At 50.9% G+C, this 138,395-nt stretch overlaps 8 protein-coding genes and 1 long non-coding RNA gene across 20 annotated transcripts; 5 read left to right on the top strand and 4 right to left on the bottom strand.

Moving 5' to 3' along the window:
- The first annotated feature begins 9,179 nt into the window (after positions 1–9,179).
- On the top strand, positions 9,180–10,667 carry LOC100654950 (interferon-induced transmembrane protein 1-like). The gene is made up of 2 exons (XM_010602252.3): positions 9,180–9,496; positions 10,175–10,667. The coding sequence occupies exons 1-2, from the start codon at positions 9,311–9,313 to the stop codon at positions 10,364–10,366; spliced, it is 378 nt and encodes a 125-aa protein (XP_010600554.1). The 5' UTR covers positions 9,180–9,310; the 3' UTR covers positions 10,367–10,667.
- Positions 10,668–16,544: 5,877 nt separating this feature from the next.
- Positions 16,545–18,899, top strand: IFITM5 (interferon induced transmembrane protein 5). The gene is made up of 2 exons (XM_003423058.3): positions 16,545–16,739; positions 17,500–18,899. Exons 1-2 carry the CDS (start codon positions 16,545–16,547, stop codon positions 17,710–17,712), a joined length of 408 nt encoding a protein of 135 aa, XP_003423106.1. The 3' UTR covers positions 17,713–18,899.
- Positions 18,900–19,110: 211 nt separating this feature from the next.
- On the bottom strand, positions 19,111–25,798 carry PGGHG (protein-glucosylgalactosylhydroxylysine glucosidase). Of its 7 annotated transcripts, none has more exons than XR_010322361.1 (15): positions 25,679–25,792; positions 25,372–25,493; positions 24,834–25,114; positions 24,237–24,471; positions 23,441–23,876; positions 22,376–22,495; positions 21,948–22,079; positions 21,582–21,693; positions 21,418–21,490; positions 21,127–21,263; positions 20,695–20,828; positions 20,508–20,603; positions 20,250–20,347; positions 19,963–20,092; positions 19,111–19,739 (listed from the first exon to the last, which is right to left on the bottom strand). XR_010322361.1 is itself a non-coding variant. In XM_064287468.1 (15 exons), exons 3-15 carry the CDS (start codon positions 25,090–25,092, stop codon positions 19,684–19,686), a joined length of 2,100 nt encoding a protein of 699 aa, XP_064143538.1. In that variant the 5' UTR covers positions 25,093–25,125; positions 25,372–25,493; positions 25,679–25,792; the 3' UTR covers positions 19,111–19,683. The 7 variants fall into 7 exon arrangements, 6 of the variants coding, with proteins under 6 accessions (XP_064143538.1, XP_064143536.1, XP_064143540.1 ...); XM_064287468.1 differs by having other exon boundaries at positions 19,963–20,174; positions 24,834–25,125; XM_064287466.1 differs by having other exon boundaries at positions 19,963–20,174.
- A 2,042-nt stretch (positions 25,799–27,840) lies between these two features.
- On the bottom strand, positions 27,841–34,183 carry NLRP6 (NLR family pyrin domain containing 6). Its single transcript, XM_064288930.1, has 8 exons — positions 33,976–34,183; positions 32,980–33,260; positions 32,697–32,735; positions 30,744–32,493; positions 29,863–29,958; positions 28,675–28,845; positions 28,440–28,607; positions 27,841–27,979 (listed from the first exon to the last, which is right to left on the bottom strand). The coding sequence occupies exons 1-8, from the start codon at positions 34,002–34,004 to the stop codon at positions 27,841–27,843; spliced, it is 2,673 nt and encodes an 890-aa protein (XP_064145000.1). The 5' UTR covers positions 34,005–34,183.
- A 35,776-nt stretch (positions 34,184–69,959) lies between these two features.
- Positions 69,960–71,522, top strand: LOC135231597 (uncharacterized). The gene is made up of 2 exons (XR_010322360.1): positions 69,960–70,097; positions 71,364–71,522. It is a non-coding gene; the product is annotated as an uncharacterized LOC135231597 (long non-coding RNA).
- Positions 71,523–71,718: 196 nt separating this feature from the next.
- Positions 71,719–86,063, bottom strand: PSMD13 (proteasome 26S subunit, non-ATPase 13). Its single transcript, XM_003423070.4, has 13 exons — positions 85,873–86,063; positions 84,512–84,590; positions 78,828–78,862; positions 78,694–78,749; positions 78,404–78,447; positions 78,143–78,229; positions 76,538–76,709; positions 75,583–75,662; positions 75,380–75,505; positions 73,545–73,607; positions 72,879–72,959; positions 72,606–72,722; positions 71,719–72,055 (listed from the first exon to the last, which is right to left on the bottom strand). Exons 1-13 carry the CDS (start codon positions 85,965–85,967, stop codon positions 71,960–71,962), a joined length of 1,131 nt encoding a protein of 376 aa, XP_003423118.1. The 5' UTR covers positions 85,968–86,063; the 3' UTR covers positions 71,719–71,959.
- A 411-nt stretch (positions 86,064–86,474) lies between these two features.
- SIRT3 (sirtuin 3) lies at positions 86,475–121,041 on the top strand. 5 transcript variants are annotated; one of them, XM_064287465.1, is made up of 9 exons: positions 86,482–86,570; positions 88,754–88,850; positions 91,771–91,954; positions 92,252–92,484; positions 96,441–96,541; positions 117,421–117,582; positions 118,057–118,266; positions 118,683–118,746; positions 120,559–121,041. In XM_064287465.1, exons 2-8 carry the CDS (start codon positions 88,775–88,777, stop codon positions 118,719–118,721), a joined length of 1,005 nt encoding a protein of 334 aa, XP_064143535.1. In that variant the 5' UTR covers positions 86,482–86,570; positions 88,754–88,774; the 3' UTR covers positions 118,722–118,746; positions 120,559–121,041. The 5 variants fall into 5 exon arrangements, with proteins under 5 accessions (XP_010600552.2, XP_023397973.1, XP_064143535.1 ...); XM_064287464.1 differs by lacking the exon at positions 86,482–86,570 and adding an exon at positions 86,990–87,421; XM_010602250.3 differs by lacking the exon at positions 88,754–88,850 and having other exon boundaries at positions 86,475–86,570.
- Positions 115,472–126,841, bottom strand: RIC8A (RIC8 guanine nucleotide exchange factor A). 2 transcript variants are annotated; one of them, XM_064287463.1, is made up of 10 exons: positions 126,670–126,841; positions 126,072–126,119; positions 125,413–126,003; positions 124,894–124,985; positions 124,314–124,464; positions 123,162–123,257; positions 122,934–123,078; positions 122,722–122,866; positions 122,375–122,494; positions 115,472–116,745 (listed from the first exon to the last, which is right to left on the bottom strand). In XM_064287463.1, exons 1-10 carry the CDS (start codon positions 126,751–126,753, stop codon positions 116,709–116,711), a joined length of 1,509 nt encoding a protein of 502 aa, XP_064143533.1. In that variant the 5' UTR covers positions 126,754–126,841; the 3' UTR covers positions 115,472–116,708. The 2 variants fall into 2 exon arrangements, with proteins under 2 accessions (XP_064143533.1, XP_064143532.1); XM_064287462.1 differs by lacking the exon at positions 115,472–116,745 and adding an exon at positions 121,581–122,121 and having other exon boundaries at positions 126,670–126,838.
- Positions 126,842–128,494: 1,653 nt separating this feature from the next.
- BET1L (Bet1 golgi vesicular membrane trafficking protein like) lies at positions 128,495–133,282 on the top strand. Its single transcript, XM_064287460.1, has 4 exons — positions 128,495–128,599; positions 130,816–130,907; positions 131,156–131,212; positions 131,501–133,282. The coding sequence occupies exons 1-4, from the start codon at positions 128,581–128,583 to the stop codon at positions 131,666–131,668; spliced, it is 336 nt and encodes a 111-aa protein (XP_064143530.1). The 5' UTR covers positions 128,495–128,580; the 3' UTR covers positions 131,669–133,282.
- The last annotated feature ends 5,113 nt before the right edge of the window (positions 133,283–138,395 follow it).

Raw genomic sequence — 138,395 nt, 5'->3', positions numbered from 1 at the left:
GAAATTCCACTTAGTCATGGTGTATAATCCTTTTTATATACTGATGGATTTTGTTTGCTAGTATTTTGCTGAGGATTTTCTGTGTCTATATTCATAAAGGATATTTGCCTGTAGTTTTCTTGCGATGTCTTTCCCTGGTTTTAGAATCAGAGTAGTATACTCTTATAGAAAAAGTTACAAAATGTTCCTTCCTTTTATATATTTTGTAAGAGTTTGTGAAGGATTGATGTCAGTCTTTTTTAATGTTTGGTGGGATTCACCAGTGTTGCCATCTGGGTGTGGGCTTTTCTTTGGGAGTAGTTTTTTTGTTTTGTTTTATTTTATGTATTGCTAATTCAATCTCTGTTACATATCTATACAGGTTTTCTACTTCTTCTTGAATCAGTTTTCCTACTTTATGTCTTTCTAGGAATTTGTCCATCTCATCTAAGTTATCTAATATATTGGCGTAGTGCTGTAAATCAGCCATAGGTCCATCTTATCCTCTCCTTAACCACTCCTCCAAAAATAGGTTTATGGTACCTTCCTCATCTGATTACCCCTTTCTTTCCCCCATTCTCCTCCCTGCCCAGCCATGCCCCCACTACCTGTTTCCATTCCCGCTCTGCTCCCAACCTCCCCCTGCTCATCTCCATGCCTCCTGTTCTCCCACATTATACCACCTGGCCAAGAATTCCTGAAAATTTTGACTTCTATTAGAAAACCCCTTCCCAGGGCTGTTATCAGCAGATGCTGAGTGTTTATGGAGCACAGAGTTCACTCAAGGTGGGATCCATCTAATGGAGATAGGGATGCTATCCATGACCTTGGCATCTCCACATCATGAGCCTCATGACCCTTCCCCATCCTAGCTACAGCAGAACAAGCAGGAGCAGGTGTCATCCTGCTGCTTCTTGACCTCCAGTCACCCATGTTTCAGTGCCACCTCATCCGGGGCTGTGGCTGCTTGGCTCCTTCTGTCCTGTGGTACTCAGGAAGAAAGCATCCCAAGAAAAAGATCATGGTCAGTCATGTGAAGGTGCTGATGAGGGTAAGTTAGAGTCACAAAACCAAAGCCATTTCCATCAAGCTGATTCTGACTCATAGTGACACTGTAGGGCAGAGCAGAACTTCCTGATAGGGTTTCCGGGGCTGTAATTTTTAGGGAAGCAAACTGCCACATTTTTTTCCCACGGTGCAGCTGGTGGGTTCAAACTGCCAACCTTTCGGTGAGTAGGTAAGTGCTTATCCACTGCACCATGAGAGCTCCTTGGACAGCGGCTGAGATTTAGGAATCAGGATGTGCTTGGTGACCCCAGAAAACAGTGCTTAGAGGAATGAAGGACTTTCATGCCTTTGAACAATTCTTGCTTGTTATCATAAGAGCCCTGAATATAGCAGGCTCAGGTAGGGGCAGCACACAGTCCCTGTGTTGAAGCAGCTGCACCTGGGCCAGGCCCAGAAAAAAGAGCAGGGATTAAGTCCCCACTCCAGGCCTTTTTCCAGGCCATGGTGTGATGAGCAACCAGCAAAGCTAGAGGAGCAGATAAGAATTCTTGGTAATCAGGCTCCTGGGGACAAGGCCTGAGCTTTCTATGGACTGAGATGCAGGGCTTGCCAGGTGCCTGAGTGGCCCATCATGGCTTCAACTGCCCTGAGTGGAGTGGCGCCTGTGAGCCCAGGGCACTGAGGGCAGGTACTTGGGCGGGCAGGGGTGGGAAGAGCTGCCAGGCATATTCACAGTTCCCTTGACTGCTGGCCCCTAAGGCCCAGGAAGTGCCTCACATACCCTGGTCCCCACTGGAACTCCTGACAGGCTGGGGTTCTGCAGAGGGAATTTTGCAAGGCAAAGCAACAACCTGTAAAGCAAATGAAGACATTTCAGAGCTAAGAGGCAGGTAGCTGCTGGGTACTGTGCAGCTCAATGGCTACCACCCAGACCCTGGGCCTCCTCACAGACCCCATACGTACCGTTTATCAGACCCTCCCCACAAGCTCACTCAACAAGCACAGATGCACGGGCTCTGGGCACTCAGTCCCACAGACCACTGTCATCTCCTCAGTGCACACTCACTGTCCCTCCTTACAGCTCACATTCCTGAGGAAAGTTCTCCACACCACATCGTCCCCTCTCATTGCTGTTTTAGACAGAAGGTGCAGCGATTAACAGCACAATTGGCTAAACCACACCGATCGGGTTCATGTCCCGGCTCCACTTCCCAACAGCTGTGTGGTCTTGGGCAAGTCACTTAACCTCTCTGTGCCTCCGTTTCCTCATCTGTAAAGGGGTAACAGTAATGGCTATGTCGCATGGTTGAGAGAAGTAACCTGTAATACACGTGCCTGATGTTACCACAGGCACCCACACCCACTGCTCATGTCCACAAGCTTGTTCACACCTTTGCCCGGACACACACACTTGGTGCACATACACTCATGTGGTCAGCTGTTGCCCCAGGAAGTCACTCACACTCCTCATGCCCAAACCTGTTCCCACCAGCTCAGTGGGATTGTGGGATTCACAGAGCCCATCCCTGAGCCTCAGCCCCATGTGGGAATGTCCTTTCCCTTACAACGCCACACATGTACCCCCTTTGTTCTCCGTGCTCCCGTTATCTGGTATCCCCTTCCTCTCCCCTGCCATCAGAACAAACTTATCTCTAAGCTTGAAAGTGTGAGACCTTGTTCTGAGCCAGCCGCCTCCTTCATGCCCACAGCCACGCCTCCCCACCACACCTGCCCACAGCCACATCCATGGGTTCTCAGGGAACTTTAACCAAATAAATGAATCTGTAGACAGTCAAAGGTCACCAAGCTGAGCTCTTAAGGGCGAGTGGTACATGTGCCCCTTGTCTGTGCTACTAGCTTGGGGACTTTGTTGGACTTCTCAGTGCTGTCTGAGCTGAAGGCCCCAGGCCTGGGGCATGGAGGGGCTGCATAACCTGCAGGCCAGCCAAGGGAGGGGTCAGCTCTCTGATCCTGCCTCTGGCCTTGAGTGCTAGAGCACAGGATAGGCCTCCATGGAGGAGCCCAGGGCCTCCTGCTCCAGGTGAGTGTCTGCTCCATGAGAGGTCACCTGGGCCACCTGGGAATCAACAGGTCTCAGCTCTCTGGGGCTCGGGCTCCTCCTCACCCTGCTGACTCCCCGCTTTACAGCCCTTGGTCCATACCCTGCCCCCTTGTCACCCCAGATTCAGGATTCCAGGCACTCTCTCCTCAGGGAGGGCTTTGGGAGTCCCTTCCCCACCAGGAGTCAGCCCCAGGGAAACCCCTTTCCTGAGCTCAGAGTCACCTCCCTGCTGCCAGGCTCCCCAGGCTGGGCTCCACCCAGAGCCTGTGGCAGGGAATTCGGTAATATAGCCAGGCCTGAGCCCTCCTTGGGATGTTCCCTCCCCACGCCCTCAGGGAAGGTGGGGAAGGAAGGAGGAGTAGGGTCCTTGTAGGCCCCCATCTTGGGGGTTTGGCCTGATGTGGCCAGGTATGTGGAAGGGAGGAAACAAGAGGGGAAGTTTCTTCCTGGAATTGGGGAACTTGGCACCTGCTCAGTGGTGGGCCACTGACCACCATGGAGAGACCCCACTTCACCGCCCAGGAAGCAGTGAGGTAGGAGGCAGAGCCTGACCACCCCTAACCAGCAGTGGGTGTGGGTGTTCTGAGGCCTCTCCTCAATGTAGAGCACAACAGCTGGCCTGGGGCTACCTGCGGGAGAGGGGATGGGTGCACCTGCTGACCTTGCCTGCTTGCCCCCAGCTCAGGACACCCTTCAGCGGACACACCTGAAAGCAGCTCCTCAAGGACCTGAGCTGGGAGCAGCTGTAATACTTCTTCCTTCCTCCACAAGCTGAGGGACCCACAGCATCCTTTGGGAGCAGCTGGGGTGCACTGACCTACAGACTTAGTCGGGCAGCTGGTGGAGTTTTCTGGGTTGCAGCCAGCACTGGAAGTGGCACGCAAGGCCCTGAAGAGGATCAACATGCACTATGTTGCTGCGTGACTCAAGGAGCAGCGGCTACAGCCTGAGCGCGAGGGTTGGGGCCCAGTACCTCAGCTCCCATCCATTCTTCTTGGGCTAGTCTGGGTCACCTCAAGCGTCTTTTCTACTCCCCAGAAAGTGCTGGGGCAAACTCAAAGCTGCCAGTGCTGGGATCCTGGGTATTCCTGAAAGTGGCCCCTGGCCCTCCCATTTGCTCCGCACACAGTCCACGTGCTGGCTGGAACCTCACATAAGGTCTTTCTTCCAGGCTTCGGCCCTGGTCCCTAAGCGCAACTCTCGGTGTCCAGTAGGTTCTGCCCCGCCATCGGAGCACAAAGTCTTCTAGGCCACTCTGGAGTCTGTGCAGCTTGTCCCAGGGATGGGCGGATGCTAGGAAGGCAGAGGGACTGGGAAGACCGAGGCCTGAGCCAGCGGGGAGGGCATGGGCTCCAAGGGTTGGCTGACACTGCCTGCCTCTTTCCTGTGTCCTAGTCCTCCCTTGCCCCATAGTACAAGAAGAAATACCGCCACCACCCGCTGTAGCTGCATGCCAAGGCCAGGGAGAGGAAAGCCCACTCCATGAAGATCGCCAAGTGCTTCACCAAGTGCTTCTCATTGCTCCTGAGAGCTCTGACCCAGAGGACGAGGTGCTGGTGCCAGTGGAGGAACCGGAGCCCCAGCGCCCATGGCACTCAGACACTGACACTTTTCACCGTGTGTTTCGCCAGGACAAGGAGAGTGGGTGGCGGCAGACCCTGGTGCTGCAGGGCCGGGCAGGTGTAGGCAAGATCACAGGCACCAAGAAGATTCTGTATGACTGGGTGGCCCACAAGCGGACCTAGACAAAAATTCACAAGAAAAGAAAACTACAGACAGATATCTCTTATGAGTATAGATACAAAAATCTCAACAAAATACTAGTGAACTGAATCCAGCAACACATAAAAAAATGAAACGCCATAAAAAGTGGGATTTCTCCTAGCAATATAAGGTTGATTTAACGTCTGAAAATCAACTAATCTAATCCATCATATCGATAGAATTTAAAAAAACAAATATCACATGATCATCTCAACAGATGCAGAAAAAGAATTTGACAAAGTCTAAGACAGAACCTTTCATGATAAAAAACAAACAACTCACTAGGGGTCAAGGGAATTTCCTCAGCCTGGTAAGGACATCTTCAAACAATCCACAGCCAACATTACACTTAATGGGGAAAAACTGAACACTTTTCCCCCTAAAATCAAGAACAAGACAAGGATGTCTGCTTTTTGTCACCACTTCTGTTCAACATTGCATGGAAGTTCTGGCAGGGAAATTAAGGAATAAAGAAAAAGAAAGAAAAGACATTCAGATTGGAAAGGAAAAATTAAAGCTATCTCCATTTGCAGATCGCATGATACTGTATATAGAGAAGCCAACAGCATCCACTAAAAAAAACAATTAGAACAAACAAATGAGTTCACAAGGTTGCAGGATATGAGATCAGTATATAAAAATCAGTCGTGTTTGTATACACTCGCAATGAACAATTTGAAAAGGAAATTAAGAAAACAGTTTCATTTATAATAGCATCAAAAGAATAAACTACATAGAAACAAATTTAACAAAAGACGGGCAAAACTTATACTCTGAAAAACTAGAAAAATATTGTTGTAAAAAACAAACAAAAAAAAGACCAAATAAATGGGAAAATATTCCATGTTTATAGAGTGAAAGACTTCATATTGTAATACTCCCAAAAGTGATCTGTAGATGCAATGCAGTCCCTCAGAATCCAAGTGGACTTCTTCAGAGAAATTGAGAAGCTGATTGTCAAGTTCATATGGAATTGCAAGGGTCACAGAATAAACAAAACAAACTTAAAAAAAAAAAAGAATGAAGTCGGAAGAGTCACAATTTACTACTAAACAATAGTAATCAAGTGAGAGTGTGAGTGTGGTACCGGAGAGCAATTGAATAGACGTTTCTGCGACCAGAAACAAACCCTGATATCCATGGTTAAGTGATTTTCAACAAGACCATTAAATGGGTAAAGACTAGTCTTTTCAACAAATGGCGCTGGAACACCTGGATATCCACATGCAAAAGAATGAAGCTGGACGCTTATCTCACACCATATACAAAAATCAACTGAAAATGAAAGACCTAATGCGATAGCGAAAACTTATAAAACTCTTGGAAGATAACACAGGGGTCAAACCTCATGACCTTGGATTTGGCAATGGATTCCTAGATACAACAGCTAAAGCAGGAGCAACAAAAGATAAATTGGGCTTCATCAAAATTTAAAAGCTTGTGTTTCAAACAAACAAACAAAAAACTCAATCCTGTTGCTGTTAAGTCGATTCCAACTCATAGCGTCCCTGTAGGACAGGGTAGAACTGCCCCATAGGGTTTCCAAGGAGCGACTGGTGGATTTGAACTGCCAACACTTTGGTTAACCAGCTGAGCTCTTAACCACTATGCCACCAGGACTCCATTTGTGTTTCAAAGGACACCATGAAGAAAGTGAAAAGACAACCTACAGAACAGGATAAAATATTCGCAAAACATATATCCGATAAGGGTCTTTTATCCAGAATATGCAAAGAACATTTACAACTGAACAACAAATTATATTCAGAACATATAAAGAACTCTTGCAACTGAATAAGAAAAAGACAACCCAATTTAAAAATCGCCAAGGAATTTAAATAGACATTTCTCCAAGGAAGGTGTAGGAATGGCCAATAAGCACATGAAGAGACGCTCCACGTCACTAATCATCAGGGAAATGCAAATTAAAGCCACAGTGAGATACCACTTCACACTCCCTAGAATGGCTGGAATCAAAAAGTCAGATAATAACAAGTGCTGACAAGGATGTGGGGAAATCAGAAACCTCATGTCTAGTTGGTGGGAATGAAAAATGTTGAAGCCACTGGGGAAAACAGCCTGGCAATTCCTCAGACAATTAGACATAAAGTTACCCTTTGACCAGTGATCCCACTCTTAGGCATAGAGCCAGAGACATGTGAAACATATGCCCACAGAAAAACCTGTACATGAATGTTGATAGCAGCGTTATTGATCATAGCCAGATGGTGTTAACAATCTACACGTCCATCAACAGACGAATGGTTCAACAAAATGTGGCCTCTCCAGACAACGGAATATCACACGGCCCTATCAGAGAACGAACTACTGACACATGCTACGACATGGACGAAGCTTGAAAACACTGCTCAGTACAAGCGATCACAAAACACCACATACTATATGACACTATTCATGTGAAAGTCCAGAAGGGGGAAACCCTGTGGGCTGGAGGCAGAGAGGAAAGGGGAGTGACCGCTAGTCCGTATGGTGCTCTTCGGGGCAGTGGCTGCAACATCATGAATGTGTTAAAAGCCTCTGAGTCGTAATACTTTAATTGGTTAAAACGGAGAATTTAGTTAGGTGAAATTTACCCCAATAAGAAATAAAATCATACAAACTACCAGTTAAATAAATTACGTTAAAATACAGGCACTGATTACTCAAAATATATCACTCTGTAATTATTTTACTACGTTTTACTGTCGTGTATGCCCTTGACGTTATTTACGTCTGTTTTATGTTCCCAGCGGTTGAGAAGGAAACCCTGGTGGCACAGTGGTTAAGTGCTACAGCTGCTAACCAAAGGGTGGGCGGTTCGAATCTGCCAGGCACTCCTTGGAAACTCTATGGGACAGTTCTGCTCTGTCCCATAGGGTCGCTATGAGTCAGAATCAACTAACTGGACAGCTCTGGGTTTGGTTTGGGTTTTGGTATGGTTGAGAACTACAGAATGGTGAATTTCAGCCTATCTCTTTCCAAAAAAAATTCTTTTTTTTTTCTTTCCAACTCCAGGTTCCAGGGTGTCATGTCGTTAGTTTGAAATGGTGGGGTATTATCCTGCAGAAATTGGCAAACGCGATGCATTAGGACTTAGAATCTGCCAGCCCACACTGCTGCAGTGTCTGTCCCTGCCCCTCTCTGATCACACCCACGCAGGAGAGACCAGGGCCAGGTTCTCTCCCCCGACACTCTGCTCCGCCCACACCTACCCCAACGGGGATCCCAACGGGGATCCCAACCTCCCGAGCACCTTCATCAGGAACCCTCTGACCCAGAATGGTCCAGGAGGATCACAGAAGCCACACGAGGTGCTTCAACAAAAGAGTTAATACTAGGGGTTACTTACATGGCTGAGACCAATAACGCAAACAGGAAGTGTTGGGTACCATGGAGACTGTAACTGCAGAGAGGGGCACCTTGAGGCTGGTCTGGGAGCCTTGACCCACCTGTGCCTCCAGGTGAAGGACGATAGGTCTGCAACAGGACACACACCCCACACAATCTCTAGGCAGGTAAAGGCTCAGACAGCAGGGGGACAACCTGGCCCTGTGGGTGATCAGATGCCCCTGTGCTGGCTCTGAGCTGACACAGCCTCCCCCTGAAAAGGGAGGCACAAGCCTGACAGCCACGGAGCACCCCCACCACACACCTGCGTAAATGATGAGGGGCGGGGGGAGGGGGGTACACCTTGAGGCCCTGTGCTTTCTCTGGTCCATCCCTGCCACCCACCACCGCTCCTCCTCTCGTCAGGAGGTGTCCCGTACCCCATTCCCAGGGACCCTGGGAGGGGGTCTGGGGGTTCCTGCAAGGAAGCCAGCTTTGGTCCTGAATCTCTGACCTGTAACCAGGAGCCACACTGAGTTTTAGGGACCTTTGAATCCCTACCTGGCTGGAACATGGTCTTTGACCCTAGGGAAGGGCAATGGATTTCAACAGATGAGACCTGAGCCAGGTGAGTGTGGGCTTGGGAGCAGTCCCTCTGAGGGTCCACCTTCCTCTAGGGGCTCAGCCTTCTCTGGGGGTCGACCTCCCTCAGGACACCTAGATTGTAGGGCCTGGCAGGGGCCCTGCAAGGGAACAGTGAGGACACACAGCAGGCTGAGGGACAGTGGGGAAATATACAGTGGTGACCCCAGTCCAGGAAAATGTCTGCAGGACCCGCTCAAAACCTGAAGGGGAAGCTGGGGGGCAGCCAAGTAACTTTCTGACCTAACAGCACAGCCCCCTGCCCCATAGCCCTCAGCCCTTCCTCCCACCCAGCCTGACAGTAATTTGAGCCTCAGGATTTGTCCCACCCTCCTCAGTTCTTGCCCAATTTGTCAATTTACAAAACACCAGGAAAAAGATTTCTGAGAAACTGAAACTACCAGGGAAAGGGAGGGTCACCAGACCATAATTTTCTGCTTCCAGACCTCATTAACTGGTCTCAGCGTCAAGAAGTGCACTTCCCAGCCCTCCTTCGGCTCACAGCACTGCTTCCCCCCAACCCAGGAGATGGTCAAGGAGGAGCATGAAGTGGCTGTGCTGGGGGTGCCCCACGATTCTCCACCCATGACGTCCACCGTGATCAACATCCGCAGCGACACCGCCGTGCCAGACCACGTCGTCTGGTCCCTCTTCAACACGCTCTTCATGAACTGCTGCTGCCTGGGCTTCGTGGCCTTCGCCTACTCCGTGAAGGTGCGTGTGCTGGGTCGTGGGGGATCCTCCGTGAGGGTGTGATTGTGCTCTCCGGGTGCCCTCTGCCCAGACGAGCCTGGGATGAGTGAGGGCCTGCGTGTGTCCTTGTGTGTGTGTGCACATGTGTGCAAGTGAGTACCCTTGCGAGTGTGAGTGTGTATGTGTGGCCCTAACTCTCGTGTCTCTCCTCCTGTGTGTGTGTCTCCCCTGTTTATGCCTGTGTGTTTGGGTGTGTCTCTTGTCTGTGAGTGTCTGTGTCTGTGTCTTGGGGAGTCAGTCTCAGCATAGGTTCATGATGACGCTGCAGGGGGAGCATGGGGATAGCCATGGTCAGCCTTTACTCCCATGGCCCCAAGGACTTCACCCTCCCTCACAGGCTAATAAAGAAATTCATCCCACAGACCCCCAGGCTGGCTCAGAAAACACCAAGTGCACAGACTTGGGAACCTGGGGGGAAAGCGCCATACCCCAGCAGAGGGACAGGAGCCCCAGGCTCCCTGGAGGGACTGAGAGGTTGTGAGGAGGTCCCTCTAGGGAGCTGTGGGGATCCCCCATGTGGGTGAGGGCCAGTGCAGGCTGTACGAGGAATGGAGGACCAGGGGGACCTGAGTGCTGACGTCAGCTCCTGGCTTCCAGCCGGTCCTTCCCCAGGTCCCCTCATCACCTTGTCTTCCCCAGTCTAGGGACCGGAAGATGGTGGGCGACGTGACCGGGGCCCAGAGCTATGCGTCCACTGCCAAGTGCCTGAATGTCATTGCCCTGGTCGTCAGCCTCCTACTGACCATCGGGTTCATCATTCTTTTAGCCACTGGTGCGGTGGTGAGCCTCCAAGCCATTTCACAGATGTTGCAGAACCATGGGGGCTACTAGTCGCTGCAGCCGGAGCCCTCCGGCCCCCCACCGCTGGCCCTGCATGCTGCCCCACCCCCTTTTACAGCAGTTTTCACATTTGTATCTGTCTATAAATGAATCCAATAAAGTGCCTGTGTATGCAACAGTGCCGTGACATTGCCTGGGGAGGGGGCCCTGCCCTGAGTCTCCAGTCTGGTCCTGAGCCTGAGCTGAGGGGGTCGCCCCACCTTGTCCCACCACCAACCAGGCTGGGCTGAGAAAGCAGGGCACACCCTCAGGCTTGGCTGTTCTGGCCCCAGGTGGGGCTGTAGCTGGACTGGGGTACTGAATGCGGGTCCCTCCAACCCTGAGGTCAGAACCCTGGTACAGGGTGGTCTTCTCTGGGGGGCAGCACTGGGTGCAGAACACTCCTGGCCCCAAAGAAGACCCCCGACTGTCAGCCGGTTGCCGGGTGTGTATCTCAGCACCCTCCCATCCCCTGGAAGGCACTGTGACTCTTGGGTCTGGAGGTGCATAGATCTGATGGAGCCTGGCCCTCGCTGCCCCTCCTGGGCCACCCAGCTGTTGTCCCTTCCTGGTCTGCTGCCTCCTCTGGGCACGACTACTCTGTCCCTGCTCCTGTGAGGAGCAGCCAGGGCCTGGTGGTGGGCATAGCCCTCAGTTGTGAGGTGTCTGTGGAACCAGTGGTCAGTCCTGGTGGTCTCTCAGCCCCTTGGACAGAAACCCTGAGTGCTGAGGGACCAATTCCTGGAACTAAATGTGGTGGGGGCAGGGGACTGCTCCAGGGTGGCTGTCGGGCACATTGAGGACACCAAAGGGCTGGGTGAGGGCCTCCACCCAGAGGGGCTGCCTGACAGGGGAGGTGGTGCCCTCCTCACCTGAATCCAGGGGAAGAACTTGCCTGGGGCAGATACTCCTTCTTGGTGCCCTGGAAGGATCAGGGTGGGGAGCAGGCCTGCTGGCTGGGCAGAGGCAAATACAGCACAGACCGCCCTGCCCTCCAAGCCCTGCATACTGGGGGGCGGGCAGGCTCCCTAGGGAGGTGGTGAGATGTCTGGGGGACCCCGGCTATCCTGGGACTCCCCCAAGGCCGACCCTCAGGCTGGTTTGGGGGAGTGGGCCCTTCTTGCCCAGATGCCCTGCCACTTTGGGGAATCCGGCCACGACTGGGTGCCAGCGGAGGGGACAAGGATTGCAGGTCCTGTTTGCGGAAGCTCTGGCTTGTCACCCCGTGTGACCCCTGTGCTTCCACGGCTTATCTTGGATCCCTGCCGCCTCCCCACCATTCATCCCCCTCCCCCGCAGCACCCTAACGCCAAGACCCCGCCATGGGTGGCGTTCCTTGGTAGTGAGGGGCACCCACGACGATGCCCGTTCTTCCCGGGTCCCACGGGTGTGAGCATGAGGGGGGAGTGCAGACCAGAACACGGAGAAGGGCAGTGAGCAGGCAGCGCGCCGGCTGGTCTGGATGGGTCAGTTGCCGGTACAGTGCAGCGGCGTCCCCTGCTGGTTCCCAGGGCTGTGGAGGAGCTGCCACGTACCAGGCCCGGGCGAGGTGGGTGGGTCCCAAGTCCCCTCGGGTGGGCGGTGCCCAGGACTGCTGGCGCGGTCAGGGTTTGGCTTACGGTGTGTCTGCCCTGTGAGTCGGAATCGACTGGATGGCAGTGGGTTTGGTTTGGGTTTGGGTGCCTGCTCTAGCGTGCCTGCTCCCTGAAGTCTCAGCCCCTTCCCCACCATGTGTGACCTCTTTTGTGGGGCATTGCTTTTTCCAGATTTGTTTGGGACCCCTTTTGTCCTTTCAGATGTGTTTCTACTGAAAACATCGTCTACAGCAAGACTGAAATGTGCCCCTGTCCAACCATCTGACATCCGTCTTTCATCTTTTAGATAACTTTACCGTAACATCAGCTCAAAAACAGGAGTCGTTAATCCTTGCCTTAACACAATGTGGACCTACTCGAAAATTCGACTGCACCTTCCTTGGTTTCACTGATGAAAATTGGTCTATGATGTACTCAAAGCCAGTTTTTTCAGTTTCTTCTCTTTCCACACTCAGCAGAGCAAGCTCACACAGTCTGCCTGGACCCATGGAGGCTCTCAAATAGCACAGTATTAGTTTTAACTTTCTGAATGATCTCTCATAGCTGACGATGGAAACACTATGGTTAATAGTGGTTTCCCACCGCTTCAAGTGGTGCCAGGGCACGTGCCACACCTGCCAGGGCTTAGCTATGCCTCTGCTGTCCAGGGTGTTTAGTCTGGACCCCAGGATAGCCTTCAAAGCCCACCAGATGACTGCCCCACGGGAGGGCCCAGGGTGCACTGGGGAAGTGCACCACATGGGCCAACCAGAGAGAGTCCCCAAGGCCGAATATACAGACCACATTCATCCCTGGGGGCAACCGTGGACAGCCAATCAAGAGGCTCCCCAGCTTCTGCCACTGAGGAAGGCAAGCAGGGACAGGCAGGAGGGAGGGTGTGTGCACACTGTAATCTCATCGTCCTTCTTTCTGCACTGTGACTGGGTTTCAACTTGACCAAGGACTAATAGGGTTGAAGGGCCCTACACAGGAGGCCAGGTATGCACAGTCACGCCCAGCCCTCCTCCAAGGAGCACATGCCCATTCATTGGGGCCTGAACCCTGAGGACAGGGAGCCCAGCATCTCCAGGACATGTTGAGGCCTCTGCGAACAGTGCTGCTCTCTCCAGGGAAGGCAGTGTTGCCAGGGCAGGAATGGGCTCTGTGGCAGGTCCACCCTGTGGGGCTTCAGCCCTGCCTCCTGGGGTCTGGGACGGCTGGCTCTGGTGTTAGAAAAGTGTTGTGTGGTGTTCGTAGCAAGCCCAGTGGACACTCTCAGCGCAGACCCCTGGGAATTTAGAGCAAGGCCTGCATCTGTCGTGGGGGTTGTAAGCTTTGCCCTGGTGGAGATGGACACAGGACACCATGGAACCTTGTCTATCCAGAACTGCCACCATGACCAGGGTCCTTCAGACCCACCAAGTCATAGTGCTCACTCCCAGCAACAATCCATTCCAGCACGAGAGTGGAACATTCTGGACTGAACAGACCAGTTGCCCTGACCCCATGTCATCCTCAGCTGTTGCACCCATACTGGTCCCGTGCTCTTTCCTGGGGTTGCAGGAGGCCTCCTTTGAACCAGATAATGGAGGTTGAAGATGTCTGAGCCTGGTTCCCCAGGGCCACTCAGGACGAGGTGGCAGGGTGGACACAGCTGGTGGCAGCAGGACAACTCCCCCAGGGGTGGCCCGAGGACCGTGGTGAGGGGAGACCCTCCCCACGGGCAGAGCTGCAAATGGGGCTCCTGGCCATCCTCTGTATGAGGAAAGAGACATGGCCCAGGACGGAATGTCCAGGGAGGTGTGGGCAGGGGAAAGGGCTGGACGGCTCGCTGGGGGCCTGGCAGGAGAGAGTGCAAGGTGGGGACATGGAGCCTGGGCTAAGGGCTGGGGATGGCCATGAAGCATGGTGATCTTTGAGCCTCGTGTTACCCTCCACCAGAGCACATCACTCCAGAAATGGCCCTGAAGTGTTAGGGCTGACATCCACCATTGTCAGCAGTCCCAGTGCTGGCTCAAAGCCACCAAGACCAGCAAAGGGACAGGCTAGGGTGAGGAGATGTAGGGTAGATCTTAGAGGAGCAAGATGGTGAGAACCTGCTGCAGCCCTGAGCCAGTTACAGCGGCAGGGGTGAGATCTGTTCCCCTGAAACCTCCCTCTTTTGAGCTTCTCTGGGAAGAGAAGACCTGTGGAATTGGAGAAGCTGCTTCCAGAGGCTTCTATAAGAGAGGTCCATCTGGGCGGGTCAAGGGGCGGACTGAGGCGGACTTGAGATGCCCCGTGCAGGCCACCTTGAGGAAGGAGAGCTTCTTGCCCCGCTGCTAGGAGGGCTGGCAGAGATGGCCCTCAGCAGCCAGCCTCTCCCAACATGCCTCACTCAGTGTCATGCCTCCTCCAAGGGCCCGACATCCGATGTCTGGTCAACACTGAGGTGGTATGGCCTGGTCCCTCATCCAAGTTTGCTTGTCTCCGGGGGCCGTCCCAACCCCAGAGCCAGTTGGGATATTCTCTGGGACTGAAATCACAGCTCAGCTCCTTCTTCCTGCTGATCCAAGAGCCTCTCTGATAAATGAATCTCTTCCTCAGAGTCGGCTGCTGGCACCACACCCCTCAGCAGCTGCGAAGGACCATGTGGGCCATAGCAACAACCGCAGCCGTCATTGAGTGGGACAGAGCCGCTGCAGAAGGGTATATGACCCGTCTTGTTTTAACAGGGTCACACAGGCTGCAGAACTGAGAACGGACTCTGGGGGTTTCTGGGAGGTGAGGGTGGGCACAGTGGGGAGAGTTAGGGATGGTCAGGCTCAGCGTGCATTTGGAAGGATTTGTGGGTGGGTTGGGCATGGGGTGTGGATGACAGGGGACAAGGGGACGATGGGGCTTTTGCCCTGAGCAGCTGGAAGGGTGGAGTCACCCTCACCTGACTGGGGAAGACTGGGCAGAAAGGGCTTGGTGAGAGGATCACCTTCTCTCTGTGGCAGTCAAGTCTGAGATGCCGCAAGTGCAGGTGGCTGGATGTGTCACTGTGGGGTTTGGGAGGGAGCCTGGGCTGACAACATACACATGGGTGGCATTTACAGCTGCAGGCGGCTGAACCCACCAGCGGGATGGAGGCGGGCACGCCAGGAGTCTGTCCATCATACCACCTGCGGGATGGAGGCGGGCACGCCAGGAGTCTGTCCATCATACCACCTGCGGTGGTCACAGGAGGAGGCCCGGCAGATGTGTCCTCCGTGCCCCACCTCCACCCCACCTCTAGCAGCTGTAAGGACAAAAACAAATTAAAAATCAGGAAGTAGGCCCTCCCTCTTCTTTCGGAACTCACTTTAGAAAACTCTTAATTGCACACTCTTCTCCATGTCTTTGAAAAGTGTGTAAATCTAGGCTGTTTCCTTAAAGACTCCGGAGCCAGCTCTTGAAATGTATTCAGCCAGGATGGTGTCCCAATCCTGGTTCCCCGGCAGGAGATAAGCTTAACCTCAGGGCACCAAACACGAACCTCCCTCTGCATAAAGGTACTAGGAAGTGAGCGATTTCCTCTTGAAAACAGGAAGGTGATGGGTTGGCTTTACCCACTCAGCTATCTGAAGATGAGAGGTCTCTGTCTTTGCAGTCTCTTGAGCGGATTGCCTGTGATGCATCACGTTTTGGTTTAATGCTCATCCAAGAATAAAACTGCTTTCTTTCTCTTCTACCTTTGTGGAGGGGTTGTCTGAGCTGGGAGCAGATTTTCTTTCTAATTACACTTCCCCAAATCAGCACCAGCCTTTGTGTTCCCAGGGCCCAGGCTGGCAGGCACCCTCCGGTGCCCAGTGAGTGGCTGAATGAACAAATGAGTGGGGTCATGAAGCAGGTATTGTTACCCCCATTTTACAGAACCAGAAGGTTGAGGTCTCAGTGAGAAAACTGTGGAGTGCTGGGCTGCACCTCAGGACTTGGTGCTGGGGACAAGGGGACAGAGGGTCCCCAGTGCTGCAGCTCCCATCTGGACAGGTGTGCCACTCCCAGGCCCAGGAGGTCTCTGAACTTCCCAGAAGGTGAGGCGGTGTCCTCTGGCAGCCCTGAAAACCCATTAAAAAAAAAAAAAAAACACTCCCATCAGTGGGTTCCGACTCATAGCGACCCTATAGGACAGGGTAGAACTGCCCCAGAGGGTTTCCAAGGAGCTGCTGCTGGTGGATTCCAGCTGCCGACCTTTTGGTTAGCAGCGGAGCTCTGAAGCACGGTGCCACCAGGGCTCCTGGCAGCCCTGAAGCGGTACTAAAACTCCTGGTCTGCGCTGCCACTAGGCTCCCCCACCCCCACTCCCGCTGCTGTTGGGGCGGCCTTCCGTGGGGTTGCCTGGCCCCCGTGACACTGCAGTGGGGTATGGGGCTGCTGGAGGGGGCTCTAGTGGTTGGTCCGCGGCCACTGCGCGCCCCTCCCCTTGCCAGCCTTCGAGGGGGCCCTGGGGCGGGGGTGGCCGCACCCCTCCGCGGGTCCCAGGCTGTAATTTGTCGTTATATATAGCGGGCGGCTCTGGGCTGGTCCCACAGGCGGGCGGGGGCTATAAGAGCAGCCCGGGGCGCCCACCCTTGAAGCGGGCGTCGGACGAGGAGGAGACGGCGCTGGAACCCATGGACACGGCATACCCCCGCGAAGACCCCCGGGCCCTGGCGCCCCGCAAGGCCGAGGGCGCCACCCACACAGCCCTCACGCTGGAGGCGCCGCGCCCCCAGCTGCCACGCGACCACATGATCTGGTCGGTCTTCAGCACCCTCTACCTGAACTTGTGCTGCTTCGGCTTCCTGGCGCTGGCTCACTCCATCAAGGTGGGCAGGGGCTGCCTCAAGGGGGCTGCTCAGGGCGGATGGGGCTGCCTCATGGGGGCTGCTCAGGGGGGATGGGGCTGCCTCATGGGGGCTGCTCAGGAGGGATGGGGCTGCCTCATGCGGGCTGCTCAGGGGGCATGGGGCTGCCTCATGGGGGCTGCTCAGGGGGGATGGGGCTGCCTCATGGGGGCTGCTTGTGGGCCCCTCCACGTTCCGTGGGGGGCTATTTAACAAGGGGAGGAGGGTACTTCATGGAGTCCCCTTGCCAGGGGGCTGGGGGGAGATGCTCCACGAGGGCTACTCATTAAGAGGGGGCTATATATACTCCACCAGCGTGATCGTGGGTGGGAGTCACCACTCAGGGTGGGGGTGTTGCTAAACAAAAGGGGAGGGGCTGTCCTTAAGGGGGGGCCCAGTCCATCCAAAAGGGAAGGACTGGGGCTAACCCACAGGGTCTTTCATCACACGGTGCCTTTTCAGACGCTGGGGCTTTTCAGCTCCTGGGGTTGGGGCAGGAATGGGGAGCCTGATGTTGGCCTGGGATGGCTGGCGTGGGACAAGGCAGGGGTCCTCAACCACCCAGGGCCCCACCAAGAGCCAAACCCTTGTATGGAGTAGGGGGCAGTGAAGGGAGTGTCCGTCCCCTTAGGCCATACCCCCTCTGTCTAAGCTGTAAATTCAGTGGCTGCACGGGCTGGGGGAGGTGAAGGTCCCCAGGCCCCCAGCTCAGGGTACACTTAGAGGCCTGGCCTGTCCACAGGCCCGAGACCAGAAGGTGGCAGGGGACCTGGAGGCAGCCCGACGTCTTGGCTCCAGAGCCAAGTGTTACAACATCCTGGCTGCTATGTGGACGCTGGTGCCGCCACTCCTGCTGCTGGCCCTGGTGGTGACTGGTGCCCTGCACCTGTCGCGGCTGGCCAAGGGCTCCGCTGCCTTCTTCAGCACCAAGTTTGATGACGCAGACTATGACTGACCCCTCTGGACTGGGGGCCCTGCCCCAGGACACTGACCCCACTGTGACCCATCTCTGGAACCCTGATCAGGGGCCCCAGGTGCTACCCTTGGACATCCCAGCCCCAATCTGGGCTCCTAACTCTGAAGAACCCCCATTTGGACCCCAGAGCCTCATACTAACCTCAAGGGCCCATCCTGGGCCTCTAAGTCTGCCCCCAGCCTTGGCTTCCCTTCCCCCTTCCACCACCCCAGGCTCAGGCTTGGGTTCAGAATTAAAAGCCTTGGTCCCAGAAGTGCCTCCTGCGCCTCATTCCTGGTTGTGGGGGAGGGGTGCCACAGCGCTGTCCTCTGAGGCCCCACATCTCCCCTGCACTCTGGCGATGGGTGGCCCTGTGGCTTCTGGGGCGGAGGTGCTGAGTATTTTAGAAGGAACTTTGGGAGCTCAGGCTTTGATCACCCGGCTGCCCCAAGGGCTGTGGTTTAGTGGTGTACATTCCAGAACGTGTGGGGGTGGGGCTCCCTGATCACACACGTGCCTCACTCTCCTCTGTGCATGCATGTGCGCACTCACACTCACATATGTGCACATGCATGTGCACTCTGCGTGCCCCTCTCGGTGGGTTGGGTGTGTGCAGGCCTCCTTCATGGCCCACTCTGTCCCTGTGTCCCTTCAATTCTGAGAAAGCTCAGTCACTGAGGGTGACTGGGAGGGCGGGGCAGGGCCTTCCCCACTGCTGGGCACACACACGCAGACACACATGCATGTACACACACCACCCACATCATTCCACAGGCTGCTGTGCGCAGGCATGCGTTCTGCCCCAGTCTCTCTGCCTCTTTGTCTCTGTCTCTGTTTCTACCACTTCTGTCCCTTTGTCTCTCTATTTCTCTGTCTCTGTCTTTGTGTTTCACGTTCTGTCTCTGTCTGTCTTTCTCAGACATGCACAGAGAAGCAGACATGGACAAAGTGGTGGGGGGAGGCATTTCTGAGCATCCACGGTGCCGGGTGCAAGTCCTCCCTTGTGCCCCAGGCCCCCCTCAACTGGCAGAGCCTGGCAGAGAGAGGCTTCCAAGCATGCCTACGCCCTATGTGGCTGGTGAGGCCTTGGCTGCTCTGACCAATGACAGGGTGGGGCTCACTGCAGGGGCCTTAACTGCAGGGCAGCTGGGGCTTTGGGCACCCCACCCAGGGCCCCTTCCCTCAGAGAGCGCTCCCCACCTCAAGCCCCTGCCCACCCAGAGCCCCTGGCCCACCTGCCCTACTTGCAGCCTCCAGTGCCCCTGCCCTCTCAGGGACAAGTCTGTAGCCAGAAGATGGCCAGCTGGCCAGTGGCTGGTTCCACTGACGCAGCCAGAGCCAAGAGGAGCCAGGCTGAGAGCTGAGAGGCCCAGCCATTCAGGAGCACCAGACCAGTCATTCCTGATTCCCGAAAGCACAAAACAAAAGTCCTTTTATGGTGAAGCCAGTTGCACTGAAGAGTCCTGACTGATGCTGCTGGTGACACAGCCCTGTCCCCCACACTGCTCACCTTGCAGGCCCAGCACCACAGGGTGTTGGGGAGGGGGGTAATGGGGCAGGAGAAGCAGTGCTGAAAGGGCACAGATGTTGGGCATGGGCGTCAGGCACAGATGCCAACCCGGAGGGCCCATAGGGGAGGCTGATGGAGCATGGATGTGGCTTAAGGGAGCACAGAGGCCTCTTCAATTGAGGCCGGAGAAGGGCTCCACAGGCCAGGGGCTCCAAGAGGGGCAGGTACAGGAGGCTAGGCTCCTGCAGAAGGGTAGCCGGAGGGGTGGACCTCAGAGAAATCTCTGCAGCCAGCAGCCCTTATTGTTCTGGGCCCATGAAGAGGGAATTCGGGTGGGGCTAGAAGGACATGAGAGGGTCCTGGAGGGGGTCCCAGGGGCTCTGGGGCAGGTGTCTGATGTCTTCAAACAGGTCTCCTCAGGAAACTCAGAGCTAGAGCTTCCCAATCCCTGAGTGAGGCCGCTACAGGGGGGACCTTCGTATCTGGCCAGCGGATCGAGGAAAGGAGACCTTGTGTCCTGGAGAAGAGAGGAACATGATGGGGAGGGGGGACGAGGCACACACAGGGGCCACACTGGGGTCACATACCCCAAAGACCTGTGGTGGGGCCATCCTGGGGGGTCACACACCAGGACCCTGGGTAAGGCCACCCTGAGGTCACATGTACCAAAGACCTATGATGGAGCCATCCTGGGGGTCACACACCCAGACTCTGGGGTGGGTTTCAGGTTGGTCTCCTACCTGGGGGCAAGGGGAGCCGAGCCAGGGATGGTCTCAGCTCAGCCTCCAGTGGAGGGGCCCAGGGCCCGGCACGGGTTGTGAGCTCAATGGTCACAGAGTCTTCAGAGAAGGAGAAGTTGAGCTTGCTCCCCTGGTAGAACAGGCCAGAGACAAAAACACCAGAGACCCCCGCCGGACACATGGGGTCAAAGGTTATGCCTGCTCGGGTGATCCTGAGGGTGAAGGGGTATCCGTGAGGAGAGCCAGGCCAGGGCCAGGAGACCAATTCCACCGACCATGGTGCTTACCTGAACCCGGTAAACCCAAAGAGGGCCGCCTGCAGGAAGCCTCCCATGCCTGTCAGGAAGTTCACAGCACCTGACCCATCGGCATTCTCTGTCCACACCTGTGAGGCCAGGTCAGTGAGTGCCGGGCCCAGGGCATATTTCCTAAGGCTGCCATCCCTGGAGGGTCCATGGCTGGCCAGGTGGAAATCACCCCACTGCCTCCCTGCTGCTGTGCCACTGAGGCCCTGCCAAGGCCCCGAAAATGCCAGCCATGCTGACCTTGAAGGGCTCGGTGATGTTGGCGAAGCTCCTGTCCAAGAGGCCCTCCACCCGCCCTGGATCCTTCAGCTCCATCCAGCCCACAGCAAACATGCTCTGGGGTCAGGGTGAGAGGAGATGCAGAGGTGAGGCATGCTACGTGGGGGGAGACTGAGCCTCTGCCCCCTCCCACCCCCAGGCTCCTCACCCAGGTCATGGCAGGGCCATGGGGGGACGTCACAGCCTCATACACCTCCAGGTTTCTCCTCCGAACGCTAGCATTCAGGGGGAAGGGGATGGGATAGCCCAGGAGCACGACATCCGCCTGCTTCACCTCCTCTCCTGGGGGGGTGGGAGTGCTGATGGAGGGGCAGGGGTAGGGGGCAGGGGCTGCTGATGGGGGGCAGGCTGCTGGGGGAGCAGAGACTGCTGATGGTGGGGGGCACCAGGCAGGGGCTGCTAACTGGGAGGGAAGAGGTAAGGGGGTGCTGTTGCTAGGGAAGCAAGTGCTGCCGGGGGGAGGGGCTGCTCTGTGCTTGCATTCAGAATGGACTGAAAGCAAGGCAGTGATTTCAGTGAGAGTTGCCATCGCTGACAAGTCTTGGGGGCCAGAAGGCTCGAAGAAGCTGAGTCCACTCACCAAGCCTGTACCCATCAAACTCGGGGTGGAAGTTCAGCTCCGGGTCAAAGGGCACCTTGATCTTGTCAGCCACCACCAGCCACCGGTCAGGGACAGGCAGACCCAGGTCCTCCGCCAGGGCAGCGGCAAAGCGCAGGCTGTGTGTGTGGGGGGGTGTCTGTAGGCCCATGTGGGGGGTGGGGCTGGCCCCACATGTCGGGGGGGATGGAGGTGGGTCCACATGGGGGTAGGGGTGGGTCTGCATGGGGGCTGGCCCACATTGGGGGGTGGAGGGTGGGCCCAGGGCCTGACCTGTTTTGGACCAGGACATTGGTGTACACTGAGTTGTTGACTCCTGAGTGGAACTCATCGGGGGGCATGACTCCTGGGACATGAGAGCAAGATGTCTTCAGAGTGGGCTGCGGGGGGGGGGGCTGCCCCTGAAGCCAGCCTCCACACCCCCCTACCACCCTCACCCCTCAGGTGGTACTTCTTCTCCCCAGGGCTCCACTCCACGCGGCTGCACCAGAACTCGGCCACGGCGCTGACAAGGTCCCAGCCCCCAGCATCTTGGAAAAGCTGCACGTCCTGGAGAAGCAGCGGAGGGTGGGTGGGGGCACGGCGCCGGCTCTTCTCACTGCCTGGGGAACACTGCCCTTCTTCCCTAATGCCTGCCCCACCCTTTAGAGCTCAGAGCCCCACAAGGCCTGGCCCCAAGACAGACAGAAAGGCACTGGGGATTGTGGCCGCATCAGGAGGGTTGTCATACCTGCAGAAGGCTGAGCCCATAGGGGCAGATGCACATGATCACACCTCACCTGGCAGGCATGGTGGCACCTCACCTGCGTAGTGTAGTAGTACAACTCAAAGGCCAACACCACGGCCCCATTGATGTGCACCTCCTGGACACCGTAAATGTCCTCAGGACAGACCTCCAGACCAGATCCAGCACTCTCCCAGGCAAACTTGGCCCCCTGAGAAAAGGAGATGGCTTGAGTCTGTTTTGAGGGCCATGGGAGCCAGTCCCTTCCTGACATACTAGGCCTTCACCCTGAGGGTGGATCCTTGCACAGAGGCAGATGGAGGTGGGGACTCCCCTGTCCCTGTGCCCCTCGTTCGAGCTGGTGGCTCTGAGCACCAGTGTTCTCACCTGCCAGCACCTGCTGTGTGCCAGGTGCCCACTGGGTGATGGCGGGAGGGGTGTGGGGGGCTGTGCTCCCACTTCCTCCCTCAGTGGGGTGGCTGGGGGAGTGCTGCCCAGCCCCCTTACCTGGTAACCCAGGTTGTGGGCGTTCTTCAGGGCCCCACCCAGCGTGCGGATGCGGTACTCCAGGATGGCCCTAGCAGCCTCAGGGTGGAACATCAGAACATTCGGGAACATCCAGAGATCCTGAGAGCACACGAAGGGGCCCTTATTCTGGGAGCTGGATGGGCTCTGGGGGCCACGCAGTCCTCCACCTGCCCGCACACTGCCCTGGCAGGTCTTAGAGCCTGTGTGCATCAAGGACGGACGACAAGGCCTCCCACTGCCTCTGTCTCCTCCAGGTGCTTCTCTACTGTCCACCCAGCCTGGCCCAGGACCTTGCTGTGCCCAGCCCAGATGCTCCTCTGGCTGTCTCAACTGCCCACACGGAAGCCCAGCTCTTCCCCTGGCTTCCTCCTTGTCCTGCCTCTGCGCCTCTCGGCATATGGGTCTGCCAAGGGCTCAGCCAGACTCTCAGGAGGGGGAGACCGACAGCCTGGAGCAGGATTCTGCTCAACCACTCACTAGCTGACCCTGCGTGAATAAGTAGCCTCTCTGAGCCCATCTGTAAAGTGGGCCCACAGTGCAGAATTCAAGAGGCGCTGGATTGCAAAGGAGCAGCACCGAGCTGTGACAGGATCCCCGCCCAGTGGTCACCAAATCCTGCTTCTCCATCCATCAGCTTCTCCTGGCCCCCCGCCCATGTCGATCGTCACAGCCTGCCCCAGCACCCACACTCCACTCAGCAGCCACACAGATATTTCTAGAACGCACCTCTGTTCCTGTCACCTCTGGCTCCCCTAGCTCATGCGTGAACTCCAAGCTCCGCACCGTGCTCTCTCCCCTGGCCCTGCTCAATCCGGCTCCTTGAGAGCCTCTCCCCTGGCTGTGAGACACCCCGCCCCTCATGCGTGAGGCCCCTCCTCCCGTGCATGAGACCCCTCCCCTCATGCGTGGAGCCCCTCCCCTCGCTGCGTGAGGGCCCACACCCCGGCTTCGATCCCCTGAAGTGCAGAGCCTTGGCCTCAGGACCCTCCGCACCGCTGCCCGCCCGGCGCACCGGGTAGACGCGCCGAGGTGGACGGTGCGCACCTGGTCCCAGAAGACGTGGCCCCAGTAGCATTCGCCACGGCTGCCGTTGGAGAGGCCGCCAGGGCTGAGCCCGTGGCAGACGTGCCTTGGGGCCCCGGGCTGGGGCAGCGCACTGAACAGGTAGTAGAGGGCGCCGCGCAGGGCTTGGCGCAGCCGCAGGGGTCCCGCCACGTCCAGGCCGGAGCCTGCCCAGAGCCCGGCCCAGGCCTGGGCGTGGGTCGTGTACAGCTCGCCCCCGGCCCGCAGCCGCAGTGCCTCCTGGAGGTGGGCCTGGGCCTCTGCCTGGCTGTCGCCCACTGCGGTCAAGAACTCCCAGGACGCGTCCTCTTCGTCTTCCCCGAGGGTCAGGGCCGCGGGCGCGGGCGTCCACATCATGTGCACTTCCTGCCGGCTCCCCCCAGGCTGCTCCGGGGTGAGCGTGTGGCCATACAGGTACCTGAGGGAGCGTGGGCAGTTGGTCAGGACCAGGGTCCGGCCCCTCCCTCGCCCCCCGGCCGCCACGCCCCTTACGCTCCCCTCACGGCCCTCTCTCGCGCCCCCTCCAAGGTCCCCCACACCCTCTCTACGCTCCCCTGCCAGCCCCACACCGCCCCCTCCGCCCCTCTTACTGCCTTCCCTTGTGCTCCCTCCTACGTCCTCCCCACCCACCTGTGCCCCTAACTGCCGCCTGGCCGGTCACTGATCCCTCCCCACCACGCTTCTCCCCACCCACCCCTCCGCTTCCTCGTTGCCCCCATGCCCCCTCTTATGCCCCCTCTCTTGTACCCCCTCCCGGCTTTCCCCCTCGTCCCCTCACAGAGCTCCCTGGAAGTCCGGGCCCAGGTGCAGGTCCAGGTCTGGGCTTTCTGGGGAGAAGGCTGCCCGCAGCTGCACAGTGATGGGCCGGCTCTCCGCGGCCACGCGGGCAATGGACACGCTGAAGACCAGGACGTGGGGTAGCGTGCGGTGGGCGTAGAGGCGCTGGGAGGCCCGAAAGCTGGTGCCCTCCAGGGTGTGCAGAAAGGAGCCTACGAGGGCAGGGCCTTGGTCACCTGGGGAGGGGTGGAGGGGAGACCAGGTCCCCCGGTCTGCCAGAGACCCGTGGTCTGGGAGCCAGCCACTCTGACCCCTGGTGGCCTTTCTTCACAGCGAAAGTGGGTCCATCCTCTGAGCCTCACTTTCCCTTTTTGGAAAGCTATGGGCTGCACAGGTGACCCCACTAGAACCCAGCAAAGGGAAAAGGGGGTGAGGCCCAGGCCCTTCACTGCCTGAGGCCCTGGGAGAGGCACTGGGCCTCGGGAACCACCTTTTCCTTGTGAATTGGGGTCCTGAGTCCCCTGTGTAGAGTTAGGAGGTGATGGGATGGGATTTTTGTAGGAGGGAAAAGGAGGGAGGGTGGACAGGCGGTGGCTACCTGTGTTGGTGTCCAGAGCGAAGGTCTCTGTCAGCTGCTCTCCCGACTCTGCAGGGGACTCCAGCTGGACATTGAGGGGGCTGGGCAGAGTAGCCCGGTGCGTGTCCCCCCCAGCTCCATTGTACAAGCCGCTCACATGCAGCACATCATGGTACACGCGTGTGCCCAGGTAAGCGCTGGTCACAGGGGCCCAGAGGCGGGGGTCGCTGGGCAGAGAGTGGGCAGTGAAAATGGCGGGGTCTTCACTGGCATCATCCATGGAAAGGCTTGGCTGGCATGGCCTAGAGAAGGGCTGGGGTCAGGACCCCACGGTTCGCTGGGTCCTCCCCCTTCCTATGTCCATGAACCCCCCCTAAATCTACCTTGGAACCTGGCTGACATCTCAGCTTGTGCAGAGCCTTCATCCATGCCCCACCCCAGAAAACACCTCTTCAGCTCCCCAGGCCCCTTCCCAGAGACCCCCTGGATTTGACCCTCAACCCTCAGAGCTGCTCAAACCCCCTGGTATTGGTCTCCAGGACCAACTGAGGCCCCATACCTGTCCCCCAAGCTCCTAGTTTAGGACCCCAATCTGGACCCTTTGGGGTTCTCTGGCTGCCCTCGGAGGACCCCAGGAACCCTGATCCCCTTCCTGTGGTCCAGCAGATGTGGTCACTGGGTCTGTTGGTGGTAAGAGTTGAATGAAGTGAATTCAGCCTAGGGGATAGACGCCCTCAAGGTGGTCAGGCTGGAGGCTGGGGTGCCAGAAACTGAGCCAGGGAAGGGAGAGGCCCTAGGCTGGGGCAGCTCAGGGTGGGGGCCAAGCTACGGGGGCAGGGGTCACCGGCCGCGACTCCAGGACTCACCCACAGCAGACCTCCTGCTCAGGCCACCGGGAAGGGAGCCTGGGGTCCCTGGACTGCCCCTGTGGTTGCCGCCGCCCCTCTAGGGCCAGAAAAGAGAAGTTCCGCCTGCCTGCCAACTCACGTCACCAGGAAGGGCCCAGGTCCCCGCCCACAGAAGGCGGCCCCAGGCAAGGGGATGGGCAGGGCCATCCCGGCCCGCCCTCCCTGTCCTGAAGGCTGCATAGCCCAGGCCGGATGCTCGCAGGCAGGTGGTGGGGTGGTGAAGCAGGCTGTGGGAAGGCGCTGCAGTTCCCCCCCCCCACACACCCACCAGGGTGGAGCTGTGTCTGTTCCTTCCTTGGAGGGGCAGGCGGCTGGGCCTGGTGCACGTTGTGGCCTGAATTGGACATACAAGGACTTGGGGGAGGAGCAGATGTGTGACATTTGAGATCAGATGACTAATGGTGGGATGGGAGGGAGCCTGGGGCCCTTTGACCAGCCACCCCCAACTCACAAACTGTTTCGAGTTGTCACCATTGATCATCCCCCAATGAAGCGCAGTCTCCTCCTCCCCTCTCCACCTCTCACCTCCCTCCTCTCTCAGACCCTGGTGTCCAGCTAAGCCTGGGCCTGTCTCTTCTCTGTCCCTCTTGCTACCTGCCTGATGTTGATGCCACGTGGGCCCTGACATCTCCTGCAGCTGCCCCTTTGCCTAGCCATGGGGGTCCAGTGGTCCCAATACCAATCTGCCCAGAGTCTGCGATGTCACCCACCTCGCTCAGACACATACCCAGCTGGCTAGAGGTGCAGCAAGGCCCTGCACCCCCAGTCCCTCCCCACCCCTGCCTTGGTGCTCTGACCTCATCTCCTACCCCCCACCCCCCATGCTGGCCTCCTCCTTGTTTCCTGAACATTTCAGGCAGACACCCCTTAATGGCTTCTGCACCTGTTGTCTCATTTGCTTGGGACATTTTTCCTCAAGAGACCCTCAGGACGCTCCCTCACTTCTGTTCCCAGATATCCTGTCCTCATCTGGCATCCTGGACCCACTTCACGTATGAAGCCCTTCCAGTCCTGGCTGCTTTCCTCCACAGCAGTCATCGGCCCTCTCATACATGACCTTGATTCGTGTTGTGTTTGTGTATCACATGTGTACTTGCTGTATCATACCGTGTGTTTATCACATATGTACTTATTGTAGTATGTTCTGTATTTATGTATCATGTATGTACTTACTGCCTGGTAGACCAGGAGGGCCGGGAATGAGTGCACTACTTAGAAAGTGGATTATGAGAGAGTTTCCCCTAATGCCCGGGGTCTCCCCCACCCAGAACCACCCACAGTGGCCCGCAGAGCAGAGAGGACTCAGGGCCAGCTTGAGCACAGGAAAACCCCCTCCAGCCAGGCTAGCTCCTGAGCCTGTGTCCTCATGGGTAAAATGGGGGATGACAACGCCCACCCTGTTCATCTTGATTGAGGACGAAATGAAGGATGGCAAGTGCCTGTTAGGATGCCCGCTCAAGTGTGACAGATGCCAAACCAAATGGATCCGAAGGGGCTTTATTATCAGGGCTTGGGTGGCTCCTGGCCCCTCCTGTTCTCTACCCCTGTTCTCCCCTGGCCTTCCTTCTTGAAGACCTTCATGGGGGGATGCCTCTGGGCTTTGGCTCAGGGGTCCAGCCTCAGGGACGGCCTCACTCAATGCCAAAGCCCAATTTCCAGGAAGGGACAGTGAGCCATCTACCTTGGGTCAAGGGTCAGCCCTGCTTGATCCACTGTGGCGTGGGGCAGAGTTGTGGGGGCTGTGGGGTTACACTGTCGATGGGGTGCGGCCAACAAAGGGGTCACCTTGCACTGAGCAGAATGGGTAAATGTGCTCATTAATGGAGCCCTCGCAGTTATCTTTACTGGGGCATTTGCAAGGATGGCTGAGGGTCTCAGGAGAGGAAGGGGTGGGGAGGAGGAGACCCTGGGTGAGGGGTGGAGGCGTATGTTCCAGGGCCCATCCAGGACCAGGTGAGGGGCTATGTCTACCTGCACCTCCCACCTGCCTGGCCATGTCCCTTTGCCCCCAGCCCAGGGCATCTTGGGCTCTGAAGAGCTGCCCAAGGCTGAGTACAACATCCTCCATATCGGGGCTCTAATTATGGTGGAGTCATCCTCCTTGGCCAGTCTTCAGGGCCTCAGAGGGCACTGCTGACCCCTTCGAGAGGCTCCGGCTTGTCCTCCAGCCCAGGATGTGTGATGACCAGGTCTGGCTTTGCCATCTTCACAGCCTGGAGCTCCTGCAGCGAATACTCACTCAGCTCCACCGAGGCCAGACTGCAGCCATGCATGCACAGGACAGAGGGGGCGGTCAGGTGGGAGGGGCTGGGCCAGGGCCTGGGAGATTGTGGGGAGAGCGGGGGCCAAAGCCTGGGCCTGAAGAATGGGTGGCACGTCCCACAGGAGGGCAGAGGACAGGAGAGAGGACAGAGCTGGAGGGGAACAGAGGACCAGGGCTGAGAGAGCAGTGGGGGGAACTGTTGGCCCAGGCTGTGACCAAAGGCCCACAGGACAGATAGCTGGCCAGTCAGGGAGGTTGTCAGAGGCTGGGGGTGGGGCAGGGGCTGAGGGCCATGGCTTCAGTGGTGGGGTCTCTGTGGCTGACCACCCGGGTGGCATTTGAGTGTGGTCCCTCAGGGGTCTCTGGGCAGAGCTCCACTTCAGGGCCCAGGTAAAGCCCCCCAATCCCCTAGGGTGGCCGGGCTGTGCATCTACAGAACTTGCCCCTTGCCTGCACCTGAGGGCCTTCAGGCTGCATCCAGGCTGCTGCAGGGTGGAACACAGGTAGGTCACAGTGGGTCCTGGTAGCTGGCAGCCACTGAGGTCCAGGGTGGTCAGCACAAGGCTCTGCTGGAGCAGGCCGATCAGGTACTGGAGTGCTTCCTGGAGGCCAGGCTGCTGCACCCTGAGGGAGGCCAGTTCAGGAGGGGCTGTGGGCCTCCCCACCCCTGCCCCTCCTGGCAGGGCCTTACCTGAGTGTCTGTACTCGGCACCTGGGCCAGGCCAGGCCCTCACACAGCACCCGCAGGCCCACCTCGCTGAGACTGTTGTGCAGGAGGCCCAGCTCAGTCAGGGCAGGGGCCGCTCTCAGGGCTTCAGCCAGGTCACGGCAGACCATGTCCGGGAGCTTGCAATGGGACAATCTGTGGTCAAGAAACATGTGGGTTCATCTGCAGCCCCCTGGCCCCCTCACAACACCCCAGCTGTGCAAACTGCCTAGCTCTCTGGGGAGACATGCTGGCTCCACACCTGCCTCCCTGGGCCCCACAGAGCTTTGTGCGTGGTCCTTCCCTCCTGCTGGACCTTATCCTGCCCTGGCCTTTGATAGTCCCACACAACCTACTGTCAACAGTTCTCGACACACCTTAAAACCAACTGCCATTGAGTCAATTCCGAATCATAGCAACCCATAGGGAATCTCTGTGGAAGCAGACTGTCACGTCTGCCTCCCAAGGATCAGTTGGTGGGTTTGAACTGCTGACTTTTCTGTTAGCAGCCACGCACTTAACCACTGCGCCACCTGGACTCCTTTTAGTGTATCGAGTCAATCTCTAATGGTTGGCTAGTTGTGTTGTTTCAACTTTTGTGCCATTGTAAATAATGCTGTATGAATATCTTTCTGTATTTAGTTTAGCATTTGAATTGTGGGCATCAACCCTCTAAGGCAGAGTCTTTTGGCTCCATTTTACAGAGGAGGAAACTGAGGCTGAGATAGGCTGACTTGCCCAGCATCACAAAGAAGTTCCAGACAGCCCGGACTCGGAACCTGCACCCTGAACGCCTTTCTCCATTGCTTCTAAGAATCCAGAGGGATCTCCCAGCAGTTTCCAGTTGCACTTAGTAGCCTTCCTTTGGGAATGGAAATACCCCCGGGGCTTCTTTATCCCTCCCCTAGAAGGCTTAGCCGTACCCTGCTTCTCCCTCAAACCAGGGCCACGCCTTCCTTCCTACTGGTCCAAATCTGGGGAGGGGGCCCCTGCCAGTCCCCCACTCCTGCCTTCTCTGCTCTCTGTGGGTGGATTCTGGTGCCCTCAGCCCCAGACACCAGAGTGACAGACTCTCAGCCTCCCTCAGACAGGGCCCCACCTCTGTCCCCACCCCTGGGAATCCTGCCTGGAGTCCCCTCCTTGGTAGCCACTGAAGGAGACATGGTAACTCACGTCAGTCTACTCAGACCGCAGTGCTGGTCATTCATGGCCTCACAGAGTGCACGAAGCGGGGAGGCTGGCGGTTGCCTTGAGGAGGCTCCGGAATTCCTGGGGGAAAGAGGAAGGTGAAGACCACCTGGCCCCTCCCAGCCCCTCCCTCCCAGAAAGGAATCCTTCCTCGCTCCAGGCTGAGCCAAAGCCCCTTACCTGGTCCTAGATATGCCCCATTGGCCCCACACCCCCCTCTGAATCCAGATGGAAGCCCTCTTTGTGGCCCGTGCACACCACCCCCTTCCCCATGTGCAGATCTGTCTCTCTCCCTGGACCCAGCCTCTGCCATGTCCTGATACTCATTCTCTAACAGATGCTAACCACCTGTGCCAAGTAAGAAAGGGAGCATGGCCTTGCCTGGGGGAGCTGAGGGTCTAGTGGAGGAGATCACTGGCAGGTGGTTGTGGGGTACTTGTAGGGTCAGGGGTCCCAGGCCACCTGGGGGAGCCAGGCGAGGCTGCCAGGCCTGGCCAGAAGCTGAAAGTGTTCTGGGTGGAGGGAGGGTGTGGTAGGCACAGACACCCCCAGCATCAAGCATTGAACTCTAGGACTAAGGCTGAGAAGCCATAATGTGGGGAGAAAGGGGGCGTTGGGCCAGAGCCAGGCAAATGCTGGGAGGGTGGGCATGGACAAAAGACCCTGGGGGAGATGGGTGCTGCTTGGCAAGGGGGTGGGCAAAAACAGCCTTAGTGTTCCTCCCTCCTGTATGGGGGAGGTTCCGTAGGTGTGTCACCTTCCCCTCCCCAGGTGGGCACTCAGGGCACACGTGTGCCACGCCCACAGGCAGCCGGCATATGCACAGTGTCATCAGACCCACAGGGCAACCCTCTGCAGAGACCCACCTGCTTCCCAGGCTGCCCTGCAGCCTCTTCACCAGGCTCCTCTTCTTCTTCTTCTCCTGCAGCATACTCAGCTGGCACCTGAGCAGCCGCAGCGCCTGTCCCTCGGGGCAGCACTGCACGCAGTAGCTCAGGACCGCGAGGTCCATGCGGCTGAAGCACACTCGCTCCAGCGCCAGCTCCGGCAGGCCACGCAGGGCCTGGCGCACGAACGCATCCTCCTGCGTCTCATACAGGCAGTACAGCAGCTCCAGCGGGTGGTTGAGCTCCTCATACTCCTCCTCCTCTGGCTCCTCCGACGCCTCGAGCCCCTCCGTCCCCTCGGTCCCCTCTGGCGCCGCCGTGGAGCGGCCCTGACCCTGCACCCACAGCAGCGCGTCTTGCTTCACGCGCTCCGAGACCAAGCAGCCGAAGTGGCGCTCAATGTCGCGCATCCGCTCAGTGCTCAGCAGTCCGAAGAGGAAACGCGTGGTGAGCGTGAGGTGGCCACGCAACTCTGCATCCCGGCGCAGGAGGGCACCTACGCCACCGGCCGGCGCCTCGGGGGCCCCCTCCTCCTCCAGCAGGTAGGACAGCGCAGCGAAGAATTCCTGGAAGCTCTGGTCGACGAACTGGTAGGTGACCTCGGCCTCCAGCACGCCGACCATCTCCTTCTTGTTGAGAAACAGCGTCTGCACAACCGAGTCGCTCAGCTCCAGTCGTTCCAGGTCCTTCTCTGCAAACTGCGCCCGGCGCCCCAGGACGCCCTCTCGGGCCAGGCGGCACAGCTTACGCAGCTCGCCCTGCACGTAGGCTCCGTTGGCGGGTGGCGCCGATCCCAGCAGGCTAACGATGAAGAGCAGGTACACAGATGTGGTGGTCTTGGAAGTGCGCGACAGGTCCTGGCTGCTCTTGAGCTGCTGGCGCAGCACGGAGCACACGATCCAGCACACGAAGGGCACGAAGCACAGCGCGAAGAGCGTCTCGTTCTCCTTCACGAAGCGGTAGGCGCGCTCCGCCCTCCGCTCGTCTCGGAAGAACTTATAGAAGAACTTCTTCTTGTCTTTGGCCGAGAATCCGCGCACCTCGGCGCACTGCGGCGAGCGCAAGTGGCGGTGCAGCCCCCCGGGTGGGGCAGCGCGCGTTGTCACCAGCAGGCGGGCCTCGGGCAGCAGAGCCTTGCTCAGCAGCGCGCCCAGCACCTGCGCGCCGCTAGTCGCCTCGAAGGGATCCGCGCAGGGCGCGGCTTCGGCGGACCCCTGCGCAAATAGCTCGTCAGCGCCGTCCAGGATGAAGAGTAGCCGCTCGGGATGCGCCAGTATCTGGCGCACGGGCGCGCCGCGGTCGGGGCACTGATCCAGGATCAGGTCGGCCAAGCTGCTGTCGCCCTGCCGCTCCAGAAGCTCGCGGCACGGCAGGAAGAAGGCGAAGTCCACCTGGCCATGGTACAGCTTGCCAGCCGCCCAGTCGTACAGGATCTTTTTGGCAGCCATGGTCTTGCCAATGCCCGCTGGGCCCTGCAGCACCACGGTCAGTGGCCTCCCGCCCTCCTCATCCCGGCTGAACAGACGGTTGAAGGTGTCAGTGTCTGAGCGCCGCGCGCGCCGGGGCTCCGGTTCCTCCGCGAGACCCAGCGTCTCGTCCTCCGGATCAGGGCTCTCAGGCGCGATGAGAAGCTTGGTGAAGCGCTTGGTGATCTTCACGGAGCGGGCGTTCCTCTCCTTCACCTTGGCATGCAGCTGCAGCACGTGCTGGCGGTATTTCTTCTTGTACTCTGGGGCGGGGGGCACCAGGACACGGGGACGGAGCGGGCAGTGTCAGCCGACCCACTCTCGGAGCCCATGCCTTCCCCGCTGGCTCAGGCTTCAGTCCCCCCAGCTCCCCTGCCTTCCCAGCTCCAGCCCCTACTCTTGGGACCAACTGCCTGGACTCCCTAGTGCTCGGGAACTAGGGCTCTGAGGCTGGGGCCGGACCTACCTGACACTGAGAGCTGCGCCGAGGGGCCAGGCCCGAGCTCTGGAAGAAAGGCCTTCTGTGAGGCTCCGCGGAGTGTGCAGAGTGGCAGGGGTGTGGGGGGTGGGGGTGGGATGGGGAGGATTGGACCACCCTGGATCACCCAGGAACCCAGCCCGAGCCGCTGCGAGAGTTCGAGGCAGCGCTTTCCCAGGAGTGTTAAGGAGGCGTGGGGTGACTTGTACTCGCAGGACGAGCGGGAAGGGAACAGAGGTACTGGGCCCCGGCCTCCCTCCACTGCGCTCACGCTGCAACCGCTGCTCCTTGAGTCGCGCCGCCACATCACGCACATCCGACCTCTTCAGCGCCTTGTGGGCCACTTCCAGCGCGGGCTCTGGCCCATAGAACTCCACCAATCGCTCTACCAGGTCTATGGCATCAGCGCCCTCTAGCCGCCCCCACGGGATGCCGCGGCTGCCTTCGGGCGCATTCCGCAGCTTGTGGCGGAAGCGCTTCAGCTGCTCCTGACTTAGGTCCTCAAATGCGGCCAGGAGCAGCTCTCGCGCTGCTGCAGCGCGTTGCCCTGGGCTGGGACAGGCGGGCAGGGTCAGCATGTGCACCCATCCCCCACCCCCGCAGGTAGCCTCAGGCCAGGCGTTGTGCTCTGCATTGAGGGGAGGCCTCAGAACACCCCCACCCACTGCTGGTCCAGGCATCTTGGCAGTGGGTGGTTAGGCTCTGCCTCCTACCTCACTGCTTCCTGGGCGGTGAAGTGGAGTCTCTCCTTGGTGGTCACTGGCCCACCACTGAGCAGGTGCCAAGTGCCCCAGTTCCAGGAAGAAACTTCCCCTCTTGTTTCCTCCCTTCCACATACCTGGCCACATCAGGCCAAACCCCCAAGATGGGGGCCTACAAGGACCCTACTCCTCCTTCCTTCCCCACCTTCCCTGAGGGCGTGGGGAGGGAACATCCCAAGGAGGGCTCAGGCCTGGCTATATTACCGAATTCCCTGCCACAGGCTCTGGGTGGAGCCCAGCCTGGGGAGCCTGGCAGCAGGGAGGTGACTCTGAGCTCAGGAAAGGGGTTTCCCTGGGGCTGACTCCTAGTGGGGAAGGGACTCCCAAAGCCCTCCCTGAGGAGAGAGTGCCTGGAATCCTGAATCTGGGGTGACAAGGGGGCAGGGTATGGACCAAGGGCTGTAAAGCGGGGAGTCAGCAGGGTGAGGAGGAGCCCGAGCCCCAGAGAGCTGAGACCTGTTGATTCCCAGGTGGCCCAGGTGACCTCTCATGGAGCAGACACTCACCTGGAGCAGGAGGCCCTGGGCTCCTCCATGGAGGCCTATCCTGTGCTCTAGCACTCAAGGCCAGAGGCAGGATCAGAGAGCTGACCCCTCCCTTGGCTGGCCTGCAGGTTATGCAGCCCCTCCATGCCCCAGGCCTGGGGCCTTCAGCTCAGACAGCACTGAGAAGTCCAACAAAGTCCCCAAGCTAGTAGCACAGACAAGGGGCACATGTACCACTCGCTCTTAAGAGCTCAGCTTGGTGACCTTTGACTGTCTACAGATTCCTTTATTTGGTTAAAGTTCCCTGAGAACCCATGGATGTGGCTGTGGGCAGGTGTGGTGGGGAGGCGTGGCTGTGGGCATGAAGGAGGCGGCTGGCTCAGAACAAGGTCTCACACTTTCAAGCTTAGAGATAAGTTTGTTCTGATGGCAGGGGAGAGGAAGGGGGTACCAGATAATGGGAGCACGGAGAACAAAGGGGGTACATGTGTGGCGTTGTAAGGGAAAGGACATTCCCACATGGGGCTGAGGCTCAGGGATGGGCTCTGTGAATCCCACAATCCCACTGAGCTGGTGGGAACAGGTTTGGGCATGAGGAGTGTGAGTGACTTCCTGGGGCAACAGCTGACCACATGAGTGTATGTGCACCAAGTGTGTGTGTCCGGGCAAAGGTGTGAACAAGCTTGTGGACATGAGCAGTGGGTGTGGGTGCCTGTGGTAACATCAGGCACGTGTATTACAGGTTACTTCTCTCAACCATGCGACATAGCCATTACTGTTACCCCTTTACAGATGAGGAAACGGAGGCACAGAGAGGTTAAGTGACTTGCCCAAGACCACACAGCTGTTGGGAAGTGGAGCCGGGACATGAACCCGATCGGTGTGGTTTAGCCAATTGTGCTGTTAATCGCTGCACCTTCTGTCTAAAACAGCAATGAGAGGGGACGATGTGGTGTGGAGAACTTTCCTCAGGAATGTGAGCTGTAAGGAGGGACAGTGAGTGTGCACTGAGGAGATGACAGTGGTCTCTGGGACTGAGTGCCCAGAGCCCGTGCATCTGTGCTTGTCAACTGAGCTTGTGGGGAGGGTCTGATAAGGAGGTACGTATGGGGTTTGTGATATTAATGAAATTGTGTGATGATTTCTTCATTCGGTTGAATCACCTTTCTTAGGAATAGGCATAAATATGGATTTCTTCCAGTCAGTTGTCCAGGCAGCTGTCTTCCAAATTTCTTGGCATAGATGAACGAGCACTTCCAGAGGTGCATCTATTTGTTAAAACAACTGGTATTCCGTCAATTTCTGGAGCCTCGTTTTTTGCCAATGCCTTCAGTGCAGCTTGGACGTCTTCCTTCAGTACCATCAGCTCCTGATCATATGCCACCTCCTGAAATGGTTGAATGTCGACCAACTCGTTTTGATACAGTGACTCTGTGAATTCCTTCCATCTTCTTTTGATGCTCCCTGCATTGTTTAATACGTTCCCCGTGAAATCCTTCATATTGCAACTCGAGGCTTGAATTTTTTCTTCAGTTTTTCCAGCTTGAGAAATGCTGAGCGTGTTCTTCCCTTTTGGTTTTCTATTTCCAGGTCTTTGCACATGTCATTATAACACTTTACTTTGTCTTCTCTAGTCACCCTTTGAAATCTTCTATTCAGCTCTTTTACTTCATCATTTCTTCCTTCTGCTTTAGCTACTCAACATTCCAGAGCCGGTTTCAGGGTCTCTTCTGACATAAATTTTGGTCTTTTCTTTTTTTCCTGTCTTTTTAATGACTTCTTGCGTTCTTTCTGTATGATATCCTTGATGTCATTCCACAACTCATCTTTTTTTTTTTTAAGGATTAGAATTAAAAAAAAATTATTTATTGTGCTTTAGATGAAAGTTTACAAATCAAGTCAGACTCTAATACAAAAAGTTATACACACCTTGCTGTGGACTCCCAGCTGCTCTCCTCTTAATGAGACAGCAGGTTCCTCCTCTCCACCCTGTATTCCCCGTGTCCATTCAGCCAGCTCCTGTTCCCCTCTTCCTTCTCATCCTGCCACCAGACAGAAGTCACCCACATAGTCTCATGTGTCTACTTGAGCCATGGAGTTCACTCCTCACCAGCACTGTTGTCTATCTTATACTCCAGGCCAATCCTTGTCTGTAGAGTTGGTTTTGGGAGTGGTTCCAATCTTGGGCTATCAAAAGGTCTGGGGACCATGACCTTCAGGGTCCCTCCGGTCTCAGACCTTTAAGCCTGGTCTTCTTACAAGAATTTGAGATCTGCTTCCCACTGTTCTCCTGCTGCATCAGGGATTCTCTGTTGTGTTCCCTGTCAGTGACTGGTGGTACCACGCACCATCTAGCTCTTCCAGTCTCAGGCTGATGAAGTCTCTGGTTTATGTGGCCCTTTCTGTCTCCTGGGCTCATATTTACCTTGTGTCCTTGGTTTTCTTCATTCTCCTTTGATCCAGATGGGTTGAGACTAATTGATGTATTTTAGATGGCCGCTTGCTAGCGTTTAACACCCCAGACGCCACTCACCAAAGTGGGATGCAGAATGTTTTCTTAACAGATTTTATTATGCACATTGACTTAGATATTACCTGAAACCATGGTCCCCAAACCCCCACCCCTGCTACACTGGCCTTCAAAGAGTTCAGTTTATTCAGGAAACTTCTTTGCTTTTGGTTTAGTCCAATTGTACTGACTATCCCTGTGTTATGTGTTGCCCTTCCCTTCACCTAAATTTTTTTTTGTCTACGATCGAATTAGTGAATATCCTTTTCTCTCCCTCCCCACCCTCATACCCATCAAAGAATATTTTCTTTTGTGTTTAAACTTTATCCAGAGTTTTTTAAAAATAATTTTTGTTAGGCTTTAAGTGAAAGTTTACAAATCTAGTCAGTCTCACACAAAAACCCATATACCCCTTGCTACACACTCCCAGTTACTCTCCCCCTAATGAGACAGCCCGCTCTCTCCCTCCACTCTCTTTTCGTGTCCATTTCACCAGCTTCTAACCCCCTCCACCCTCTCATCTCCCCTATCCAGAGTTTTTTTATAATAGTGATCTTATACAATATTTACCCTTTTGCAATTGACCGATTTCTCTCAGCATAATGCCTTCCATATTCCTTTATGTTTTGAAATGTTTCACAGATTCATCATTGTTCTAAATCGTTGCATAGTACTCCATTGTGTGAATATACCATAATTTATTTATCCATTCATCTGTTGATGGGCACCTTGGTTGCCTCCATCTTTTTGCTATTGTCAACAGTGCTGCAATGAACATGGGTGTGCATGTATCTGTTGGTGTGATGGCTCGTATTTCTTCACGGTATATTCCAAGGAGTGGGATTGCATGGTTGTATGGTAGTTCTATTTCTAACTTTTTAAGGAAGTGCCAAATCGATTTCCAAAGTGGTTGTACCATTTCACATTCCCACCAGCAGTGTATAAGTGTTCCAGTCTCTCCACAACCTCTCCAATGTTTATTATTTTATGTTTTTTGGATTAATGACAGCCTTGTTGGGGTGAGATGGAATCTCATTGTAGTTTTGATTTGCATTGACTTTTAGAAGCCCCCAGGTATCTGATTTCTCTTCTTCTGTTCATACATTGTTAGTAATGTTTTGTATACTGTTATGTCACATATTAGGGCTCCTATTTTTGTCCACATTTTTTCTTCTATGATCTTTATCATTTTAGATTTTATATTTAGGTTTGATCCATTTTGAGTTGGTTTTTGTGCATGGTGTGAGGTATGGGTCTTGTTTCATTTTTTTGCAGATGGGTATCCAGTTATGCCAGCACCATTTGTTAAAGAGACTGTCTTTTCCCCATTTAACAGACTTTGGGCCTTTGTCAAATATCAGCTGCTCATATGTGGATGGATTTATGTCTGGATTCTCGATTCTGTTCCATGGGTCTGTGTATCTGTTGTTGTACCAGTACCAGGCTGTTTTGACTACTGTGGTGGTATAATAGGTTCTAAAATAGGGTAGTGTGAGGCCTCCCACTTGGTTCTTCTTTTTCAGTAATGCTCTACTTACCCAGGGCCTCTTTCCCTTCCATATGGAGTTGTTGATTTGTTTCTCCATCTCATTTAAAAATGTCACTGGTATTTGGATTGGGATTGCTTAGGGAAGACTAGACATTTTTACAATGCTAAGTCTTCCTATCCATAAGTAAGGTATGTTTTTCCACTTATGTAGGTCTCTTTTGCTTTCTTGCAGTAGTGTCTTATAGTTTGCTTTGTATAGGTCTTTTACGTCTCTGGTTAGATTTATTCCTAAGTATTTTATCTTCTTAGGGGCTACTATAAATGATATGATTTGGTGACTTCCTCTTAGACGTTCTCTTTGCTGGTGTAGAGGAATCCAACAGATATATGTATATTTATCTTGTATCCTGATGCTCTGCTAAACTCTTCTATTAGTTTCAGTAGCTTTCTTGAGGATTCGTTATGATGGATTACGTTGATTGTTTTTCTAATATTGAACAATCCCTGCATACCTGGTATGAATCCCACTTGATCGTGGTGAATTATTTTTTAGTTATGTTGTTGAATTCTATTGGCTAGAATTTTGTTGAGGATTTTTGCATCAAATTTCATGAGGGCTATTGGTCTGTAATTTTCTTTTTTTGTGGTGTCTTTACCTGGTTTTGGTATCAGGGTTATGCTGGCTTCATAGAATGAGTTTGTGAGTATTCCATCCTTTTCTGTGCTCTGGAATATCTTTAGTAGTAGAGGTGTTAAATCTTCTCTGAAAGTTTGGTAGAATCCTCCAGTGAAGCCGTCAGAGCCAGGGCTTTTCTTTGTTGGGACTTTTTAACTACTTTTTCAATCTCTTCTTTTGTTATGGGTTTATTTAGTTGTTCTACTTCTGTTTGTGTTAGTTTAGGTGGGTAGTGTGTTTCTAGAAATTTGTCCATTTTCTCTAGGTTTTCAAATTTGTTAGAGTACAATTTTTCATGGTATTCTTTTATGATTCTTTTAATTTCAGTTGGGTCTGTTGTGGTATGTTGTTAGGTTGTTGTTAGGTGTCATTGAGTCAGCTCCGGTTCATAGCGACCCTATGCACAACAGAACAAAACACTGCCCAGTCCTGAGCCATCCTTACAATCGTTCTTATGCTTGAGCTCATTGTTTCAGCTACTGTGTCAATCCACCTCGTTGAGGGTCTTCCTCTTTTCCGCTGACCCTGTACTCTGCCAAGCGTGATGTTCTTCTCCAGGAACTGATCCCTCCTGACAGCATGTCCAAAGTATGTAAGACACAGTCTCACCATCCTTGCTTCCAAGGAGCATTCCGGTTGTACTTCTTCTAAGACTGGTTTGTTCCTTCTTCTGGCAGTCCATGGTATATTCAATATTCTTCACCAACACCACGATTCAAAGGCATCAATTCCTCGGTCTTCCTCATTCATTGTCCAGCTTTCACATGCATATGATGCAATTGAAAATACCATGGCTTGGGTCAGGCGCACCTTAGTCTTCAAGGTGACACCTTTGCTCTTCAACACTTTAAAGAGGTCTTTCACAGCAGATTTACCCAATGCAATGTGTCTTTTGATTTCTTGACTGCTGCTTCCATGGTGGAAACCCTGGTAGCATAGTGGTTAAGAGCTACGGCTGCTAACCAGAAAGGTCGGTTAGTTGTCCTGTCCAAACAACTGCCTCTTGATCTATGTAAAGGTTCCTCATGAGCACAATTAAGTGTTCCGGAATTCCCATTCTTCGCAATGTTATCCGTAATTTCTTAAATCCACACATTCGAATACCTTTGCATAGTCAATAAAACACAGGTAAACATCCTTCTGGTATTCTCTGCTTTCAGCCAGGATCCAACTGACAGCAACACTGATATCCTTTGTTCCACGTCCTCTTCTGAAACCAACCTGAATTTCTGGCAGTTCCCTGTCAATATACTGCTGCAGCCATTTTTGAATGATCTTCAGCAAAATTTTGCTTGCGTGTGATATTAATGATATTGTTCTACAGTTTCCACATTCAGTTGGATCACCTTTCTTGGGAATAGGCATAAACATGGATCTCTTCCAGTCAGTTGGCCAGGAAGCTGTCTTCCATATTTCTTGGCATAGACGAGTGAGCACCTCCAGCACTGCATCTGTTTGTTGAAACATCTCAATTGATATTCCATCAATTCCTGGAGCCTTGTTTTTTGCCAATGCCTTCAGAGTAGCTTGTACTTCTTCCTTCAGTACCATCAGCTCCTGATCATATGCCACCTCTTGAAATGGGTGAACATCGACTAATTCTTTTTTGGTATAATGACTCTGTGTATTCCTTCCATCTTCTTTTGATGCTTCCTGTGTCGTTTAATATTTTCTCCATAGAATCCTTCACCACTGCAACTCGAGGCTTGAATTTTTTCTTCAGTTCTTTCAGCTTGAGAAACGCCGAGCGTGTTCTTCCCTTTTAATTTTCCATCTCCAGTTCTTTGCACATGTCATTATAATACTTTACTTTGTCTTCTTGAGCTGCCTTTTGAAATCTTCTGTTCAGTTCTTTTACTTCATCAATTCTTCTTTTTGCTTTAGCCGCTCGACATTCAAGAGCAAGTTTCAGAGTCTCCTCTGACATCCATCTTGGTCTTTTCTTTCTTTCCTGTCTTTTCAGTGACCTCTTGCTTTCTTCGTGGATGATGTCCTTGATGTCATTCCACAACTCGTCCGGTCTTCTGTCACTAGTGTTCAACGCGTCAAATGTATTCTTGAGATGGTCTCTAAATTCAGGTGGGAATTACTCAAGGTCATATTTTGGCTCTCGTGGACTTGCTCTGATTTTCTTCAGTTTCACCTTGAACTTGCATATAAGCAATTGATGGTCTGTTCCACAGTTGGCCCCTGGCCATGTCCTGACTGATGATATTGAGCTTTCCATCATCTCTTTCCACAGATGTAGTCAATTTGATTTCGTGTGTTCCATCTGGTGAGGTCCATGTGTATAGTCACCGTTTATGTTGGTGAAAGGAGGTATTTGCAGTGAAGAAGTTGTTGGTCTTGCAAAATTCTATCATTCCATCTCCAGCATTGTTTCTATCACCAAGGTCGTATTTTCCAACTACCAATCCTTCTTCTTTGTTTCCAACTTTCACATTCCAATCACCAGTAATTATCAATGCACCCTGATTGCATGTTCGATCAATTTCAGACTGCAGCAGCTGATAAAAATCTTCTATTTCTTCATCTTTGGCCCTGGTGGTTGGTGTGTAAATTTGAATAATAGTCGTATTAACTGGTCTTCCTTGTAGGCGTATGGATATTATCCTATCACTGACAGCGTTGTACTTCAAGATAGATCTTGAAACGTTGTTTTTGACGATGAATGCAACACCATTCCTCTTTAAGTTGTCATTCCCAGCATAGTAGACTATATGATTGTCTGATTCAAAATTACCAATACCAGTCCATTTCAGCTCACTAATGCCTAGGATATCGATATTTATGCATTCCATTTCATTTTTGACGATTTCCAATTTTCCTGGATTCATACTTCTTACATTCCAGGTTCCAATTATTAATGGATGTTTGCAGCTGTTTCTTCTCATTTTGAGTCATGCCACATCAGCAAATGAAGGTCCCGAAGGCTTTACTCCATCCACATCTTTAAGGTCAACTCTACTTTGAAGAGGCAGCTCTTCCCCAGTCATCTTTTGAGTGCCTTCCAACCTGGGGGGCTCATCTTCCAGCACTATATCAGAGAATGTTCCACTGCTATTCATAAGGTTTTCACCGGCTAATGCTTTTCAGAAGTAGACTGCCAGGTCCTTCTTCCTAGTCCGTCTTAGTCTGGAAGCTCAGCTGAAACCTATCCTCCATGGGTGACCCTGCTGGTATCTGAATACTGGTGGCATAGCTTCCAGCATCACAGCAACACACAAGCCCCCATAGTATGACTAACTGACAGACACGTGGGGTCTGTTGTGATATAGCTCATCTCATTTCTTATTCACGTTATTTGCTTCGTCTCCTGTTTTTCTTTTGTCATTCTGGCCAATGGTTTATCGATTTTGTTAATCTTTTCAAGGAACCAGCTTTTGGCCTTGTTTACTTTTTCAATTGTATTTCTGTTTATTTGCTTTCTTCTGGTGCCTGAGAATTTCTTTTTGTTGCTCTCTTTCTATTTGTTCAAGTTGTAGGAATAATTCTTTTATTTGGGCCCTTTCTTCTTTTTGTATGTGTACATTTATTGCTATAAATTGACCTCTGAGCACTGCTTTAGCTGTGTGCCAAAGGTTCTGATAGGAAGTGTTTTCATTCTCATTAGATTCTATGAATTTCTTTATTCCGTCCTTAATTTCTTCTATAATCCAGTGGCTTTTGAGCAAAGTGTTGTTCGGTTTCCATGTGTTTGATTTCTTTTCCCTGATTTTTCTGTTATTGACTTCTAGTTTTATGGCTTTATGGTCAGAGAAGATGCTTTGTAATATTTCGATGGTTTGGATTCTGTTAAGGCTTGCTTTATGGCCTAATATGTGGCCTATTCTAGAGAATGTGCCATGTGCACTAGAAAAGATAGTATACTTGTCTGCCGTTGGGTGGAGTGTTCTGTATATGTCTATGAGGTCAAGTTGGTTGATTGTGGCATTTAGATGTTCCATGTCTTTATTGAGCTTCTTTCTGGATGTTCTGTCCTTCACTGAAAGTGGTGTGTTGAAGTCTCCTACTATTGTTGCGGAACTGTCTATCCCACTTTTCAATCCTGTTAGAGTTTGTTTTATGTATCTTGCAGCTCTGGCATTGGGTGCATAAATATTTAATATGGTGATATCCTCCTGGTATATTGCCCCTTTAATCATGATATAGGGTCCTCCTTATCCTTTGTGGTAGATTAACTTTGAAGTCTGTTTTGTCAGAAATTAGTATAGCCACTCCTGCTCTTTTTGATTGTTGTTTGTTCGCTATATTTTGTGCATCCTCTGAGTTTTAGTTTGTGTCTTTAAGTCTAAAGTGTTTCTCTTATAGGCAGCCTATAGATGGATCTTCTTTTTTTAATCCATTCTGCAACTGTCTGTCTCTTTATTCGTGCATTTAGTCCATTTCCATTCGGCGTGATTATAGGTAGGTATGAGGTTAGTGCTGTCATTTTGATGTCTTTTTTGTGTGTTGTTGGCAGTTTCATTTTTCTACTTTTTTTGTGCTGGGTAGTTTTTCTTTGTAAATTGTTGTTGATTTTGTTTTTGCTGAGTCTTTATGCTTTTCTTGTTCTTTATTTTGATGTGTAGGATTGTTAGTCTCCTTTGTGGTTACCTTATTATTTACCCCTGTTTTTCTAAGCATAAACGTAACTTGTATCTCCATATTTTGCCTTGATTTCCTCTCCATGTGAAAGATCATGACTATTTAGTCCCCGTTTATTGATTTAATGTTGTCATCTTTTACTTAAGGACATCACTGATTCCCTGTTTTTAGCATTTTTTATCTTGATTTCTTTTTGTGATTTTCCTGTCTGGGTTGGTATTTGATTGCTCTGTCCTGTGTTTTAGTGTTGGGTTGATACCTGATATTATTGACCTTCTAACCAGAGAACTCCCTTTAGTATTTCTTGTAGTTTTGGTTTGGTTTTTGCAAGTTCCCTAAACTTCTGTTTATCTGGAAATGTTCTAATTTTGCCTTCATATCTGAGAGACAGTTTTGCTGGATATATGACTCTTGGCTGGCAATTTTTCTCCTTCAACGCTTTATATATGTCATTCTGCTGTCTCCTTGCCTGCATGGTTTCTGCCAAGTAGTCCTAGTTTATTCTTATTGACTCTCTTTTGTAGGTGACTTTTCATTTATCCCTGGTCACTCTTAAAATTCTCTCTTTATCTTTGGTTTTGGCAAGCTTGATTATAGCATGTCTTGGTGACTTTTTTGGGGATTTACATTGTATGGGGTTCAATGAGCATCTTGGATAGATATCCTCTCATGTTTCACGATGTCAGGAAAGTTTTCTGCCAACAAATCTTGAACAATTCTCCCTGTATTTTCTGTTATCTCTCCCTGTTCTGGTACTCCAATCACTTGTAGGTTATTTCTCTTGATAGAGTCCCACATGATTCTTAGGGTTTACTAATTTTTTTTAATTCTTTTATCTGATTTTTCTTTGAATATATTGTTGCCAAGTGTTTTATCTTCAGTCTCGCTAATTCTCACTTCCATTTTCTCAATTCTCTTCCTCTGACTTTCTACTGAGTTGTCTAACTCTGAAATTTTATTGTTAATCTTCTCAATTTCTGATTTCTGTATCTCTATGGATTCTTGCAACCTATTAAATTTTTCCTTTTTTTTAAATTAAATTTTTCATTATGTTCTTGAATAGTCTTCTTAATTTCCTCCACTACTTTAACTGTCTGCTCTTTGGCTTGTTCTGCATTTTGCCAGATCTCCTCCCTGATGTCTTGAAGAGTTCTGTATGTTAATCTTTTGTGTTCTACATCTGGTAATTCCAGGAATGCATCTTCATCTGGAAGAGTCCTTGATTCTTTGTTTAGGAAGTTTGTTGAAGCAATCATGGTCAGCTTCTTTATGTGATTTCATATCGACTGCTGTCTCTGAGCCATCTATAAGTTATTGTATTAATTTATGTTTACTCACTGTGTTCTAGCTTCTTGCTTTGTTTTGATTTGATATGCTCAGATAGGCTACTAGAGTGAGCTAACTTGATTATTGGAGGCTTTGAAGCATTAATGTCCTGTCACTCGATGGCTAGAGCTGTTACCATTCACTATTCTTGTACAGATTCAGCTCAGGTGTCCTGATAGTTGGTCACCTCATGTGTGGTGCAGGCTCTTACCTATGATCTTAGAGAAGCAGTGGTGATTGGCATATGCACAGGTTTCTGGTAGCAGCAGGGGGTCACACTCTGAGGAAGGCAGGGAGCTGACAACCTTCCCCCAAGTGTCTCAGAGAAGGCACGTCCCTGTTCTCTAGAGTGCTCTGATGGGTGGGCTCTGCAGCTGTACCATAGGTACCCAATGCTTTAACTGTAAGGACTGGTAGCTACCACTTATCCTTGGACCCCTGTTGTGGGTGGCTAGGTGGAGTGGGTAGAGCCTCCAGTCCTCAGTCCACTGCTGTGGGTAGGTGAGGGCCCTGTTTAATAGGCAGAGTGGTGTCAAATGTCAAAAACCTGCCTTTCCACTGCACACCTGAAACAGTTACAGTCAGACCTCAAACAGATCCCCCCTTACAATATAACAGCCAGATCTTGTCTGCTGTAATAGGGCCACCAGGATCCATGCAGGGTTGAAAGACAAAGTCTGTGAACCACTTGTGCCTGGACGGGAGCCGCTTCTGCTCTGAGTTCCCAGATTATGGGAGTCAGCAGAGTATTTTCCCCCCACTTGTTAATTTGTTCTTTCTCCAAAGCCAGGAGAATGGCTCAGAGAGCAGCAGGACTTATCTCAGGCCCAGGGTAATCAACCGTTAGTGAAGGTGACTGGGGCAGATGGAGGAGGGATCAGATAGATAAGAGAGAGTTCTTTCGAAAGGAGGAGATACTAGATCCACGTGGTAAATTAGACAAAATCACTTATCTTGTGCTGAGAGCACTGTTTTATCTCAGATTCTGGAGGCATGTGTAGATTGTGTGCACTGGCTTGGTCTCCACCGTGGTTCCAGCAGGGGGTTGGGGGCTGTGCCACCTTACTTGCTTTCTTTCGCTGAAGCAGCCACATCCTAAACACCACCTCCAGTCCTGCTACGGTCACACCAGGGGATCACGCCACTTCGCTTGCCTTCTTTTGCTGAAGCAGCTGTATCTCTGAACACTACCATCAGCCCCACCACAGTTGCAGCAGAGATTTGAGGCTGAGGGGCTGCTGCTGACTCGGCAGCTTCTCACTGCTTCTGCACCCTCTCTCCCTCCCCCGTCAGTCAGTCCGATTTCCTAACCTTTTCTTTGATGCTCAGCGTTCCTAGCTTGTCATATATATATAATCGATTCACTCGTTTTTTTCTGGTCTTTGTTGTAAAAGGGATGACCAGAAGCATCTGACTACTCCACCATCTTGGCCCCACCTCCTCGTCTGGTCTTTGATCATTAGTGTTCAATGTGTCAAATGTATTCTAAATTCAGGTGGGGTATACTCAAGGTCGTACTTTGGCTTTTGTGAACTTGTTCTAATTTTCTTCAGTTTCAACTTGTTAAAATTTGCTGAAGATCACTCAAAACTGGCTGCAGCAGTATATCGACAGGGAACTGCCAGAAATTCAAGCCAGATTCAGAAGTGGATGTGGAACCAGGGATATCATTCCTGATGCCAGAGGGATCATGACTGAAAGCAGAGAATATGTTTTCCTGTGTTTTATTGACTATGCAAAGGCATTGACTGTGTGGGTCATAACAAATTATGGATAACATTGCGAAAAAAGGGAATTGCAGAACACTTAAGTGTGCTCATTAGGAACCTGTACATAGATCAAGAGGCATTCCTTCAAACAGAACAAGGGGATACTGCATGGTTAAAGTCAGGAAAGGTGTGTGTCAGTGTTGTATCCTTTCACCATGCTTATTCAATCTGTATGCTGAGCAAATAATCTGAGAAGCTGGACTATATTAAGAAGAACGGGGCATTAGGATTGGAGGAAGATTCATTAACAACCTGCATTATGCACATGACACAACCTTGCTTGCTGAAAGTGAAGAGGACTTGAAGCACTTACTGATGAAGATCAAAGACCACGGCCTTCAGTATGGATTGCACCTCAACATAAAGAAAACAGAAATCCTCACAACTGGACCAATAAGCAACATCATGATAAACAGAGAGGAGATTGAGGTTGTCAAAGATTTCATTTTACTTGGATCCCCAATCAACAGCCATGGAACCAGCAGTCAAGAAATCAAAAGACACATTTCATTGGGCAAATCTGCTGCAAAAGACCTCTTGAAAGTGTTGAAAAGCAAAGATGTCGCCTTGAAGACTAAGGAGCACCTGAGCCAAGTCATGGTACTTTCAACCACCTCATATGCATGTGAAAGTTGGATGATGAATAAGGAAGGTGGAAGAAAAATTGACACCTTTGAACCGTGGTGCTGGAGAAGAATATTGACTATACCATGGACTGCCAAAAGAATGAACAGATATGTCTTGGAAGAAGTACAACCAGAATGCTCCTTAGAAGCAAGGATGACAAGACTACGTCTCACAAAGTTTGGACATGTTACCAGGAGGGATCAGTCCCCGGAGAAGGACATCGTGCTTGGTAAAGTAGAAAGTCAGCCAAAAAGACGAAAAACCTCAATAAGATGGACTGAAACAGTGGCTGCAATAATGGTCTCAAGCATAACAATGGTTGTGAAGATGGTACAGGACCGGGCAGTGTATGATTCCCTGATTGTACATAGGGTGGCTATGAGTTGGAACCGACTCGAAGCACCTAATAACAACAACATGGAGTTTATAGGGCAGCTCAGGGGCTGGGTGGTGGCCATCAAGCTGTACAGCACCCAGTTGTTACCCACCCTGGAGCTCTGAAATGTCTCTGCTTGCTTTATAGGTTGTTGCTTTGCCTTGCAAAATTCCCTCTGCAGAGCCCGAGCCTGTGAGTTGCTAAGTCAGGGGCCAGGGTATGTGAGACACCTTCTGGCCCTTAGAGGCCAGCAGTCCAAGGAGCTATAAATGTGCCCATCAGCCCTTCCCACCCATGCTTGCCCAGGTGCCTGCCATCAGTGTCCTGGGCTTACAACAGCTACTTCCCTCAGGGAGTTGAAGCCAGGATGTAGTCTTATCTGCTCATCTGGCTTTGCTCGGTGCTCACCACACTGTGGTTTGGAGCAGGAACCTTGTCCCTACTCCGGACCTGGCCCAGGTGAGGCTGCTTCAACACAGGGACAGGTGCACTGCCCGCACCTGAGCCTCCTATATTCAGGGCTCTTATGATAACAAGCAAAAGTTGTTCAAAGGCACTTTGAAGCACTGTTTTCTGAGGCCATCAGGCACATCCTGATTCCTAAATCTCACTCACTGACCAAAGAGCTTTGGTAGTGCAGTGGTTAAGTGCTTGGCTGGTAACAAAAATGTTGGCAGTTTGAACCTACCAGCTACTCCATGGGAGAAAGACTTGGCAGTCTGCTTCCCTAAAAATTACAACCTTGGAAACCCTATGGGGAAGTCCTACTCTGTCCTATACGGTTACTATGAGTTGGAATTGACTTGATGGCAACAGGTTGGGTTTTAATTTGGCAGGTGTAACCCTACCTTACCCTCATCAGCACTTTACATGGCTGACAGTGACCTTTTCCTTGAGATGCTTTTTTTCCCCTGATGTCCAGGGAACTGAGGACAGCAGGACAGAGGTGATACAGCAGATCTACCTTGCATTGACTCTCTGCTCCTTAAACTCTCACATCTGCTAATAACAGCCCTGGATTTGATAAGAGCCAATGTTTCCAGGAATCCTTGGCCAGGTGGTACAACGTGGGAGAGCATGAGTCATGGAGATAAGGACAGGAGGTTAGGAGCAGAGCAGGAATGGAAGCAGATATTAGGGGCATGGTTGGGGCAGGAAGGACAGGGGGGAGAGAAGGGAGTAAGGAGATGAGTTAAAGAAAATATGAAAAAGAAAAGGAACAGGAGCCATTTTACCATGAACCACAGGTGAATTCTATATCTGCATGTGACATGATCTTCTATGTAGAAAATCCTAAGGAATCCACTGAGAAGCAGAACTAATTAGAGAAATCAGATAGATGGCAGAATACAAGGTCTAAAGGTCAATATACAAAACTCAATTGTATTTCTATGCACTGGAAATGAACAATCTGAAAATAAAATTAAGAAAACAGCTTAATTTGCAATAGTATCAAAAAGAATAAAACACTTGGCAATAATTTTAACAAAAGAAGTGCAAGGCTTGCACACTGAGAACTATAAAACGTTGATGAAATAAATTAAGTAAGATACAACTAAATGAAAGACACCTTATGTTCATGGACAGAAGGGTTAACATTGTTATGGCAATACTACCCGAGGTGATCTACAGATTTAACGCCATCTCTATCAAAATTCCGAAGTCCTTTTTTTTAGAAATGGAAAATCCAATCCTCAAACTCATGTTTAATTGCAAGGGACCAAGAATAGCCAAAACAATCCTAAAAGAACTAGATTGGAGAAGATCAAAATTGAAGGATTCATACTTCCCTATTTCAAAACGTACTACAAAGCTATAGTAATCAAGACAGTGTAGAACTAGCCAAAGTATAGACATATAGATCAGTGGAGGAGACTTGAGAGCTCGAAAACAAACCCATACATCTATGGTAAACTGATTTTCGACAAGGGTGCCAAGACCACTCAATGAGGAAGGAACAGTCTTTTCAACAAATGGTGCTGGAACAACTGGATATCCACATGCAAAAGAACGAAACTGGATCCCTGCCTCACACAATATACAATGAATTAACTCAAAATGGATTATAGACTTAAATATAAGAGTTAAAACTATAAAACTCTTAGAAGAAAATGTAAAAGTAACTCTTTTGACCTTGAGTTAGGCAATGGTTTCTTAGATAAACTACCAAAAGCACATGTGGCAAAAGGAAAAACAGATTAATTGGGTTTCATCAAAATTAAAAACTTTGTGCTGGAAATAATACTATCAAGAGAGTGAAAAGACAACTCAAAAAATGGGAGGAAATATTTACAAATTGTATATCTCACAAGGGACTTATAGCTAGCATATATAAAAAACTCTTACAACTCAATACTAAGACAACTAACCCAATTAAAAAGTGGGCAGAGATATACAAATAGCCAATAAGCACATGAAAAGATGCTTGACATCATTATTAATTAGTAAATCAAATTAAGCTGTGGTGTGACACCACTTCATACTAACTCCAAAAACCCAAATCCATTGCTGTCCAGCCTCTTCTGACTCATAGTGACCCTATAGACAGAATAGAACTGTGCCACATGGTTTCCAAGGCTGTAAATCTTTGCAGAAGCCAACTGCCACATCTTTCTCCTGGGAGCAGCCGGTGGATTCAAACTACTAACCTTTCGTTTAGCAGCTGAGCACTTAACCACTGTGCAACCAGGGCTTCTTTCATATTCACTAAAAACATGGACAATAACAAGTATTGGTGAGGATGTGGAAAAATTAGAACCTTCATAAATTGTTGGTGGGAATGCAAAATAGTGCATCCCTTTTAGAAAACAACCTGGAAATCCCTCAAGATATTAAACATGGAATTACTACATGTGGTGTGATGGATGACTATTGTACGGCATTCTTAGCTATGGTCTTGTAACTCCCACGTAAGTGACTGGGCAGGACTGTGTGATGGGGTAATTGTGGCCTACCAAAGGGATAGGTCAGTTTCGCCATTCCACTGGGCTTGAAATAAGCCAACCCAGAAGTGGGAGAGAGAGGATCCCCCCACCACCAAGGAAGAACAGCCAGGAGTGGAGAGCACATACTTTGGACCTGGGATCCCTGCACTGAGAAGCCCCTGGACCCATGAGACAGAAAGAGCTGTGTGGTGGTAGAGAAAGAGCAGCAGGAGAGACCAGCAGGAGATGGCCCAGTGGGCTTCCAGGGCCAAAGATAGACAAGCCCGCAGGCACAGCTGAAAAGAGCCTGTCCTGATGGAAAAACTGTATCCTGAGGGTTCCCAAGCCTGAATTGTAACCTGTTACTTCCCTAATAAACCCTGTAATCGTGAGTATTGTCTGTGAGTTCTGCATGGCCATTGCAAAGAATTATCAAACCCAGCAGAGAAGTAGAGAGCGCCATGGGAGGGACGGTTGGTGTCAGAATTGGTAAAGATGGTGGAGAGAGGAGACATGTCTGCCCTCTACCTCACAGGAATCAGCCTTGTGCCGTTAATCTTGATTCTCCTTCCCAATTGTGAAGTTAGAGAAGGTCAGACACCACCCCTATGCTGTTTTTACGGTTGGTGTCAGAAGCAGGATTCTCAGCAACGGCTCTAGACTCATGAAAGTGTTACCAGATCTCCAGGTCTCACTCAGTGTGACACTGAGATACAAGCCAGGTGAAAGTGAAAGAAGGAAAACTTTATTTCGTTGGCCAAGCAAAACAGCACCCCAGGACCTGCATTGTAGAGACTGCTCCTCCATCAGCAGGTGCAGGGAGTTATATATGGGGAGGAAACAGAGTAGGGGTGGACTCTTCTTCAGGGCTTGTTCAGGGTGTGTCCAGGGCCCATCAGGATTGGTGGACAGCTCCTGTAGTGAAGTGACGTCATCTGGTCAGTGCAGTCGCACTGGGACCATGATGGAGGGAAAATGGCAGCTTAGCTCTGCCCAGCCGTCATCTGAGGCTGCCAGTCTCAGAAGCATGGATCTTTGTAAGAGAAAGAATGAAAGGGCTTGGGAAGTGAAACTTTTGATTCTTAGTTACTTTGGTTGTTGTTACCTGTAATGGCAGCAGCGTTGCAGCTGGAGTGGCCTGGGGCAAAAGCCAGGCCAGATAAGGAGTTTGATTGATAGGGGGCCAGGGTTTACTGGTTCCACCCAGCCAGAGGCCCAAGGCCACGTGCATATGAGTGGGAAGACAGTCAAGGGCGGAGAAGATGAAACTAGAATGTTTTACGTATGGTTCTGTGTTCAGGATTGTGTGTTTGTTTGTACAATGGATATTGAATGTTTCTCCTACCTGGTGTTTTAAACAGACCTAAATGTATGATACCAAAAACCCGTTGCCGTCAAGTCGATTCTGGCTTATGGTGACCTATAGGACAGAGTAGAACTGCCCCATAGAGTTTCCAAAGGGGCATCTAGTGGATTTGAACTGCCCACCTTTTGGTTAGCAGCTGTAGCTCTTAACCCGTGTACCACCAGCATTTAAACGAATGATGGAAATGAATACTGGGTATTATAGATAACAGAGAGCATGTAACTCCACCTTCAGCCAATACTTGATTGAATATGCTAAAGAGGAACTAGGGTTTGCCAGTGGGAAACAGGCTGTTGGTTTGAATGCAGTAGCCCTCTGTATAGAGTGGGGGCTTAGGCTGAAAACCTGAGCCCACCCAGATTTGCATATGAAAAGACATGGAGAACCACCCAAAACTGCTGAGAGAACAGAAGACTTGCATTTGAAAGAAGAACCTGCAGGGAAAAAAAAAAAAGTGAATGGTTTGCTTTTTGAGTTTCCAGCAAGCAGTTTGCTGTTGGATGCATGAAGGCAGGACAGGAAAAGTCAGTGCCCATCAGAAGGAACCCCCTTTCAAGGTTGGAAGTTAAAGGGAGCCGGTGTGTATACAGCTTGGTCTGCTCACTTATAGTGGCCACCTGGGTTCACACATGAGTGGAAGTGGGGGAAGTGCAGCAATGAAGAGATGGGCTGAGTTTGGACATCCCATGGGCTCCTATTAACCTAGGCCACAAGGACTAGGGACAATAGAGTGAGAGGAATGGTTGGCTGGTCAGAAGTAAAGGGAGTTGTGTGGGCTCCTGTGTTTACAAGCGGAACCTGTTCACCTAGCCCAAGGGGACTAGGGATGAGTGTGTGAAGGGGCTGTCTGAAGTATGGGAGGTGTGTGTGAACTCTCAAGCCTAAGGCTGCTACCGACTGTAACCTAGCTTGGATGGCTAAAGATGAGCTGACCAGAACCCAACCAAATGAAGAGAAAGATGTTCGACACGGTGAGCTGGTGCAGATTGCTACGATTGGATGACTTGCTCTAGACTGGACTTCACTTATGGATGCAGATGCTTAAAGTTCCAACCAGAATAGAAGATTCTTCAGGATCAAGGAACATGCTTGTCTCCTCAGAGCACTGGTTTGATGGAGACAGGCAATTTAAATATTGGCTATCTAAAGGGGGGGGGCGGGGAGATAAAGGCATGAAGTGGCTGGCTGACACACTTTCCTGAGTGTGCTTACATTAAATCAGGGGAACAAGGAAGGATCCCCACTGAACGGTTTCCTCTTTTCCTGATGAGTCTAGGGAAGAGAAAGTGGGGGAAGATGCTAATAGGATTATATGACTCCGCTGTGAGTGTTGATTGTTAACAGGGTTAACTGTGATTGTAAAAGGGTAATTGTAGAAGCTCTAAGTATGAAAGAGCGAACTATGGGGGAGGCAATGTGGACTGGAGTACTGTGACCAAACCAGAAGTCCCTTAAAGGTTCTGCTGTGCTGACACCTCCCGAGGCTCAGAGCAAGGGAATAATCTTCTCTCAGTTAAATTTTATCAGACACCAGAAAGGGCAAAGACAAGATGAACTCTCAGAGAAAATGACCAGATTAGACGGAAACCTGTAGCTGAACTGAATGGCTGGTACCTCAGTAACTTCATCCTTGGGACTCTTTACCCTACTGCAGAACTACTTGTTAATGACTGTTTTGGACTGGTGAAATGATTGGGAGGGAGAAGTCATCCTCCAAGTATGAAAGAATCATGGCTAGAAAAGCGAGGGGGTGGTCTGTGGTGTGATGGATCACTTTTGTGCGACCTTTCTAGCCATGGTCTTGTAACCCCCGCCCAAGTGATTGGGGGGGGGGCCTGTGTGATAGAGTAATTGTGGCCCACCAAAGCGATTGGTCTGTTTTTCCATCCCACTGGGCTTGAAAAGAGCCACCTCTAAGGCAGGAAAAAAAGAATTCCACCATGACCAAGGAAGAACAGCCAGGAGCTAAGAGCGCATTGGATCCTTGTGCTGAGAAGCCTCTGGACCCAGGAGATAGAGAGCTGTCCAGCAGCAGAGAAATGGAGGCAGGAGAGACCAGTGGGTGACGGCACAGTGGGCTTCCTGGCCCGAGGATGGAGGAACCTGAGTGCCTTTGGGCAGTGGCCCAGGGCCAGAGGAAGGCATGCCTATGAGCACAGCTGAAAAGAGGCTGTTCCGATGGAAAAAGTGAATCCTGAGGGTTCCCGAGCCTGAGTTGTAACCTGTTACTTCCCTAATAAACCCTGAAATTCTGAGTATGGTCTGTGAGTTCTCCATGGCCATTGCAGTCAATTATCAAACCCAGCAGAGAAGTAGAGGGTGCCATGGGGGATGGCTGGTGTCAGAATGGTAAAGATGGAGGAGAGAGGAGGTGTGTCTGGCCCCACCTCATAGGCATCCGCCTTGGGCTGTTGATCTTGATTCTCCTTCCCCTTGCGAAGTTAGAGGAGGTCAGACATCACCCCCCGCCCCCGTGCTGTTTTACTCCAAATGACCCAGCAATTTGCTCCTAGGAATCTCCCCAAGAGAAATGAAAACATGTCCCCACAAAGACCTGTACACACGCTCATAGCAGCGTTATTCATAATAACCAGATGCCCATCAGTGGATGTAAGGATAAACACACTGTGGTCTATCCATGCAATGGGATACTCTTCAGCCGTAAGAAGGAACAAGTGCTGATACATGTTACAAGGATGAACTTTGAAAACATTATGCTAAATGAGGGAAGCCAGTCACAAAAGACCACCTACTGTGTGATTCTATGTATATGAAACGTCCAGAATAGGTAAACACACAAAGACAGAAAGTAGCTTGGGTACCAGGGCCTGAGGGAAGGGGAGAACGGGGAGAGGCTGCTAATGGGTTGAGGATCCTTTCTGGGTGATGAAATGTTCTAAGCTTAGATTGTGGTGATGGTTGTCCAACTTTGTGAATATATTAAAAACCGCTGAATCGTACCCTTTCAAGTGGAAAAGGAAGCCTGCTGGGTGGGCTTACAAAAAAGCCATGGTTCTCCTGATAAAGACATGGGTTGAGCTGGCACAGCCTTGCTCATGGCTGCCTTACCCCTCTGTCCTGCTGGAACGTGGGCACGTGGTGGGGGTGGGGTGTGGTTCAGGCACAATCTCATGACTGTGAGGATCAAAGCTGCTGCAGAGGCTGGATGAACAGGTGGTGGCTGGCCTGTGGATGGCATCCCGGGCCCTCAGGCCAGCTCCACTACCGCAGCACTCCAGAGTTCTTGTCCCAGGGACTGTATACCCCGTGTGGGTGTCTGTTACACTCAGCCCAACCCAGTCAGACTGAAGCACCTCAGACAGCCTCGGGGGCTGCAGGTGGGGGGCGGCTCCAGACCAGAGCCCCTTCCCAATGCCTCCTCCACACCTTCTGCCAACAGCTCCCCAGGGGATGCCCACTCCCTTCTCCTCCATAGGTCCAGGGAGGAAGTGCCTTCCCCACAAAGCTGACTGATTGACCTCCCACTCCCGGGCACTAACTCTGCAGAGAGGCCTGGCAAAGTAGCCACATAGAAAGTTAAATTGATCTTAAAAACAAAACAAAGAAAATCATGGAGTCCACAATCTAATTAACTACTAGCTTGTGTTCTCTTCCATTTGTCAGGAACCAAGACCTGTTTGTTTAGCCACTGAGGGCTGCAGTGGGACCTTGAAGCCTGCATTCAGAGGTCCCACACAGATAGGCCGATAAAGTTTTATTGGGCTTATCACTGCCCGACCCTTGCCACCTCCAAGAACAGGAGCGTCCCTCCCACGACCTGGCTGGTGAGAACCCTGAACCCCCTCAGGCTGAGTTAATCATTACCAGGCAAAAGGTGCACCCTCAAAGGCTCTTGCCCTGAACTTTGACCCCAGCACTCCCGGGGGGATGGGAAGGGCTGCCTCCCGCCCTCTCTGACCCGGACTCCTGCAGTCTCCACCCAGGGCTGGGTGGCCGCCCTTGCCTCTCAGCTGCCTGGCTGCACCCTGTGGAGAGCCACGCAGGGTTCTCCTTCTAAAGCTGGCCTGGGCTGCAGCCACAGGGGTAGCCCCCACATGTTTGCCTCATCAGGTGATGAGAGGGGTGACCACCTTCCCAGGAGCCCCAGGTGGGCCACACCTCTTCCTGGGACCATGAGGATAGGGTCTGGCAAGGCCTTCCTGTGGAGAGTCCCCAGGTTCCCTCTTGTCTGCAGGGCTGGGGCCTCCCAGCTTTGGAGGACAGGGTGGGGAACAGAGTTGGGGGCACAGGGGCCCTGCCCTGGGGTTTAGAGAGGCCTTTTCAGCCCTGGGTTCCAGCTGTCCTCACCATCCAGAACAATAATGCCCAGGTGCCCTGGACCCTTGGCCCCCACACTTGGGTATTTGTCAGCATGAAGGGCCACCCGCCCTGGCTGTGGTGGACTTCTGTTAAACTGGTGCCCCCTGCCATGTTCTGGGAGCTCACACCCAGCTGTGCACTGAGTGGTGTCCCCCAAAGATGTGTGCACATCCCAGACTAAGGTGCCTGTGGAAGTAGCCTTGTTTGCAGATGTAGTTAGGTTCGCATGAGGTCATAGGGAGTAGGATGGGCCCTAATCCCTTCTGAGTCATGTCCTTATAAAAGAGGAGACCAGACAGAGAGACAGAGGAAGGACGCCATGCTAAGGGGCACCTACAAGTCAAGGGACACTTGGAGCCACCAGAAGCTGAGAGAGGCCAGGAAGCATGCTCCCCTGGAGCCTCTGGAGGGAGCCCAGCCTTGCTGAAACCCAGAATTTGGACTTTAGAATTGGACTTTAGAACTGAGAGAGAATAAATCTCTGTGGTTTTATGCTGCCATGTTTGTAGTGCTTTGTTACTGTGGCCCCAGGGCACTCATGCACACTTGCGGGGGGCAGGAAGTAAACACAGTTGAAAAGCCAATGACACAGCAGGTTAAACAGCAACAAGTACCTGGGACAAAGTCCTGCAGAAAGGAGAGTGAGAGAGAGAAAGAGGAATGGAGAGAGAGACTGACAGAGAGAGAGATTGACAGAGATAGAGAGACAGAGAGCAAGAGCCCAAGCAGCCGTTGGGGAGATGGCAGCAGCCAGGAAATGACTCACAGATAAAGTGGTTTTTAAGAGAAGGATTCCGTAGGAGGAGCCTGGAATGTTCAAGAAACAGGAGGCCAGTGGCTGGGAGAAGGAAAAGGCAGGGATGGGAGGGCATGGAGCCTTTGGACTTTGCTCCCCCAGGTCAGAGCTGTCAGGTCAGACAGTGTGAGGACGTGGAGGGGCACATTCAGATATATTTCAGAAGCAGAGTTAACATATGTAGATGGTAGGTTGGGTGTGGGTGTAGGCAGGACAGGAGTGCCCCCCCGGTTGGTGTGGGCACAACCCTGGCCCTGAGCCCTGTCCACAGTCCAGCCCCACAAGGCCGTGTACCAGAGTCTCTGCATGGGAACGTACACAGCTTGAAGAAGCGATTTTGACATTTTACCACGCTGTGGATAACGGGGAAAAGTACCTGTTATTTCTGAAACACAGACTCCAGAAGGCAAGCTCAGCACACGTTTGTGGCTGGTGGGAACCAGCAAAAAGAAAACACTCTTCCCAGATGCTGCCCTACCCAGCCAGCCCTTCTCACCCCATTCCTGAAAGTTCCGAGCTGCCCCTGGGACTCATGGTTGGTCATCAGCAAGACCCTCTGACCCCAAACACATCAACGAAGTTCCCTTTGTCTGCCAACTCACTATCGGGAAAACCCGCTCCCCGAGCACACTGTACCCCCACCCCAGGGTCGTCCCCACACGGGGACCCCTGCTCCTCACTGACTGCTCACCCACTGGCCTCCCTCCAGTCCTGGGCACGTCAGCTCCTGGTACCATTGCTCTTCTCAGACACGCTGCCTCGCTTCCTGTGGTTTCCAGGTGCAGCCCCTCTCAGGCTTCCTCATCCTGGCTCCACAGGAGGCAAGCCCAGGTGATGCCCAGGACCTCTCACTGCCAGAGCCACTAGCCCCATGCCCCTCTGCCCTCCACCACCCCCAGCATCCTGCCTCCCTCATGCCCCACTGACCCCAGCACATCTGCCTGGCCTCATCCGCCTTGGCCTTGTCCCCTGGGCTCCAGTCCCCTACTCAGAGCTTGCTCCTACGACATCCCTTCTAGAAGACGCCCCTGCCCTGGCCACCCTGGGTTGGAAATGCACCCCCATCACTGCATCACCCTCCAGTGGTCCCTTCCCCACTGCCCTTGAAACTCCTTGAGTGAGGTCCTGCGCTTTCTGCCTCCCGTTTCTCTCTCACACCCACTCTAGCCAAGGTTTGCTCCACTTCTCCACCAAAACTGCTAATATCACAGCCGCCAAGGTCTCCTGATGTCAGCTCCAGGGACTGATGCCCATTCCGGCTTCTTGGCAAGTCGATGGCTCCCTTCTCCTCCTCTCCCTCCTCCTTCCCTCCCTCCTCCCCTTTCTCTCCTTCCTCCTCCTCTCCCTCCTCCCTTTCTCCCTTCCCCTCCTGTTCCTCCTCCTCCCTCTCTTCTCCCTCCTCCACTTTCTCCCCTCCTGTTCCTCCCCTCCCTCCTCCTCTCCCTCCCCTTTCCCTCCTTCCTCCCCTTTTTCTCCTTCCTCCTCCTCTCCCTCCTCTTTCTCCCCTCCCCCCTCCTGCTCCTCCTCCTCCCTCTCTTCTGCCTCCCCACCCTTCTTCCCCTCCTCCACCCTTCTTCCCCTCCTCCTGGCACCTCCTCCCTCAGCTTGCACCCACCCTGCCTCTGTTGCCAGTTCTTTCCCTCTGAGCTGTCTGTGGTCTCCCTTCTCTGCCTGCACGAGCTCCTGGGCCATCTCGTCAGACTGGCAGCTTTCTATATCATCTCTACATTGAAAAGCCCCACATTTAAGTTTCCACCCAACCTCTCTCCCAAACTCCTGGCTCCTGTTTATAACCACCTGCTCAACAGTTCCACCTGCCCGTCCACTAGAAACAGAAGCCAGTTGCCATTGAGTGGAACCTGACTCACGGGGACCCCATGTGGTGCAAATGGTTAGTATGCTCTGCCGCTAACAGAAAGGTGGGAGGTTCAGGTTCACCCACAGGTGCCTCGGAAGAAAAGCCTGGTGATCTACTTCCAAAACATCGGCCACTGGAAACCCTGTGGAGCACAGCTCTGCTCTGACCGCACCCGGGCTCGCCTGCCTAATAGGTGTCTCAGACTCAGCGTGTCCAACAAGGACCTCCTGGTCTTTCCTCCTGAAACGTGCTTCACCTGAGCCCCCTGTCATGGACTGAACTATGTCTCCCGAAAATCTGTGTTGTAAGTCCTTATCCCTATATCTGTGGGTGTAATCCCATCTGGGAATAAGGTTTTCTTTGCTGTGTTAATGGGGCTACATCAGTGTAGGTGTGTCTTAAACCAATTAATTCTGAGATATAAAGGCACAGAGAAAAAAGGGAAGGTACACACATGCCATATGAAGACCAGCAAGGAATCAGGCAGCTGAAGAAAGAGAGAAAGAGCCTTCCCCTAGAGCCGGTGCCTTGAATTCACACTTGTGACCTCCTGAAATGTGAGGAAATAAGTTTCTGTTCAATAAATCCCCCACCTGTGGTATTTCTGTTATAGCAGCGTTAGAAGACAGACACCCCCACCTCAGAGGCTGGCAGCTCAGTCCTTTCAGTTCACTGGGCTCGAAACCACGGGGTAATCTTTGACTTCTCTTTCTCACACTCCAAACCCAGTTCATCATGGAAATTATATTTGCTCTGTCTCCACACTATGTCTGAAAAATTGACGCCTTTGAATTGTGTTGAAGAATATTGAATATACCATGGACTGCCAAAAGGATGAAAAATCTGCCTTGGAAGAAGTACAACCAGAATGCTCCTTAGAAGGGAAGATGGTGAGGCTGCATCTTACATACTTTGGACATGTTGTCTGGAGGGATCAGTCCCTGGAGAAGGACATCAGGCTTGGTAAAGTACAGGGTCAGTGGAAAAGGGGAAGATGGATTGATACAGTGGCTGCAACAATGGGCTGAAGCATAATAACAACGATTGTGAGCATGGCACAGGACCAGGTAGTGTTTTCTTCTGCAATACATAGCGTTGCTATGAGTCGAACCTGACTCAACGTCACCTAACAACAGCAACAACCACGTTACGTCCAGGACCCTCCTCACCACTTCCACAGCTACCAGCCTGGCCCAAGCCCCCATGTCTTACCTGGATTGTTGCAAGGGTCTTCCACAGGTGCCCCCAGAGGTAACAACCCAGCAGCAGCAGCACGGTCTCCTGAAAACAGAATTCAGATCACATATGACTCAGTCACCTCCCTTAGCACTGCCAGTCTGGGGTCCTCCAGTCATCTTGTATCTGCCCTCGTTCTCCCTCCATGCTCTGCTCCAGCCACCAGGTGCGTGCCCACCTGAGAGCCTAATTCCAGTCCCTTCCTTACGCCTTTGCTCAAATGCCACTTCCTCAGTGAGGACTGTCCTGACCACCCTTTAAAACTTGAGACATAACCCTGACCTGTTCTCCTGAGCCTGTTCTGTGCCCCACCCCATGTGTGCCACCCCCTAACGTATCACCTACTTTAACTGTTGATTGTGTCTACTGTTATTTTCTATCTCCTGGTCCTAAAATGCAAACTCTGTGAGAGGAGGAACCTTGCCTGTTTGCCCACTGATGTGTCTGTGGCATCAGTGGGTGCTCTATAAATGTCCTTTAAATGCAAAAGCCCAGTGGTTTCCAAAAAGGAACGTGAAGGAGGCTGAGGGTTATTTTTTTATTGGCATCGTTTGAAAATCTTCAAGGAACAGTTGAATATATATATATATGTAAGAAATTCTAAAAATACAAATATACTTAAAGTAAAACGTGAAATGGCCCTTCCCTCCAAGCCAAGGTGCTTTCCACAGATAACCACTGTCAGCTGCTGGTGTGACACCGCAGACCATTTTTGGTGCAATTACTGAGATAAATGACTATATTCATTTATAACTTGAGGACCTTTAGGAAACATAAATGGATCACATAATGCATGTTGTTTACATATTTATTATTTAAATAAGTTTCTGTTGAGGCATAATGTATATGAACCATGAAAGTACAGATCAATGAATAATCACCAGGTGAACGCCCCTGTGATCACCACCAGGTCAATGGTAGACCTCACCACACCCTGGAGCCGCGCCACCACATACCCGAGGACCGCCACCCTCCGCCCAAAGGCAGCTGCCACCCCTACCTCCAACCCCAAGGATTAGTTTTGCCGATTTTGTACCTTTATGTAAGTGGAACCTACAGTACACATTCTTTGAGGTCTTTCTATCTAAACACCATGATTGTGAGAACCACCCTGGGTGCCACAGGTTTTTTCATGTAAATATACCAGAAGCTACTCTGATGGGCATTTCCCCTAGTTTGGTGACTGCAAATATGCTGCTGTGGCTGGTTTTGCCCCTTTGGTGAACTTGCGTATGGTTTCTCTGGTCTGATACACTCTGCACAGGAGTGAGTTGCTGCTCGCTTTCAGCTTTTGTTGTTGTTTTTAGGTTCCATCTAGTCGGTTCTGACTCATAGCGACCCCATGTACAACAGAATAAAACGCTGCCCGTTGGCTTTTGTGGACTTCGCCAAATTGCTTTTACAATTCATACCTCACACTCTGATCAATATGAGGTCTTAATTCCAGCCACTCTGTGTACGAGCAGTGGTGTCCCATAGGGGTTGTATTTTGCTTTTACCTGATGACAAAACAGGTGTAGCTCATTTTTATGTTCATTGGCCATTTGGATATTTTACTTTGTGAAGTGTCTGTTCAAGGCTCTTGCCCATTTCTATAGTGTTGTCTGCCTGTTTCTCTTATTGATTTGTAGGAGTGAGTCCTTTCTTCTTATTACGTATTACAGAGAGTGCCTCTTACCTTGGGGTTTGCCTTTTCATGTCTTAATGCAGTCTTTCAGTAAACATGTTTGTAATTTTAATGAAATACTATTTATCAATCTTTTCCTTTTGTGTTCTGTTTAAGAAATCTTTCCCTACCCAAGATCATGAAGATATTCTCTTGTATTATTTTCCAGAAGCCTTATTGCTGAATCTTTCAAAATTCCACCTGGAATTGAATTTGGGTTATGGTGTGAGGCAAGCCTTGAAACTTCATTTTTTCCACATGGGCATCCAGTGACTCAGCACCATTTATTGAAAAGACCACCTGTTCCTCCCTTCCCGCAGTGCCTCTGCCTGTGACTGGATGTCCCATTCTGTTCCGTTGGTCTGTTCATCTCCACTTGTGCCATTACCACACCAACTAATCACTACAGCTTGACAACAAGGCTGGAATGTCAGCCCTCTAACTTTATTCTTTTTCACTTTTAGTGTTGCCTGCATTTCCGTTTACATCTTAGAATCAGATGGTGAATTCTCACTAACTAAAAATCTCAGTGGGCTTTTGGGTGGAATTGCACTGAAAGTATGATTCACTTTGGTGGGAACTGACTTCTTTACAATAGTGAGTCTTTTAATTTATGAACGTGGTACGTCCCTCCATTTGTAGTGGGCTTTTAAAATTACCCTCAAGAACATTTTTAGTTTTCTATGCAGATGTCATGCACATCTTATGTTTGATATTTTTTGATGCTTTGTAAATTGTCATTGTTTTTTGTTTCCCAACTGTTTCTTGATGATATCTAGACCTACAACAGATTTTTGCATATTGACCTATTGGGGACAGTGGTGGTTCAGTGGTAGAATTTTTGCCTTCCATGTGGGAGATCTGGGTTCGGTTCCTGAACAATGCAACTCACGTGCAGCCACCACCCACCCCCAAGTGAAAGGCTGCATGTTGCTGTGATGCTGAACAGGTTCCAGCAGAGCTTCTAGACTAAGAAGAACTAGGAAGAGAGGCTTGGCAGAAAACCCTATAGATCACAGTGCTCCACTGCACAAGTATTTACGGGAACGCACAGGACCAGGCAGTGTTTTGTTCTATAGCGTGTGGAGTTGCCACGAGTTGGGGGCTGACTTGACGGCAGCTAACGAAAACAACGATAACTACAGACACAAATACACCCGCTAATTCTAATAGTTTATTTGTAGGTTTTTTTTTTTTTGGATTTTTGACATCCTGAACCATGTTGTCTTTAAATAATGAGGTTGTTGTTGTCACTAGTTGTCATCGAGTCAGCTCTGACTCATGGTGACCTTATGTATAACGGAATGAAATTTTGCCCAGTCCTATGGCATTGCCACGATCTTTGATACGTTTGAGCTCATTGTTGAGGCTATTGTGTCAATCCATCTCATTGAGGGTTTTCTTCATTTTTGCTAACCCTCCACTTTACCAAACATGATGTCCTTTTCTACAATTGGTCTTTCCTAATGATATGTCCAAAGTAAGTGTGGTATAATGAATTGCTTACCATGGCCCTTCTAGCCATACTCTTTGTGGCTCACACATGAGTTGAGTGGGACCATGCAAATAAGGTGCATGGAACCCTAACGAAGGGATTAATCACTTTTGCCATCCTGCTAGGCTTAAAATGAGCCATCCCAGAGTTGGGAGGAGAGGATCTCATCACCACCAAGAAAGAAGAACCAGGTGTGGAGTGCATCCTTTGGACACAGGATCCCTGAGCTGAGAAGCTCCTGGAACCAGGAGACCTAGAGAGAGAGAGAGGGAGAGAGAGAGCTGTAACATCAAAGATGGTGAGAAAGGGTGGTAGAAAAACAGTAGCAGGAGAGACTGGCAGGAGACAGTGCATTGAGCTTCCCAGCCAACAGAATGAGAAAGCTGAGTGCCTTTGGACAGGAGGCTTGCTGGAGGAGTAGGATACCTCCATGCACTTGGTAGAGCTAGGTTTGCTAGAGCTAGAGCTGCGCTGAGCTGAGCACATTCAGGCCTAGGCTTACTGGCAGAGTGGGCACATCAGGGGCAGAACTAAAACAGCTTTATAACACTTTCCTGATCAGGGCAGAGGCCAGAGGGCCATAGAGAGGCCTGCCTGCGGTACAGCTGAGAAGAGGGGGTCCTGACGGAAGAACTGTATCCTGAGTGTCCTTGAATCTGAATTGTAACCTGTTACTTCCCTAATAAACCTCATAATCTTGAGTACTGTCTGTGAGTTCTGTGTTCCATTGCAACAAATTACTGAACTCAGCAGAGAAGTAGAGAGAGCCATGGAAGGAATGGGTGGTGTCAGAATTGGTAAAGACGGCAGAGAGAGGAGGCATGTCTGACCTCCACCTCATAGGAATCAGCCTTGGGCTGTTGATCTTGGTTCTCCTTCCCCCTTGTGAAGTTAGAGGAGGTCGGACGCCTCTGCAACACCATTTTTAAGCAAAAAGAAGGCTTGCCATCCTCACCTCAAAGACCATTCTGGTTGTATTTCTTTTAAGACTGATTTGTTCATTCTTCTGGCAGGCCACAGTATATTCAATATTCTTTACCAGCACCACAGTTCAAATGTATTAACTCTTATATCTTCCTTTTCATTGTCCAGCTTTTGTATGCCTTTCCTTTGGGGAATAACTCGCTCTCCCCAATTTCAAAATGTATTACAAAGCTACAGTAATCGAAAGAGTGTGGTACTGGCATAAAGATAGACATACAGACCAATGGAAAAGAATAATGAGCCCAGAAGTAAAGCCTCACATATATGGTTAGTTGATTTTTGACAAGGGTGCCAAGACTATTCAGTGGGGAAATGACAGCCTTTTCAACAAATGGTGTTGGGAAAACTGGATATTCACATGCAAAGAATGAAGCTGGAGCCTTGCCTCACATCATGTATAAAAACCAACTCATAATTGATCAAAGACCGAAATGTAAAAGTTAAAACTATAAAACTCTTAGAAAAAAGCATAGAGGAAAATCTTCATGACCTTGAATGTAATAACTGATTCTTAGGTATGACACCAAAGGCGCAGACAATGATGGAAAAACAAACAGACAAGTTGGACTTTATTAAAATTAAAAACTTTTGTACATTTTAAAAGGACTTTATCAAGAAAGAGAGTGTAGACCATCCACACAATGGGAGAAAATAGTTGCAAATCATTTGTCTGGTAAGTTATTAATTCCAGGATACATAAGAAGTTCTTACAACTCAACTACAACAACAAACTAACCAACGAAAAACAGGCAAAGGACTAGGATAGACATTTCTCCGAAGAAGATATACAAATGGCCAAGAAGCACATGAAAAGGTGCAAATCAAAACTGTAATGAGATACCAGTTGACATCTCCAAGAACACTGTTGTTGTTGTCGTTAGGTACCGTCCAGTCACTTCCAACTTGTAGCGACCCCATGTACAACAGAACGAAACCCTGCTGGGTCCTGCCCCACCCTCACAATCATTGTTACGCTTGAGCCCATTGTTGCAGCCACTGCGTCAATCCATCTTGTTGAGTGTATGATTAACAAAAAAAAAGAGAGAGAGACAAAAAAAAATAACAAGTGCCGAAGAGGATGTAGAGAAATTGGAACCCTCATCCATTGCTGGTGGGAATGCAAAATTGTGTAGCCGCTGTGGGAATCACTTTGATGGTTTCTCAAAACATTAAACATAGAGCTACCTCATGACCCAGCAATTCCAAAAGAACTGAAAGCAGAGCCTCGAACAGATATGTGTACACCAGTGTTCATTGCAGCATTATTCACAACAGCCAAATGATAAAAACAACCCAAATGTCCACCAATGTTTATCCCAAAAGAAAGGATAAAGAAAATGTGATATATACATACAATGGGATATTATTCAGCCATAAAAAGAAAGGAAGTTCTGATACATGCTATAACATGAATGAACCTTGAAAACATGATGCCAAGTGAAACAAGGTGGACACAAAAGTCACCTACTGACCAGAAGAACTAGATGGTGCCCGGCCACAACCGATGACTGCCCTGACAGGGAACACAACAGAGAACCCCTGAGGGAGCAGGAGAGCAGTGGGATGCGGACCCAAATTCTCATAAAAAGACCAGACTTAATGGTCTGGCTGAGACTAGAAGGACCCTGGTGCTCATGGCCCCCAGACCCTCTGTTGGCCCAGGACAGGAACCATTCCCGAAGCCAACTCTTCAGATATGGATTGGACTGGACAATGGGTTGGAGAGGGATGCTGGTGAGGAGTGAGCTTCTTAGATCAGGTGGACACTTGAGACTGTGTTGGCATCTCCTGCCTGGAGGGGAAATGAGAGGGTGGAGAGGGTTAGAAGCTGGAGAAATGGACATGAAAACAGAGAGTGGAGGGAGAGAGTGGGCTGTCTCATTAGGGGGAGAGCAATTGGGAGTATGTAGCAAGGTGTATATAAGTTTTTGTGTGAGAGACTGACTTGATTTGTAAACTTTTTTCACTTAAAGCACAATAAAAATTATTAAAAAAAAAAAGTCACCTACTCTATGATTCAGTTTATAAGAAATTTCCAGAACAAGCAAATCCATGGAGACAGAAAGACTGGGAGGAGGCAAAATAGGGAGTGACTGTTTAATGTCTGTGGGTTTTCTTTTGGGGTAAGAAAATGTTTCAGAACTAGATATTGGTGGTAGTTGTACATCATTGCAAATGCACTAAATGTCACCGACTGTATACTTCAAAAAATTGTTAATCATATGATACATGAATTTCATCTTGATAAAAAAAAATCTTAAAAAAGAAAAATTAGTCAGAATTGAAGCAGGAGAGCATCTCCTGTACTTGAAGCGGCAAATGACCGTGTTGGGAACTGCCTACAGAGGGACCACGCATAGGAATCTGAGGGCAGCCTCCAGTCTCGCGAGCTCGGCGGAACTGGATTCTAGCAACAACCAGCAAGCTTGGGGGAGGCCCCTGGTGCCAGATGGGGACACAGCCCACCAATACCTGGGCCACACCTGGTGAGACCTGAGCAGAGGACTCCTGGTCACTGACAGTGAGATAATAAGCATACTGTTTTCGGTCACTGTTCATTACACTGCCGAAAGGAACTACTGTACCAGTTAACAGTGTCAAGTGTAATTTCCCTTTAGTCGAAATAAAAGAAAACGTCCCCTGCTCTTGGGACTGAGGTTCGCGGTAGGCATCGTTTAACATTGTAAACACCAAAGAAAAGAAAACCTAATAAAGTTTTACTTTCATTTCGGCAGTTTTACCACCCGAAATGTCAAGAGTTATAGAAATGCTGTGTCTCTCTGCAGCGGCACCAGAATTTCCGTGTGGGAAGAACTGTCTGGAAGGACTTGAGCAGGAGGTAAGCTTCCCAGGTGAGGGGGACAGGTTGGGTGAGTGAGGATTGGGCATATGTTTTTCACCACATCTTTTGGCCAAAGACATTCACCATAGGTTAGTAAATAAACACAAATAAGCCCGTGCTTACTCAACGGCACTGGGTGTTTACTGGGTTACCTTGCTCACTGGGTACTCGGTCTCTGTCAGGAACTGTAAATTTGGAAAGAGGCTTTCTGTAGGAAGAGGGTATGGGGTTGGAAGAGAGACAGATGCCAGCCATACCTAGCAGAATCTTTGATGTGGTGAAAAAAATGTGAAATTGTTCACTACAGATTAGTAAGTAAGCACAAGTAAACCCATGCTTACCTTACTTATTGGGCAATCTGCCCCTGGCCACTCTCCTACAGGACTGACCCTCTAGGCCCCAAAAAGCCTCATTAAACTCCGCTTGGTGGAAGGCACTTCTGTGTTGACAGGGTAGGCTGAGTTTTGCAACCTGCATGAGATTTTTTTTTCTGGGAGTGAGCAGCACGTTTTATACACCATGAAAGTGGTTCTCAAACGAGCCAACGAGAGAATCCCCCAGGCCCCCACCCAGCTTTCTGACTCGGTTTCCCAAGTTCCCAGGTCATGATGGTGCTGCCGGCCCAGGAACTCCACTTTGAGAACCACTGTTTTATGTGAAGAAACAGATTTCCAGTACAACGAAAAACTCACAAGCCAACTGGTGCTTGTAGGAATGTGCGTGTTCCCTGCACCCCGGACTCGGGGCGGGGCCCCCCGTACCTGCGAGTCCGAGTCTGGACACAGGGTGGCGCCAGCTGCCCACAGGTGCCTGCAGGCCGCAAGGGGCCGCGCCGGGCGGGGCTGGAGGGTGAGGTCCAGCCACAGGTCACTCTATCCGGCAGGGACGGGGCCCCTGGACCCTCCGAGAGCCTGTTTCCCAGGTGTTGCAGGGGCCTCATCCCCACCCTGCACCCCACTAGGCCTTTTCTTGTTTAATGTGACCCTGCTTGGCTGCTACCTCTGCCTGGTCCAGGGCTCAGGGCTGTGCCCAGCGGGTGCCCAGAGCCGCAGGTGGTGAGGGGGCTGGGATTTCTGGGGGGCCCAGGTGGTTGTTGCGGCTGGTGGGGAGCCGCCTCACCACCCTCCCCCCCACCGCAGCTGGGGGAACAGCGGAGCCAGGGGGGTTGTGCTCTGAAAGACCAGGGAGGTCAGGGAACCCCAAGTCTGAGGGGGCTCTTCCTCCTTGCACCCCCCTTAATTCCCCAGGGCTATCTCCCCCAGGCTTTTTTGGGGAGCCCAGCTGGAGACCAGCAGCTGCAACCCATCCCCCCCCCCGGAGGCTGCTCTCAAGCCAGGCCCGGGGGGCAGCCTTATCACCGAAAGAAGAAACACCCAGGCCAGCTGATCCCCACTGGACCCCAAAGCTGTAATTACAGGCTGAGGCGGAAGGATTACTTCTGAGGAGGGGCAGAGCCCCCCAGCGCCTGGGGCTGCTCCAGAGATAACATTCAGAACGCTGGCCTGTGGCCCTGGGAGGGGGAGCCTGGACAACGTGGTTTCTGGGAAGAGCAGAGGAAAAGCGATTCCTGGTGGAGAGAGCACGCTTCGTGAATCCACCATTTCCACACAGCCTTGTTGGGGCACAGTCATCATGAGTGAGGTGGCCGTGGGGTCCTGGGGTGCAGACAATGACCCTGCAAGGCCTGGGGGCTTCTGGACTGGTGTGAGCACAACCTTACCTCTTCCCAGCCCTGGACTTGGGTCCACTCGGTCTGGTCTGGCCTGGAAGGGCAAACTCTGGGCAGCCCTCTCCTGTCTCATCTGTGGGTGGGTGGGGTCAAATCCCCCCGTTTTCATCATTTCTGGGACAGGATGCGAAGAAACCAGCCTCGTATCCCCAAGTCTAGGCCAGACCCTGGTGTGCAACGGAAACTCAGTCCATTGAGAGAACTGCAGAGCCAGGCCTCACAGGGCGACAAGCTTGACAAGCACACACTACGGGAGTAAGAGCTGGCAGGGGGTGCTGTGTAGACATAGTGGGGGAACCCCTGAAAGCTGAACAGTACAACCACGCAGGCTAGGTGAAAACATGTGGGAAAGGCTGTCCAGCAAAGCGCCCAGCATGTGCCAAGGCCCTGGGGCGGGAGTGAGGCCGGGCCAGGCATGGAAAACAGATGTGGGCAGAAGCCAACACCAGCAGGGCAGGCAGTGGTCACATCAGTTAGGGCCTTGGAGGCTGTGGTAACAAGGAAGATATTATCCCAAGGTGAGTGCAGGAAAGGGAGTGAGGAGGCTTGTTCTGAAAGGATTGTGGGGCTCCCACGGGGAAAAACAGGCCGTGGAGCACATGTCAGGGCAGCTGCAGTGGGGGCAAGGATGGTCATGGGGAAGGCACTGGACTTTGCTGTGTCCATGTTGGTGTTGGTGTGGGGTGGGTTGGAGCCTGAGCATCTGGAGGGTGAGGGGAGGTCAGGGGGAGCCCTTGGAAGACACCCAGGGCAGGGGCAGGAATCAAGCTCAACTCCCAGGAGGGTCCAGTGAGGATGGCGGCTATGGCTGGAGGAGGTGGACTGGGGTCAGGATAGCTGGTCCCAGCTGAGCCTGTTGGGAGAGCCACGCTAGTCTCTGGCACTGACTGAGGATGCCTAGAGCCTCTGCCTTCGTGCAAGCTTGCTCAGCAGGAACTTGGGGTGAGACGTGCCCCTCCGCTGGCACTGAGAAGCCTGCTGAGCTCTTTCCCCCCAGAGCATGGCAGGGGACTGCCCACATCACAAGAGTGGGCAGAGGAAACAGCATCGCAGGCAGAGCCCAGGTCAGCCCCATGGCACAGCACTGAACCTGCGCAGGGCACACGCACCAGGAACCTGAAAGCCAGCTGAATTGTGGCTAAGGCCGGCCCTGTGCTCTCCAATAGACCTCAGGCTGAGCCTTCCTTGAGCTCCCATCTCTCATACAAAAGTGGGACCCTTCCCAGGTGCCCTCAAGGCCCTGTCCCTGACCTGTCCCTCAGCATCACAGCCAGGGACGCGTACTCAGGGTGCGTCTGAGGTTGGCTCTCCCCCGGCTCCAAGCACGTGTCTCCCTGCCACCCAGCAACAAGAGAGGACAGCTGCAGCTCTCCCCTTGGGCTATAAAAAACCTAGCAGTCCTTGGGCAGAGGACACTTCACGCCAAGGACGCTCTGGGCAGAGGACACCTGAGAACTATGCTGAGGCTGCTCCCAACTGCGCGGCTGCTCCAGGCCCCCCTGAGGAGCCAGGTGGCCCCCAGGGCACCAATCTCTGCCAAGCCAGCCAGGACACCCACCTCCGCCAAGGTGAGTGGCCTCTAGGCACTGAGGGCCCGACTGGGCTGGGGTATCGGGAGCAGATCTGGTTGGGTTTAGGGCTGTGGGGAGGAGGTGTGGACTCTTCTGGAAGGTGACTCAAGGTCGAGAAGCCGCTAATGTACCCTCCACTCAGCACCTCAGCCCCAGGAGGGCCTGACTCGTCAGCCTCAGCCTCGGTAAGCCGCAGTCTAGAAGGTTATCTGCCCAAGGTCATAGCACTAAATGCTGAACCCTTCCACGTAGGCCAGAACTGCGCTCCACCTGGCATTGACTCAGCTTCAGGGGACAGAGGGTGGGGGGTGGGCCAGACTCGTCAGAAGGAAGCCAAGTGAAGGGGCCTCGGCTGTTGTCTGAGAACCACTGAAAGTGGTGGGTTCCAGGCTGGGTCCCTCTGTGTATGTGACACACACACTCACAGGCATACATATATACACACACGCATAAACATACACTTATATATACATACACACGCTGAGACACGCAAACACACACACGCACACACACAGACGGAAACCTGTTAAACCTGCTGCTGTGGATTCCGACCCACAGCAACCCTACAGGACAGAGAAAGGCCCACAGGGCTTCCAAGGCTGCCGTCATCTTTACAAGAGCAGCACATCTTTCTGACGGAGAGGCTGATGTGAGTGCCTAACCCCTACACCACTAGGACTCTTTCTATATGAACACACACACGGCACAGGAACACGATCCCCTCCCCCCACCCTCCGGACAGATAGTGGGGTGCAGACTGTGGGGTGCACACAGGGGCCTGTGCTTCTCTGTGAGCAACATGAATGCTCATCTGTGTCACCCTGAGTGGCCCCACAATGTGCACGCTGTACAGAGAGCTGATGCAAGTATCTGGGCCGTGCCTGTGCACCTGGTGGAAGGGGTGGGAAGGCCAGGTGCATGCCAGGAGGGGTAGGGGTGGGCTGGTGTGTCAAGTGTGTGGCCATTCCAGGGCACCGCAGGGGCGAACCAAGCTGGCCCAGGGCCCACAGCTGTGTCCTGGCCTCTCTGGACAACAGGCCCCACAGCTGCCCCCTACCCAGAGTTGCAAACCAGGCTGCCTGGTGCATGTTCACCCCCACAGCCTGGCCAGAAGTCAGGGACAGACAAAGCCAAGGGCCAACGGGAATCTGTTGCCTGCAGCTCTCAAGGGCAGCCTGCGAGGTGGGTGTCTCAGATGGGTGGTCAAGCAGACTCTCCCCAGTGGCCCTACACTGACCCTCATCTGCCTTTTCCTTCTGGCAGGAGCAGGCAGTCGGGCTCATCAGCTTTTTCTGCATCTTCCTGCTCCCTGCGGGCTGGATCTTATCCCACCTGGACCACTACAAGAAGAGCTCCTTCGAGTGAAGCTCCACGCATGGGTGAAACGTGACATTAAATGCCGCTCCCGTGTGCTTCTCTGTAGTTACTCCGTGTGTGTGAGATGGTGTGCTGTGGGCTCCCCGGGGTGAGTTCCTGGCCCTGTGCCATCTGCCAGGGAGGGAAGGAAAGGGCCACACTCAGCCCTTCAAGCCCATCCAGGCTCCATCTCAGGGTTCTGGTCCCTTTGGGCACAGGCTTGACCTGGAAGCTAAGCCCCAGGAAACAGAACCACAGAAAGGACAAAGGAGATGTTTATTAGAGAAACATTCTTAGGCCCCACTGGAAGGTGTTCACGCAGCTGGTTGTGCGTGGAGATCAGCTCCAAGCCCTCTGAGCCTGGGCTGCACCCCTGTGGGCACAACCCCTGCCCTGCCCCCACAGGAGCCCTTGCCCATGGCTGGGCTGCTCTCCTCCAGGAGGAACGGTCACTGCTTCAACAGAACCTGGCTGCCGGGAGACACAGGTCTTCGTGGCCAACACTAGGTGAGGATGTCGTAGGCTTGGTGCCCCACCAGCATCTCCATGCTCCGCACATCCGTGCACCAGAGCTCCAGGCGGTCCTTCATGCCCCTGATCTGTGCAGACACCACCAGAGGCGTCAGGCTGCAGTGGGGGCGATCCGCTGCCAACCCCACTGCAGCTGGCTGCAGTCCTCTGTCCCCAGCTAACTCTAATTTAGGGCAGTGCTAGCAAAAAAAGGCACCACAGCTGTGGACGAGAGAGGGGAGGGGTGTGATGGGATTACCCCAGCCAACTCTTATCTCAGGACATTCAGAAAGAAAACAGGCAGGAGTAGAGGAAATCCACAGGATTAAGTCTCCAGAAAATGTGAACAAGATGGATTTGAGCTCAAATCACAGAACTGGGAGCGTGTTTGGTCAGAGCACCAATTTTAGGATTAACAGGTGCCACTAGCACAACCTCACAGTTGTCACATAAGCTTTTAAATGCAGGGTTCAAATCCAGGCCTGCATTAAACTGTTCTTGGAAAGCTTTGGTCCCTAGAGCAGTAATTTATTCTCTGAAATCTCTTGCCTAAGAATACGTTCTTCCAAAAATGGCACCCATCCAAACAAAACCAAGAGCAGATACCACCCCACCAAGGCGGCCGCGCTCTTAGCCCACCTGCTGTAGGTCCAGCACGCGGGGCTGCACCCAGGTCATGTGCACACGCCTGTCCACCTCGTCAATGCTGCCCCTCACCAGCCCCACTGACAGCGCCTTCATCACCAGCAGCTCCACCTGTGGACAGAGCAGGGCAGGACTGAGACCTGCTGCCCACCTGCCCCCAGCCAGGATGTGACTGGCTTTCAAAATATAGGAAACCAGACGCTCGTTCTTGTTGTTTCTGACGGACCCTGTGCCTTGGGCAGCAGCTTCGAGCCCCCCAAAACACACCTCATTCACAGTAATCTTGGCACTTTTGGCAATTTCCTCAAAAGTGAGCTGTCTGTGGTTGGCAGGCCGTGTGAAAGTCATCTGAAAAAAAATTTTATTAGCTATTTTCCCAAATAAACTGTCAGTCAGCTAGTTGATACAGATTTTTGGTCAATACTTGCTCTGAAAACATAGCTCATCTTATTAGTGAAGCCCCACACACTGACATTTTCATGATATCAGTCACATGTCCCATTAACAACAAGCTTTCAGTGCTCACATAAGAAGGGTCAAGGTGAAAACAATCTTTTAACCGTACAACCATGGCACCATCTTCCCACTGAATAGGACGGGACCATGGTTGCGGCCACACGTGGAGCTGGGCAGGGAGTTGAGCGCGAGGCCACAGCCAAGACTGCGCATGGAGGTGCGTACGGGGTGAGCCAGGAACACAGGCCCATTTTTTCAAGAAGCTTATATTTTTGAGGTGGAGAGGGACACGTGTGACAAAGGATGGGGATACAGGGAGACGTGCTCCAGAAGGGAGCCTCTTAGTATGACAGTCAGGGACTCTCCGGAGACAAATGTATAAAGGGGCACAGGAGGCAGGAGTAGGGTGTGGCAGAAGTGTCTCTGAAAGTTTAAACTGCCCCAGGAGAGGGCACAGAGCCTGTCGGGCCCACTTACCTCCATGAGGCACAGCAGCTGGATTTTCCTCAGGAGCTGGGCTTCGTTGGCAGCTAAGTCGGGCTACAAGGGCAGAAGGCAGAAAGGTAATGCTGCCTCAGTCACGGCTCTCAGCCACTTAATACATAACACAGGCCCTGAAATTCTTTCCACAGCTGGAGGTCAAACAAAAGCCAGGTAAATCTAAGTACTTCACGTGTCCATTGCGAGGCTCACGGTTAGCTCCAAGTGACTCAAACTTCACTTTTCTTAGGGAATTGTAAAGATTTCCTAGCTGAAAGGCCGTTTTCAAGATAAGGAGTTTACAATGGAAGGCCTGTCCTAGTGCCACAAACAGTATGAGGCTAGACACAAGGTACGGGAGCTTCAAGAAGACCCCTGCACTGGGCAGTGTCAGGCAGCTGGCCCAGCAGTCGCTCCAAGGAAAGGACCTCATAAGCCCGGGAGACTTGTTCTGAGTCAAAAGAACAAGTTATTAATCGACAGTGGAAAGGATCATTGTCGTCAGAACTAGAACATACCCTCTGCAACACCTCCACGTGCTCTCTTGGTGGGTCAAGGGTTGTTTGGGGAGCACAGAGGTACTGAGCTGATCACGTGAGAAAGCTGAGTAACCTGACAGCCCAATACAGCAGTCCTGATAGGGCCACCTGCTACTGGGGCTGTCGCCAAGCTCTTTAGAAAAGACCCTCCCTCCCCAACAGCTTCCCTGCGGCTTGGAGAGAGCAGTCACACTAGTCTGAAGTGTTTTCTTTAAGCTCCTACAGCAGTCCCCATCTTTCCCAGCAGCTGTTATTCTGAGCAAGACCTACACACAGTCACACCAGTTGGCCAACTGCGTCAGGCCTTTCTGCCTGGACTGAGCGCCACTGTGGGTGGATTTTCACAAGCTCATCATAGACTTGAGGAAACAGTTTCAGAAAAGTACAACAAACACAGTAACACAAACAATTGCTACCAACAAGAGTAACTATAACATTTAGTAACGTTTGTCTCTAACAGCTTCATTAAAAAATAGAGAATAAACACGCTGTTAAAGCTCAGGTCCCTTGAACCACCCCTCTCGCCAGCTGTACCCCATCCTCCAGAGCCCCCTACCCTGCCCTACATCAGATCAGCAAACACGCTAGAAGCCTCCTTTCCCTCTGCTGAGAGTGCTCTTCCACCCTCTCTACCTGGCTCACTTCTAGTCATCCTTAAGGTCACAAAAGGCACCATTTGTTCAGGAGCAAACTTCTGGGCCACCCTGACCTTGCCCCGTGCGGAGGGAGCTGCCTGCTCTATCCTGAGAACACCTGCCTCTGTGGCTCTAGCGCTGATCAGCACTGCAACTCACTCACCTCTTAGGCCATCTGAGTCTCCACAACAAAGCCAGACCTCTGAGAGCAAGGCTTGGCTCCTGCCCCTTCTCCGCATGCACCCCAAGTGCCAGTATGAACAAAGAAAGTGGGAACGGATGGTAGATGGGGTGCAGAGGGAAGGTGGGTGCAGACTGGAGGTGGGTACAGAAGGAAGGTGGGGTGCAGACAGCAGGTGGAGTGCTGACAAAAGGAAGGTGGGGTGAAGACAGGTGGGGTGCAGATGGAAGGCGGGTACAGACAGAAGGGGGGTGAAGATGGCAGGTGGGTACAGACAGCAGGTGTAGTGCAGACAGAAGGTGGGGTACAGACGGACGGTAAGTGAAGGAAAGTGGGGTGCAGCCAGAAGGCGGGGTACAGATGGAAGGTAGGGTGCAGACGGCAGGTGGATGCAGACGGAAGGTGCTCAGTAAACATGCGCATGCATAGGCGAGCGCAGAGACACATGGGAGCATTCAGTCACCCCACCTGGCTCACCTGCTGGCCCCAGGCGGTCTTCAGGGCTTGGAACTTCTCGACGTTGCCACTGTTGAAGGCATAGAGGGTGTCAATGAGCCACTGCCGGTCCGTGTTCCTCAGCGACTCCAGGACGGGGTGCATGAGCTGTGAGGGGGAAGGTGGTCAGCCAAAAACCGCCACAGCTGTCCCTTCACTAGGGATCTGTGTCCAGGTCGACTTACGAGCTCTCCAAAGTTAAACACTCCTTCACCAAGCAGTCCTGCGAGCCCCAGAGTGAAAGCTCTCTCCTGCTGCTCCGACACTGTGGCAACAACAAACACACAGTCAGTCCCGCAATCGGGCCTTCGGTGGCGCTAAAATCTCATGTGAAAAGCACAGGAACCTCCCTTAAGTGGTTCCACCAGAGCCTGGACGCTGGCCATCTCTTCTCAAGCACTGGGCTGAGATGACACCAGGAACCACACCGAGTCTTGCAGGAGCACATGCATCTGTGTTTCCCTAAATGTTGTGGCTCGGTTTCTGTTCCCAGCCTGAACCACTTCCCAGAGCATGAGCTCCTCAAAGCCCCAGGCTGCCTGCTGGGGAAGCAGTACCACGCTTCTCGCTCATCTGGCTGCATCAGCCTTTTCTGACTAGAACCAACAGGCCTCCCGTTCCCGCACAGCAGCTCCTTGTTCTCCTACGACCACAGCTGCATTTTCCAGTGTTTTCCCACCAAAGCTGTATCCACATTCTAGGACTTGCTGACCTGCTTAGCTTCAGCAGTACAGTGCAAAAAAAAAAAAACACCTAAAATAGGCTGAAAAGTCTTTTCTCAGCACGTATTCCTTGCGTTTTCCTCAAAACTCACTGGCCACTTTTCTCTCCACTCTCAAATCCTTGAAACATACTAATTGGCTCTCATGGTCTCCGCTACAAAGACCTCACTGGGCACCCCCTCCGGGCACTCTGAGGGCTCACAACACTGCTTCTTAAGAAGACCTCTGGCTTGGGAAACAGCAGACGCAGAGAAGGGCAGTGGGGGGCTGGAGAAGAAGGCAGAACAGTGTAGAAGCTGCTGCACAGGCAGACTGTCCCATGCTCTGGTACAGGGCTGTCCTCCCAAAGGACGCATGGGAACAGCCTGAGCTCCCTGACTGAGCACCACACAGCTCCTGCAAACCCGAGTGATGCTACCTGGCAGGTCCTTAATGTCGATGCAGCCCAGAAACCGCAGGGCATCCTTGTAATAGGCGGCATGGTTCCCGATAGTCTGGTAGTATTTACTGGACAGGTCGTAGAAGCGGCTGTGGACAGATGTCACGCCAGGCAGGTTGTTGAGCATTTCTTCAACATCCTCTATTGTCTCCTACACACAGGAGGCAAGGCTGTTTTCCTTAACTCAAGAAATGTTTACCGTAACACATACTAAGATAAAAAAACAGTGTAAACCACAAAGGCAGACTGAATGACTATACGAAAATAGAACACTTGAGTTCATTCAAAACACAAAAAAGGTACAAAGTAAAGCCACCGACAGGAAAAAGATTTTTACAGCACATGTAACCCGTGACGCACTATGATCCAGGACGTATAGAACTCTTACACCAACCAGGAGATAAGCAATGCAGTAGAAAAAAGGGCAAAAGATATAAACGGGCAATTTAAGAAGTGGAAACATGAATGGCCAAAAACCCACTAGTCATCAGGGAAATACAGGTAAAGATACCAGTGAGATACCATTTCATCCCATACGCTGGGCAAAGATTAAAAGGAGTGATGATATCAAGTGCTGATGATTCGGTACTGTAGGACACCCTGCCTGTGGTGGGGCATAACCCTCTTTGCAGAAATACGTGGCAGAGCCTGGGAAAAGGGGAGGCATGCACCCCACACCCACCCCAACCCCAGGCACACCCCATGAGACTGCCACGTACACAGAGGCCAGGCACAAGAATGTGGACAGCTGCTATGCTCTGTGTAGAACAAAACAGAGACACAGTGTGGGGCAATCACACACTGGAGACCACATAGCAGTCAAAGCCAATGGGCCACACACACCGCATGACGACACGCAGTGAGAGCCCTGCCTCCCGCCAGCCGGGCTGCACATGTGTCAGTGAGGCCCGAGGCAGCCAGGCATGAGAAGCACATGGCCTGTGGAGGCAGAGGGAGGGGGTGCTCTGGCTGCTCTGGGCTCTCATAAGCAGGCCAGGGCTGGGAAGTGGTATACAACAATAAAGAGTATTTTTAGGGCAATGAGAACAGGAGCGACTTTAACTATTTTAACTCCAATGTTTTCTTTAATGCTATGATTACTGAAACAAACAAACTACATGCACTTTCTGGTTAAACAAGGTGGCCCAAGTATATAAATTTGTCTCACTGCCACCCAAGGCCACCACCTGTCCCCAGAACCACCAAAATTAAAACGAGAAAGGCATCCACACAGGAAACTCCAACAACGCCTAAAAGGTGTGTGTGTTGGGGGGCAGGGGGAGGTGCAGAACAGTCGGCTGTTGGTGGAAGAAGGCTGACACTAACCAGTGAGGGGCCATGAAGGCTTTGGAGGTACCGTGGTCACACGTCACTCGTGTGCAGAGATGAACAGGAAAAGCAGTAAAATGTAACAGCTGGGGATTGGGGAGAAGGCTATAGGAGACTGCTTTGTACTATTTTTGCAACTTTTCTATAATCTAAATTACTTAAAAATAAACAGTTAAGGAAAAAAAGCAAGATTTTTTTCTACAGGCTTAAACAGCTTTTTACGTTGAAGGCAAACCTGTGTCACGGCAACCTTACCTTTGTAACCTGCAGGTCCCCGATGTTTAATTTTAGCGCTCCAATTGCTGTCTTACACAGGATCACTGCCTCATCGCTGCTTTTCACCTGTGGACATCAGCAACAAGGGCCCTCAGGAGCAGCACAGAGACACTCACGTGCACACGGTGCACAGGGCCAGGGAACAGCCGGCCCGAGGAGCAGCCGGCCCGAGGAGCAGCCAGAGCCCAGACACAGCTGTCGACCACACACATTTTGAGCTGTGTCGCCAGACCTCGTTACCTTTTCTCGAGTCTTTTCCAGAAAAGTGAGAGCCACGTTTGGATCTAGAGAAGGAAGAGGAACAAAGTCAGAAGAACCACCAACAGAGAACCTTTGCAGACTGGCTACTGCCAACTGAGAAACCAATTTTAGGTGGGAAAATCTTAAAAGTTTAGACTATCATGTATAATAAAAACATAACTTGAAGTATGATGTTTTCCATCAAAATACAGAATTCTATGAACCTGTACTTCAAGATCACTTTAACTACTGTGTGAATCTGCTCGTTCACAAAGCAAAGCCAGGCTCACCCGTCATCTGTCTGACGACATGAAGAATGATCTCCACCAGGGACAGAGGGTTCACCCTGAAACAAAAGCCACTATCTAAGCAGTGAGTGTCGACACACTCATTTCAAAGTCAAAGACAGACAAAAGGGTTTTACCTGTGCTCAAATTCACTGATGAAGTTGTCGTAAAGCTGTCAAATCAAAGCAGGGAGAATAATTACAGCATGTCTTTCACTCTGCAAAATCAAGGCTCTGAGCACTGACTTTAGTTAACGAAACTGTATCAACCCAATCCAGTTATGACTTTACAACCACAATGCCAAGCACACAGTAGGCCTTCAGTATTTTTTTGCTCAATGACAGAAAACCCATATTAAGGCCTGTTTAAGGTCATCAAAGTTCTGGGTGCACAGGCATGCTTCATCTCTCTCGCCATCTCCCTAGATGCTGACACGAGTAAAGAGTGTGTCTCACAGGAAGACGATCACCCTCTGAAGAAATCCGGAGCTCTGTTTGGCTTTAGTGGGGTAAACAAGAAAGAGCTATTCTCTGCTGCCTGTAAATCTAGCCCACTCTGAACAGAGGCAATAAACGATGTCCATGGCCTACACGGGGCTTTCCAATTTATTACCCCCTTTTTCCTTTTACTGGAAACCCTGGTGGCGTAGTATGTAAGAGCTACGGCTGCTAACCAAAAGGTCGGCAGTTTGAATCTATCAGATGTTTCTTGGAAACCCTATGGGGCAGTTCTACTCTGTGTTATAGAGTGGCTATGAGTCGGAACCAACTTGACAGCGATGGGTTTGGTTTTTTTTTTTCCTCTTATTACCTCTTTTTCTTTGTCCCTTCACCCACCTGTTCTTCGTACAAGCTATCTGGCACATAAACATGGCTGTCTGATTAACGTGTAAGCCCCAGAGAGAGGAGCTTAGGTGTTCTCCCCCAGGCATGAAGTAGGGTGCACTTGAATGTGATCTGATACCACCCAGTGGACAGGAGCCTGCCTTCGAGCAACCTAGGCTAATGATGATGCATGTTGTTCTGCTCTATCTCTGTCCTGTTTATTCCATGAGTAATAAATGCCTCTTGATCTCACCATCAGGAGTCTCTGGTCTGTCCTCTGCTCCAAACAGTCTTCGCTAAGAACTTGTGAATATAGTGACACTGCACAAAGGACGCGAGGGTGCTATGAAGTGGACTGGCCCAATAAGGTTCTTCTGAAGACAACTCTCATATTCTTTCTTCAGGTTACTCCAAATCAATAGAGGACTGTGTGGAATTCCCATCAACTGACAGCATGGCGTTCCTCCAGGTTTTCGAAGGCCACAGGCTTGTTACACATGTCCTGTTACCAAATCCAGCAGATACCTGGGCACTTACTCAAACTCTGCTAGATGCTACAGACACAGAATATGCAAGACAAAACCCTGCCCGCAGGGAGCTCCAGGCCACTGGAGAAGACAGACTTGCAAACAGATAAATGAGAATACTGTGAGCTTGTGCTGTTGTTAGGTGCCATCAAGTCAGTTCCGACTCATAGTGACCCCATGTGCAACAGAATGAAACACTGCCCAGTCCTGCCCCATCCTCACAATTGTTTGTTATGGTTGAGCCCACTGTTGCAGCCACTCTGTCAATCCATCTCATTGAGGGTCTTCTTCTTTTTCACTGATCCTCTACTATACCAAGCATGATGTCCTTCTCTAGGGATTGGTCTCTCCTGATAACACGTGAGCTTAAGAGAAAGTAAAAAAGCATGTTGGTGGATGAGCCAAAGGGAGAGATTTCAAGGGACGTTATTCCAGAACACGTGATGACTAAGTTTTAAGCAGTTTAGAGCAGTCAGAGAGGTGGACAAATTTGGTGTGGGAGAGGAAGTAGTTGGGAGAAGAACATTCCAGACAGGGACAAAAACCAGACCATGTTTCAGGAGTGTCTCTGAGGATAAGAGTGTGGGGGTTAGGGCCAGGTTGACAGTCAGACTTGTACCCTCAGTCAGCACAGAGGCAGTGAGGGGTTTAAGCAAGGAGATTCAAGATCATCTCTATTTAAGAACTAACTGGGAGCAGGGAGAACAGCAAGGGAAAAGACTGAGGGAGAGAGACCAGTGAATAGGCTACTGCCAAGACAGGCGAGGAAAGGGGATGAAAGTAGTGAAGGTGGACGAAGAGTCTGAGACACACCTGTTGGTAAGCTGAACCAGAGCTTGACCAGATGTGGGCTGGAAGAGACGAGGGAGTTGGGAATGACCGACCCTTGAACTATGGGTGAGTAAGTGGGTGAAGGGATGCTGTCCACTGGGATGTGAGCCCAAAAAGAGGAGCTAGTGTGGGCAAAGCAGAGAGAGGGAAGCTCCAGGTCAGTTCAACTCTGGATGGTAGAGTCTGAAGCTCCCCTGGATATAAAGGTGTAAAGATGGAAATGTCCCTATGATAGTCAGTTGGATGTTTAAATACGGCTACAGTAAATAAATGATTTCTTCATCACAACGGGACATTTCAAATATCTTCCTCATTAAAGAGAAATGCTGCCACTTTCCTGAGGTAACTACTATAATTCATGGAGCTACCCAATGACATCCACTAATTCTAGAAACTCACAATTACTTTTGGGGACATCATGAACACTGATCTATCTTGCACTTATGGGGGCTGGGTCCCAACAACTTTTAAAGGCTTATTCTGACCGTGGAAAAAGTTAACTCAAATCTGATGACCTGTTTTGTTACTGTGCAGCTGAGGAATCATGTGTCACGGTTAGAAAAGTGACTGGAAGACAAAGCAAAAATTGGAGACAAACAACTACCAACCTTCCATCAGCGTAACATGGAACCTGGGAACAAGTGTTAGGACGGACATCATCCATTAACTTACTGCATAGGCTTCCTTTAGGCTCACAGGGGACTGCAGTGCCCACGGGCAATAAATATCAAGGTGACGGTATAAACCCAAGAAAACCCTGCGAGGCCAGGCGGTGGGGTAGCAGTGTGGTATGGAAGCCTCGCCACGAGCATGCATAAAGTAATGCTTTCGGAGTAACTCAGGCTATCCACATGCTAGCTACTAGTGGCAATGCAAGTGCAAATCTTTCATTCACTTAGCATCAGAGAGAAAAACGTCAGGAAAGACCTCAGAGCAGAGGTTACCAGTGAACAAATCCATGGGGTCTGTCAGGGCCTGGGGGAGGCTGGGACCAAGAATGCAGTGTGAAAAAAAGGCACAGAAAACGGAGTCTACCAGATGACTGAAGAATTGACACCTCTGAATTACAGCGTTGGCGAAGAACACTGAATATCCCATGGACTGCCGGAAGAACGAATAAATCTGTCTTGGGAGAAGCACAACCAGAATGCTCCTCAGAAGGATGGGAAGGCTTCGGCTCACTTACTTTGGACGCATTATCAGCAGGGACCAGTCCCTGCAGAAGGATATCGTTCTTGGTAACGTAGGTCAGCAAAAAAGGGAGACTCTCAACGACATGGACTGACCCACTGGCTGCAACAATGGGTTCAAAGACAGCAACGATTCTGAGGATGGTGCAGGGCCAGGCAGTGCTTCCTTCTGTTGTACATAGTGCTGCTATGAGTTGGAACCAGCTCGACAGTACCTAACAACATACTTATGGATGTAATTCCATTTGGAAGAGGGGTTTCCCTACTACGCTAGTGAGGCCCTATCAGTATAGGGTGTGTCTTAAGCCAATCACCCCTGAGCTATAAACCGAGTTGACTGGACACAGGGAAGGAAGAAAAGATGGGGGAAGACAGATGCCAGGCCACCTGAAGGTCACCAAGAAACTGAGGACAGAAGCTGAAAAGAGACGAGGACCTTCCTCCAGGGCTGAAAGAGACAAAAAGCCTTCCCCTGGAGCCAGAACCCTGAATTTAGACTTCTAATCTCCTAAACTGTAAGAAAACAAATTTCTGTTTGTTAACACCAAGCATTTGTGGTATTTCTGTTATAGCAGCATTAAGTAACTAAAACAGAACTTAAAAAATAATGAAGAAGTGACTACTGAGGTCTAGATTCATGACTCCTTATGACCAAAATATCTAGAAATACATGGTTTTCTCTGTTAAATTAAAAGATAAAACAATCTTTCCTAAAACTCCAGGAAAGAAATGCCAGTTAATTAGTAATGCCAGGAAATGAAATGTATTTTTTTTTCTAGTACCAAAGTTTTAAAAAAGTGCTGTATTACAGAGGCAGCACTGTCTTATGCAGGATCCCCCAGCTTCCCGTCCCCCTGCTTAGGACAGAGTGCTGTGGCAAGCACAGAGTCATGGGGTGAGGAAGACAGTGATGGCAGTTATCTAGGACTCCTGTGACAATCCTCCTCTACATACTACCTCATCCCCTAATTTGAAGTTTCAATTTTTGAATAATATTTTCCCAAAAGTATAGTACTCCAAGAAGCCCTAGCAGCAGAGTGGTTAAGTGTTCGGCTGCTAACCAAAAGGTCGGCAGTTCAAACCCACCAGCCACTGCACGGGAGAAAGACGTGGCAGTCTGCTTCTGTAAAGATTACGGCCTTGGAAACCTTACACAGCAGTTCTGTTCTATCCTATGGGGTCACTATAAGTCGGAATCGACTTGATGCCAACAGGTTTGGTAATGGGTTGCAGTGCAACAGACTGCTGATTGATTAATTTTATGTTGCATTTCTAGCCATAGTCTTGTAACTCCTACCCAGGTGACTGTGTGATAGGGTAACTGTGGCCTACCAAGTGGATTGGTCAGTTTTACCTTAAAAGAGAGCCAATTCCAGACCAAAGAGGAGAGCCCACCACCACCAAAGAAGGAGAGACCGGCAGCAGAGACCAGCAGGACCCAGAGAGAGAGAAAGCTGAGCACCTTTGGGCAGAGATTGAGGGCCAGGGAGAGGCTGTCCTGATGGAAGAACTGTTTCCTGAGTGTTCTTGAGCCTGAACTGTAACCATTATTTCCCTAATAAACCTCGTAATTTTGAGTACAGTCTGTGAGTTCTGTGTGGCTTTTGCAATGAATTATCAAACCCAGTAGAGGGTGCTATGGGAGGGACAGTTGGTGTCAGAATTAATAAAGATGGCAGAAAGAGGGGGCATGTCTGACCATGGCCTCAAGGGAATCAGCCTTGGACTACTGATCTTGATTCTCCTTTCCCCTTGTGAAGTAAGAGGAGGTCAGACATGCCCTCAAGTATGTTTTTAAAGTACTCCAAAAATCTAAGTCTCTGAGCAATAAGACGCAGAGGCATGCTATTAGATGGCAGAATTTTAGGTTGGAATTTTAGATGTATGGAAGCCAGAATGTCTGCCTGAATTTCTCTCCGCCACTGACTAGCTGTGACCTGTGACAGATTACTTAACTTCTTGGTGTCTGCTTTTACATCTCAAAAATTGGGGCAACAGTAGCACTTATCTCCCAAAGTTGTTTTAAAGATTATAAAATTAAAAACAAAAAACAAAAACTCACTGCTGTCAAGTTAAGACTCTGTAAGAGAGTTAAATGAGTAAATCTGTAAAGTATTCAGGACAGAGTCTGACACACAGCGATTGTAGAAGAGGTGTAGTTTACTGCTATTATCTAAAAGCCTATCAACGATCCTAAAAAGTCTGATCATATTTACATAATCTGATCTAATACGGTAAATGGATGTCCATGGTGGCACAGTGGTTAAGTGCTCAGCTGCTAACCCAAAGGTCAGTGGCTCCGTGGAAGAAAGATGTGGCAGTCTACTGCCTCTGTAAAGATTACAGCTTTGGAAACCCTATGGGGCAGTTCTACCCTGTCCTACAGGGTTGCTATGAGTCGGAATCAACTTAACAGCAATGGGTTTGGTTAACATAGTAAATTATTTACCTTAATGAGACCATCTCCTTGGGCAAAGCACGGGTCCTGAACAAAATCAAGCACCTGAAGTGTCAGCTGATGCCACAACCTGAAAAACATAAGGCCCTCAAGATCTATAACCTAGCATCAAGTCACACACACCTTCAGCCTTCATGGTCCTACCAAGTGATAAATACTAGCAGTCTTATTGAATCTGAATTCTTCTCCTGGCTCTTCTGCTCAACGGTTATGTCGCCTTAATTGATATTAACATGTTAATCTAAGACTCAGTTTTCCCAGGTGTAAAATGAAGAATATTTTTCTGGCTCCCTCAAAAGGCTATTCTGAGGTTCGACTGGAAATAAGAACTGTGCAATCATACATATCTAAGTTAAAATCCCAGTGCTTAAACTGAGCTTCAGTTTCATCATCTATAAATGGGGATGAATGAGTTACCAAGTAAAGTAATTCGTAAAATGTTAAAACAGTAGCATGGTGCATTTCATCCAAAAACTGAAGGCTAATAACAACACATATTAAAATGCTTTGAAAAGTACCATGTGCTACCAAATACCCGCAGTTACTGGTCAAGCACTAAGAATCACACCCTTGTAAACTTCCTTCAAAAACTGCTAATAGCAGAAGGCTGCTGGACACCATCAAAACATGTACCGAATGCCTATATGAAAGGCACGACACCAAACCCTTAGGGTTGTTATCAGAGAGGTTATTACAGGAGGTGTGTTTTCCTATGGAACATCTGTAGCCCAGCGTCAGCAGTTTAGTTTTCTTTTTAAAACAGGTTGGAGCTTAGCAGCAGACAATTTAATTGTTCTGGAATTCACTGTTTCTAAACAAACCAAAACTCTGACATCTCTCTAATGACATAAAGCCTAACGTGAAGTGCAATGCAAAGTAGGGACCACGGGGAGGGTGGAGGCGGTGGCACCCCAGCAGGTGACCAGCCGCAGAATCAAAAAGGAAAAGAACAGAGCTGCACCGGCCTCCGTTCCTGCCTCTAGACCGTGAGAAATCGAACTACGACAAGGCTAAGGACGAGTCACCAGGGTCTGCTACCCTGTTTCTTTGACTGAAATCAGAACTGAACTCACCGCCCAACCGGCAGCCGTTCAGTAAGAGCAGAGGACCGGGAGCTGAGAAGCCTCAGTCACTGCCCTTCGCTCCGTCCTCGGGGCTCCAGCCCGCCCTCCCGGCTCGGCCGGTCCCCACTGCCCGCACACAAACCGGCCGGCCTGACGCCCTCCGCCCAGGCAAGCTCTGCTCCCACACGCCCCCTCCCCGTCCCCGGCGTCCCCGGCCCGCCGCCTCGGAGCCCCTCGGCCTTGCTCTCCCCTCCCCGGGGGCTCGGGTTCCCTTGGTTCGGCGCTCACTTCTTCGTGTACAGCTCCTCTAAACGGTGCCACACGGCGGCCTGGCCAGGTCCGGAGCTCTGGCTCTGCTGTAGGAAGCCCGGTACGTCCTTCATGGCGGCAGGGAGAGGCCGGTACAACGGCACAAGCAAGTCTACGGCTGAAATGTCAGCGCCGTGGGGACGGCCGCCGGAACTGCTCACTCACTTCCGGCGCCGAGTCCCGCGGGGCAGGCCGGGAGCGCCTTCGCCCAACCCTAGGCGGTCGCTGATCGTTAGGGTAACCGCGCGCCCTTGGAGGGGAGGACGAACGTGCGGGGGCGGGGCAAGGGCGTGCTGTGGGCGTGGCGGGCTCGGACGTGAGGGGCGGGGCAAGTGCTGCTGGGCCGGGAGGCGGGCACGGACGCGAGGGGCGGGGCAAGTGCTGCTGGGCCGGGAGGCGGGCACGGACGCGAGGGGCGGGGCAAGTGCTGCTGGGCCGGGAGGCGGGCACGACGTGGGGGGCGGGGCAAGAGCGTGCCGTGGGCGGGGCGGGCGCGGACGTGCGGGGCGGGGCAAGAGCGTGCTGTGGGCGGGGCGGGCGCGGACGTGCGGGGCGGGGCACGTGCTGCTGGGCGGGGACGCTGGCGGCCGCGGAGAAGATGGCGCTGTGGGCTAGCCGCGCGGTGCTAGCGCTGAGGAAGCGGTTCCTCCCCGCCAGCAGGCCCTGGGGCGCGGGAGGTGAGCGGGCCTGCGGCCGCCGACCTCAGTTCGTCCTGGGGCCGCCCGAGGGCCGGGGCGGGCGGTCGTCTCGGGCTCGCGGGCGCTTCCCGCGGGGGTGGCTGCGGGCGCGAAGGCCGCGGGGGCGCTGCGTCCCGGGCGGGGCGGCCTCGGCCTGCGCGTCCTCCCGGAGCTCGGGGTCCCGCGGGCGTGGCGGCGGTCCGCGTGGCCCGGCCGGTGTCGGCTCCCTAACGTACCCGGCCGGCTTCGCGCCGAGCCACAGCCACCGCCGTCCCGGGCGCTCCCCGCGTGTGTTCGTGCCCGTGGGCAGGCGCCCTGGAGCCGGCTTCCGCTCGCCGCGAGCCCGGGCCCAGCGGAGCCCCAGCCTGCCCGGCGCTGCGCCGTCCTCACGGCCGACGCCTGGAGCCGCCGCTGCAGCCGCTGTCAGTCCCGCGCTGCGGCGCTGGCTCGTGCTCTGCCGGGCGTGGGGGCCTCCTCCAGGGGCTGGTCCCTGCTGACAGCGTGCCCGAAGTGTGTCAGATGCAGCCTCGCCGTCCTTGCTTCTGAGGAGCGTTCCAGCTCTACTGCTGGGCAGATTGTCCCTTCTCTTGGCACTCCATGGTGCATTCGACGACATTCTTTGCCAACACCACAATTCAAAGGCATGGATTCCCCTTCAGTCGTCCTTATTCCTTGTCCAGCTTTCACATGCATATCAGGTGATTGAAAACACCGTGGTTTCGGTCAGGCGCACCTTAGTCCTCAAGGTGACATCTTTGCTTCTCAACACTTCAAAGAAGTCTTTTGCAGCAGGTGTGGCCAATGCAGTGTGTCCTTTGATTTCTTGACTGCGACTTCTATGGGTGTTGATTGTAAGTCCAAGTAAAATGAAACCCTTGACAACTTCAGTCTTTTCTCTCTATATCCTGATGTTGCTCATTGGTCCAGTTGTGAGGATTTTTGCTTTCTTTATGTTGAGGTGCAGTCCATATTGAAGGTTGTAGTCTTTGGTCTTCATCAGTAAGTGCTTCAAGTCCACTTCACTTTCAGCAAACAAGGTTTTGTCATCTGCATAAGGCAGGTTGTTAATGAGTCTTCCTCCAATCCTGATGCCCCGTTCTTCTTCATATAGTCTAGCTTCTCGGATTATTTGCTTGGTGTACAGAGTGAATAGGTATGGTGAAAGGATACAACCCTGACACACACCTTTCCTGACTTTAAACCACGCAGAATCCCCTTGTTCTGTTTGAACGAGTGCCTCTTGATCTAAGTTCAGGTTCTTCATGAGCATAATTAAGTGTTCTGGAATTCCTCTTCTTTGCAATGTTACCCATGATTTGTTATGATCCACACAGTTGAATGCTAATCTGTAGGATTCCATTCTATGGGTTTTTGTAATTAACCGTTTCCTTATTGATATGATTTTCAATATTTAGTTCTTACAAATAGTTCTGAGCAATAACCTTGTTCATACACTACTTTTTAGGTGAATTTTTATCAGTGAAACTGCTGCGTCTAAAAGTATATACATTTTTAGCGTTTCCCCTTACCCCATAAAGGTTCTGCAGTTAGTCTCCTACGAGCGTATGTCCATACCCTTATACACAGCAGTTACACTTGGAATCTTACCTAGGAACTGATCCTACATGTGGAAAAATCTTCAGGCCCAGAGTTGTTAATCAGTGTTATTTGTAGAGTTAAAAATTGGAAACAAACCTAAACGACCAGTGAGTGAATATTTGAGTAAAATAAGCTTGTTACTTAATGTCATTTTCCATGGTTACTAAAAATATCAGTGAAGAGTTTGTAAGGAAGATGCTGGGGAGTCATTCATCCTGCCAGCAAACTATTCCTTAACTCTTACTCCATGGCAGACCCTTGTTCTAGGTGCTGGGGAAAGAGCAGGGTACTTGCTGTAGAGGTACTCCCCTGAGTCGGGGTGTGGGGCTGCCCTGACGAGCTGTCAGTTTGCACAGGTTTTCAGCCCTTTGAATTTCTGCCCCTTGGCTTTTGAGTTTGAGGCTCGTACATGAAATCACCCCTTGTTTCCCTCTTCACGGTATCTCCCAGTCAGCACCTGTGCCCACCTCAGGGTCCCCAGTCCCCGACTCCCAGCAGTTTCAGACCATAGAGCGTCTACTTTAAGTACTGTACCCCAAGTACATTCTGTGCAGGTGGTAAAACCCTGTCCATCTGTCTGTCAGTGACTCAGATGAGGACTACGCATGACGTGCCTCAGCAGACGCTCAATGGTGGCGACAGCTTCTCTTCTGCTCTGCAGCTTGCGTCTAGAGGATCTCGGTAAATGCTGCTGGGTCCAGTTCTTGGTGCTATGCGAAGTGAGGGAGGGATGCAGCTGGAGGGGTACTTTCCCTCTTGCACCCAGTGTGCCTGGTCAGGTGCTTTTCTGCAAGCCGTTGATGCGGAGACCTTCTTCAGGATTTGTTCTGGCTCTGTTGCAAGAGCATTGGGGAGGGGTGGGGTTGTGTGTGGGTTTTATTCCTTGCTGTGTTTCCTGTACTTTCTGCTGGGAAGTTTACAGCTCCAGGTTCTTCCAGCAAGACTGTAAGAACCATCTCCAGCTCCCTTGTTCTTAGCCTTGGTACTGAGTAACTTGACAGAGGTGGGGTGAGGTGGGCTCTGCCCATTCTGGTGCTTGCCCTCGGGGTCCTCCATCACTTCTCATCACAGCCCACCCACTTCTTATTACAGGGCCTCCTTTTCACTTCTCATCACAGCCCTACCTTCTCATCACACCCCCCTCCCCACTTCTCATTACAGTCCCCTCTTTCATTTCTCATCACAGCTCCCCCTTTACTTCCCATCACAGCCCCCCTTCACTTCTCATCACAGAACCCCTTCAGTTCTCACCGCAGCCCCCCACTTCTCATCACAGCCCCCTTCACTTCTCATCACAGCCTCCACTTCTCATCACAGCCCCCCACTTCTCATCACAGATCCCCACTTCTCATCACAGCCCCCCTTCTCATCACAGCCTCCCACTTCTCATCACAGCCCTGCTTTCTCACCACAGGGCCCTCCCTCCCTCCCTTTGCTCATCACAAATGTCCAGAGGCTGCTTTCTCTGTGGTGCTTATCCTCCTGTGCTGCCTGGGGGCCCTGTGATGAGAAGTGATGAGGGGGCTGCTCATGAGTCAGATGGCATGGGGAAGGTCTTGGTGCAGTAAGATGGCGTGGGGTAGGGTCTCAGTGCAGTCAGGGATGGTTTGGTGGAGGGTCTGTGCGTCAGATGGCTTGGGGGGTGGTCTCAGTTTCTGGGCCTGTGGTCACCTCTTCATACCTCATTTCTGGTCCTGGGCATTTCTTGTGGGACCCAGTAGTGCCAAAGCAAACTGAAGGTGCTGCAAGACAGCAGGTATCTAGGGACCGAGGTGTAGGAACCTATTTTGGGGTGCCATAGCCTGGCTTCTGTCAGCCCTGCTTCTGGGTGGGAAGGTCAGTGGAGGGCTTCAAGGTCACCTCCTGGGAGAGCTGTGCAAAAGGGCCATGCAGTGGGGCCCAGTGACACTGACCTTGCGCCAGTCCCTGGGCGGTGTGGAGGTGATATAGGGCATGGTGGTTAGGTGCAGGGGAACCCCCTCTGGACCCTGGGGAGCTCTAGTGGTGGGGCCCCTGTGCTGGAGGCCCAGGGCTACCCAGGGCGCTGCTTCACGTTGCCGTGTGTCACCTAGTCCTGCTCCCCGGGCGTGGTGAAAGGTCACTGTTCTCACCACAGCTGACCTTGCTGTGGCCTCACCCTCCAGAGCGGCCTTGGCCCCGGTTCTAGAGCTTTGTGGAGAGTGCCCGGCATGTCCATTGCGCCACGCCTCAACTGTGTGATCGTAAGAGCTGCCGCCTGAGGTGGCTGTGAGTGCTGGAGAGGCTGGGGCCTGGGAACTGTCGAATCGCCTTATGTGGCCTTTGTTCTCAGTTCTTTCAAGCCAGACCAACACCTGTGGTGTAGTGACTTTCCTTGTGTGGCCTTTTGCCCTTATTTTTTGGAAATTGACCTTAGGGGATTTCCTGGCTTTTTGACCCTCCCTGAGGTTTTGTTACTTTTGCCCTGTTTGGCTGGAGAGCCCCACCTGATCGTTGACAAAGGAGCGTGAGGACTGGCTTATTAAAAACCCTAGAACACGGAGTCTCAGGTGGGGTTTCCCAGTTGATGTGAGCCAGGAGGGAAGCCCTGCACAGAAAACCCTCCCAGACCTGGTTGAAGGCTGCTACACCCTTGAGGAGCTTCGAGAGCCTGAGGGTGACAAAGAGCTATCCAAGGTCCTGATTGAGAAGGGGGCGCCAGCTGTGATATGTAATATTGCGTTTACTGGTTGAAAAGTTTCCTGATTGGTGAGAAGGACCATCTCTTCTTGGAAGAGTAAGCATCTCCCCTGAGGACCCATCCAAGACCTTGCTGTATGCTTTTTTTCATTTATGTATTTCTCCGTTATGTTGTTATGTTGAAGTTGTTATTATAGGTATGGTGTTTCACTGAGCTCTGTGAGTCATTTCGGTGACTTATCAGACCTAAAGGGAGCAGTGGGACCAGCTTTTTTGTAGTGCAAGGAGTTGTGTGGATCTCTGTGCTTGTGCCTGGTACCCACTGCTTTAGCCCTGGGTGGCTAGGGATGAAATAGAAGAGCTGTCTGGGCCAGGGGACGAAAGCTAAGATTGTCAGATGACGTGTGTGGAATGGAGTATGTTATCCATCACACAATTTGGCATCTGAGTTGCGTGATCTTAGTCTCCCTAGACTGGTTTGCCCAATTGGTGCTGTGAGCAGGCTGGAATTGCTGATCCTTTGCCGGCAGCAGTTTGAACCCTGCCTCTCAGCATGCGAATGTTCCTTCTAGAATGGTCTGTGGAGCCTGAAGTTTGGTACGCTGTGTTTCCTTGCGTGTCACTATACCTTTGTCACAGCCAAGGCGTGCGGATATGGCCTGTGGCGTGGGGCCTGTCTCTGAGCGCCGGGCTTCTGTACAGCATCATGGGGCGACTTCCTCATTGGCGTGGTCCCAGTGACCTAGACCCTGCTTTAGGACAGTGCTGTGTTTTAGGCCCATGATTACCCTGATGAGGAAGGTGCTCATTTGAGGCTTGGGGGAGTTGTGTGGCCATCCTGGGGTGGAGTGGCAGGAGGCTGGGCCTTGGCTCTTCTCACTGGCATGATATGATTGCTGTCTGTCATATTTTCCACTTTGTGCTTTTCCCATCCGTGTTGCAGGTGAGAGAAGGCCTGTGTCCCTGTCTGCCTGTGGCTCAAGAGATTCTGGAGGGGGAGGTGGCAGTGCAAGGGAGCAGCTGTCCTTGCAGGATATAGCTGAGCTGATCCGGACCAGAGCCTGCCAGAGGGTGGTGGTCATGGTGGGGGCCGGCATCAGCACACCCAGCGGCATCCCTGACTTCAGGTGCTGTGCTGCCACCCTTGGCATGCCCCCCCACCCCCCTCGCCCCCTCCTGCCCTCCTCAGTCCCCCATCATCCACGCCCCCCTCGCCCCCTCCCGCCCTCCTCAGTCCCCCATCATCCACGCCCCCCTCGCCCCTCCTGCCCTCCTCAGCCCCCTTCAGCCCCCCTCACCATCCTCACTCCCCTCACCTCCTCTCGCCCTCTTGGGCTCCCCCACCATCTTTGGCTCCTCACTGCCTCATCCTCAGGGCCCCCTCCATTTGCCACCCCTTCCTCAGGGCGTCTTTCTCTTTGCAGGTCTCCGGGGCGGGGCCTCTACAGCAGTCTCCAGCAGTACGACATCCCGTACCCTGAGGCTATTTTTGAACTGTCATTCTTCTTCCGAAACCCCAAGCCCTTTTTCACTTTGGCCAAGGAGCTGTACCCCGGGAACTTCAGGCCCAACGTGACTCACTACTTCCTCCGGCTCCTGCATGATAAGGGGCTGCTGCTGCGGCTCTACACGCAGAACATTGATGGGCTCGAGCGGGGTGAGCACGCCTTCTCCCTGTTGAGGGCCAGGGCAGCTCTGCTGCTGCGGCTCTACACTCAGGACACTGATGGGCTCGAGCGGGGTGAGCGCTCCTTCTCCCTGTTGAGGGGCAGGGCAGCTCCGCTGCTGCGGGCTCTGCACGCAGGACATTGATGGGCTCGAGCGGGGTGAGCGCTCCTTCTCCCTGTTGAGGGGCAGGGCAGCTCCACTGCTGCGGCTCTGCACGCAGGACATTGATGGGCTCGAGCGGGGTGAGCACACCTTCTCCCTGTTGAGGGCCAGGGCAGCTCTGCTGCTGCGGCTCTACACTCAGGACACTGATGGGCTCGAGCGGGGTGAGCGCTCCTTCTCCCTGTTGAGGGGCAGGGCAGCTCTGCTGCTGCGGCTCTACACTCAGGACATTGATGGGCTCGAGCGGGGTGAGCGCTCCTTCTCCCTGTTGAGGGGCAGGGCAGCTCCACCGCTGCGGGCTCTGCACGCAGGACATTGATGGGCTCAAGCGGGGTGAGCGCTCCTTCTCCCTGTTGAGGGGCAGGGCAGCTCCACTGCTGCGGCTCTGCACGCAGGACACTGATGGGCTCAAGCGGGGTGAGCGCTCCTTCTCCCTGTTGAGGGGCAGGGCAGCTCCACTGCTGCGGACTCCGCACGCAGGACATTGATGGGCTCAAGCGGGGTGAGCGCTCCTTCTCCCTGTTGAGGGGCAGGGCAGCTCCACTGCTGCGGCTCTACACTCAGGACATTGATGGGCTCGAGCGGGGTGAGCGCTCCTTCTCCCTGTTGAGGGGCAGGGCAGCTCCACTGCTGCGGACTCTGCACACAGGACATTGATGGGCTCGAGCGGGGTGAGCACGCCTTCTCCCTGTTGAGGGCCAGGGCAGCTCTGCTGCTGCGGCTCTACACTCAGGACATTGATGGGCTCGAGCGGGGTGAGTGCTCCTTCTCCCTGTTGAGGGGCAGGGCAGCTCCGCTGCTGTGGGCTCTGCACGCAGGACATTGATGGGCTCGAGCGGGGTGAGCGCTCCTTCTCCCTGTTGAGGGGCAGGGCAGCTCCACTGCTGCGGCTCTGCACGCAGGACATTGATGGGCTCGAGCGGGGTGAGCGCTCCTTCTCCCTGTTGAGGGGCAGGGCAGCTCTGCTGCTGCGGCTCTGCACGCAAGACATTGATGGGCTCGAGCGGGGTGAGCGCTCCTTCTCCCTGTTGAGGGCCAGGGCAGCTCCACTGCTGCGGCTCTGCACGCAGGACATTGATGGGCTCGAGCGGGGTGAGCGCTCCTTCTCCCTGTTGAGGGGCAGGGCAGCTCCGCTGCTGCGGGCTCTGCACGCAGGACATTGATGGGCTCGAGCGGGGTGAGCGCTCCTTCTCCCTGTTGAGGGGCAGGGCAGCTCCACTGCTGCGGCTCTGCACGCAGGACATTGACGGGCTCGAGCGGGGGGAGCGCTCCTTCTCCCTGTTGAGGGCCAGGGCAGCTCTGCTGCTGCGGGCTCTGCACTCAGGACACTGATGGGCTCGAGCGGGGTGAGCGCTCCTTCTCCCTGTTGAGGGGCAGGGCAGCTCTGCTGCTGCGGGCTCTGCACGCAGGACATTGATGGGCTCGAGCGGGGTGCGCGCTCCTTCTCCCTGTTGAGGGCCAGGGCAGCTCTGCTGCTGCGGGCTCTGCACGCAGGACATTGATGGGCTCGAGCGGGGTGCGCGCTCCTTCTCCCTGTTGAGGGCCAGGGCAGCTCTGCTGCTGCGGGCTCTGCACGCAGGACATTGATGGGCTCGAGTGGGGTGAGCGCTCCTTCTCCCTGTTGAGGGGCAGGGCAGCTCCACTGCTGCGGACTCTGCACGCAGGACACGCAGGACACTGATGGGCTCGAGCGGGGTGAGCGCTCCTTCTCCCTGTTGAGGGGCAGGGCAGCTCCGCTGCTGCGGGCTCTGCACGCAGGACATTGATGGGCTCGAGCGGGGTGAGTGCTCCTTCTCCCTGTTGAGGGGCAGGGCAGCTCCACTGCTGCGGCTCTACACTCAGCACACTGATGGGCTTGAGCGGGGTGAGCGCTCCTTTTCCCTGTTGAGGGGCAGGGCAGCTCCACTGCTGCGGGCTCTGCACGCAGGACATTGATGGGCTCGAGCGGGGTGAGCGCTCCTTCTCCCTGTTGAGGGGCAGGGCAGCTCCACTGCTGCGGCTCTGCACGCAGGACATTGACGGGCTCGAGCGGGGTGAGCGCTCCTTCTCCCTGTTGAGGGCCAGGGCAGCTCTGCTGCTGCGGGCTCTGCACTCAGGACACTGATGGGCTCGAGCGGGGTGAGCGCTCCTTCTCCCTGTTGAGGGGCAGGGCAGCTCTGCTGCTGCGGGCTCTGCACGCAGGACATTGATGGGCTCGAGCGGGGTGCGCGCTCCTTCTCCCTGTTGAGGGCCAGGGCAGCTCTGCTGCTGCGGGCTCTGCACGCAGGACATTGATGGGCTCGAGCGGGGTGCGCGCTCCTTCTCCCTGTTGAGGGCCAGGGCAGCTCTGCTGCTGCGGGCTCTGCACGCAGGACATTGATGGGCTCGAGTGGGGTGAGCGCTCCTTCTCCCTGTTGAGGGGCAGGGCAGCTCCACTGCTGCGGACTCTGCACGCAGGACACGCAGGACACTGATGGGCTCGAGCGGGGTGAGCGCTCCTTCTCCCTGTTGAGGGGCAGGGCAGCTCCGCTGCTGCGGGCTCTGCACGCAGGACATTGATGGGCTCGAGCGGGGTGAGTGCTCCTTCTCCCTGTTGAGGGGCAGGGCAGCTCCACTGCTGCGGCTCTACACTCAGCACACTGATGGGCTTGAGCGGGGTGAGCGCTCCTTTTCCCTGTTGAGGGGCAGGGCAGCTCCACTGCTGCGGGCTCTGCACGCAGGACATTGATGGGCTCGAGCGGGGTGAGCGCTCCTTCTCCCTGTTGAGGGGCAGGGCAGCTCCGCTGGACAGGGCCCAGTGCTCACTCCATGACCTCTGACCCCTTCTCCCATGTGCCTGGGGGCTCTCGTTTGAGGCTGAGCTGAAGCTGATTTGGGGAGCTTCCGGTTTTGTTAGTCTGATGTGATGACTTCTTTCCTTCTAAACTGTTTTGTTTATTACTAAGTTTTCAAGCATCTGGAGATAAAAAGTTATCGTCATACATGTCTCCCCTCACCACCCCAGATTACTTTGAAGAAAATTCCATACACATAAGTGTAATCTACCTATATACTAGTAGGTATCGCTTAGAGGTGAGGACTTTTAAGACATTGCCACAATGCCATTCTCACACCAAAAACACGCATTAACTCCTCAGTGTCCTTGAGTGTGCAATATGTGCTGTCTCCTCCCAGTCTAGGTGGCCTCGCCAGCATGCAGCCCTGAGGCCAGGGAGCTTCAGTGGGGCCTCTTCCTGTGTGTGGTGCCATCAGGCCAGCAGCTGCTCTCCAGGCTGTGCCATGTTGTGGTTTAAAGTGTTGTTGCCTAGAGTTCGGGAAATGCTTACTTCTTAGAAGGAGTCTGTAGCATGGACCCCAGAGCCCAGGTGGTGCCCATGCCTGGAGCTGCTCTTAGCCTGGGTGCACCCAGCTAGGCCGTGGGTCTTGGCTTGGCAATCAGCACACTCCTGGCGTGTCGTGGGAACCACCTAGAGACTCTCAGAAGCAGATGGCGGTAACAGATCCTGTTTAACTAGTCATCTCTTGTCTGTTTTTTGCCAAGCAATTTTTTTGAAGTTTATCGTATTATTTTCACCCTTTCATTTGGTGTCTTTAGAATAGAAAATGTATTCCAGTATTGCGTGTAATTTTATCTGAACTTTTGTCCTTTGTTTTGGCTAACCTGGCTCTAGTGGGCGTCCCTCCTGCCCTGTGCATTCTCTGGTCATCAGCGTCACCTGTAAGTGGCACAGTCAGGGCCAGTGGGCTCAGTGGGCTGCGGCTCCTCTAGGCACCTGTGGTGCTCACCTGAGGTTTGAATTGCAGCATCCGGCATCCCTGCCTCGAAGCTGGTTGAAGCTCATGGCACCTTCGCGTCAGCCACCTGCACCATCTGTCTCCGATCCTGCCCTGGGGAAGACTTCTGGGTGAGTGCACCCTGCGGCTGCCCCTCTGCAGCATGAGGTAGTCTGGGAAGTGGGTCTTCATGAGCACGTGGAAGTGTCTCCTTTAGAAATGTAATTTTAAAAATTGGAAATGTAATATGTTTTTAAATTAGAAATGTAGTACGCATGGAGGAGACAGCGCAAGGTGGTGGTTTAGTCAGACTGTCTGTACTGTTCCACAGCAAAGTCCCAAGAAACCAAGTGAAACAGATACCAATGACAATCCTGAAACCCTGGGAATGAAATGGAAAGGTAGAGATTAGATTGAACACCGATTGGAAAAAAACTGAACAAAAACAAGGAATGAGAAGACATACAGAGTGGAGGTGCCCTGCCAGCTGGCCTGGCATAGGTGGCCATCTTGAGACAAAGCCAGCAGTGATCCCGGGTGAAGAGCACAGGAAGGCAGCTTCACAGAACACCCCGCTTTTTGCATTTGGTCAGGCCCAGGCCCCAGTTGCTGGCTGCACCTGACAAGAAGTGCCCAGGCACCCACTTCTGGTGATCAGAGAAGCATGCTCCCCCTCCCCCTGACTGCTTGGTGACTAGCAGCATGAACACTCCCCACCCCTGGGGAAAGAGAAACTGTGTAGACATACCCAGGGTGAAGCAAGGTGAGCAGAACATAAACCGGATCTAAAGAGGGAAAGTACAGGTAGGAAGGCGAGAACTCCAGGGATCCTGGCATTCACAGAGCAGAAGGGAGCCAGGATCCAGAGATGGGACTCCTCACCAGTGGCTTTCCCTGACCATTAGGGTGGGTGGTGCACACAGAGTAACAGATCCATAGAGTGCCAGCAGGAGATCCCCCATCCAACCAGATTATGGGCAGCTCCCTGCTTTTTGCATTTGGTCAGGGCCAGGCCCCAAATGCTGGCTGCACCCAACAAGACGTGCCCAGGCACCCACTCCTGCTGATCAGAAGAGCGTGCTCCCGCTCCCCTGCCCTTTTGGTGATTAGCAGCATGAACACTCCCCACCTGTGGCACCCTGCCCACCTGGGGACTATGATGTGAGCTTCCCTTTCCCCCTCACCCTGCCTCATCCACCACCCCCACACCACTGCCACCCTGCAAACTCGGCTAGCAGCAGTGCTCCGTGTCGCTGGTCACCTACCACAACCCCCGGCCTATCACCCCACCCACCTAATGGTGAGGCAGAGTGTCCTGTGCTCCCAGCCCCTACCACACCCCCTAACCGCCGCATTACCCACTCAATGAGCAGTAGTGAGTGCCCCATGCTCCTGGTCAGCTGCCACGCCCCTTGCCCTGCACCCTGCCTGCCACACCCCCACCCACCCAGCGAGTGCCATCTCATGCCCTCATGCCACTGGACTGATGACAGGTGGTGACCTGCACCCACCCAGCTTGGCCTCAGTCACCCAGCATGTCCTGGTGGACTGCAACATGTGCTCCCCTTGCCCACCATCTCCTTGCTCACTTAGAGTGGTGAGCGCTCCCATGGCGACAAGTGATCAGCAGAGTGTGCCCACTCCGCCCACCCTGGTATATCAAAATAAAACAAAAATCAGGATAAGACAAACATACAGTCAATAAATAAGTAAATAATACCTTAATATTTCAGAGATAATAGACAATAACAAATTATATGAAAAACAGGATAAGATGATTCAAACAAACGAGCAAAATAAAAGGGCAGAGAACTTTCCTGAGGAAGAAATGGTAATAAAACTGTCAGATAAAGGCTTATTTTATATATAAGATACTCAAAGAGATCAAGGAAGACACAGACAAAACCCTAGAAGAATTCAGAAGAACAACACAAGAGCAAAATGACAAAATATGTAGACCACGTTACAAACCACACAAAAACAATAATTATAAACCTGGAAGATTAATAATGAAATATCAGAAAAAGATGATTCAACCGAAGGACAAAGAAGTAGAATTGACTCAATGGAAGAAAAAAATCAATGAAATAGAGAAAAAAAGTCCCTTGATAGTAATCTGTTTGAGAAACAATTGGAAAAAAGAACGAAGAAAAATGAAGAAAGCCTGTTATGTGGGGCAGTGTCAAGAGGAAGAATTTACGTATAATTGGGAGGAGAGGAAAAAAGTACAGAGAATTTTTGAAGGTTTAGTGACAGAAAACTTCGCTAATACTGTCAAAGATGAGAAAGTTTCCATCCACGAAGTTCAACAAACCGATACAGGATAGACCCCAAAAGAAAATCACCAGGACATATCAGTCAAACTTTCCAAAGCCAAAAAGAATTCTGGGAGCAGCTCACGAAAAATGAAATAGCACCTGTAAAGGGGCACCAATAAGACTAAGCACTGATTTCTTAGCAGAAACCATACAGGCAAGAAGACAGTGTGCTGACGTACATAAAACCCTGAAAGAAAAAATAACCAAGAATCATACATCCAACTAAATTGTCTTTCAAGTATGATGGTGAAGCTAGGACATTCCCAGATAAGCAGAAATTAAGGGAATTTGTAAAAACTAGACCAACCTTACAAAAAATATTAAAGGGAGTCCTTCAGACAGAGAACCAACAGCATTGGACAACAACCCGAGATCACGACACATGACAGCATCGTTCAGATGCCAGCCCAGATAAAGAATACTCAAAAGTTAAATTTGCAAAACTGAAAATGGAACCAGGGATGTCAATCTGTAAATGACAGCTTCAAAACAAAAGGAATAAATGATGTAGTTCTAGAATTTCCATATGGGGAGGAAGACAAGGTGATATCAAGATACAATAGACTGTTTACATATAGGAAGATAAAGGTGTGTTTCAGAGTAACCACAAGTAAAATTAGTAAACCTACTCACCAAAATAAAGAAGGAAATTAAAAACCCTCAGCAAAAACAAATCAACAACAAAGGATACGAAAAGAAAATCCATAAACAAAAAGAACTCAGCACAGAAAAGTAAGCAGAACAAAGAAACCGTTAACACCACAAAGAAATGAATAACAAAACGGCAGCAGTAAATTCACACCTGTTGATAATCATGCTGAATGTAAATGGTTTAAATATACCAGTCAAGAGACACAGAGTGACAGAGGGGATAAAAAACATGACCCATCAATATGTTGTCTACAAGAGACATACCTTACACACAAAGATATAAATAGGTTAAAAATCAAAGGATAGAAAAAAATATGTCAAGCAGTTACCAGAAGAAAACAGGAGTGGCAATAAGAATCTCTGATAAAATATGCTTTAAGTCAAAACCCATTATAAGAGACAAAGAAGGTCACTGTGTAATGATTAAAGAATCAGTCAACCAAGAGGACATAACCATAATAAATATTTACACACCCGATAACAGAACTCCAAGATACATAAAACAAACTAACAGAATTGAAAAGAGAAATAGGCAGCTCTGCAGTAATAATGGGAGACTTCAACACACCACCTTTGATGATGGACAGAACAACTAGGAAGAAACTCAGCCAAGATACAGAAGATCTAAACAACGCAATCAGCCAATCTGACCTTATAGACAAACAGAATGCACCATCCAAGAGCAGCATACTACACATTCTTTTCCAATACACGTGGGTCACTCTCCAGAATGGACCGTATTTTAGGCCACAAACAAGCCTCAATAAATTAAAAAAATCGAAATAATACAAAGCATATTCTCTTAACATAATGCTATAAAACTAGAAATCAATAACAGAAAGAACAAGGAAAAAATACATGGAAACTGAATGACACCATACTTAAAAACTATTGGGTAGGAGAAGAAACTCAAACTGAAATTTAAAAAGACTCAGCGAACATGACAGTAATGAAAAAGATGAAAAGAAAATAGATAAACAAATAGAACTCAGCACAGAAAATTAAGTGGAACAAAGACTGTCAACACCACGCACACACACACACACACACACACACACACACACACACAAACTACATAAAATTGACAGCAGTAATTACACTGAGTGTAAATGGCCTAAATGCACCAGTGAAGAGACAGAGTAGCAGAATGGATTAAAAAAAAATACAGTCCATATGCTGTCTACCAGAGACACCCATTAGACACAAAGACAAACTAAAACTCAAAGGATGGGAAAAAAAATACCAAGCAAAAATAACCAAAAAAGAGCAGGGGTAGCAATATAAATCTCCAACAAAAGAGACGTTAGAGCAAAATCCACCATAAAGGGTAAGGAAAGACACTATGTAATGATTAAAGGGTCAGTACACCAGGAGGACATAAACATAATACATACGCACCCCATCACAGCTCCAAAATGCATTAAAAAAAAACTGGAAGCATTGAAAACAGAAACAGACACTTCCACGATAATATTAAGGGACTTCAACACACCATTTTCGGTGAAGGACAGAACATTTAGAAAGAAAATAAAGATGTGGAAGATCTGAATGCCACAATCAACCAACTTGACCTCATAGACATACACAGAACACTCCACTCAACAGCGGCAAAGTATTTGTTCTTTTCCAAAGCACATGGAACATTCTCCAGAATAGACCACATTTTAGGCCACAACAGAAGCCTTAACGGAATCCAAAACATATAAATAATACAGAGCATCTTTTCTGATTATAATGCCATAAAATTAGAAATCAATAACAAAAAGATCAAGGAAAAAAAATCAAATACATGGAAACTGAACTATACCTTGCTTAAAAACTGCTAGGTTATAGAAGTAATTGAGGATGGCATAGAGAAATTCTTAGAATCAAATGAGAATGAGAATATATCTTACCAAACAAAACCTTTGGGACACAGCAAAAGCAGTGCTTGTTGTTGTTAGGTGCTGTCTAGTCGGTTCTGATTCATGGCAACCCTGTGTACAGCAAGGTGAAACACTGCTTGGTCCTGCGCCATGCCCACAATCGTGCTTGAGACCATTGTTGCAGCCACTGTGTCAGTCCATCTCGTTGAGGGTCTTCCTCTTTTTCATTGACCCTGTACTTTACCAAGCATGATGTCCTTCTCCAGGGACTGATCTCTCCTAAGAACATGTCCAACGTAAGACGTAGTCTTGCAATCCTTGCATCTAAGTAGCATTATGGTTTTGCTTCTTCCAAGACAGATTTGTTTGTTCTTTTGGCAGTACAGGGTATATTTAATATTCTTTGTCAGCACCACAATTCAAAGACATCAGTTCTTCTTCGGTCTTCTTTATTCATTGTCCAGCTCTCACGGGCATATGATGCAATTGAAAATACCATGCGTGTCTTGGGTCAGGCGCACCTTAACCTTCAAGGTGACATCTTTGCTCTTCAACACTTTAAAGAGATTTTTTTTGCAGGAGATTTGCCCACTGCAACGCGTCTTTTGATTTCTCGACTGCTGCTTCCATGGGTGTTGATTGTGGATCCAAGTAAAACGAAATCCTTAACAACTTGAAAATTTTCTCCATTTACCATGATGTTGCTTATTGGCCTAGTTGTGAGGATTTTTGTTTTCTTTATGTTGAGGTGTAATCCATACTGAAGGCTGTGGTCTTTGATCTTCATCAGTAAGTGCTTCAAGTCCTCTTCACTTTCAGCAAGCAAGGCTGTGTCATCTGCATAACGCAGGTTGTTAATGAGTCTTCCTTCAATCCTGATGTGCTTTTCTTCTTCATATAGTCCAGCTTCTCAGATTATTTTCTCAACATACCGATTTAATAGGTATGATGAAAGGATACCACCCTCGTGCACACCTTTCCTGACTTTAAATCACACAGTATCCCCTTGTTCTGTTTGAAGAACTGCCTCTTGGTCTAAGTATATGTTCCTTATGAACACAATTAAGTGTTCTGGAATTCCCATTCTTCACAATGTTATCCATAATTTGTTATGATCCACACAGCCAAATGCCTTAGCATAGTCAATAAAACACAGGTAAATACCCTTTTGATATTCTTGGCTTTCAGCCAGGATCCATCTGCCATCAGCAGTGATATCCCTGGTTCCACATCCTCTTCAGAATCTAGCCTGAATTTCTGGCAGTTCCCTGTTGATATACTGCTGCAGCCGGTTTTGAATGATCTTCAGCAAAATTTTATTTGTGTGTGACATTGATATTGTTTGATAATTTGCGCATTCGGTTGGATCACCTTTCTTGGGAATAGGCATAAGTATGGATCTCTTCCAGTTGGTTCACCAGGTAACTGTCTTCCAAATTTCTTGGCATAGACAAGTTGAACGCTTTCGGCGCTGCATCTCTTTGCTGAAACATATAATTGGTATTAAGTCCTAGAGCCTTGTTTTTCACCAATACCATCGGTGCAACTCGGACTTCTTCTTTCAGTACCATCGGTTCCTGATCATGTATTACCTCCTCAAATGGTTAAACGTCAACCAGTTCTTTTTAGAATAGTTACCCTGTATATCCCTTCCATCTTCTTTTGATGCTTCCTACGTTGTTTAATATTTTCCCAGTAGAATCCTTCAGTATTGCAACTTGAGGCTTCAGTTTTTTCTTCAGTTCCTTCAACTTGAGAAATGCTCAGCGTGTTCTTCCCTTTTGGTTTTCTATCTCCAGGTCTTTGCACATGTCATTATAATACTTTGTCTTCTCAAACTACCCTTTGAAATCTTCTGTTCAGCTCTTTTACTTCATCATTTCTTCCTTTTGCTTTAGCTACTCAACATTCAAGAGCAAGTTTCAGAGTCTCTTCTGACATCCATTTGGTCTTGTCTTTCCTGTCTTTTTAATGACCTCTTGCTTTCTTCATATATGATGTCCTTCATGTCATTCCACAACTCATCTGGTCTTCGGTCATTAGTGTTGAGTGCATCAAATCTATTCTTGAGATGGTCTCTAAATTCATGTGGGATATACTCCAGGTTGTACTTTGGCTCTCATGGCTTGTTTTAATTTTCTTCAGCTTTAACTCGAAGCAGCATATGAGCAGCTGATTGTCTGTTCTGCAGTCTGTCCCTGGCCTTGTTCTGACTGTTGGTGTTGGGCTTTGCCATCATCTCTTTCCATAGATGTAGTCAATTTGATTTCTATGTATTCCATCTGGTGAGGTCTATGTGTATAGCTGCCATTTATGTTGGTGATAAAAGGTATTTGCAATGAAGAAGTTGTTGGTCTTGCAGAATTCTATCATGCAATCTCCGGCATCGTGTCTAGCACTAAGGCCGTATTTTCCAACTACCAGTCCTTTGTCTTCAACTTTTGCATTCTAATCACCAGTAATTATCAATGCATCCTGATTGCATGTTTGATCAATTTCAGAGTGCACAAGTTGGTAAAAATCTTCCGTTTCTTCATCTTTGGCCTTAGTGGTTGGTGTGTAAATTTGAATAATAGTCATATTAACTGGTCTTCCTTGTAGGTGTATGGATATTATCCTATTGCTAATGGTGTTGTATATCAGGATAGGTCTTGAAATGTTCTTTTTGACGATGAATGCAACACCTTTCCTCTTCAAGTTGTCATTCCCCAGCATAGTGGACCACATGATTGTCTGATTCAAAAATGGCCAACACCAGTCCATTTCTGCTCACTAATGCCTAGGATATTGATCTTTATGCATTCCGTTTCATTTTTGATGATTTCCAATTTTACTAGTTTTATACTTTGTACATTTCACGTTCTAATTATTAATGGATGTTTGTAGCTCTTCTCATTTTGAGTCTTGGTACACCAGCAAATGAAGATTCGAGAGCTTGACTCCATCCATGTCATTAAGGTTGACTCTACTTTGAGGAGGCAGCTCTTCCCTAGTTGTATTTTAAGTGCCTTCCAACCTGAGGGTCTTATCTTCTGGCACTGTATCAGACAATGTTCTGCTGCTATTCATAAGGTTTTCACTGGCTAATTCCTTTCAAAAGTAGACTGCTGGGTCCTTCTTCCTAGTCTGTCTTAGTCTGGAAGCTCAGGTGAAACCTGTCTGCCACAGATGACTACATTGGTTTTTGAATACTGATGGCATAGCTTCTGCATCACAGCAACACACAAGCCTCCACAGTACGACAAACTGACAGACATATGTATTTAAATTGGTTGTGTGGAATAAAATATTGCAGCATTTTCATCAGACGAGTCAGGTTCTCCGAGACGCAGAAGTAAATTTAAAGCCATGAACAGATCTGTACTAGTCATTAACAGGGCGTTTACACATCTTAAGAGAAGATTTTGAAAACACAACAAAACGAATACTGACAAATACTGATTATCAAGTAGTCCAACATCACAGAAGTTTTAGAAAGAGACAAGAAAATGACAGAAGTGCTCCAAAAGTATCATTGTGTGCCAGAGATCAGTTTCACGTTACCACATACTACATCGTTGAAACACCTGAATCCTCTGTGAAAAGAAGGGTGAAAGTGTATGAAGTTCTTTCACATAGATTTTCCTTCTGAAACAATGTGGATATACCTGATGAAGAATGCATGAAGGCACCTGTTATGGATTGAACTGTGTCCCCCCAAAAATGTGTATCAACTTGGTTAGACCATGATTCCCAGTATTGTGTGGCTTTCCCCCATTTTGTGATCTGATGTGATTAAATCCTAACCTCTATGCATTGTAAATCCTAACCTCTCTCATGTTAATGAGGCAGGACACAATCCTTAGGATTGGGCTGTATCTTGAGTCAATCTCTTTTGGGTTATAAAAGATAGAAGCCAGCAGAGAGGAGAGAGACCTGATGCCACCAAGAAAGAACAGCCGAGAGAGTGCATCATTTGGATTCAGGGTGCCTGTGATGAGAAGCTCCTAGAGCAGGGAAAGATTGATGAGAAGGACCTTACCCCAGAAACAACAGAAAGAGAAAGCATTTCCTGGAGCTGGTGCCCTGAACACGGACTTCTAGCCTCCTAGACTGTGAGAGAATAAATTTGTTTGTTAAGGCCCCCCGGTTGTATTTCTGTTCTATAGCAGCACTAGATAACTAAGACCAAACCAAAAACTCTTTTCTGTCGAGTCGATTCTGACTCATAGCGACCCTATAGGACAGAATAGAACTGCCCCATAGGGTTCCCCAGGAGTGGCTGGTGGATTCGAACTGCCGACCTTTTGGTTTGCAGCTGAGCTCTTATAACCAGTATGCCACAAGGGCTCCAGATGACTAAGACAGCATTCAGGAAATTAGTGCAGGCTTATCCTGATGACTTAAATAGAAACCTTTACAAAGAAGTGTGACAATTTAATTCTTAACATGAGAACTAAGTTTACAGATTGAGGAAAAACAAATTTTACTCATGTAGGTATGCCTGATTCTGTAATAGAAGGTAAAATACAATGCGTATTTCCCAACATTGAAGGTGTTTTACGCATATTCCTGGCTTTAATGATCATAAGCTGCACAACAGAGCACTCATTTTTGTCCCTAAAAAGGCTCAGAAACCCTCAGTGTACAACAGTGATTCAAGAAAGATTCATTACCCTTATTATGTATGGAAGCAGATATTGTTTGGCAGCTTAATTGTGATGAAATAATTGAAGAATTTTTAAGAGCAAAGAATAGAAAGAAATGTTCATAACATCTTAGGAATAAAAGATGTATCTAAAAATAAAATACAGTAATATATTGTAATGTTTGTTTTCTGATCATTAAATTTTCTTTTATGGTATTTTTTCATTTGTTTCTTTACAACTGTAGCATTTATTATTAAACAAACATCAAAATTGACGTGTGAGCCGTTTAAAGAAAATTGGTGAAAGGTTTTCGTTGTGGGCGATCAACAGAATTTTACATTGATTATCGAAACAACCAAGTTCACTGACAAATTTTCTTTTGTTGTAGAATACATGGAATATTCTTTTTGTAGAAAATGTGGTGTATAATAAAAATCTTACTACCCCACATCCACTAAAAATTTTATAACCCAGTTCATCTCAATCCGCGAAAATAGCATATGCCACTTTTACGTTCAATTGCTAACGTTATAGTCACATTTAAAAATAAGTTACATCGTAGATAGCTAAGACAAATGCACACACATATATAAACCCCCCCCAAAAAACGCAATCTTGTCGTCGAGTAGATTCCAACTCATAGCAATGCTATAGGACAGAATTGAACTGCTGACCTTTTGGTTAGGCACCATGCTCTTAACCTGCACCACAAGGGCTTGCTCACTTACAAACTCGCTCTTGCTCACTCCTCTCTCTGTCCCTCCCTCCTCCTTCCCCCCCGCTTTTTCTCTCTCTCTGTATACAAACACGTATATATGTATATAACTCACATACCCCATTCAAATGCATGAGTAAGCAGAAATGGGGGCACCATAGATTATCAGTGTCTAGTGCTCTCACATGCCTTAATCTGGCTCTGCACAGTGGCTATACCATTTTACACTCCCTCCAGTAGTGGATAAATGAAACCAAACCCATTGCCAGTAGAGTTGATTCTGACTCATAGCGACCCTATAGGACAGAGTAGAACTTCCTCATAGGGTTTCCAAGGAGTGGCTGGTAGATTTGAACTGCTGACCTTTTGGTTAGCAGCTGAACTCTTTAACTACTGCACAAGCAGGGCTCCAGTAATGGAGAAGGATTCAGATTTCTCTGCGTCCTCACCAACGTTTGTTGTTTTTGGTGTTTTTCTTCTTTGTTAATGTTAGCAATCCTAGTGGCAGTGAAGTGGAATCTCATTGTGGTTTTTATTTCATCTCCTTAATGGCTAGCGACTATGCAAAGTTTTATTGACTATGCAAAGGCATTCAGCTATGTGGATCATAACAAATTATGGATAGCATTTCAAAGAATGGGAATTCCAGAACCCTTAATTGTGCTCCTGAGGAACCTGTACATAGAACAAGAGGCAGTCCTTTGAACAGAACAAGGGAATACTGCGTGGTTTAAAGTCAGGAAAGGGGAGAGGCAGAGCCAAGATGGTGGAATAGACAGACACTTCTGGCGAACCGTCTTACAACAAAGACCAGAAAAAACAAGTGAAACGAGTATATTTATGACATGCTAGGAGCCCTGAACATCAAAGGCAAGCTTAGAAAATGAACCGAGGAGCAGGGGGAGGAAGAGACGATTCAGAAGCACAGAGGAGTTACCAGACCTGAATTGTGGGGAGCTCTCAGGCACCATTCCCAGGAGCAGTGGTGGCAGGCTGGTACTAGCGTTCGGCTGCAGTTATTAAGGGAGAAGCAGCCAGCCACACAGCCTACTCACACCTCTAGAACCAGAGAATGGTGCTCTCGGCGAAAGCTAAGTACTTGCGTATATTTTACTGTGCCCCCCTGCTCCCAAGCCGGCTTCAGTGGCTGATTTCCCTGGGCCTGAGATAGGCCCTGAAGAGCACCTAGAGCCATCCTCCTGGCCTTAGAGAAGGAATAAATTTGCAATTGGGAGGAAAGATAATTTGCCAGCTCCACTAACCGGGGGAGCTCAGGACAGAAGCAGCTCCTGTCCAGGCATAAACGGTCCATGGACTTTGAGTACCTTTCCCTTCTGCATGGACTTGTGTGGGCCTATTTCAGGAGAATAGGCTCTCATTGGCAGACTCGAACTGTTTCAGCTGTGTGGTGGAGATGTGGATGTTTGATGTTTGACATTGCTTTCCCTATTAAACAGAGTCCTCACCTACCACATCAGGGGCCTAAAGACTGGTGGCTCCACTCAGGTCACCCAGCCACCCGCGACAGGGGTCCAAAGAGAACTGGTACCTCCCATTCCTTACAACCAAAAACTTTGGGTGACCATGGCCCGTCTGCAGAACCCACCTACCTGTACACTGCAGGGAACAGGGACACACTTTCCTTAGAGACACGTGGGGGATGATTTTCAGCCTCCTGCCTTGTTCAGAGTGTGACCCCCTGCTGCAACCAGATACCAGTACCTACACCCATCACCCCTGCCCGTCTAAGACTGTAGGACAGAGCCCGTACCACAGAGTTGTTGATCAGCTACCTGGACACCTGAGCTGAATTCGTACAAGAAAAGTGAATGGACTCCTAGACTGACATACCTGAGAACAGCTCTAGCCATCTGGGGCAGGATGTCAGGACTCCAAAGTTGAAAATAAGCTAGCTCGCTCAAGCAACCCATTTGGGCATATCAAAGCAAAACAAAGCAAGAAGCTATGACACAGTAAGCAAACATAAAATAAACTAACACAATAACTTACAGATGGCTCAGAGACAACAGTCAATATCAAGTCATATAAAGAAACAGACCATGATCGCCTCAACAAACTGTCAAAACAAAGAATCAAGGAATCTTCTAGATGAAAGTGCCTTCCTGGAATTACCAGATGCAGAATACAAAAGACTAATATGCAGAACCCTTAAAGACATCAGGAAGGAAATGAGGCAGTACGCAGAACAAGCCAAGGAACACACAGATAAAGCAATTGAAGAAATAAAAAAGATTATTCAGGAACATAATGAAAAATTTATTAAGGTGGAAAAATCTGTGGACAGATAGCAATCAGAAATTCACAAGATTAACAAAAAAAATTACAGAATTAGACAACTCAATAGAAAGTCAGAGGAGCAGAATTGAGCACATGGAAGGCAGAATTGGTGAGATTGAAAATAAAGCACTTGGCACCAGTATATTTGAAGAAAAGTCAGATAAAAGAATTTTAAAAAATGAAGAAACCCGAAAAATCATGTAGGACTCTATCAAGAGAAATAACCTATGAGTGATTAGAGTACCAGAACAGGGAAGGGTAACAGGAAATACAGAAATAATTGTTGAAGATTTGTTGGCAGAAAACTTCCCTGACATTGTGAAAGATGAGAAGATATCTATCCAAGATGCTCATCGAACTCCACATAAGGTAGATTTTGAAAGAAAGTCACCAAGACATATTATAATCAAACTTGCCAAAACCAAAGATAGAGAATTTTAAGAGCAGCTAGGGATAAAATTTTTTTTTTTTTTTAGGGCTAAATGAAAAGTCACCTACAAAGGAGAGTCAATAAGAATAAGCTTGGACTACTCGGCAGAAACCATGCAGGCAAGAAGGCAATGGGATGACTTATATAAAAAATTGAAGGAAAAAAATTGCCTGCCAAGAATCTTATATCCAGCAAAACTCTCTCTCAAATATGAAGGTGAAATTAGGACATTTCCAGATAAACAGAAGTTTAGGGAATTCGTAAAAACCAAACCAAAACTACAGGAAATACTAAAGGGATTTCTTTGGTTAGAAAATCAATAATTACAGGTATCAACCCAAGACTAGAACACTGGGCAGAGCAACCAGAAGTCAACCCAGACAGGGAAGTGACAAAAATAAATCAAGATAAAAAAAACGCTCAAAACAGGGAAACAGCGATTTTATTATGTAAAAGAAGACAACATTAAAACAATAAAGAGGGACTAAGAAGATTAGGTATAAATTTAGAAAAATAGGGGTAAATAATAAGGTAACCACAAAGGAGACAAACTATCCTACACATCAAAATGAAATACAAGAAAAAAATAGAGACTCAGCAGAAACAAAATCAACAACGAATATGAGGAAAGGACAATATATAATCTACCCAGCACATAAAATTAAGTGGAATAAAGTTAGGAAAGGTGTGTGTCAGGGTTGTATCCTTTCACTACACTTATTCTGTCTGTAAACTGAGCAAATAATCCGAGAAGCTGGCTTGTATGAAGAAAAACGGGGCATCAGGATTGGAGGAAGACTCATTAACAACCTGCGTTTTGCAGATGACACAACCTTGGTTGCTGAAAGCGAAGAGGATTTGAAGCACATATTGATGAAGATCAGAGACCACAGCCTTCAGTATGGATTACACCTCAAAATAAAGAAAATAAAAAGCCTCACGACAACCAATAAGAAACATCATGATAAATGGATAAAAGATTGAAGTTTAAAGATTTCATTTTACTTGGATCCACAATCAACAGCCATGAAAGCACCAGTCAAGAAATCAAAAGATGCATTGCGTTGGGTAAATCTGCTGCAAAGGACCTCTTTAAAGTGATGAAGGGCAAAGATGTCACCTTGAAGACTAAGGTGCGCCTGACCCAAGCCATGGTATTTTCAATTATATGCATGTGAAAGCTGGACAATGAATAGGGAAGACGGAGGAAGGGTTGACGCCTTTGAATTGTGGTGTTGGCGAAGAATGTTGAATGTAGCATGGATTGTCAGAAGAACGAAAATATCTGTCTTGGAAGAAGTACAACCAGAATGCTCCTTAGAAGCAAGGATGGTGAGACTGTGTCTTACATAATTTGGACATGTTGTCAGGAGGGATCAGTCCCTGGAGAAGGACATCATGCTCGGTAAAGTAGACAGGCATCAAAAAAGAGGAAGACCCTCAATGAGATGGATTGACACAGTAGCTGCAATAGTGGGCTCAAGCGTAACAACGATTGTGAGGATGGCACAGAACCAGGCAGTGTTTTGCTCTGTTGTGCATAGGGTCACTATGAGTCGGAACCGTCTTGACGGCACCTAACAACAACAACAATGGCTAATAGTGTCGAGCAACTTTTCATATGCTTGTTTGCCATTCGTATATCTTTCCTTCTGCTGAGTTTTCATTTTAGTTATCCTTTTTATTTCTAGAATTTCTCTTTCATACCTGCTGGATTACATTTTATAATTTTCTATCTGCTATGGATATTTCAAGCTTTTTAAAACTTTTAAATACAGTTTTATAATCCGTATCTGATAATATGAGAAGTCTGTGATATGGTTTTTTTTTTTTTTTTTTTTTTTTTGGTCCATTGTTCCTGCCACTTCTTACTGGATTCAGCCAAGACAAATCTCATTAGACACTAAGGTTTACCTTAGTAAGCCAGGTGCCTTCCTTCTTAAGTTTCTTTTCCACCTGTCCCAAGGCATTAATCCAGGTAGAGCAGGATATACTAATTATTTGCATAGACTTGCCACCAAGGAAGCGGTGTGTGACAACTTTTGTTATTCATGGCAATCTGGCCAGTGAGGGATAGCTTTTTTGTGTGAGAGAGGCAGGTGGTCCTATCTTTACACACAGAGCAGGGTTCCAAAGGGCAGATGCATGGCAACAACTTCCCAGGGGTGGTGCTTCCTCCCCACGCTGCCCCAGGAGGGAGGGAGATAGGGTGTTTCTGAGTCATTCTTTCTCCTGGGGAAGCCCACTTCAGCACGAGGAGGGCTTCCACTTGCACCCCTACCTTGAGCTGACCTTGGGTCTTAATTTCTGTTCTCCAAGCTTTACAGGGCCTCAGGGGCAGATTACCCAGTAAGCAACGTAAGCATGGGCTTACTTGTGCTGGTTTACTAATCTATAGTGACCAGTGTGAAATTGGTCACTACACATTAGTAAGTAAGCACAAATAGGCCTGTGCTTACATTGCGTACTGGGTAACCTTTCCCTGTCAGGGACTGTCAATTTGAAAAGGGGCTTTGATTCTGTAGGAAGGTGCTGTGGTGTTAGAGGAGAGACAGACGCCAGCCATACCTAGAAGCAGAATGTTTGATGTGGTGAAAACATGTGAAATTGTTCCCTACAGATGATCTTGTAAGCAAGGTAAACAGTGTGTTTACTTTGCCTGTTGAATAATCCACCCCTGCTGACACCCTCCCTACCAGAGCCTGGATTTGCCCAAGTTGCACACACCTTAGGGCAGCAGCATCCTGGTCTCTAGTCTCCTCTCTGGGCCCCACTTTCCCATAGAGTTTGGCCTGGCACTTCTTTATCCTGCAAACTCTTTGATACTTCAAGGAGATTTATGTTGTTGTTGTTTTTTCTATTTTATCCAGGATTTTTAGTTGTTTTCAGCTAGAGGATCAGTTTGCATAAGAGATCATGTAAGGCCATGAAGATGGGACAGAAATTTATGATGGTCTACTTCCTGACAAGACTGCGATGTAAATATTTCAGGATCTGCAGAAACCACCCAGGCAGCAGTAACTAGACTTAGGTGATAAGATGTAGGATTACAGTAGACAAATGAGTTCTAAGGGTGGAAGTGTGTAATACTGAGATAAGGTAATATCAATTGGTTGTTAGGTGCTGTGGGGTCGGCTCTGACTGACAGTGACCCTGTGTATTACAGAATGAAACCCTGCCTGGTCCTGCACCATGCTTACAATTGTTGTTATGCTTGAGCCCATCGTTGCAGTCACTGTGTCAGTCCATCTCATTGAGGGTCTTCCTCTTTTTTGATGACCCTCTACCATCATGTCCTTCTCCAGGGACTGGTTCCTCCTGAAAGCATGTTCAAAGTATGTGAGATGAAGTCTTGCCATCCTCACTTCTAAAGAGCATTCTGGCTGTATTTCTTTCAAGATGGGTTTGTTTGTTTTTTTGGCCAGACCAAAACCAAACCCAACTATGTGTTGATATGACTTATAGTGACCCCATAGGACAGAGTAGAACTGCCTTTCAGGGTTTCCAAGGAGCGCCTGGTAGATTCGAGCTGTCCACCTTTTGGTTAGCAGCCAAGGTCCATGGTGTATTCAGTGTTCCTCAGCAACACTGCAATTCAAAGGTGTCATTCTTCTTGGGTCTTCCTTATTCATCGTTCAGCTTTCACATTCATACGAGGCAATTAAAAATACCATGGCTTGGGTCGGGTGCACCTTAGTCCTCAAAGTGACATCTTTGCTTTTTAACAATTTAAAGAGATCTTTTGCAGCAGATTTGCCCAATGCAGTATGTCGTCTGGTTTCTTGACTGTTGCTTCCATGCGTGTTAATTGTGGATCCAAGTAAAATGAAATCCTTGACAACTTCAGTCTTTTCCCCGTTTATCATGATGTTGCTCATTGGTCCAGTTGTAAGGATTTTTTAATTTAGTGACACAAAAAAGGAAATACCATTCTTCTGAGCTGAAACATTAAATATGGTAAAAATGTTAATTCTGCCCAAATTAATGTTTGATGCAGTTTCAGTCTAAATTTCAGCAGGAATTTCCTTGAAATTTGTCATAATTGTTCTGTAGTTCATGTGGAAAAATTGGCAAGATTATAAAAGTTAATTCTGAAAAAAAGGATAGAACTAGTCCTATTAAGTATCAAGAATGCACTAAAGCAGCAGTAATTAGCAAGCTGAAAATGGCCTCAGAGAACAAACAACTAGATCTTTGGAACAGCGCAGCTCAGATACAGCTCATGATATGAATAGTATACTGCGATGGCACCACCACAGAACAATGCAGAGATTATTCAATAGTGTTGGGATAACTGGTTAGTAATTTGGAAAAAAGATCGTATAAAACCCTTATCTCATAACATCATAAAAATAGACTCCAGATGGATTACAAAGTTAAAAAAATAACTAGAAGAAAGGAAAAGTGATCCTTTGTCGGTTTTTGGAGGAGAGGGCAACAGTTGATGCCTTTGTACGATTTTGAAGCATTTGATGGTATTACAAAGGAAGAGGCTGTGGTGCAATGAATTGTTTAATATGGCCCTTCTACCCATACCATGGAAGCCCTGGTGGCGTAGTGATTAAGTGCTATTGCTGCTAACCAAGAGGTCGGCAGTTCGAATCCACAAGGCGCTGCTTGGAAACTTTATCGGGCCGTTCTGCTCTGTCTTATAGGGTCGCTATGAGTTGGAATCAACTCCACGGCAGTGGGTTTGGGTTTGGTTTGGACCCATACCATAGTCTTTGTAACTCCCACCAAATGATTGGGCAGGATCATGCTAATAAGGTATATGGAACCCTAACGAGGGGATTTGTCAATTTTGCCATCCTGCTAGGCTTAAAATGAGCCATCCCAGAGGCGAGAGGGAGAGGATCTCATCACCATCAAGAAAGAAGAGCCAGGAGTAGAATGCATCCTTTGGACCTGGGATCCCTGGGTTGAGAAGCTCCCAGAACCGAGAGACTGAGACAGAGAGACTGAGCTGTGATGGCAGGAGATGGCCCAGTCTGTGGATCAAGAAAGCTGAGTGCCTTTGGGCAGAAGACTTGATGGACGAGTAGGGTGCCTCCGGGCATTAGGTGGAGCTAGGTTTGCTGATTCCTAGAGCTAGAGCGGAGCACCATTAGGCCGAGGCTTACTGGCAGAGTGGGGTCCCTCTGGGGACTTGTGGGCAGAGCTAAAAGAATTTTGCAACAATTGCCTGAACAGGGCAGAGGCTGGGAGGCAAGAGAGAGGCCTGCCTGTGGCATGGCTGAGAAGAGGCTATCCTGATGGAAGAACTGTCCTGATGGAACTTAGCATTCCTGAACCTGAATTGTAACCTGCTACTGCCTATTAAGCCCCCTAATCATGAGTATTGTGTGAGTTCTGTGTGACCATTGCAATGAATTGTGGAACCTAGCAGAGAAATAGAGGATGCCATGGGAGTGATGGTTGGTGTCAGAATTGGTAAAGATGACGGAGACAGGAAGCATGTCTGATCTCTGCCTCATAGGAATCAGCCTTGGACTGTTGATCTTGATTCTCCTTCCCCCTTTTGAAGTTAAAGAAGTTCAGACGCCGCTGCTGCCATGCCATTTTTTACTAACGCTTGTGTCTTAGCTGTCTGGTCCTGCTATAACAGAAGTGCCACAAATGGGTGGCTTTAACAAACAGAATTTTATTCTCTCATAGTTTAGGAGGCCAGAAGTCCAAATATAGGGTGCCAGCTCTAGGGGAATGCTTCCTCTCTGTCAGCTCTGGGGTAAGGTCCTTGTCATCAATCTTCCCCTGGTCTAGGAGCTTCTCAATGTAGCAACCCCGGATGCAAAGAACATACTCCCCTCCTGGTTCTTCATTCTTGGTGGTGGGAGGTCTCTCTACTGGCTTCTCTCTTTTATATCTCAAAAGAGATTGACTCAAGATACAACCTAGTCTTGTAGATTTGAGTCCTGCCTCATTAACACAACTGCCCTCAATCCTACCTCATTAACATCACAGAAGTGGGATTTACAATAGAGGAAAATCACATCAAAAAACAAAATGGTGGACAATCAATGCTGGGAATCATGGCCTATCCAAGTTGACGCACATTTTGGGGGGACACGATTCAATCCATAACAGCTTGTTTCTCCCCACCCCCCAAAAGAAAGAAGGCAAATAACCTAAAAAGGCATTTATTGCAAGCATGACTGCAATGAGGGTAATACCTTTTTACATGAGAACTTACAGAAAGCTAGGTTTCTCTAAACATAATTTTAAGAAATGTATTTGTTTTTAGAAACATTTTTTTAAAACAAAGTCAAAAAGAATAAGTGGTACACAGAGATGTCTGTTGTTGTTAGGTACCGCCGAGTCAGTTCTGACTCATAGGGGACCCTGTGTACTACAGAACCAAACACTGCCCAGTCCTGCACCACCCTCACAATCCTTGTTATGCTTGAGCCCATTGTTGTAGCCACTGTGTCAGTCCATCTTGTTGAGGGTCTTCCTCTTCTTCGGTGACGCTCTATTTTACCAAGCATGATATCCTTCTCCAGGGACTGATCCCTCCTGATAACATGTCCAAAGTATGTAAGACGTAGTCTCGCCATCCTTGTTTATAGGAAGCATTGTGGTTGTATTTCTTCCAAGACAGATTTGTTTGTTCTTTGTGCAGTTCATGGTATATTCAATATTCTTCACCAAAAAGTCACAATTCAAAGGCGTCAATTCTTCAGTCTTTCTTATCCATCGTCTAGCTTTCACATGCATATAACGCTACTGAACACATCATGGCTTGGGTCAGGTACACCTTAGTCTTCAAGGTGACATCTTCGCTCTTCAACACTTTAAAGAAGTCCTTTGCAACAGATTTGTCCAATGCAATGTGTCTTTTGATTTCCTGACTGCTGCTTCCATGGGTGTTGATTGTGGATCCAAGTAAAATGAAATCCTTGACAACTTCAGTCTTTTCTCTGTTTATTATGATGTTGCTCATTGGTCCAGTTGTGAGGGTTTTTGTTTTTGTTGAGGTGTAATCCATACTGAAGGCTGTGGTCTTTGATCTTCGTAAGTGCTTCAAGTCCTCTTCACTTTCAGCAAGCAAGGTTGTGTCATCTGCATAAAGCAGGTTGTTAATGAGTCTTCCTCCAATCCTGATGCCCTGTTCTTCTTCATATAGTCCAGCTTCTCGGATTATTTGCTCAGCATACAGATGGAATAAGTATGGTGAAAGGATACAACCCTGACACACACCTTTCCTGACTTTAAACCACACAGTATATCCCCTTGTTCTGTTTGAAGGACTGCTTCTTGGTCTATGTACAGGTTCCTCATGAGCACAATTAAGTGTTCTTGAATTCTCATTCTTTGCAATGTTATCCATAATTTATTATGATCCATACGGTTGAATACCTTTGCATAGTCAATAAAATACAGAGAAGAGATAACTTCAAATGTTTGCTTTTCCATCCATAGTGGGAGAAGTCCTAAAGAAAAAAAAAAAAAGTCACGGAAAAACATTTTGTAACCCTAGTAAGATCATTGATTTGGGACAAGCATCAATGTCACTGAGACTGTTGGCTGGAGTATTGGTGGGCACACTGGGTCTGAAAGTCACTAAATGTGGGGCAGCCAGACACGTGCGCCTCCTGAGACCCAGGAGGTGAGCTCACCTAAAAGTTGGACCTAAATCGAATTCTGCCTTCAATCTAGCAGCACAGGGGGTTGGCCTGCCTCAGGCTGGGGACATCATACAAACACCCAACCTGGTTTCCTTAACCAAGCTGGCATGAGGAGAAACGAAACATGGGGTTTGCTTGGATCCTTTTTCCAAGAAACAATGTAAAAGTATCCTGGAGACATCTGGAGAGCCAAGCCTGGGCTAGGTATCCATGATGCCGAGGGATTATTACTGCTGGTGTTAGGTGTGATAATGGTATGTGACTCAAGTCAGTATATGTTGGGTATCTCCTGAACTGTTCATGGGTGACATGGTAAGATGTCCAGGATGGAGTGACATAGGAAACAAAATCGGCAAAATGCTGGTAACTGATGAAGCTGGCTGAAGGGTGTGGGGCTCCCTGGGCTGGTTCCTGGGCTGCTGTGAGGCTGAGAAATCTCATCATAAACAGCTGCTGTTGCTTTTCCCTCTGCTGTCCCAGGCCGACGTGTTGGCGGACAGGGTGCCCAGCTGCAGGGTCTGTACTGGCATTGTGAAGCCCGACATCGTGTTCTTCGGGGAACCACTGCCAGAGAGGTTTCTGCTGCATGTGGCTGATTTCCCCATGGCTGATCTGCTGGTCATCCTTGGGACCTCTCTTGAGGTCTGCACTGGCTGGGTGCTTGGAGAGGGAGGGGAAGCAGTGGAGCAGGGTGTGGGGAGAGGGAACTGGGCTCCCTTAGCTCTCTGTTGGGCACTTGTGAGTGGCTCCGGGTGCTTTGGGGGCACTTGGGCCCACCTCTGGGAGATGAGCAGATTCACCTGGTGAGGAAGAGGGCAGGTGGGAAGGAGTCAAGCCCCAGTGAGGGTCACAATAGAGACAGGACGTGCTGTCTTATGAGACCAGTGGCAAGGAGCTTCGGGGTTAGAGGAGAGGGAGGCTTGGGCCTGGGGACAGTGGGGGCGGGAGTATGGCTACAGGCAAAAGGGTGCAGCGGGCTTTTCCTGTATGCAAAAGCCTGAGGTCAACCTGTGCTGTCCGCCGAAGCCTCCTGGGCAAGCCATGGGGTGCTGGGGCCTCTCAGGTGTCCCCTGTCTTCCGAGGGGATGCCAGGCTCCTCTGTTGGGTGCCTTTCAGGTGGAGCCTTTTGCCAGCTTGTCCGAAGGCGTCTGCAGCTCCGTGCCCCGAGTGCTCATCAACCAGGACGTGGTGGGCACCTTTGCATGGCATCCCCGGGGCAGGGATGTAGTGCAGCTAGGGGACGTGGTTCACAGCGTAGAGAAGCTGGTGAAGCTGCTGGGCTGGACAGAGGAGATGCGGGACCTCGTGCGGCGGGAGACGGAAAAGGTACCAAGGGTAAACAGACCACCTGGCGAGGCTGTGTGTGGCCCGTCCTAAAACAGCCCCAGTTGGAGCTGGTGCAGATGTGGGTCATGTCAAGCATGTCTGGGCCATCGGTGTGCTTGTGAGTTGGGTGTTATTGTCGTTATCGCCATTTTTCAGAGGAAGAAACTGACGTTAAGTAGCTGCAGTCCCAGTTAGCAGTCTGCATGTTCACCAGCACCTAGTTCTGAGACATGCAGGTGGGAACTTGGGTGATGAGGTCCCCAAGTTCTTGTCATTCTCAAGTCAGGTATCTTAGGGAGCCCCTCTTCTGCCCATGTCCTGTCCTCCTCGTCTAGGAAAAGTTCCTCAGCCCCCCTCCCCCCCCTCCCCGAGAGAACACAAGGCACATTAAAGAAGAGACTGTCTCCTTTCCACAGGTGCGAGATGTGTCATCATCAGCATCTTCTATTCCATAGTTTGGCTCTTAGGGATATGATGGGGGTGAGTAACGAAGACCACCAAGTGCCAGTCACATGCTGCTCACCCCACCGGGGCAGCGGCAGGCTGGCTGTGCCAGGCAGGAGACCCTGGTCAGGGCGTCTGGTTCCCATACGAAAGCAGACAGATGGAGGCAGCCCTGTAGGGTTTTGTTGTTGAGGACAGACAGCAAAACGTACACCAGTTCAGCAGTTTCTACGTGTACAATTTAGTGACAGCGCTTACGGTCTTCGAGTTGTGCAATCATTCTCACTCCTTTTCTCAGTTGTTCCTCCCCTATTTACATAAACTCAGTGTCCCCCAAGGTTCCTATCTAATCTTTCTAGTTGCTGTTGTCAATTTGATCCCATATAGATAGTACTTAAAAGAACACAGTGCTCAAGGCAGACATTTTTTACTCATTTAAGCTAAACTACTGCTTGGTTTTAAGATTTCAGGGAATATTTTTGGTTTCAAGATTATCTCAGGGCAGTGCTTTCAGGGGTTCATCTAACCTTCGTGGTTTCAGAAAGTCTAGAGTCCATGAGAATTTGAAATCGTTTGCATTTCCCCCTTCTGATCAGGATTCGTCTATAGAATATTTTATCTAAATGTTCAATAATGGTAGCCAGGTACCATCCAGTTCTTTTGGTCTCATGACAAAGGAGACAGTTGTTCACGGAGGCAGTCAGTGACTCATTCCGTATCCTCCTGTTCCTGACACTCCATCTGTCACCCTAGGCAGGTAGAGACCAGTTGTTGTACCTTGAATGTTGAAGCCATGACCCTAAACCGCCAAACCAAGGAACCAAATCGCATGAGGTGTTTTGTTGTACATAAGCGGCCTCAGCAGCTTTGTCACTGTTGTGAACATGTACCACACAACTTTTTACAGATATACAACTTATGACAGCCTTTATAATTGGCTGTGCAACGGAACCCTTAATGAGTGCAGGTTTTCCATCACTGTAAACCAAAAGCAGTAACCTTTGCCTCTCCCTCCCACCCCTGGTAACCACTAATAAACTCTGGTCTCTCTGCTTTTTCTTGTCTTTTAATAAGTTAGGTCATACAGTATTTGTGCCATTGTGATGGACTCATTTCACTCAGCGTGATGTCTTCTAGCTCCGTCCTTAACAGTAGCACGTCAGGACTTCCTCTCTCCCAGTAGTACTCCATCTTATGTACGCGCTGCACTTTGTGCTACGGCTGCTAGCCAAGAGGTCGGCAGTTCCAATCCACCAGGTGCTCCTTGGAAACTCTATCTGGCAGTTCTACTCTGTCCTGTGGGGTCGCTAGGAGTTGGAATTGACTTGACGGCAGTGGGTTTGGTTGGTTTTAGTTATTGATGGGCAGTAGGTTGTTTCCACTCTCTGGCTATTGTCACAGCGCGGCAATGAACACTGGCGTACAAGTCCCTGCTTTCAAGTCTTCAGGGTACACACCTAGGGATGGAACTGCTGGGCCTATAGGGTTTGACCTGTTGTTTACAAGGTGTGCCCGCTGGCTGGTCTTCATTTTATCTTGATTTAAAGCATTACCATCAAAGGCAGCTGTGTGAGGGATGAACTGCAGAGTAGCGTGGGTGATTTTTCTGAGATGCGCCATTGTGAAACCGGACATCCCATTGGCTATTTAAAATCCCTCAGACAGAGGCTCTCCTTTAGCCACCCCCTTTTCTCCAACCCCATGGGGATCGTCTCAACCTGCCTGGCAGCAGCATTTGCAGAAGTGGAAAAGCTTCTGCTTTATACTTTGTTTGCAGACCTGGCCAGTGAGGTCTGCTGCCCACTGGTGTGTCTATGGAAAACTGATTGGAATATTCCCGTGTTCTAGCTCAATGCAGGGGACGGGTAGGCACGGCGGCCCTCACAGCCAAGAGGGCCACTGAGAAGAGAGCCACGTCCATCTGATGAAATCTCGTGCCGGGAGACGCACCGGGCACTTGTTCAGAAATCTGGGCCAAATGAGGATACACGACTCGAAGACTAGACTGGACTGTCTGAGCCACCATGGACACCCAGGGCTGTGCAGTTGGTGTGACTGGTGGCCTAGCTTGTCTGTGTGGCCGCGCAAAGGGCATCGGAAAGCAGTCTTCCGAAGGTGGCCCTCTACATTGAACAGATTAATTGCGGGATCCTAGGCCAGACCTGGTTTTGACCAGTCAAGTCTGAGGGGCAGTCTCAAGGCCAAACAGTTGCCTACTTGGTCTCTGATATGTGTCCTAGAGCTGGGTGTTCTCTGGGTCTTCCAGTGGTTGTTTTTAATTAGACAAAATTTTTCTTTTCTGGCATGAAATAAACTTTACTATAAAAACTAGATATGTCTTAATTTTCGTTCTCAAAAGGAGCCAAGCATTAAGTGTGGAAAGGGGCTCTTGGGGTCCTCACTCATTGGTGTGGCCAGTGGAGAACCCTCCCTTCCACCCCAGCCCCTCCAGAACACCCAGGCACCCCATCGAGGGCTCATACCTGTCCTCCAGACTACTACGCTGTGTGGCCCTTTCAGCAGCCCCTACCTGTCTCCTTGTCACTCACACCCCACCCAAGCTGCTTTCATCGTTGCTGTTAAAATTAACCTCCAGAGGACAGGGTACTCACTTGGAAGCCTTCCTGGCTCCTTGCTGCCTGTGGGGTCCCTGACCCCTGGCCACCCTGTGCTCACAGGCTTCCCTGCAGTTGCCCAAGGCCCAGTCCACCAGCACTCCTACCTCACATCAACTCTCTAGAGGGCCCGTAGTCTCACTTCTCAACTGTAAAACAGGGGGATCTAGGAAGTTGTGGAATTCTGGAAAAGGAGGCGAGTTTCTATCCTTAGTTCCTCTGCTTGATACCATCCAGACACATCCACGCACCCGTTCTCTCCCCAGACGTGTCTTTATTCTAGGACGATGCCTCTGTGGTCTGAGAAGGAACGTTTTCCTTCACGAAAATATTTTCAGTCTGAATTGGTGGGAAGGGTTGTGACTCAACAGCCACACCTGGGGAGACCCCCAGCTCTGGGGAGATGGCGTGCGGACTGTGTACGTGACCAGCTCTAACAAGTTCCTTCCCCTGTGAAATGCAGCACCTGTCCCTATCCTGCCAGGCCCTGCCCTCAGGCAGCAACCTCATACATGCTCCACCTGGGACAGAGTAGATCGTTCATAAGATTCCAGAGTTAGTGCAGTCCAGGGACAAGAAGCCGGACCACAGGGGAACCGCAAGCAGACTTGGCCAGGGCCGGGGCCAAGCTGTCCGCAGGCAGCACCAGCTGTGGAGGGAGGGAGAGCTGCAGCCTTAATCGGGGTCTGAGTCAGGGTCTGAGGAAAGCTGCCCCTCCATGGTCTGGCACATGGCATCCTGCAGAGACGTGAGGTGACCACAGGGACTCATGCCCATGGGCTGGATGACTCGGTGCCTGAAGAAAAAGGCTTGGTGGGCCGGGCGTGGTCCTGCTCCTCCTGGCCAGCACTCCTCCACCAGCCCCTGCCCAGACCAGGGAGCCTGGGCAGAACCTTGTGTCCACTGGGCTGAACCCTAACTGCCCCCTTCTGGCTTTGAGACCGTAGGCAGTCACTTATCTCCCCAGGCCTCAGTTTTCATCAAGACTGATGAAGAATGCAGCCCTTCTGGGAAGATGCCTCAGGGAGGGCTCCCTGCCCGCCACTCACCTGGAAAGCCTGTCAAACATGTTCACCAGCTTCATGGCCTCATGTTCCTTCTGCTCCTCTGTCATACCCTCCATGGGGTTGGGTGGCTTCTCCTCCACCCTCCCCGTCACGGGGTTTATGCTGCTTCCAGGGGGGCACGGCGTTAGTGCCCAACCAGGATGGGAGGGGCTGGAGGGACAGTGGGCTCCCGAGATTCCCCCAGCAGTTAGGGGCTCCCACGTACAGACCACCTACCCAGACAGGCCCGCCCCTAACCTGGATCTCAAGACAGATGCCACTCAGGGGAAGAAGCTGCTTCCACCCCCGTCCCACCCCACAGACGGGTGGTGTGGGCCAGGGCAGCACACCTGGCCTTGGCTTCCTTGTACTCCTCCGTGTCTGTGTCCTCGTCCTCCGAGTACTGGCCTGAGGCACGGCCCCCTGCCATGAGGCCCCTGGCAGCCAGGAGACCGGCGGCGTTCCCGTAGCCCGTGTACTTGATGAATCGGGGCACTGAAGGCAGGTGGAGGTCAGAGCCAGCCACGGCTGTGGGAGGGGTAGGTGCCCAGCCCCCACTCACCACTCTCGGCGCAGAGTACAAACAGGAACTCAGCAGCCACGCGCTTCACGTCAGTGTCCAGGTGTGTCATGAGGCGGACCAGCCTGTTGCGCAGAAGTCCCCCCACCTCGGGGCGGGTGCTCACGTCCCGCAGCGGGGGCAGCACCTGGGGAGTGGCCCGTCCCTTAGCCTGGGCGCAGCATGGTGCGGTCTGTGCCCAGGCCTGCCCCTGCCCCTAGGACCCCATACCTGGGCCTTTAGGAACTTCCTGGCTGGGCGGTGTGCACGGGCACACTCAGTCAGCACGCTCAACACAGGAGCCACGCTCTCCTTCAGCCGGTGCGTCTGTGGAGAAGCCTTTGTCACCTACCTGGCCCCACTGGCTTGCAGGTCCTGATGACAGGGGCTTGGGAACAAAAGTGGGACCTTGGCGGCGGCGGGGGAGGGGGGTGGGGGGGTGGGTCTTGCAGAGGACCTGAAGCACCAACTGTATAGCAGGGCCTGCTCCAAACAGAAACCCCCACAGCCCGTACCCAGTCCCTCAGGCCAGCGAGACCCGAGACTTTGCCTGGTCTTCTGTCCGCATTTTTATCTTTTGTGAAAACACCCATACTCGCGTTCTACTGTTCCCTTTTCCACCTGAGTAACCTTTTAGATAATTTAAGGCGGATGCTTAAACATTTCTATCGGAACAAGTAGCAGTTCACGTGAGGCGCTCTGTTTCCTTGACTGTAGCTTCTCACACCACGGCCTCAAGTTAGCGCTCGCGTCTGCACAACAGGCACACGTAGTGCAGATGTGCCCCATGGTTCACACTGCACCTGAGCACCCTTCCCCAGGCGCTGTGGGTTCTGGAATCTTCTGAGTATCGAGCCTGTCCTGCTACATGACACTGCAAGCTCCTGGAAATCTGTTGAAGCCCAGCCACCCGGCCTCCTGGGGCGTCCCCGCAGTGATGAGAAGGACCCACTGGCCCAAGACTCCTACAGATTCTGCCTTAGGGAGGCCAAGAGAGGATGAGGCAGGGGGCAGCAAGGGACAACAAAGGGTTGGTGGGCACAGTGACACCAACGTTTAAGCATCATGCACATGGACTGGGCATTTCCCAGGACCACACAAAAGAGACCCACAAGCATAAAAAAATTACAAGGACAAGCACCACACTGGACTTTGTAAACCAGTTAGTGTACCCACAGAGGGTCCACTGTTCAGACCCTCCACCAATCAAGAGTGAAACCTTCAGAAGAAAGGGCTCCACACGCTTCTCAAGAAGAACCATGGGCACTGGAGGGAATGCCCGACTCACATCAGAGACTTCCATGCACCAGGGCTGGTGGTGAAGAAGCAGGGAAAAGCCAGGTCAGACCCCCAGGGGCCTGCACAGCAGTCCCTCCTGCCTACCTGGTCCAAACGCCGCTCCAGAAAGTCAAGGAGAGCATGAATCACGTCCATGTTCACTCCCATGAACTCCAGGGAGCCTGTGTGCAGCTCCGGAGTGAGGAGGACGTCAAGGCACTCAAGTGGCAAGTTTCCCAGGAGATTCACTGCATGGCTGCAGACAGATGGGGTTTAATTAGGACAACTGTCCGGCAAGTGCAGTCCTAGCTGCCACCCTTCTCAGACCACACGTGAGGCTGCTCATCAGCCCAGGTCCAGGCGTCAGCGCCTCCCCTGACTGATCCTGGTGGTGCCAGGAATACCCAGGTATTTCTGAATGGTGCTGCTGCCCATCTCACTCAGACAGGTGAAATCAGATTCTAGGGTGGGTCCCTTCTGCTCTCTTTGCCCCGCCTCCCGATCCACAGCCAAGACTGAGAACCCTGTTTGAGCATCCCCTTCCCAGCCAAGGCAGGCCCACATGCACACCACCCCCATCTACCTTGAAGCCCCACCCACAGCCCCACCCACCCACCTCAAGGCCCCGCCCACCTGTAACCCATACCCCACACCCCCACTTACCCACCTCAAGCCCCTCCCTCACCCGTGGAACTCCTCCGTGCGGTCGCCGGCAGCCGAGACCATCACACAGTGCCGCAGAAGGATCCCCAGATGCCGGTAACAGGCAGCATCATCCTAACCAGAAAGAAACATGTTCTTAGGGGAGAGAAGAACCCCACTCCCGTTCTGTTGCCAGCTAAGGCTCTTCCATCCACTGAGCCTACCAACAAGCCTAGTCCTGGGCCCTTGTCCTCTCCAATGCGACCTTTACTTTACTAACAGTGGGGCTAAATAGCCTCTACTCTTTTCCTAACAGCACTTTTCCAACTAAGAACGTCAACACAGTCCCTTGGGATGAAATCCTGTTTCCTCTCCTACCACATACTCTGGTTCCTGCTGGGCCTGGAGAACCAGAAACCACCTCCCCTCGCAGCCTCCCTCCAATGCCTTCCTTGAGGCCCCTCCTCAAAAGGGACCCTCCTCTTCTCCAAGAGGCAGGAACCCCAATCCTCTCTCATCTGATGCCCACAAAATCAAAGGCACCTGTGAGTTGAGCCCTCACCTCATCCACCTCCTGCTTGACCAAATCGAAGGTGATGTTGAAGAGAACTTTGAGGATCTCCATGGCCCGCTCTGTCTCCTGTGCAGGGAGGAACTCAGGGGGGCTCTCCTCTGGGGACGCCCCCAACGTCAGCTCCAGCGCATGGGTCAGCAGGCGCACCCCCTGCAGCTCCCGAAACAGTTGCTGGCGCACGTCAGTGCGCAGTGCCGTCAGCAAGAAGAGTAGCCGCAAGTCAAAGAACTGGACATCATGCGGGAAGCTCCGCTGCCCGGAGAGCCGCACACGCTCTGAGAGCCTTACTACCAGGCAGGCCTGGGCAGCCAACGCCTGTGCCGCGGGGCTGCTCAGCACGAGGTTGCAGAGGCACTTGAGGGCCTCAAGCACAATGTCCATGTCTGGAGACTCAGGGTCAGGTCCCTCGGACACGAAGATGCCAGCACAGCGAGCCAGGGCCTGCAGGCTCGGGCGGCTGGTGAACAGGTCCAGGCAGCCGCGGTCCCGGGACAGGATGCGAAGGCTCTGCAGCCAAGTGGCGCGTCGAGAGGGCGGCAGGCCCTGCTCCAGGGCCGACACCAGCAGGCCGGCCAGTCTCTGCAGAGAGAGGAGCAGCTCCACCAGGCCCGCCCCCGCCCAGCCCCCCACCCCCGGCCAGCACCCACCTTCCTGTCTTCCCGCTGCCCGTCCTCAAACGTGAAGCTCTCCGAGTTCTGCAGAGAGAGATCAAGGGATCACGACGTTCAGGTTCCCCAGCCGGGGCAGGACCGCGCCCGCAGGGGGGCGGCAGCATCGGCCTCGACTCTGAGCAGGCGGCTGGGCCCGGCGCCCCCACCCGCAGACGCCCCCCACCGCGCGCCCCCCCGCCCGCAGACGCCCCCCGCCCGCAGATGCCACCACCGCGCCCCCCCGCCCGCAGATGCCCCCCACCGCGCGCCCCCCGCCCGCAGACGCCCCCCGCCCGCAGATGCCACCACCGCGCCCCCCCGCCCGCAGATGCCCCCCACCGCGCGCCCCCCGCCCGCAGACGCCCCCCGCCCGCAGACGCCCCCCACCGCGCCCCCCCGCCCGCAGACGCCCCCCACCGCGCCCCCCCGTCCGCAGACGCCCCCCACCGCGCGCCCCCACCGCGCCCCCCCGCCCGCAGACGCCCCCCACCGCGCCCCCCCGCCCGCAGACGCCCCCACAGCCCGTCCCGCAGGCTCAGCCCCGCCGCGCGGCGCGCCCACCGCAGTGCCCGGCCCGTCAAAGGCTCGCGCTCACCTCCCGGTTGTACGTCCGCAGGGCCTCCATCATTGCGGCCTCCTCCCCCGCCTCCACGGCATTCGCAACCGCCCGGGGCTCCATGGCGTCGCTGGGACCGGAGCGGGAAGGCTCCAGTCGGTGAGCGGAAGGCCCTCGAGCCGCGGAGCCGACCCCGCCCTGCCTCCCGACCCAGCGTCACGCGCGCGGGGGAGGCCGGGACCGAAAGTGTGCGCGCCACGGGGAAGGCCTGGACGGGGCATGCGCGGCGCCGCGGGAGGGGCCTGGACGGGGCATGCGCAGAGCCGCGGAGAGGTCCGGGTGGTCTTGTTGGCCTTGACGTCGACTAGGCTACGAGACCCGGCTTGGTTATCGGCTGACCTCGGAGTCCGAGTCGCTCAGTGCAGAACCATGGCCCACCCCCCGACTGCTCCTTGGGCCAGAATTTCCAACAGGAGAGGGCCTCGTCCCCCCACCCGCGACACGCACACACTAACGCCCTTCTTGATCCACCGAACGAATGGGAGGGGGACAACCGAGGTGGAACTTTGTAGTCCTGGGGCCAATTGGTTTGATAAACAGGATTTTGTTGAGCTCCTATTTCATGCGAGGTGCTAGGGTCCCTGCCTTTCTGAAGTTCGTCTTCCAGAGAGGAAGACAGACCAGGAAAAACAAATGACTGGGCGGTCATAAGTGCCATGATTCAAAAAGCAGCCAAGAGTCCTGTGATCTCCAGTGCATGGTGGGCGGCAAAAGGCTCTGAAGAAGTGACCCTCTTGCTGAGACGAATGACAAGAACAGGGGCCAGGAAAAGGCCTGAGAGGGGTCGTTCAAGGCAGAAGGAATAGCTTGTCCAAGAGTGGGAATGACCGTGGTGGGATGGGGAAAGGAGGTTACCGTTGGAGCTGAGACGAGGGGTAGTGGGGAAGAGGTCAGGGATGAAGAGGGGAGCCTGACCGTGTGCGGCGATTTCCTCCATGTGTAACCCAGACCTGGTGCCCAGCCTGGACGCGGTTTTCTTTTTGTGTAAAACAGGAATAATAAAAGTGCCCGTCTCAATGGGTTATCATGAGGGTTAAATGCATTTAAGTGCAAAGCACTCAACGTAGTGTTTGGCACACAGAAAATGGTCCGTAACGGTGGCTAACTTATAAATACGGCGCATCCACCCATCTATTCTTTCAATAAACATTGAGCATCTACTTCGTGCCAGGCCCTTTGTTAGGGACAAAGTTCAAAGTCCCCACCTATCACCAATACCCCTATTCCTTGCTTTATTTTTTCCACGATTCTTCACGCCTCTACTTTAACAAACACACAGAGCTTCCTCGGTGCAGGCACTGTCCTAAGCACTGTCAGCTCTGTAGATGCGAGCTGGTGTGCAGAGGTTAACGAACCCCAGGCCACACCAGGGCGATGCTGTCCCTAACGCGCCGCAGCTTTGGCTTGTCTGTGGCTTGTCTGCAGCACTAGGACGGTGGGCGCCCCGGTCGCGGAGCCCGGCCCAGAGCGGAGCGCAGGCAGGCAGGCGGGACGCCACCCGCACTTAGCCTGTAAAAGCTGCCCGGTGTTTACTGGCTAGCCTGGCGCTACGTTACTGCCTGATGCACCTCTGGTTGGAGTAACCGAGAGAAGAGCCTTTCGGGGACCATGATTTGCCATTAAAAATAGAAGGCAACCAAGCGGTACCAAAAGCAAACAACCCCGCCGCGCCCCCATTTCGCGGGCGCTGAAGCCAACTTGAAATCACTTCCGCCTCCTTTCAGCCGGAAGTCGAGCGAGGCTCTGGCGGAAGGGGCGGGGCTGTGGCCTGTCGGGGCGGGGCCACGGCTCAGTGGGGGCCGGAAGCCTCTTCCGGTGCCCAGTGCCACGTCCGTGAGGCGGCGGCGGCGGCCCAACCGGGGACCGAGGCCCGGGCCGGAACTGGGCGCGATGGCGGACTGGGCTAGAGGTGCGCGCCGGGAAGCACGGCTGTTGGAACCGGGGGGCGGGGCCGGAACCGGGGCGACACCGCGGGAGCGACCCCGCCGCGGCGGGCGGAGCCGGGGCTCCGGGGCCTCCCCGGGCGGGAGCGGGCCGCACTCCGCGGGCGCTGAGGGCCCTGCCGCTCGGTCCCGGCCGCAGAGCGTACCCCGCACCCACTCGTGCGGCGCCCAGGACCCCTGGGGCCTAGGATGGGGCCTCGGACGGGCCACCCGGCGACTGTCCGAGAGGCTGGTGCGAGGACCCGTGAGCCTCCGAGTCGAGGCTGTGCGGTGGGAGGGTCCAGACAGGCCGTGTACCGACTCGGTGTTCCCGTCTGTTAAGCGGGGCCGTGTACCGACTCGGTGTTCCCGTCTGTTAAGTGGGGTTCTGATACCTGTCCCATTGGACTGTCCTGACGCGTAAAGGCGTAGAGAACATGAAAGATGCCTCGCACAATTGGCTCTCCTTCCCCGGGTGTAAAATGGTGTGGCGGGGCCTCTGACCTCCTCTGACTTCACAAGTGGGAAGGAGAAAGGTCAGCACCAGCAGCACAAGGCTGATTGCGTTGAGGTGGAGGTCAGACATGCCTCCACCCATCAACCCGTTTACCAATTCTGACACCAGCTGCCCCTCCCACGGCACTCTGTACTCCTCTGTTGGGTTCGATAATTGGTTGCAATGACCACACAGGACTCATAGACTCGTAGGTAGTTAAGGTTTGTTAGGGAAGTAATGGGTTACAATTCAGGATCAGGAACGCTCAGGATACAGTTCTGGGATCAAGACAGCCTCTTTGCCACAGGTCTTTCTCTGCCCCCCGCCCCCCCGCCCCCCCGCCTCTGACCTGCTCATCCAAGTGTTACAAAGCTCTTTTAGCTTTGCCAGCGAATACCTGGAGGCACCCCAGTCCGCCAGGAAGCCTTGTGCCGGAAGACGCTTAGCTCTCTGGCTCTGTGGGTGGGCAAGCCCACTGCACCGTCTCCTGCCAGTCTCCTGGTTCTGCTGCCTCTGCTGCCACTGCTTCTTGCTATCTCCAGTGTTAACAGCTCTCTCTCTCTGTCTTCGGGGTCCAGGACGTTCCCAGAGCAGGGATCCCGGGTCCAAAGGATGCGCTCCACTCCTAGCTCTTTTTTGGTGGTAGTGAGAACCCCACTCTGCTCTGGAATTGACTGCTTGTTTAAGTCCAGCTGGATGGCAAAACTGACCAGTCCCCTTATTAGGGTTTTATATACCTTATTAGCATGATCACACCTCCGTAGGGTCCTGTGCACCTTATTTGTATGATCAGTAAGCTATCCAATTCTCTTGGCAGGTCATAAGCACCTTATTTGCAGTTACAAAAACTGTTGACTAGAAGGGCCATATTAAGCGATTCACTGTACTGCAGCAGGGGTCTTTACACGTCATTCCTGTGGGGCTGTGCTGCACTCCAGTGAGTCACGTAGACGTCGTTGACCCAGGTGCGTGAGGTGTGCGCGGGGCGACGATTCTCATCCACCCGCTGTGATGCGAATCCTGCATCTCCTGGCCCAGCCCCAAAGTGGAGAGTGGAAAATGGGTTTGCCAGGTCACAGGCAGTCACCATGGGGAGCAAACCCAGTGCACAGACCCAGCTATGCCCTCGGGGTCAGGTATCTCAGCTCCTGACCATTCCCATGTGTGAAAGGCTACCCAAGGTCCCCGGCCACCTGTCACCTCTTCAGGACCCAGCTCATGGCCGCCCACACAGGAGCTTCCCTGTACCCTCCAGGGGTCCTTCCAGGTTGCTCTTGAGGATTGTCTGGTGAACATAAAGGACACACAGGCAGGTGTTGTGTCTTCCCAGTACCCCTGGGCTTGGTCCAGGTCCTGGCAGAGTCAGGTTAGAAAGTGCTGGTTGGACAAGCCCGTCGGGGGCACACGGGGGGGCGTTCCATGCGTCCTGCCCGGGCATGTACATGGGATGTGCACTCGCACGTTGTTGCACAGATTGTCCTATGGGAAAGACCTGCGGGCCTCACACTGGAACCTAGACTAGGACACACCTGCCCAGCAGGTTAGGACCCACACCTGCCCAGCAGGTCACAGATGGAGGGGACTCAGGCCCACTGACATGTCTACCTGGGTCCAGTGGGATGAATGAAGGCGCAGAGAGTCAGCTCCCCGACTTCCAGGGTTGGGGCTTCCACTGGTGATGCGATCCCTTCCTCTCTCTCTCTGCAGCTCAGAGCCCTGGGGCTGTGGATGAAATTCTGGACCAGGAGAACAAGCGGATGGCAGACCACCTGGCCTCCAAGGTCACCCGGCTCAAGTCGGTCTGTGCAGTTGTGGGCAGGACCTGAGGGAGGGCAGCCAGCTAGGGGGGGGTTCCAGGCAGTGTATCCCTCTCTTCACCCCATCCATGCTTACCTACCACACAGGTTCTGGGTGACACCTGACCTTGCCAGCGGCACCCATGTCCTGCCGGTTTGCTGGCAAGGTCTGGCTAGTCTTGCAGGGAGGGTGGGGACCGCCCACTCTTTGTGGCCCTGGCCTGAGCCTGCCCTCTCTGTGCCCTGACCAGCTGGCCCTGGACATTGACAGGGATGCAGAGGACCAGAACCACTACCTGGACAGCATGGTAGGGGCCTACAGCCTTCCCCCGCTCAGCTGTGCCCCCTGCCCACACCCTGTGTTTGGCTTGTGCCCACCCTCCCGCATGGTCATCTCTGATCCCCACATACCAGTCCCTGCCCCGTACCCTCTCCATGCCCCGCACCCCGTAGTACCTGTCCTGTACCCCCATCCCTGCCCCCGTGCCCTGCTCTGTCCCCCCACCCTCCGTCTACCCCTCACCTTTGTCCCTGCCCTACACCCCTCTATCCTGCACTCTGTCCCTGCCCCCCATGTGACGGACAGCTCCCCCTAGGACTCAGATTTCTCAAGTGTGACGGGCCTGCTCACTGGGAGTGTGAAACGCTTCTCTACAATGGCACGGTCTGGACGTGACAACCGGAGACTTCTGTGCGGCGTGGCTTTGGGCCTGCTCGTGGCCTTCTTCATTCTCTCCTACCTTCTGTCGAAGGCAAGGACGTGAGGAGTGGGTTCTGGGGCTTTCCCACAAGATATCCCTTTATGGACGACTGTGAGTCAGCAGCCTTTTTTCTCTGAGGCACGTCAGCTGGTCTTTGTGTGGACGGGGCCCTCCCCTTGGGTGCTGGAGGCAGCCCCTTCTGTGATCTGAGGAGCCCAGCAAAGGTTAGGGCTAGACACGGGTTTATCATTCTGCCCATGGTGAGTCCCTGAATGGACCAGTCTCTGTGCCTGCCCTGCACCCCTCCAGTCCTCTGTGAAGCCTACCCTTGACCCTTGGGACAGGCAGGGTGTAGCCTGAGAACAAAGGAGCCGGGACTTGTGCTCCCAGGATTCGGCCCCTCCAGCCCTGAAGCTGGGCTTCTGGGTGACAAGAACAGGCTACATTCCAGGGTCGGGCAGAGCATGGGGCCCTTCCCCGTGGGGAGTCTCTTCTTTTGGGTTATAGCCAGGCTAGTACAGGGACCACCACACATCCCTCACCCCCCAGCAAGGCCTCCGTGCCTCCCACAGCGAGGCCTCGCCTGCTCCTGCTTCCCCTGGAGCTCTGTCTTGAGGCATCACTGGACCCCTACCCTCACCCCCAGCCCCTGTGCAGACCACCCTCCCTGCCCCTCTCCTGGCCTCAGGGGCTACTCAGTCGGGCCATGCTCGGCCACCACATGGCTCCTGCCACAGAGCCAGACCCCAACTCACTCGTTTTCGTGTGGGACCCTGAGGAAGAGCCTCCAGCCCTGTGCTTTGCCTGCCCCTGTCCAGTTACTCTTGTTTCCCACTCACCCCCTTACTCCAAGAACAGCACCCCGAGGTTTATCCTTCCAGAACAGCCTCGCCTCAGAAGTCCACATTGGCCTTCAGCCCCAGCCTCGGCCCCCAGCACCCCACCCAGAAGGGCAGTCCCCTTCCTCCTCTTTACGCACCTGAACTCGGTCCTCTCTTCCAAGCCACACACTGCTCCTGCCGCGGAGTGGATGGATGCTCTTGGGCTATCTTCCTGACACTCTGCTTGGCCTGGTCAGCTGCACTCCTGGGTTCCCTGCACAGACTCCCAGCCTCCTCCTCGCACCACAGGGCCGTGTCCACCGGCCCCATACAGGTGCACAGGTGCACTATACTGTAAATTGCTCCGCACCATCTGCCTAGTTATTAATAAACATAATAGTTACTAATGGAGAGAGAGTACGTATCTTATGGGAAGACGGTTGCTCTGTGAAGGGACCCAGAGCTCTGCTGAGTTGTTTCAGTGAGGTAAGGAGGAAACAGCCGTTCTCTAGTGCCAGTAAACCTAGCCCACTTTGAACGGGGCAGTAAATGATGTCCGTTGCCTACAGGGAGTTTTCCATTTTTATTACCCCTGTTTATTACCGCCTCCCCTACCTGTCGTATGTACGTGCTGTTTAGCATGTAGACATGGCTGTCCAATTAGTATTTAATCCCAGGAGAGAAGAATTTAGGCATTCTCCCAAGACGAGAACTGGGGTTTTGATGTTTCCTGACACCACCTTGTACAGGAGCCCGACTTTGGGGAACCTAGGCTGATGATGATGTATGTTGTTTTGCTTATCCCTGTCCTGTTTATTCTGTGAGTAATAAACGCCTTTTGACTTTGCCATTAGAATAGTATCTGGTCGTGTTCTGCACTAAACGGTCTTCACTGAGAACTTGTGACAAGAGTGATATTGCACCTTGGGCCCCCACAGTGGCCACCGCTACAAACAGCATGTCCAAGCCCAGTTCATCCCCCACCTGTCTGTTCCTGGACTGAGACTTCTCTGCTCCCAGGACACGGCTCAGGTGTGGGAACCAAACAGATTTTGACATTCTGCGGCCAGCCTATGCTCTGGCCTCGCTTACGTAAACCAGGGGACTTTGCATTTGGGGTGCCCTACCTGCCTCTGAGAGCTTCCATTGCTGCTGCCGCTGTCCCCTGTACCTCCGTTTCTCCTCGAAACCGCCCACCTTTTTTGGGGTCTGGATTTTAGTTCCTTTCTAATTTAATTTTTTTGATTCTCCTTCTCGTTGCGTTAGGGTGGACTCCAGGAGTGGGGAGATACTGGCCTTGTAGCCACGTGTTGGAACAGAACCTCCAAGCATGTTCTCACCCTTCCCTGCTCAGCCCTCACACACTTGGCACCTGACCCTAAGTGTATGTGGGGCTCAGGGCCAATGGAAGGCTTGGGGTTGTGCCAAGTAGGATCCAGCCACCAGGCTCTGCCCCATTATTTGTCCAGGAAAAGACAGCTTAACAATAAAAACTTGGAATAAACAGCTTCAGGAAGAAGCGACCACATGGTTAACAAACTGAATAACCTAGATGAAATGAACGAATTCTTAGAAGCACACAACCTACCTAAACTGACTCAAAGGGAAATAGAAAGTCTGAACAGACCCATAACAAGTGAAGAGATCGAATCTAATCACAAACCTCCCAGCAACAACAAAAAAGTCCTGGACCAGACGACTTCACTGGGGAATCCCCATAGAAAATAATTGGTACCAATACTGTTTAAACTCTTCCAAAAGATAGAGAAGGAAGGAATACTCCCTAATTCATTCTGTGAAACAAACAAGCCTGATACCAAAACCAGATAAAAATATTACAGGAAAAGAAAACTACAGGCCAGTAACTCTTATGAATAGAGCTGCAAAAATGCTCAACAAAATACTAGCGAACAGAATCCAACAGCATATTGAAAAAGTCATAGACAGTGACCAAGTGGAATTTATTGCAGGAACGCATGGATGGTTTAACGTTAGAAAATCAACGTAATATACTACGTTAATAGAACAGAGGAAAAGAACCACATGATCATCTCTATGGGTGCAGAAAAAGCAGTTGATAAAATCTAACACTCTTACTAGGTGAAAGCCGTAAAGAGGACTGGAGTAGAAAGACAATTCCTCAATATGATTCAGGGCGTACAGGAAAAGCCAACAGCCCACAGTATATTTAAGGGAGAAAGACAGAGCTTTCCCCTTGAAATCAGGAACAAGACAAGGGTGCCTGCCCTCACCAATTCTACAACATTAAAAATATCCTTGCCAGAGCAATAAGATAAAATATTCAGATTGGAAAAGACGAAGTAAAATCATCTCTATTCACAGATGATATACTATAAATAGAAAATCCCAAAGTTCACAAGAAAAACATCTAGAGCTAATAGAGGAGTTTAGCCAAGTTGCAGGGTACAAACAAAAATCGGTTGGGTTTCTGTACATCAGCAATAAGAAATCTGAAAGGGAAATTAGGGAAACAATTCCGTTTACAATAGCATCTAAGAGAATAATTAAGAATACATGTAAGCAGGGATGTGAAGGACTTATACAATGAAAATGATAAAACTCTGCTGAAAGACTAAAGAATATTTAAATAAATGGGAGGATGTTCCATGTTTGTTGAGTGGAAGACTTGATATTGTTAAGATGTCAGTACTACCCAAAATGATATACAGATTCAATGTAATCTTGGTCACAATTCCAACAGCCTTTACAGACAAAAAAAACAATCCTCAACTTTATATGGAATGGCAAGAGGCCCCGAATGGCTAAAGCAATGTTGAAAGAGCAGAACAAAGTAGGAGGACTCACACTTCTTGATTTTAAAGCACACTATACAGCTACAGTAATCAAAACAGCCTGGTACTGATACAACAATGGACACATAGACCAATGGAATAGAAATTCACATATCTGCAGTCAGCTGATTTTTGACAGGGGCGATAAATCCATTCAATGGGGGAAAGAAGAGTCTCTTCACTAAATGGTGCTGGGAGAGTTGGATTTCCACGTGCAGGAAAATTAAATGATCCTGCTTCACACCATACACCAGAGCAAATTCAAAGTGGATGAAGGACCTAATGTGCAAACTAAAACCTTGAAACTCTTAGAAGAAAAAGCAGGAGCAACACTTTCAGGCCCAGCTTTTAACAATGGATGATCTAATATAATAAAAGCACAAACAGCAAAAGACAAAAGAGCTCGGCTGCCAATCAAAAGGTCGGCAGTTTGAATCTACCAGCCACTCCTTGGGAAACCTGTGGGGCAATTCTACTCTGTCCTATAGGGTTTCTATGAGTCAAAATCCACTGGATGGAAACAGGTTTCATAAAAATTAACTTCTGTTCATCAAAAGACAAAGAAGTGAAAAGACAAACTACCAAACTGGGAGAGTATCTTTAGAAATCATATCCAACGATGGCGTAGTGGTTAAGAGCTACGGCTACTAACCAAAAGGTCAGCAGTTCGAATCCACCAGGTGCTCCTTGGAAACCCTATGGGGCCATTCTACTTTGTCCTATAGCGTTGCTATGAACTGAATCAATGGCAGTGGGTTTTTTATATATAAAACTTAGACAACTTAACAAAAAGGCAACCCAATCATAAATGGGCAAAGGACTTGAATAGAGATTTCACCAAAGAGGGCATTCAAATGGCCACCAAACACGTGAAAAGATGCTCAGCCTCCTTAGCCATCAGAGAGATGTAAATCTAAACCACAATGAGAGGCCATTTAACTCACACTAGGCCAAAAGACCCAACAAATCTGTCTTGGAAGAAGTACAGCCAGAATGCTCCTTAGAAGCAAGAATGGCGAGACTACATCTTACATACTTTGGACATGTCATCAGGAGGGATCAATACCTGGAGAAGGACATCATGTTTGGTAGAAGGTCGTTGAAGAAGAGGAAAAGCATCAAGTAGATGGATTGACACAATGGCTGCACCAGTGGGCTCAAGCATAGCAACGATTGTGGGAATGGTGCGGGACCGGGCGTGTTTCATTCTATTGTGCACAGTAGGGTCGCTGTTCGTTGGGACCAACTCAGCGACACCTAACAACAACAAGGATGGTTAAGATTTAAGAAACAGAAAATAACAAATGTCAAGAATGTGGGGAAATTGGAACCCCTACCGATTGCTAGTGGGAATGCAGAATGGTACAGCCATTTAGGAAAACAGTGCTGTGGTTCTTCAAAAGAGTAAAAACAGAACTACCATGTGACCCAGCCATCCCGCTTTAGGTCTGTACTCAAAAGATTGGAAAGTAGAGCCTCAAACAGAGACTTGTACACCAGTGTTCATTGCAGTACGATTCACAGTAGCCAAAAGGTGGAAACTAAATGCCCCCAAACAGACGAATGAATAAACAAGATGTGGTACATACATAAAAGGGACTACTACTCGGCCAGCAGGAGAAATGACGTCTTGATAACGTGCTACAATATGGATGGAGCCGGAGTCATTATGCTGACTGGAATAAGTCAATTACACAAAGACAAACATTGTATGACCTCACTTATATTGCAAGTCAGATGTATACAGAACAAAGTTTATTAGTGGTTATCAGGGGTGGGAGGGGCGAGAAAGGGGATGGAAATATCACATTGATTAAGGGTGGGGTTACACAGCTGATTTTTGTAAGTGCTGTCAATAAGTTGTACATTTGTAAAAAAATTGAATTGACAGAAGTTCTGTGATATATATACAACAACGACAAAAGAAGGAGCTTTTGAGACTGCTTATATACAACCAAAACACTTTATGGGATTTGGTTCCTTGGTTTGGAGGTTTAGGGTCATGGTTTCATGGGACATCCCAGTTAATTGGCCTAATGACATGTTTAGTGCCTCTGTTCTACCTCCTAATTGGTTGCATAGAGCCTGGGGTCTTGAAAGCTTGCAAGCGGCCACACAAGGCACAACAATTGGTCTCTTCACCTGGAACAACAGAGGAAGAAGGAGAGTCAGGAATAGGAGGAGGACATGGAACCTGTGGCTAGCTGCCTCCATGAACAACTGCCTCCTCTGCTGTGACAGCAGAAGACCTGGATGGAGCCTGGCTACCATTACGGAACATTTTGATCAAAGATTCCACAGAAGAATCCCGATCAAAAGGGTTGAAATGCAAAGAGAATATCAGATTCTCGTAGGCTCTGGACTTCCTGGAGCCATGAAGGTTGGGTAAACCCCTGGAAGTATTGCCCTGATATAATCTTTAAACCTTAAACCAGAAATGTCCCCTCAAGTCTTCTTAAAACCAAGCAGTTTAGCTTAACTAGTAAAAAAAAGTCTGCCTTGAGCATTGTGCTTTTTAAAGAACTCTATATACGGAATCGAATTGACAACGAACAGCAACTCCAAAGATTAGATGGGAACCTTAGAGGGCAGTGAGTTTATGTGAACGGGGGAGTAACAACTCAGAAAATTAGGGTGAGAATTTTTACACAACTCAGAATGTAATCTATGTCACTAAATCGTACATGTAGAAACAGATCGGTGTGTATGTTTTGGTGTGTATATTCTCAACAACAAAGCAACCGTGCAGTCTGTTTTTTGTTTTTTTTTTTTCCCATAGACTGGGACCGCAGACTGGCTGAGGTGCCTCTTCCTTGCCCCCTCTCCATGGGTCACCACCCCTCCACCAGAACTGTGTGTCCCCTGATCTCTCGGGTGTGTACAGGACAGTTGTAACAGCTCACAAGCCAGCCTTCTCCACTTCTTCACTCAAACACTGAGGCGGCAGCCCCTCTTAATGCTGAGAGGCTTAAGTGGGTCCCTGTGACATGCAGCCTGACCCAGTCACAGCCCTACACACCTGCAGGGCACAGTCCCACAGGTGTGCCCGACAGTGCTGCTGCTGGGGTCCTCGTCACTGTCCCAGTCCCTCCCCCAGGCTTTGAGGCCAAGTCCAGACTGTAGGCCTGGCCCCTGGCCGGCAGCTGCATGGCCCCA

This window comes from Loxodonta africana, chromosome 7, assembly GCF_030014295.1.
Source record: "Loxodonta africana isolate mLoxAfr1 chromosome 7, mLoxAfr1.hap2, whole genome shotgun sequence".
Lineage (NCBI taxonomy): Eukaryota > Metazoa > Chordata > Mammalia > Proboscidea > Elephantidae > Loxodonta > Loxodonta africana.
The sequence above is the reverse complement of the archived record's forward strand: the minus strand, read 5'-3'. Positions and strand labels throughout refer to the sequence as shown.

Coding starts and splice junctions, on each gene's coding strand:
- LOC100654950 (XM_010602252.3), top strand. CDS start 9,311: ATGGTCAAGGAGGAGCATGAAGTGGCTGTGCTGGGGGTGCCCCACGAT. Junction 9,497..10,174: donor CCTTCGCCTACTCCGTGAAG/GTGCGTGTGCTG, acceptor TGTCTTCCCCAG/TCTAGGGACCGGAAGATGGT.
- RIC8A (XM_064287462.1), bottom strand. CDS start 126,753: ATGGAGCCCCGGGCGGTTGCGAATGCCGTGGAGGCGGGGGAGGAGGCC. Junction 126,004..126,071: donor GGCAGCGGGAAGACAGGAAG/GTGGGTGCTGGC, acceptor CTCTCTCTGCAG/AGACTGGCCGGCCTGCTGGT. Junction 122,867..122,933: donor TGTACTCTGCGCCGAGAGTG/GTGAGTGGGGGC, acceptor ACCTGCCTTCAG/TGCCCCGATTCATCAAGTAC.
- PGGHG (XM_064287468.1), bottom strand. CDS start 25,092: ATGGATGATGCCAGTGAAGACCCCGCCATTTTCACTGCCCACTCTCTG. Junction 21,491..21,581: donor GAAGAAGTACCACCTGAGGG/GTGAGGGTGGTA, acceptor CTCATGTCCCAG/GAGTCATGCCCCCCGATGAG. Junction 21,264..21,417: donor AATGTCCTGGTCCAAAACAG/GTCAGGCCCTGG, acceptor CCACACACACAG/CCTGCGCTTTGCCGCTGCCC.
- IFITM5 (XM_003423058.3), top strand. CDS start 16,545: ATGGACACGGCATACCCCCGCGAAGACCCCCGGGCCCTGGCGCCCCGC. Junction 16,740..17,499: donor CGCTGGCTCACTCCATCAAG/GTGGGCAGGGGC, acceptor GCCTGTCCACAG/GCCCGAGACCAGAAGGTGGC.
- BET1L (XM_064287460.1), top strand. Junction 130,908..131,155: donor AGGTCACCCGGCTCAAGTCG/GTCTGTGCAGTT, acceptor TGCCCTGACCAG/CTGGCCCTGGACATTGACAG. Junction 131,213..131,500: donor ACCACTACCTGGACAGCATG/GTAGGGGCCTAC, acceptor AGCTCCCCCTAG/GACTCAGATTTCTCAAGTGT.
- SIRT3 (XM_010602250.3), top strand. CDS start 86,492: ATGGCGCTGTGGGCTAGCCGCGCGGTGCTAGCGCTGAGGAAGCGGTTC. Junction 92,485..96,440: donor CATTGATGGGCTCGAGCGGG/GTGAGCACGCCT, acceptor TTTGAATTGCAG/CATCCGGCATCCCTGCCTCG. Junction 117,583..118,056: donor TCCTTGGGACCTCTCTTGAG/GTCTGCACTGGC, acceptor GGTGCCTTTCAG/GTGGAGCCTTTTGCCAGCTT.
- PSMD13 (XM_003423070.4), bottom strand. CDS start 85,967: ATGAAGGACGTACCGGGCTTCCTACAGCAGAGCCAGAGCTCCGGACCT. Junction 75,506..75,582: donor TGTTTAACTTTGGAGAGCTC/GTAAGTCGACCT, acceptor TCCCCCTCACAG/CTCATGCACCCCGTCCTGGA. Junction 72,723..72,878: donor CCAAGATTACTGTGAATGAG/GTGTGTTTTGGG, acceptor CTCTGTCCACAG/GTGGAGCTGCTGGTGATGAA.
- NLRP6 (XM_064288930.1), bottom strand. CDS start 34,004: ATGGAGGAGCCCAGGGCCTCCTGCTCCAG. Junction 29,959..30,743: donor CAGGGCAGCCTGGGAAGCAG/GTGGGTCTCTGC, acceptor TCTTTCCCCCAG/GAATTCCGGAGCCTCCTCAA. Junction 28,846..29,862: donor TGCGGTCTGAGTAGACTGAC/GTGAGTTACCAT, acceptor TCTTGACCACAG/ATTGTCCCATTGCAAGCTCC.